General features: G+C 47.3%; 1 protein-coding gene across 1 annotated transcript; it reads right to left on the bottom strand.

Moving 5' to 3' along the window:
- Nucleotides 1–37,627: 37,627 nt before the first annotated feature.
- LOC139233082 (uncharacterized) lies at nt 37,628–103,963 on the bottom strand. The gene is made up of 7 exons (XM_070863601.1): nt 103,775–103,963; nt 76,041–76,218; nt 70,606–70,735; nt 62,618–63,300; nt 51,397–51,528; nt 48,736–48,843; nt 37,628–37,875 (listed from the first exon to the last, which is right to left on the bottom strand). The coding sequence occupies exons 1-7, from the start codon at nt 103,961–103,963 to the stop codon at nt 37,628–37,630; spliced, it is 1,668 nt and encodes a 555-aa protein (XP_070719702.1).
- Between the last annotated feature and the right edge of the window lie 9,968 nt (nt 103,964–113,931).

The following is a 113,931-nucleotide window of genomic DNA, read 5'->3' as shown; positions in this document are numbered from 1 at the left end:
AGGCTGGCCAACCCTCCAGAATAGTTTCACGGGATCTCAACACATTTTAAAAGTACAGATTGAACCTCCCTTATCCAGAACTCCCTTATCCAGAACCACCCCTCGTCCAGAACCATTCCCGGTCACCGACGTGAACAAATTGAAGTCCTTCCTTGGGGCCGACTCCCGCAATCGCTGGCCTGTCCCCGCGATCCACCTCCTCATGATCTCTCTGCCGCACTCCCAGCCCCAAGCCAGCCAGCCCCGATATCCCCTTGCTCGGTACCCGTACCATCCAATTTAACGTGACCACCCCCATCCGGAAAAATCCCTTATCCGGAACAGGCCAGGTCCCGAGGGTTCCGGATAAGGGAGGTTCAACCTATACCTGGATGTGCACTTGAAGTGCCGCAATCTACAGGGTTACGGGCCAAGAGCTGGAAAGTGGAATTAGGCTGGCTGGCTCTTTGTCAGCCGGCGCGAACGCAATGAGACGAAATGGCCTCCTTCCATGCTGTAAATTTCTATGATTCTATGATTTTGCCTTCACCCGAGAGAGCTAACCGGGGCCTCAGTTTATCGTCTCATCCTAAAAATGGCAACTCCGACGGTGCAGCACTCCCTCAGTACTGCACTGGGAGTATCAGCCATGATTTTGGTGCTCAAGGCCCTGGAGTGGGACTTGAACCCACAACCTTCTGACTCAGAAGCGAGAGTGCTACCCACTGAGCTGAAGACGTTGGCACCGGAGGGAAGGAGGGGTGGGTGAAGTAAACGCAGACGTTCGACCAATCATAAGAGTGGCCATCTGGCAGCTCCTCCCCCCACCCCTGGCGACTGCAGCATCGCGGCAGGCCGTGGCTTTAGGCCGTGTGACAAAGCGGGTCCAAGCCCGCCGACTAGGACCACTTGCGGAGAACCCCCACCAGCCCTTTGCACAAAGCCCGGCTGGTCTGGAGAGCCCCAGAGTTAATCAAATATTATTGCTCTGTCCCGCAGGGAGGGCGAATGGGCCGGTGCCAATATTTATACAGAGGAGCAGAAGGGAAATAACAGATAAAGATCAATGGGCGACAGGATTTAACATGAAACTGGACTGACCCAGTCCATCTCTGTCCACAATCAATTGCTGTTAACTGTGAAAAATTAACTGGGCACGTTACTGAACAGGGAATCTCTCATTCAGAGCACTGACCTCCCAAACTAAGGATTCTTCCCATTAACTACAAATTACATTGAACGAGGGTCTCATCAACTCTCAATTTTTCTTAAAGCCCCGTGTTAATGTTATTTCCCAATTAAAAGGGCTAGAAGCACACAGATACACATACCCCAAACACACATACCACACTCTCACACCACATTCTCACTCACACACACCACACACTCACTCTCACACTCACACTCACACACACTCTCACACTCCACACTCTCACGCCCCACACTCTCACACACCCCACACTCTCTCACACCCCACACTCTCTCACACCCCACACTCTCTCACACCCCACACTCTCTCACACCCCACACTCTCTCACACCCCACACTCTCTCACACCCCACACTCTCTCACACCCCACACTCTCTCACACCCCACACTCTCTCACACCCCACACTCTCTCACACCCCACACTCTCTCACACCCCACACTCTCTCACACCCCACACTCTCTCACACCCCACACTCTCTCACACCCCACACTCTCTCACACCCCACACTCTCTCACACCCCACACTCTCTCACACCCCACACTCTCTCACACCCCACACTCTCTCACCCCACACTCTCTCACACCCCAAACATTCACACCCCACACACTCACTTACTCTCACACCCCACACACTCTCACACCCCACACACTCTCACACCCCACACATTCACATCCCACACACTCACTCACTCTCACACCCCACACTCTCTCACACCCCACACATTCACACCCCACACACTCTCATACCCCACACACTCTCATACCCCACACACTCTCATACCCCACACACTCTCACACACACACACACACACTCTCACACTCTCACATCCCACTCACACACTCTCACACACACACACACTCTCTCTCACACACACACACTCTCACACCACACACACACACACACACACATACTCTCACACCCCACAATCTCTCACACCCCACAATCTCTCACACATACTCTCACACCCCACAATCTCTCACACACACACTCTCACACATACTCTCACACCCCACAATCTCTCACACACACACACTCTCACACACACACACACACACACTCTCACACTCTCTCACATCCCACTCACACACTCTCACTCTCACACACACGCACTCTCTCACCCCACACTCTCACACACACACACACACTCTCTCACATCCCACTCACACACTCTCACACTCTCACACACACGCATTCTCTCACCCCACACTCTCACACACACACACACACACACACACACTCTCTCACATCCCACTCACACACTCTCACACACACGCACTCTCTCACCCCACACTCTCACACACACACACACACTCTCACACACACGCACTCTCTCACCCCACACTCTCACACACACACACACTCTCTCACATCCCACTCACACACTCTCACACTCTCACACACACACACTCTCACACCCCACAATCTCTCTCACACACACACACACACATACTCTCACACTCTCTCACATCCCACTCACACACACTCTCACACCACACACTCTCACACCACACACTCTCACACACACACACTCTCACACTCTCTCACATCCCACTCACACACTCTCACACCACACACTCTCACACCCCACAATCTCTCACACACACACACACACACTCACACACACACTCACACACACACACACTCTCACACTCTCTCACATCCCACTCACAATCTCTCACACACACACACTCACACCCCACAATCTCTCACACACACACACTCACACTCACACACTCACACACACACACTCTCACACCACACACTCTCACACTCTCACACACCCTGTACCACCTGTCGAGAGGTGCTGCCGACTGATCTCAGATGATTTTAATTCTGTCAAATTCCTCTCCCTTCCTTAAATCATGGAAGAGTACAAATCAAAAGGAGGTCATTCGGCTCATCGAATCTCCGCCGGCTCATTCGAAGAACAATCCAGTTAGTCCATACTCCAACCCGCACCTCCCCCCCCCCCCCCTCTTTCCCCATATCCCTGCAATTTTTTTTCTCCTTTAAGTATTTATCCAATTCCCTTTTGAAGGCTACTGTTAAATCTGTCTCCATCACCCTATCAGGCAGCGTGCTCCAAATCCCAACCACTTGTTGTGTGACTGGGTTTTTCCTCATGTCGCCTGTGGTTCCTGTGGGTGATCGCACCACTTTGACTTGATGCCTTGATCGACATGCACCCAAATTTGGGAGAGTGGCAACTTGGAGTTACAGACACAAGAACACCCGTGGGATACCAGTGTGTTTCTCTCACAACAGCAACTTGAATTTTGTTTGACAATCGCTCCTGTCAGTAAAACGTCCCAAGGTGCTTCACAGGAGCAATTATCAAACAAAGTTTGACACCAGGCCACATAAGGAGATATTAGGACAGCTTGGCCACAGAGGTAGGTTTTAAGGAGCATCTTAAAGGAGGAAAGAGAGATGTTGATGCAGAGAGGGTGTGGAAATGTATTTTTATCTAAGCTGATACCATACGGTATTTGTGTGCCCTTTGCAATATATATATATCAAAATGGAGTCCTGGCCCTTCCAGAACTTTCTGCATTTTAACAGTCAGCTTGCATAAACAGCTAAACCTGGTTTGAGATGGCTGATGGCCATCAGACAGCTAGGAGACAAGTCATGCTGAGACAACTACCCCCCCATGGTGCTTTCCTATTGTCTACACTACAGGAGTTCCATGTCACCCCACCCTTATCTTCTAGCCATTATCTCTTGCAGAGACCTCATCCTTTTGATGTAAACGATAAACTGACCAGGAAATTGGAACAATCCTGACACAATACAAGACAGGTGATAGCCCATTACCTATGACTCATGGAGTAATGGCTGGCTGGCCAACTGATAACCCTGACAAAAGGAAATATCTGGATACCATGTCAGGACCAGGATATAGTAATTGACTCTTTATCTGTATTCACTGACTGTGAGACAGAGCAATACACAGGGAGAGGCCATAACTTGGGTTTTACTGTATAAATATCTTTGTTAAACTGAACCATTTCGGAGGTGTTCACTTAGCCCTTGACTGAGTGTAACCTACCCCTTGCTAGCAAGTAAATTAAAGAAACTTCTACCGGAGCTGTAAGTGTCGGAGTCATTCTTTTCGGAGGTCGAGATTTCGACAGTTATAACTTGGAGGTCCCACCGAGATGCATACTCTCTGTCCTGTGAGTAAAACGGATACAGGCATAGTGCCTCTCCAGTGAAAGGCTTCAGTGGCCAAACAAGGTGAGCCTTTTGCTCACAAGAGGTTTCTTCACTGTTGAATCGCATATGTAATCTGTTGTCCACAGGGGAGGTACTGCAATCTACAAGACTCGGCATTTAAAAGCCAAAGGTATTTTTTATAACCATTTCTTTCTCAGCTCGCCAGCAGAAGAGAACAGGTTCTGGAAAAATCTCGAAACAGCCCGGGGAAGGTTTCAGTAGGTAAGGGAGCGCTAGTCGATCGAAAAGGGTTCCAGGTTCTTATGTGATAAGATTTTTATTGTTTTTAATTCGGAAGGTGTTCTTACGTGATAAGACTAGAAAAAAAAAAGAAAGCGCAATCGATCAAAGAGTTTGGGTACGGAACCATAAGTTTTATCAGTTTTTTATTAGGATAAGTTAAGGACTCGGTCTGTAGTGGCGTACAACGCAGACTGAGAATATTGTTTGTTGTCCTTGTTATACTGTTGTGTGCAATACTTTTGTGAGAGATTGCCATTAGAGAAACGGGAAGAGTCACTAGGGAAAATTGTGATTAAGAAAAGAAACAGTAACTGATTGATCAACTACGGTTGGTTCGTGCCAACATATCTCACACACCCAGACTGAGCCCGAATTAAGAGCCTTTTCAGGCCACGTAACGGCCAGGAGAAGTGGGCATAGAGAACTCGGTTGGCCGAAAGGATTGTGAGATCAGAAACTGTGGAAAATCTTAATCATCCAGAATAGGTGCTGGGGCAAGTTAAAACACCACAAAAGGCACACCAGCCTATGCCGTGCTCCAGAATTGTGGTCAGTCTTCAATTGACCAAAGAAACAAAAACCGGTAAAGTGGACTAAGGGTGAAAACAGGCCATTTCCACCCGATGGTTCATTTAATTTAGAGAGAACAACATGTCTCGAGGAGTGTCTTATAAACAGAGATCCAGGTAGAAAAAAAAAGGAAAGTAATAGAAAAGGCCTGGGTTCCGATTCTTCAAGCCCATGTAAAATTAACAGAGGAAGTAAATCAAATGTAAAAAAAAAAGAGAACCTGATAGTGACTTATGGATTCAAAAAAAAAATAAAGCTAGCCAAAAAAAAAAGCTTTATTGAATGGAGAGATACTTTTGTGAATGTCTTGTCTTTGAATGAGAGTGCTTCTGTCTTTTTTCCTTGTGTCTGGAAACCTGTTTGGAAAGGTTGTGGAGCTGCCTGTTTGTTTTAGCTCCACCCACTTTTTCAAACAAAGTGAAGTTTTTTAACCCTTCATAGTGTTGTCCTGTATGTGGGAAGTTTAAGACATTTTAAGTTAGAAGCGCAGGTGTGGATTTATTCGGATGAGAGGTTACAGAGCTAGGAAATGCACAAAGGATAGGTTTGTTGAGACATGGTCCCGGTGGTTAAAAGTTGTAATGCCTTTTGCCTTTGTGGGTCTCTCGAGGTGCAGGCTCATTGTCCTTGGTGTAAAATCTTGACGTGAAAGCTTCTAGCTCAGTAAGAGGATTTGTTTTTGATAAAGAGTGGCAGTACAATAGTTGAATTGGGATTTTGAGATATTTCAGGTGATCTCCTTGATCAACATTTTGAGTGCATTGGAAAAATCTTGGGTTTGGAAGCCTTTTAATAAGATTAGAAAACAAGTACTTTACATTGTGATCTGTGAATCACTCTAAGCATAAATGAGAAGTCCGTGTAACACACAGATTTGTCCAGTTCAGAAGCCCACACAAATGGAGGTTTGTCCATGACCTACGAGCTGTGAATGAATCTACTATATTCTCACAATGCTTAAAGGATGTGGAATGAAGTATCCCGGAATGCTTTCCAGAGTCTTAAGCAGTCCCTTACTTCAGCACCCGCCTTGGGATTACCAGATTACACTAAGCTATTCAACTTATTTGTGCATCACAAGTCGGGTTTTGCACAATCTGTTTTGACTCAGTTACATGGGGACAGGCAGCGACCGGTAGCATATTTCAGTACCCAACTAGACCCAGTGGCACGCGGACTACCAGGATGTCTTCCTTCATTGGCAGCAGCTTATTATGCTATGCAACAGGCTCAGACAATAACTCTAAATCATCAGACCATTTTGTATATCCCACACTCTGTCGAGATTTTACTTACTAAATGTGCCACCTAACACCTAACCTCCGCAAGAACCACTAAATACGAGGTCGAACTGTTATCAAATCCGAACCTTATCATCAAAAGATGCACTACCTTAAATCCAGCCACTCTATTCCCCACGGAAGACGACGGCGAACCCCATTCATGTGAAATGGTAACCGAATTAGTGACTAAACCACGTATCAATCTAACAGATGTACCAATGTGTAACCCTGATCTAGTGTTCTATGTTGACGGATCAGCCCTACAAAATGATAGGGGCCAACCTAGAGCGGCTAATGCAATTGTAACTCAGTTTAATGTTGTCGAAACAGCCTCTCTTCCAGACTCCTTTTCAGCCCAACAAGCCGAATTGTTTGCGTTAACTCGAGCCTGTATTCTGGCTGAAGGACAAACAGTTAATATCTACACCGACTCCTGGTATGCTTTTGGGGTATCAAATGACTATGGACAAATTTGGAAGATTCGCGGGTACCTGACTTCTTCAGGAACCCCTATCAAAAATGCAGAACAAGTGGAAAATCTCCTGCGAGCCATTCAATGCCCCTTGAAACTCGCCATTATCAAATGCCAAGCACATACAGGTCAGTCGAATGAGGTGGCACTTGGGAATGCCAGAGCTGATAATGCAGCTAAGTCAGCAGCTCTGTCAAAAGGGGGGATGCAGGTGTCATTGTTCCCACTAAGGAAAAATAATTGCTCAGACCCGCCACCCACTATTAATGACGTGCTGGCCTTTCAGACACAGGCCAATACGGAGGAGGTGGTGACCTGGACGAAGGATCAATGTTATAAAAATCAAGAAGGAATATGGGTTCACCACGACGGCTGCGTGGTGGCCCCCAAATCCTTACTTCCATGGATTGCCCGATGTGTTCATACATTCACACATGCAGGCAAAGGGGGATTGGCAGATTATATTTTGGCAACTTGGTATGCACCAGGTATTTCGGCAATTGCAAAACAAATCTGTGAAAATTGTGTTACCTGTCAGACAATGAATCTGGGTAAGACGGAAAAAGTAGAATCTGCCTCCCACCCAAATCCAGTCGGGCCTTTTGTACATTTACAAATGGATTTTATTGAATTACCTATGTGTATGGGATTTAAGTATGTATTAGTTATTGTAGATGTGTTCTCTAGATGGATTGAAGTCTTTCCATGTAAAAAGGCCAATGCCACTACTGTTGCTAAATGTTTGTTAAAAGAAATTGTACCGCGCTTTGGAATCCCTGCTAAGCTTTCTAGTGATAACGGGTCACATTTCACGGGAACTGTTATAAGAGAAATGTGTAAAGCTTTGCAGATTAATCAACATTTTCATTGCAGTTATCATCCACAATCAGCTGGACTTGTTGAAAGATATAATGGAATGCTTAAAAATAAGCTGGCAAAACTATGCAATGACACTGGACTGAAATGGACAGAACTGCTGCCCTTAGCTTTGATGGTAATGCGATCTACAACCAACAGAACAGGCCTGTCACCGCATGAGATAGTTATGGGACGTCCCCAACGACTACCTTTTACAGCACCATTTACTGCAAAACAAATGGACATCCACAAAATGGAGGAAAATATGTTGAATTATTGTATTGCACTAACCAAATGTATTTCCAGCTTTCATTCACAGGTAAAGGAAGCCCAAGTCAAGCCAGCGGAAGGGAAGTGTCATAACCTGGAGCCAGGGGAATTCGTTTACATCAAGATTTTTAAAAGAAAAAGCAGTCTACAGCCAAGATTCGAAGGACCATACCAGGTCTTGCTGGCGACCAATACTGCAATCAAGATAAAGGAAAGACCAACATGGATCCACGCATCCCATTGCAAACAGGCACCCGACCAGGAGGAAGGGAAGAAGGGACCAGAGGAACAGAAAAAGGAAGACTGAATAAGGAACTGTATGGACTATGGGGACTGATGGTGCTGGGCTTGACAGGGATTTACTTTACATTATTGATTACACCAGGGGTACAGACCCGCCACCGAAGGGAATTGCACGTAAACGTATTTATGGCACTGAGTCATAGGTATGCTCAAGAAAGAAACTTGTCGAGTTGTTGGATATGTTCCCATGTACCTGTCCACTCCAGGGGGGGTATTCCCGAGATCTGTCCCCTTTAACGAATCAGAAATGGTAGAATGGTTGACGGTGCAAAATAGGACAAAATTAACTAAGGGGCCAGAAACGAAGGAGCAAACAGAATGGAGGTCGGCAGGGTATAAACTTACAGCCTTCCAGGGATGGTACCAGCCCAATTATGATAATAACCATCAGCCTCCCTTCCTAAGCATTACTCCCAGAATAGAAAATCCCGAAGGTATAATATGCCTAGTGAGTAATGAGACTACAGGACCAGAAATGGGACGCAGCAAGTGTTCCCAAATGATTAAATGGCAAGCCACAACTAATCCCACTGAGAGAAAGATAGCAACCGTTGGCTGGACAACGGTCCATAACAAAGCCCCAGGTGAAGGGTGGGAAGGTGAGACCACTCGAGTAGGGACAGTGCGAAAGGACCAGGAGCTGACGTCCTATAATTGCACCTACTTTATTTGTGGCCATAAAGCCTACCCATGGTTACCAGCCAACTGGACAGGGTCCTGTTACTTAGGATATGTGGTACCCCTTATCAGATCAGTAAAGACTCTAAGGGAGGCCTATGGAAGTCACAGATTTAAACGGGATTTGACGTGGCTAAACGGAATATTCAAGGTAATGGTGCCACCCTATGGAATAGCATCGACCGAATGGCAGTTACGGGAACTGGCTAACTTAGTCGAATCAGTAGCCAACGCGACTTCCCAAGCCTTTGAAGGGATAAATGACGAAATGGTAGCTATTCGAACAGTGGCTCTCCAAAATCGTATGGCCTTAGATTATCTCCTAGCCAAGGAGGGAGGAACATGCGCATTAATAGGTGAAGAATGCTGTACATATATCCCAGATAAATCAGAAGATATCGGCAGTCTAGCTGAAAACATCAGGAAAAAGGTAATAGATTATAAACAGACAGCTGGCCAGGACGGTATCACCTTGTGGGGTTGGGCATCAGGATGGTTGGGAGCCCTGGGGAAATCTGTGGTACAGGGTTTGATCATATTCCTGCTGATAGTCTTCGCCCTGTATCTATTATTTGTCATCGTTAAGTGTTGCTGTGCCAGGGTGGGAGAAACTATGTTACCTACCGAGACCACGGCTAGAGTTATGGTAGCAACAACTGCTGAAGGCTCTTGTGTGGAAATGGAAATGGAGAGACTGTACAAGATCAGAATGGATTAAGTTGTCCTTGTGAAGGACAAAATGGGGGAATGTGGAAATGTATTTTTATCTAAGCTGATACCATACGGTATTTGTGTGCCCTTTGCAATATATATATATCAAAATGGAATCCTGGCCCTTCCAGAACTTTCTGCATTTTAGCAGTCAGCTTGCATAAACAGCTAAACCTGGTTTGAGATGGCTGATGGCCATCAGACAGCTAGGAGACAAGTCATGCTGAGACAAGTACCCCCCCATGGTGCTTTCCTATTGTCTACACTACAGGAGTTCCATGTCACCCCACCCTTATCTTCTAGCCATTATCTCTTGCAGAGACCTCATCCATTTGATGTAAACAGATAAACTGACCAGGAAATTGAACTTTCCTGACACAATACAAGACAGATGATAGCCCATTACCTATGACTCATGGAGTAATGGCCGGCTGGCCAACTGATAACCCTGACAAAAGGAAATATCTGGATACCATGTCAGGACCAGGATATAGTAATTGACTCTTTATCTGTATTCACTGACTGTGAGACAGAGCAATACACAGGGAGAGGCCATAACTTGGGTTTTACTGTATAAATATCTTGTTAAACTGAACCATTTCGGAGGTGTTCACTTAGCCCTTGACTGAGTGTAACCTGCCCCTTGCGAGCAAGTAAATTAAAGAAACTTCTACCGGAGGTGTAAGTGTCGGAGTCATTCTTTTCGGAGGTCGAGATTTCGACAAGGGTTAGGGAGGGAGTTCCAGAGCTTGGGGCCCAGGCAGCTGAAGGCATGGCCACCAATGGTTGAGCGATTATAATCAGGGATGCTCACAAGGGCAGAATTGGAGAAGAGCAGGCATCCCGGGAGGTTGTGGGGCTGGAGGAGATTGCAGAGATAGGGAGGGGCGAGGCCATGGAGGGGTTTGAAAACAAGGATGAGAATTTTGAAATTGAGGCGTTACTTAACCAGGAGCCAATGTAGGTCAGCGAGCAGAGAGGTGATGGCACAGGCTCTCTCGCTGCTCCTTTGCCCCGACCTCGCCGCTCCTGCTGTACCTACCCACGCTCCAATCACCGACCTGGACCTTGATGACGTCCAATCCAATCGCCCTCTTTGTTGCTGTCGCCCTCCTGCATCAGCTCGCGCTGTACCTTGATGTGGTACGCTGCCAAGCTGTCCAGGGGCTGCTCGCCTTTTATTGCCCAGAATCGAGGCCCAGGAGAGGTGCGAGTTCGGGGCCCAGAAGAGGCGAGGGCCCAGGGGCAGCACGGGGCCAGCCCACACTGCGCTATGTGTGCGCATTCGGTCCGTGCAGCAGAGCTGGCCTCCAGCCGTCCTGGTTAATCCTTGCCACTGGACCAAGACCTAGCTCTGTAGAGCCCGTGTGGTGGCTGGTGTGCAACGGCCACCCCACGTTAAAAAAATCCATGCACAGGCATCTTCCACCCTTCAACATGTAGTTCAGGACCTGGAATATTAGGTCCTTCATTGAAACACCTGTGAACTCATCCTTTTTTGGCGTGGAAGCAAGTCATCCTCGATACGAGGGACCGCCTAAGATGATGATGATGGCACAGGCTATGTTTTGTAAGCTCCAACCAATAGCATTTGAAGTGCAACAGGTTTAGATAAAACACAGAGAGTTGACAAACGCCATCAATTGGAAAGTGGTGTATGCTTGGCTGGAGTATGGAAAAACAAGGTTAGAGTGCCATCCAGTGGACAACATCTGTATTGCAAGCCTTAGTAAATACAGTAAAGAATTTGTGTATCTTTCGCACCTTTCACATCTGCAGGTGATTCCAAAGCGCTTCACTGCCAAGGAAGTATTGACAAACTGTTGTTATTAAGGGAAACGCAGCAGTCAATTTGCGCACAGCAAGCTCCCACAAATAAGATAGGGTAATCTGTAATGGTGGTGTTGGTTGAGCTGTACATGGTGACCAGGACACCGGGGATAACTCCCCTGCTCTTCTCTGAAATAATGCCGTGGGATCTTTTACGTCCGCCTGAGAGAGCATATGGGGCCTCGGTTTTACGTCTTATCCTAAAGACGGCACCTCTGACAGTGCAGCACCCTCTCAGCACTACACTGGGAATGTCAGCCATTTGCTCAAGTCTCTGGAGTGGGACCTGAACTCACAACCTTCTGACTCAGAGGTATAAATGTCACCAGTCTGATCTCTGACCGGTGCTCTCTTCACTCACCTGTTGGGAGCAGGGAGCACAAAATGAACACAAGTAAACTACTGAGCTCAGCCCGTGATACAACAGTCAAATTCTTCGCTCTAATTTTTAAATGTCTGCTTTGCAACACTGATGCAGTCAGTGATTACTGAAATTTACCAAAAACAGAAATCCTCAATTTCATAACTGCAGCCCAATCTTCATTGCACTAGATGTAACCTTCGATCACCCCATCACCCTTGCTTTAAAGCAGGAATGCCCAAGCTTTTGGTATTCATGATAAAGAAAGACTCGCATTTATATAGCACCTTTCACGACCACGCCCCAAGGCGCTTTACAGCCAATGAAGTATTTTTGGAGTGTAGTCACTGTTGTAATGCAGGAAACGCGGCAGCCAAATTGCGCACAGCAAGCTCCCACAAACAGCAATGAGATAATGACCAAATAATCCGTTTCAGTGACGTATCCCACATTACAACAGTGACTACATTTCAAAAGTACTTCATTGGCTGTAAAGCGCTTTGAGATGTCCAATGGTCATGAAAGGTGCTATATAAATGCAAGTCTTTCTTTCTACGATTGAGAATAAATATTGGCCCAGGACACCAGGGGTAACTCCCCTGCTCTTCTACGAATAGTGCCTCAAGATCTTTTACATCCACCTGAGAGAGCAGACTGGGCCTCAGTTTAACATCTCATCTGAACGACGGCACCTCCAACAGTGCAGCACTCCCTCAGCACTGTGCTGGGACTGTCAGCCTGGATTTTGTGCTCAAGTCTCTGGAGTGGGACTTGAGCCCACGATCTTCTGATGGTTGAGTTGCCAATCCCTGGTTGGACCATATTCCGGGCAGTCTCAACACATGAGCATCACGCCTTCAATAGTCTAGCCCTCTACACTCCCACCCACTGATCACCAAACATGTCGATCCTCACTGCCACTGATGAGTAATGGCGGTTGCAATACCCACAATCCTTTGCTCTCCAGAAACTGCTCTATCAATTGTGCGTGTTCACTGGCACCTAAATGTGCTAGGCCCGCATTGTATCCTGGGCGTGCTGCAGGTCTGCTAAACAGTTCAGTTGGACTGAAATGGGACAGGAAAATACCCCCATGATTGTTTTCTCATGTCGCTCGCAGGAGTGTCCGAGGTGCTGTCGTTCGGATGAGACGTTAAACCGAGGCCCCGTCTGCTCTCTCAAGTGGACGTAAAATGGCACTATTTTGAAGAAGAGCAGGGAAGTTATGCCCGCTGTCCTTGCTAATATTTAACCCTCAATCAACATAACAAAAAAATGGATTATCTGGTCATTATCACATTGTTATTTGTGGGAGCTTGCTGTGCGCAAATTGGCTGCCGCGTTTCCCACATTACAACAGTGACTACACTCCAAAAATACTTAATTGGCTGTAAAGCGCGCCGGTGGTCGTGAAAGGCGCTATATAAATGCAAGTCTTTCTTTCCTTCTTATTGGGCCCTGCGTTTTTTCCTCTACCTTGTTGTCTCTCCAAGCAGATTAGACGGGGGAGGCGGGCAGCTTGCGGTGGCAGCGGACGAGGGGGCGGGGGACGATGTGTCTGGTCATGATGACCCAGCCATCATGGTGCAGGGTAGGCTTGATGGACCGGCTGGTTTTTCTCTGCCCGTCAACTTTGTATCTCTCACGAACCCAGTCTATGTAATGGGCAACATGACACGGAGCTTCACCCGAGGTCTAGATCACAAGTAATGCCAGACACCTTTCACATGCTGTACTTATTAGACACACCCCCACGCTAAATTGACCAGCTTCAATGCGTCATTTGGAAACATAGAAACATAGAAATTTACAATGCAGACGGAGGCCATTTTTGGCCCATCGTGTCTGCGTTTATCATTTCCTCTCTTTTGGTAAGGGTAAATAAAGGGAGAATTATTTCCATGGCCGAAGGGTCGGTAACCAGAGGACACAGATTTAAGGTGATCGGCAAAAGAATCTCTCTCTCTTAGGCAGTCCCTCGGAGTCGACACTAATGTGAGTTCTCAGGTGACTGATGAGTCCAATGTGGGACCTACAGTCTCTGTCACAGGTGGGGCAGACGGTGGTTGGAGGGACGGGTGGGTGGGGTGCTTGGGTTGTCGTGCGCTCCTTCCGCTGTTTGCGCTTGGCTTCCGCAAAAGAACCAGATACGACACGAGGAAACATTCTTTTACGCGAGTTGTTGTGATCTGGAATGCACTGCCTGAAAGGGTGGTGGAAGCAGATTCAATAGTAACCTTCCAAAGGAAACTGGGTAAATATTTGAAGGGAAAAAAATTCCAGGGCTACGGGGAAAGAGCAGGGGGGAGTGGGACCAATTGGACAGCTCTTTCATAGAGCCAGGACAGGCTCAGTGGGCCGAACGGCCTCCTTCTGCACTCTATCACTGTATAGTTCTGTAATCCTTCAGTGCCCTCTGTGCAACACGCCATTCTCTACACATAGTGGTTTGCAAATATTCCAATGACTCCCACACACTGTGGCTTCAGTGACAGTCCCTCAACTGTTCAGAAGAATGAGAGGTGATCTTATCGAAACGTATAAGATTATGAGGGGGCTCGATAAGGTGGATGCAGAGAGGATGTTTCCACTGATGGGGGAGACTAGAACTAGGGGGCATAGTCTTAGAATAAGGGGTCGACCATTTAAAACTGAGATGAGAAGAAATTTCTTCTCTCTAAGGATTGTAAATTTGTGGAATTCGCTGCCTCAAAGAGCTGTGGAGGCTGGGTCATTGAATAAATTTAAGACAGAGATAGACAGCTTCTTAACCGATAAGGGAATAAGGGGTTATGGGGAGTGGGCAGGGAAGTGGACCTGAGTCCATGATCGGAGCAGCCATGATCTTTTTAAATGGTGGAGCAGGCTCGAGGGGTCGTACGGCCTACTCCTGCTCCTATTTCTTATGTTCTTATGTAACTGTGCAGTACCTTCCGCCAGGAGACCTGTGCTCACGTTGGACTGCTTCGAAAGCGAGCTCGCTTGTCCTGGCTTTCCCCACTGATCGCTGGTCCCCTTGGCCGAAGGATCTCCGGACATCAGCGCATTTAGTCACCAACTCTGAGAACAACGGTAACAAGGGAGAAACACGGATTAAACAACTTCGGGCACTTCGAAGAGCAGAGTACAGTGAGTTTAACAATTGACCCTCAAGGTACTTTGTAAAAATAATACTTTATAGTTGGTCCAACAACTTGCCCATTTCACTCTACCTATCCTACAGAGGATTACACAAGATATACAGAACAGAAACAGGCCATTCGGCCCAACCAGTCCATGCCGGCGTTTATGCTCCACTCGAGCCTCCTCCGGTCTTTCCTCATCTAAATCTATCAGCCTAACCCTCGATTCCCTTCTCCCTCATATACTTGTCCAGCCTCCCCTTAAATACATCGATACTATTCGCTTCAACCACTCCCTGTGGCAGCGAGTTCCACATTCTCACCACTCTCTGGGTAAAAAGAAGAAAACCTTTCATAACTAGTATTATGTCACCCCCTCAGATAAGAGAAGCAAGTGTCAGCCATGCTTTAATGGGCAGCACTCGCTCGCCTCTGAGTCAGAAGGTTGAGGGTTTGAGTCCCACTCCAGGAACTTGGGACACAAAAAAATCTAGGCTGACACTCCAGTGTAGTACTGAGGGAGTGCCGCACTGTCGGAGGTGCTGTCTTTTGGATGAGATGTTAAACCGAGGCCCCGTCTGCCCTCTCAAGTAGATGTCAACGATCCCATGGCACTATTTTGAAGAAGAGCAGGGGAGTTATCCCCGGTGTCCTGGGGCCAATATTTTATCCCTCAATCAACATCACAAAAACACAGATTATCTGGTCATCATCCCATTGTTGTTTGTGGGAGCTTGCTGTGCGGCAATTGGCTGCCGCGTTTCCCACATTACAACTGTAACCACACTTCAAAAGTACTTCATTGGCTGTAAAGTGCTTCGGGATGTCTGGTGGTCGTGAAAGGCGCTATATAAATGCAAGTCTTTCTTTCTTTTTACAAGTAAGAATTGGGGAAGGTGGGCTAAAATCCATAACGTATTGCCCTACCTTTCTGTCCATGTGACTGGGTTTCACCCGCCTCTCTGGGTTTGCTGCAACATTCAAGTCCCGTCAAAGGTCGAGAGTCACTCCACAGGAAGTCCTCACTCGGTGAAGAGGAGCTGCAGAGGAGCTCGTCCATTAACTCCTCCACCTCCAGCTGGGCTCCAATCTCCGCCGCCTTGCCCTTGGCTGCATCTGCTCCCTGTCCCTTCCGAAGGGGGGCAGGCGAGAGTTCGCTGGCCGCCGCTGGCGCTCTTGGTGAGGCGTCGAGGCCGGTGCCCGGGGCTCTTGGCCGCTTCAGTCCGCCGCCGTGGGCCGGCGTGGAGCCACCCGGCTCGGCCCGCCCCCGCCCTCCGCCTTGGCCGCCGGGGCTTTTCCCCACCGCCGCCCCGACACCCAGCCTCTCGGCGTCGCTCTCGGTCCGGCCACTGAGTGCCGAGGCCGTGGAGCGAAGGGCCGCGATTCGCTGCTGCCTGGTCCCGCGCCAAAAGGCCCGGCTCACAGCGGCTTCACCGCTCACGTCCCCCTCGCGGCTTGCCCGCGGCGACAGCCGCAGCCGGCAGGCGGGCAGCGGAAGGCACCTTGGCGGGGAGAGCCACTCGGGAGAGCGGAGATCGGGTCTGAGCTCTTCCAGTCTCAGTGGGTCGCTTTGGCCGGGAAAGTGACGATGAAATGGCTCCTCAGCATAACTCAGCTCCCGCTGGCTCAACCAGCTGTATAACAAAACACAAGCCTTTACATTTTACAATAAACAGCACAATATTGTGGGAGAGTGTCGGTGAGGATTCAATTTCAGTGAGGGTTTTTTTCACAGAGTTGATATCATGTTACATTTTCCACACGCGGGCAAGACCAGAACGCGAGGCCATAAATATGAGATAGTCACTAACAAATCCAATGGGGAATTCAGGAGAACTTCTTTAGCCAGAGGGAGGTGAGAATGTGGAAGTCGCGACCACAGGGGGTGGCTGAGGCAATTAGAAGGGGTAGGAGGGGGTAAAGGGGTGGGCAGCAGGAACGGGTGAGGGTGAAGTGGTGAGGGACAGGAGAGCGTGAAGGGGTGGGGCCAGGGGGGGGTGGAAGTGTCGGGGTGAGTGGCAGGAAAGCGTGAGCGATGAGAGGGATAAGATGGATGGAGGGGGGGGGGGGGGGTGTAGGAGGGAGTGGGTTAGGACAGGGTTGAGGTAGGATGGAGTGAGGGGGTGGGAATAGGAGGGGGAGAGGGTGAAGGTAGGACCGGGTGGGGTATGAGGGTACGTGTGTGGGGATAAGAGGGGTTTGGGTCGGGGGTGTGGTGGTGCAAATCAGAAGGGGTGGGGGTTTAGGAGGGGCGCTGCGATGGGGATTGGGGTGAGGGATTAGGAGTGGTGAGGGGATAGGAGGGGTGAGGGGTTAGGAGGGGTGAGGGGATAGGAGGGGCTAGGAAGGGTTAGGGGTTAGGAGGGGTGAGGGGTTAGGAGGGGTGAGGGGGGGGTTAGGAGGGATGAGGGGGGGTTTAGGAGGGATGAGGGGGGTTAGGAGGGGTGAGGAGTTAGGAGGGGTGAGGGGTTAGGAGGGATGAGGGGTTAGGAGGGGTGAGGAGGGATGAGGGGGGGTTAGGAGGGATGAGGGGGGGTTAGGAGGGATGAGGGGGGGTTAGGAGGGATGAGGGGGGGTTAGGAGGGATGAGGGGGGTTAGGAGGGGTGAGGGGGGTTAGGAGGGGTGAGGGGGGTTAGGAGGGGTGAGGTTAGGAGGGTTGAGGGGGGTTAGGAGGGGTGAGGGGGGTTAGGAGGGGTGAGGGGTTAGGAGGGGTGAGGGGGTTTAGGAGGGGTGAGGGGGTTTAGGAGGGGTGAGGGGGTTTAGGAGGGGTGAGGGGGTTTAGGAGGGGTGAGGGGGGTTCGGAGGGGTGAGGGGTTACGAGGGGTGAGGGGTTACGAGGGGTGAGGGGTTACGAGGGGTGAGGGGTTACGAGGGGTGAGGGGTTAGGAGTGGTGAGGGGTGAGGGGGGTTAGGAGGGGTGAGGGGTTAGGAGGTGTGAGGGGTTAGGAGGGGTGAGGGGTTAGGAGGGGTGAGGGGGGTTAGGAGGGGTGAGGGGGGTTAGGAGGGGTGAGGGGGGTTAGGAGGGGTGAGGGGTTAGGAGGGGTGAGGGTTAGGAGGGGTGAGGGGTTAGGAGGGGTGAGGGGTTAGGAGGGGTGAGGGGTTAGGAGGGGTTAGGAGGGGTGAGGGGTGAGGGGTTAGGAGGTGTGAGGGGTTAGGAGGGGTGAGGGGTTAGGAGGGGTGAGGGGTTAGGAGGGGTGAGGGGGTTAGGAGGGGTGAGGGGTGAGGGGGGTTAGGAGGGGTGAGGGGTTAGGAGGTGTGAGGGGGTTAGGAGGGGTGAGGGGTGAGGGGGGTTAGGAGGTGTGAGGGGTTAGGAGGGGTGAGGGGTTAGGAGGTGTGAGGGGTTAGGAGGGGTGAGGGGTTAGGAGGGGTGAGGGGGGTTAGGAGGGGTGAGGGGGGTTAGGAGGGGTGAGGGGGGTTAGGAGGGGTGAGGGGGGTTAGGAGGGGTGAGGGGGGTTAGGAGGGGTGAGGGGGGTTAGGAGGGGTGAGGGGGGTTAGGAGGGGTGAGGGGTTAGGAGGGGTGAGGGGGGTTAGGAGGGGTGAGGGGGGTTAGGAGGGGTGAGGGGTTAGGAGGTGTGAGGGGTTAGGAGGGGTGAGGGGTTAGGAGGGGTTTGGGGTTAGGAGGGGTGAGGGGTTAGGAGGGGTTTGGGGTTGGGAGGGGCGATGCGGTGGGGGTTGGCGACAGGAGGGGATGAAGCTACTGCAGAGGCAATTCTTATGGCTGTGCCAGAAACACCTTGCCACCGCACTCAGTGTCACCTCCCCACTCAGTGTCACCTCCCCACTCAGTGTCACCTCCCCACTCAGTGTCACCTCCCCACTCAGTGTCACCTCCCCACTCAGTGTCAACGCCCCACTCAGTGTCACCTCCCCACTCAGTGTCACCTCCCCACTCAGTGTCACCTCCCCACTCAGTGTCAACGCCCCACTCAGTGTCAACGCCCCACTCAGTGTCAACTCCCCACTCAGTGTCAACTCCCCACTCAGTGTCACCTCCCCACTCAGTGCCTCGTGTTGCAATGTGCTGGGCTCTGAGATCTGACCCACTGTCCACACCAATGAGCTGCCAGCGCTGAGTGATTCTCAGCATGCACTGTGTCGCACAGCACTGGAGCAACAAAGGGAGACTTCCATTAAAATGGAATTAAATCGGACAACTCGATTTATTACCCAGTAAAGTGACCTGAAGTCTCTAATTGGCATTCGACAGGCTATAATTTAATGCTTCACCAGGTCGGGAATCGGAGCACTGCCGGCATTGTTCCAGATGGGTCACATGCTGGCGACATGGGCTCGTGAACCGCAACATCTCTGAGCTGGGCCGCCGATATAATCGGGAGCTGCCTTTCACAGCGGGTTCGGTGCTGTACCGTGCCTCCAGCTCGCGGTGCCGGGCTCCCAACGACACCCCGTGTTGGCCCCCAGCACACCATGTCAGCCAGTGGTTCAGTGGGCAGCACTCTCGCCTCTGAATCAGAAGGTTGTGGGTTCAAGTCCCACTCGCAGAAACTTGAGCACATAAATCCAGGCCGACACTCCCAGTGCAGTGCTGAGGGAGTGCCACACTGTCAGAGGTGCCGTCTTTCGGCCGAGATGTTAAACCGAGGCCCCCGTCTGCTCTCTCAGGTGAATGTAAAAGATCCCATGGCACTATTTCAAAGAAGGAGTTCTTCCCGGTGTCCTGGTCAATATTTATCCCTCAATTAACAAAACAAAACAAGTCAACTGGTCATTATCACATTGCTGTTTGTGGGAGCTTGCTGTACGCAAATTGCCTGCCGTGTTTCCTACATTACATGGGAGACTACACTTCAAAAAGTACTTAATTGGCTGTAAAGCACTTTGGATGCCCTTTGGTCATGAAAGGCGTTATAGAAATGCAAGTCTTTCTTTCTTTTAATGGACAAGCTGTTCAGCAAAAGTAATACCACGATCATACTGTAGGTTTGGTTTGGAGCCCAGTACCTACTGCCAGTGATGAAGAGCTGGCAAACTGGAGCTATACTGCCAGCTACTCGCTGATCGTGATTAGTGTGCGCAGGTGCACAGATGATGAAAAGCTAAATGGATGGTTAATAGGGTGAAAAATGAAACAAAAATTCCTGGATGGTCCGACGGATCCTCTGGGATCCTTTTGAGAGCTCATCCTCTACGGTGGCATCACGTTGATGTGCTAGAATACGATCTGGACAAACTGCAAAGTGCTGCAGTACAGTGGGACCTGGGGGTCCTGGTGCATGAAACACAAAAGGTTAGCATGCAGGTACAGCAAGTGATCAGGAAGGCCAATGGAATGTTGACTTTTATTGCAAAGGAGTATAAAAGCAGGGAAGTCTTGCTACAGTTATACAGGGTTTTGGTGAGGCCACACCTGGAATACTGCATGCAGTTTTGGTTTCCATATTTACGAAAGGATATACTTGGAGGCAGTTCAGAGAAGGTTCACTAGGTTGATTCCGGAGATGAGGGGTTGACTTATGAGGATAGGTTGAGTAGGTTGGGCCTCTACTCATTGGAATTCAGAAGAATGAGAGGTGATCTTATCGAAACGTATAAGATTATGAGAGGGCTTGTCAAGATGGATGCAAAGAGGATGTTTCCACTGATAAGGGAAACTAAAACTAGGGGACATAATCTTAGAATAAGGAGCTGCCCATTTAAAACTGAGATGAAGAGGAATTTCTTCTCTCAGAGGGTTGTAAATCTGTGGAATTTGCAGCCTCAGAGAGCTGTGGAAGCTGGGACATTGAATACATTTAAGACAGAGATAGACAGTTTCTTAAACGATAAGGGGATAAGGGGTTATGGGGAGCAGGCAGGGAACTGGACCTGAGTCCATGATCGGATCAGCCATGATCTTATTGAATGGCGAAGCAGGCTCGAGGGGCCGTATGGCCTACTCCTGCTCCTATTGTTTTATGTTCTTATGTAAACTCACTCCTACATTACACTATACCATTTCTGTTAACGCAAAGTCAAACTGGTCCACATCAGCGCAAACCCGTGCTGCAAGGCAGGTCTGTTACGGATTACCAGCGAGGAAAACAGGAACAAGAGGAGACCATTCAGCCCCTCGAGCCGCTTCCACCATTCAGTTAGATCGTGGCAGATCTGTATCTCAACTCCATTTAGACAGATTTTTGAGCAATAAGGGAGTATAGGGTCATGGGGAGCGGGCAGAGAAGTGGAGCTGAGCCCATGATCAGACCAGCCATGATCTTATTGAATGGTGGTGCAGGCTCAAGGGGCCGAATGGCCTACTCCTGCACCTATTATCTCTGTTTGTATTTCTTATGTTCTTATTTACCTGCCTAATTAAGCATAATGCAGCATAACCAAGACCGACTAGTTCCACCTCCGTAACATCGCCCGTCTCCACCCTTGCCTCAGCTCATCCGCTGCTGAAGCCCTCATCCATGCCTTTGTTACCTCTAGACTTGACTATTCCAATGCACTCCTGGCTGGCCTCCCACATTCTACCCTACGTAAACTCGAGGTGATCCAAAATTCGGCTGCCCATGTCCTAACTCGCAACAAGTCCCGCTCACCCATCACCCCATGTGCTCGCTGACCTACATTGGCTTCCGGTTAAGCCACGCCTCGATTTGAAAATTCTCATCCGTATTTTCAAATCCCTCCATGGCCTCGCCCCTCCCTATCTCTGTAATCGCCTCCAGCCCCACAACCCCCCCCGCCCCTCAACCCCCCCCCCCCGCCCCCCACCTCCCCTCCCCCCCACCCCCAGAAATATCTGCGCCCCTCTAATTCTACCCTCCTGAGCATCCCTGATTATAATCGCTCAACCATTGGTGGCCGTGCCTTCTGTTGCCTGGGCCCCAAGCTCTGGAACTCCCTGCCTAAACCTCTCTGCCTCTCTTTCCTCCTTCAAGACGTTCCTTAAAACCTACCTCTCTGACCAAGCTTTTGGTCATCTGCCCTAATTTCTACTTATGGGGCTCGGTGTCAGTTTTTTAATCTCAAAATACTGCTGTGACGCACCTTGGGACGTTGCACTACATTAAAGGTGCTATATAAATGCAAGTTGTTGTTGTTGCCTTGGTTCCATAACCCTTAATAACCTTACCTAACAAAAATCGATCAGTCGCTTTTTTTGTAAGTTTCAATTGATCCCCAGTCTCAACAGCGTGTTCGGGGAGAGAGTTCCCTGTTGCACAAGCCCATGCTGTAGCCTAGCAATGCTTTAGCTGGGATTGATGACAATGTAAAGGTGGGTGGAATTCTGTGATAAAGGTTTCCAAACCGAAACACAACATTCTACAATGCTCGTGCAAGGTTGAATGACGATTTGTGAGGCGCATTCACTGAAGCAATGGCCTAAATAGTCACCCGCTTATATAGAAAAACAACAGGACCCCAGATGTTTTCAAATGAATAATGACAAAGGGATGGAATCACTCCTTGCTCAGGAAGCAAACGACATCGATGGTGGTGCTTATGCAGGGGTCTTGCACATGGGCAGTGTAATATATTTGCTTCATGGGTTCTTTGCTTAAGCATTCATAGCAACACATTGCTATTAAGAACTAGTTGGTTTATAAACATCATCATCATAGGCAGTCCCTCAGAATCGAGGAAGACTTGCTTCCATTCTAAAAATGAGTTCTTAGGTGACTTCAACAGTCCAATACGAGAATCACAGTCCCTGTCACAAGTGGGACAGACAGTCGTTGAGGGAAGGGGTGGGTGGGACTGGTTTGCCGTGCGCTCTTTCCGCTGCCAGCGTTTGGTTTCTGCATGCTCTCGGCGATGAGACTCGAGGTGCTCAGCGCCCTCTCGGATGCACTTCCTCCACTTAGGGCGGTCTTTGGCCAGGGATTCCCAGGTGTCGGTGGGGATGTTGCACTTTATCAAGGAGGTGTTGAGGGTGTCTTTGAAACGTTTCCTTTGCCCACCTTTGGCTCGTTTGCCGTGAAGGAGTTCTGAGTACAACGCTTGCTTTGGGAGTCTCGTGTCTGGCATGCAAACAATGTGGCCTGCCCAGCGGAGCTGATCAAGTGTGGTCAGTGCTTCAATGCTGGGGATGTTGGTCTGCTCGAGGACGCTAATGTCGGTGTGTCTGTCCTCCCAGGGGATTTGTAGGATCTTGCGGAGACATTGTTGGTGGTATTTCTGCACATTACCAGTTCATCCACCAGGCTCACAACTGCATAGCTCATCGTGGATGACCTAGACTCAACTGACAAGGGTTGTAATGAGTCTTGTGAACATCACGTGATTGGCTAAGCCAGTCACAGTGCAACCACTCAACAAACCTGTGAGCATACTCACAGGTGCATACATTACAGGTCTAGGAGCCCTCAGGTTGCCCATTTATAGTGGTCACTCTTGGTGTATGGGCCTGGAACATGCATGTTGGCTCTGCAGGGGATGGGACAGCCGAGCGTGATCCTCTCACCCTCCATCCAGACTCATCCCAGCCAAGGTTGGGCCTGTACTCATTGGAGTTTAGAAGATTAAGAGACGATCTCATTGAAACATAGGATTCCGAGGGGGCTTGACAGGGTAGATGCAGAGAGGATGTTTCCTCTTGTGGGGAAATCTAGAACTAGGGGGCATAGTTTCAGAATAAGAGGTCACCTATTTAAGGCAGAGGTGAGGAGGAATTTCTTCTCTCAGAGGGTCGCGAATCTTTGGAATTCTCTACCCCAGAGAGCTGTGGAGGCTGGGTCATTGAATATATTCAAGGCAGAGATAGACAGATTCTTGAACTACAGGGGAGTCAAGGGTTATGGGGAGCGGGCAGGGAAGTGGAGTTGAGGCCAAGATCAGATCAGCCCTGATCTTATTGAATGGCGGAGCAGGCTCGAGGGTCCTGCTCCTATTCCTTACGTTCTTAGGTAACCGAGAAGATACCAGGAGCAGGAATCTGACCGTTTATTCGCGAGATCAAGACTGCTGGCTGTCCACCGCCTTGGTTGGGGGTCACCTAATTCGGCAACAGGCCCTGGACCCAAACCGTGAACCTTTCTGGTCTCTGTGACCCGGTCCTCCACTGGCTGTATTCACACATTGGGGGAGCCGATCAAACAGTTATTTCTCAAATCGCATCTTGACTTTGACAAACAGTACCTTTCCTCCAGGTCTCCAGGTCCCATGCTGCTCTGTACTGGAGCCTGGTCTTTAATCGCTTCAGCGGCACCCACTTTATTTTCCTGTTAGAAAGAAGTGAGCAGATCAATAATAAATTCATTTTGTTTATGGGTTCCAGTATGAGAGCAGACAGGATACCCAAACACTTTGGTTTTTAAATACAACGACCTCAGCCAAGTTACAACACTGTCGAGAGTGTAAATTGCATGTCACGGTTACTATTTCAACGAAAGCCACCCAGGTTGCATCAGATTGGGAGGTCGTAGGGACAGGAGGAGGCTATTTGGCCACTCGAGCCTGTTCCACCATTCAATCGGATCACGGCTGATCTGTATCTTAACTCGATCTACCCGCCTTGGTTCCACAACCCTTAAATCTATCAGTCTCAGTGTTAAAATGTTCAGTTCAAAGCCACCCGTGCATTTAGGGAAAATAAGAACAGAAATCAGGAAGAATTTCTTCTCTCAGAGGGTTGTGAATCTTTGGAATTCTCTACCCCAGAGAGCTGTGGAGACTGGGTCATTGAATATATTTTAGGTGAAGGATAAGGGAGTCAAGGGTTATGAGGATCGGGCAGGGAAGTGGAGTTGAGGCCAACATCAGATCAGCCATGATCTTATTGAATGGCGGAGCAGGCTCGAGGGGCCGAATGGCCTACTCCTGCTCCTATTTCTTATGTTCTTAAGTGTGCAGCTTTTATACCCAGTATTAAGGTAATTAGATGGCTCAGCTTCCCTACAGCACACCCATGACCCATGAGCCATCCCTCCTGTTAAAGTCACAGCTGACAAATGCCATACAATTGCAATTGCTGAAAGTTACACACTGGGAGAATGGCCAAAGATATTAATTAACCGGTTACACTATGCAGCTCACAGGAAGGTTTTCCATCTGCAGTCTGAACCCCTGTCCTAATTATCAACCAATTGTGCTTATTACAACTCACTCGTAATATTTCCTGTACCCTCAATTATCATTCTGCCCTTCTTTATAATAACCGGTCGGTAACAGATAGGACCATAATGCTCCACCATTTGGACATCCAATCAGTTCCCCGAACTCTGTCCAATAAAAGCATGGCTTTTTTTTTAAAGTGGGGCATTGTTTCACGAGTAAATGTTTGCCAAACCTTTTCATCAGTAAACCAACACACATCACAAAGATACAGCAGATGTCAGAATCTCTATCACTGGGTTCTGTCCTCACACTTTAATCCATTCCATTTCAAAATTCTCATCCTTGTTTTCAAATCCCTCGCCCCTCTCTATCTCTGTAATCTCCTTCAGCCCCCCGAAATATCGACATTCCGCCAATCCTTGCCTCCTGAGCATCCCTGATTATAATCGCTTAACCACTGGTGGCCGTGCCTTCTGTTGCCTGGGCCCCAAGCTCTGGAACTCCCTCCCTAAACCTCTCCACCTCTCTTTCCTCCTTTAAGACACTCCTTAAAACCTACCTCTCTGACCAAACTTTGGTCATCTGCCCTAATTTCTCCTTATGTGGCTCAGAGTCAAATTTTGTTTGATAACGCTCCTGTGAAGCACCTTGGGATATTTTACTCCATTAAAGATGCTGTATAAATGCAAGTTGTTGTTATTCCAAATAAAACAAAATGGTTTAGAAACACTTTCCAGGACTTCCCCGATTGTTAAAGCAGTGAATATAGGAACGAGGCAACATAGGAACAGGAACAGCCCCTCGAGCCTGTTCCTCCAGTCAATTTGATCATTTCCTGATCTGTATCTTAACTCCATCTGTTGCGTATGCAATAACTCAATAGGCTTACTCAATCAGGTGCGACCTGACTCTACTTTATTAGCTCTCAAAGTGAGGATTAAACACGGAGGCTTTCTTTATATAGAAGGGCTGCACGTGTGTGTCGGTGGCCCAATGACCTCCGACGGTCGCTCCCCCTGGTGGCAGGTAAACCCAGGCATACATACATCACACCATCTACCAGTCTTGGTTCCACAATCCTCAATACCTTTACCTAAAAAATATCGATTAATCCCAGTTTTGAAATTTTCAATTGACGCCCCCCCAAACCTCAACAGCTTTTTTTGGGGGGGGGGCAATAGGTTCCGGGTTTGCATTACCATTTGTGGGAAGAAATGCCTCCTGATATCAACCTTGAACGGCCTGGCTCTAATTTTAAGGGTATGCTCCCTTGTTCTGGACTCCCCCTATCAGAGGAAATAGTTTCTCTGCATCTATCGACTCCTTTAATCATCTTAAACACCTCAATTAGATCTTCCGTATTCAAGATAATACAAACCAAGTTTATGCAACCCGTCTTGAACTGTCCAATAAAGTCTCGCATTTCTATAGCGCCTTTCATGACCTCAGGATGCCCCTACGCGCTTTACAGCCAATGAAGTACTTTTGAAGTGTAGTCATTGTTGTAATGTAGGAATGGCAGTGGCAAGGGTTACGATCGAGTGAGGAAGGGGAATCAAGAGATTGAAACTAGCAGCAGACTCGCTGAACGGCACTCTGGATGGGACTCGCCCCCCCCCCCCAACAGTAGCATAGTGGTTATATTACTGGACTAGTAATCCTGAGGCTCGGCCTAATAATGTGGAGACATGAGTTCAAATCCCACCATGGCAGCTGGGGGAATTTAAATTCAGCTAGTTAAATAAATCTGGAGTAAAGGCGAGTGTCAGTAATGGTGGCTATGAAACGACCGGATTGTCATTTTTAAAAACCCATCTGGTTCACGAATGTCGTTTGGGGAAGGAAATCTGCCATCCTTACCTGGTCTGGTCTACATGTGACTCCAGACCCACAGCAATGTGGTTGACTCTGAAATGGCCTGACAAGCCACTCAAGGGGAATTAGGGATGGGTAATAAATGCAGGCCTTGCCAGCGACGCCCACATTCCGTGAACAAATAAAATAGAAAGTCCTGGGACAAGAGGTCTGACCGTCACATCCCCTCGACTGACACCCCGGGCTGTGATCTGCGCAGACAGGAGAGAGATTGGAAGCGAGCACTTACCCGACCCTGTACGGTTCAGGACCACAGAAAGCATCCTCCTGCTGCCGCACGTTAGCAGGACAGGAGGACACGAGTCATTCGGCGGCTTCTAAGCCGCTCGTTCTTTATTACACCAGAAATCCCTCGATTGTGTTTCGGGCCCAGCTTCCACAGGAGGGGCCAATTCTAACCGTACCCACATGTTGGGAAACCGACAGGGCTGGGCGGAATGCCTCTTTCACCCCACAGCCGAATTTTATTCTCCACTGGAATGAACATAGAGTAATATTGGGCGGGGATGTAAAACCGGCACTCCGACCCAATCTCGCATGTCTCCCGCCAGGCGAGCAGCCCCCGTAGCAACCAGAGACCAGAGGAAATCTTTCCCGCGTCTGCACATTTACCTCTCTGAATTATCAGGCAAGCCTCCAGTTGCTTTTATGGAAGAAACACATTGATATAAAGGCGGGGGCTTGAAAACATTGGGCGCTGAAATTGCGTACGATGTGTGCACGCGCCGGAGAGGCCCCGCAAGTTCTGGGCTTAGGCGTGCGAAGCGCATGCGTCTGAACCCGGCATCCATGCCTCCCCGGGAGAAGGGCCTTCGCGGGCAGAGATTTGAGCTATTTGCCCAACTCTTGCCCAGTGAATGTCCTTCAAACTCTTATGTCTGGTTAAAAACAGGCGTAGGACCTGATTTTACTTGCATAAGAGTTTTAAAAGAAAAAAAGAAAATGTTAATACTTATTTTTATATTAAAAACCCCGCCCGAAGGTAAGTTTATGGTTAAGACTATTAAAACATTGTTTTCAAAATTCAAAAAAATAATGTTTAATTAAACATTGAATTTAATTTAATTTCTGTTACTTTTTTTTAAAGTTAAGTGTGTTATTTATGTGTGCATTTTCTTTGAAGGAATATTCTCATTGATAGTAATGAGAGCTCGCAGCTCGAACCTCCCGTTACAATCAATGAGATTACTACATTGTGATTGGTGGTCCAGGCCCACGTGATCCCAGCTGGCGCTTACGATCCTGAAATACGTGGGCCTCTGTGCTGGGCTGCACATCTAGGCCTCGGAGCGCGATTGTTCGTTCCTCCGGGGCCACCAGGTATATTTGTTAAAAAAAATTTTGGTTGGAGGCATCCGCCTGCGGGAAGCCTCCGATCGCAATTTCTGGCCCATTAAATCACTCTGATTCCAAGGGTTTGTCAAAAGAAAATACAGGTTGAACCTCCCTTATCCGGAACTAATTTATCCGGAACCACCCCTCGTCTGGAACCATTCCCGGCCTCTAGGTGGCGCATGCGCAGAACTCCAACATGAACATATTGAAGTCCTTCCTCGTTGCTGACTCCCGCAATCGCTGGCCTGACCCCACGATCCACTGCTGCACCCCCCCCCCCCCCCCCCCACGATCTCTCTGCCACACTCCCAGCCTGAAGCCAGCCAGCCCCGATATCCCCTTGCTCAGTACCAGTACCATCCAATTTAACGTGACCGGAAAAATCCCTTATCCAGAGCAGGCCAGGTTCCAAGGGTTCTGGATAAGGGCAGTTCAATCTGTACCATGATAACTCAGTGAGGGCGAATACGCACATGGCCGGAACGTCAGCTGACTCCGAGTGGGCTTGGCACTGTTGACCTGATGGTGGTTGAGGAGGGAGAAAAAGAGGGCAGAAATCCACACATAGCAATGAGTTGCATCATGTGTGGTTAATACATGAACATTGATACTCGCCGCATCAGTCCAGTCAGTAAAATGGCAGAATTAAGTACTAAAACCAAACTTGTGATCGTTGGGCCTTATTTTCCTCTTTCTCGGTATGTGGGCCTCGCTGGCAAGGCTGGTATTTATTGCCCATCCCTAGTTGCCCTGAGAAGGCAGTGTCACGATTTGATATGACTGGGGTCTAGACATAATAGATAGAGAGAAACTGTTCCCATTGGCGGAAAGGTCGAGAACCAGAGGACACAGATTTAAGGCAATTGGCAGAAAAACCAACGGCGACGCAAGGGAAAACTTTTTTTACGCAGCGATTGGTTAGGATCAGGAATGCACGGCCTGAGAGGGTGGTGGAGGCAGACTCAATGGTGGCTTTCAAAAGGGAATTGGATAAGTACCTGAAGGAAAAAGAAATTGCAGGGCTACGGGGTAAGGGCGGGGGAGCGGGACTAGCTGAAGTGCCCTTGCAGAGAGCCAGTACGGGCTCGATGGGGCGAATGGCCTCCTTCCGTGCTGTAACCATTCTGTGACTTGATTAGCTTGCTAGGCCATTTCAGAGCGCAGCTATGAGCCAATCATACTGTGTAGGACTGGAGTCACATATAGGCCACAAAAGGGCATTAGTGAACCATTTGGGCATTTACGTGGGATTACATAGGATATACAATGCAGAATAAGGCCAGTCAGCGCAACCAGTCCAAGCCGGCCTTTATGCTCCACTCAAGCTTCCTCCCTTCTTTCCTCATCTAAATCTATCAGCATAACCCTCTATTCCCTTCACCCTCATATGCTTGTCTAGCCTCCCCTTAAATACATCGATACTATTCACTTCAACCACTCCCTATGGCGGCGAGTTCCACATTCTCACCACACTCCGGGTGAAGAAATTTCTTCGGAATTCCCTATTGGATTTCTTGGTGACTATCTTATATTGATGACCTCTAGTTATACTCTTCCCCACAATTGAAAACACTCTCTCTGTATCCACGCTATCAAAATTTTTCATAGAAACATAGAAACATAGAAAATAGGTGCAGGAGTAGGCCATTCGGCCCTTCGAGCCTGCACCACCATTCAATAAGATCATGGCTGATCATTCCCTCAGTACCCCTTTCCTGCTTTCTCTCCATACCCCTTGATCCCTTTAGCCGTAAGGGCCATATCTAACTCCCTCTTGAATATATCTAACGAATTGGCCTCAACAACTTTCTGTGGTAGATAATTCCACAGGCTAACCACTCTCTGAGTGAAGAAGTTTCTCCTCATCTCGGTCCTCAATGGCTTACCTTTTATTCTTAGACTGTGGCCCCTGGTGCTGGAACTCCCCAGCAACGGGGACATTCTCCCTGCATCTAACCTGTCCAATCCCGTCAGAATTTTATATGTTTCTATGAGATCCCCTCTCATTCTTCTAAACTCCAGTGGATACAACCACAGTTAATTCCCGGGTCCTGCCATCACGGGAATCAATCTGGTAAACCTTCGCTGTATTCCCTCAATAGCAAGAACGTCCTTCCTCAGATTAGGAGACCAAAACTGAACACAATATTCCAGGTGTGGCCTCACCAAGGCCCTGTACAACTGCAGTAAGACCTCCCTGCTCCTGTACTCAACTCTTCTAGCTATGAAGGCCAACATGCCATTTGCCTTTTTCACCGTCTGCTGTCTCTGCATGCCAAACTTCAATGATTGATGTACCATGACACCCAGGTCTCATTGCACCTCCCCTTTTCCTAATCTGTCGCCATTCAGATAATATTCTGTCTTCCTGTTTTTGCCACCACATTTATCCACATTATACTGCATCTGCCATGCATTTGCCCACTCACCTAAACTGTCCAAATCACCCTGCAGCCTCTTAGCATCCTTCTCACAGCTCACACCGCCACCCAGCTTAGTGTCATCTGCAAACTTGGAGATATTACATTCAATTCCTTCATCTGAATCATTGATGTATATTGTAAATAGCTGGGGTCCCAGCACACAGCCCTGCGGCACCCCACTGGTCACTGCCTGCCATTTTGAAAAGGACCCGTTTATTCCGACTCTCTGCTTCCTGTCTGCCAACCGGTTCTCTATCCACATCAGTGCATTGCCCCCTATACCATGTGCTTTAATTTTGTACACTAATCTCTTGTGTGGGACCCTGTCAAAAGCCTTTTGAAAGTCCAAATACACCACATCCACTGGTTCTCCCTTGTCCACTCTACTAGTCACAACCTCAAAAAAATTCTAGGAGATTTGTCAAGCATGATTTCCCTTTCATAAATCCATGCTGACTAGGACCGAGCCTGTCACTGCTTTCCAAATGCGCTGCTATTTCATCTTTAATAATTGATTCCAACATTTTCCCCACCAATGATATCAGGCTAACCGGTCTATAATTCCGTGTTTTCTCTCTCCCTCCTTTTTTAAAAAGTGGTTTTACATTAGCTACCCTCCAGTTCATAGGAACTGATCCAGAGTCAAAAGAATGTTAAAGACCTCTATAAGATCACCTATCAGCCTTCTCTTTTCAAGAGAAAAAAAACAGACCCAGCCCGTTCATCCTTTTCCTGATAGGTATTCCCTCGCATTTCTGGTATCATTCTTCTGAATCTTTTTTGCACCCTCTCCAGTGCCTCTATATCCTTTTTATAATATGGTGACCAGAACTGCACACAAGTGTGGTCTAGCCAAGGTTTGATACAGATTTAGCATAGCATCTCTACTTTTCAATTCTATCCTTCTAGAAATAAACCCTAGTGCTTGGTTTGCTTTTTTTTGCGGCTTTATTAACCTGCGTCATGGGTTTTACGGCAATTCGATGGCTTCATGGTCGCTATTACTGATACCTGCTTTAGCGGCTGCCAGTTTGTGCCTGTCGCTGACTGAGGAAACTTGCAGCCCAAATTAGATTGTGGTAAAATGTTGTTTTGTGGCCATGAATTCACTTGCTTGGTAGCTTGGTGCTCCAAGTGCTGAGCCTGCACAGTGCCCCTCTGCTTCCCTCTCTTCCTCTTCGAGAAAGCCTCTCTTTGTTTCCTGTAGACTTCCTGCAGGCGTTTCTTCTTGGTCTCTACGGCCTGCTTTACCGACCGCCTCGCCTCGCGCTCCTTCCTCCTGCGCTCCGCCAGCTGCCTGTCCATGTACTCGCGGACCTCTCCCGCGTTGTGACTGCGGGCCAATGGGGATGGCAGCCGCCCCTCGGTCCCCGGCCCTCCCGCGCCCTGGTTCTCCTCGTTGGCACCGGGGGAACACGCTCTGCTTCTGGGCGGTGAAAGACTTCTCCTGCCGCCAGGTCCTGATCCCGGTCTCGGGGTGCAATTCCTCGGAGGTCTGGTGCCACCGGGGCTCGGACTGCCTCGCTCGCCTTTGCGAGATGAAAGGTGCTTGTGCCCCTCAGGCCCTGCACGTGCCCTCGGACTATCTACACCGCTCCCCCTTTCAAGGCTGGAGCTGCCATTTCCCATCTTCCAATTGGAGTTTTGCTTCCTTCCGAAGTTCCCTTCGGATTGTAAACCGTCCAAGATTCCAGTTGCTCGCATGGTCTCCAAACCAGACTGGTCCGGGTCCAACTGGCCAGTTTTACCAGGACAATGACCACCCTTGTTTGCGATATAGAGTCTTCTTCTGGGACTCTTTTCCAACAAAGTGGATTGTGTATGTTCTCCGGGGTCTTGTGCTTGTTTGTCTGTTTTATTAAACATAAAAGTAATTAAAACATGCTGCAAATTACCCTGAAAAAATGGATAATAAGCTGAAGGTATAAAGCAAGGATATAGCACCTATGGCATGCCCAAAATTGGATAAAAACAGGAGCGAGCAAGGAGAGGGTATGGTTAGGGTTCGACGCTTTCATTGCTGGGAAAAAATCATTAAAAGGATTTGATAACCAATTCTTGATCAAAACCTCAACTTTTAATAATGGACTATTTATTAAACACTTTCGTACAGACTCCTCACACCGAACTCTATACAGAGCTGATCGAACTCCTTCCCAAAATCCCTCCAATGGACCTCCGCCCTCAGTGCTTTCAAAACCATACTTAAAAATTTACAACATTCTATCGCCCCATCCTTAACTCCAATATATGTGTTCGCTTCCCCAACGCAAGGCTTCCAGTTCATTCTCTGGTAAATTAAAGAAAGACTTGCATTTATACAGCACCTATCACAACCACTGAATCTCCCAAAGCGCTTTACAGCCTATGAAGTGCTTTTTTTTGGAGTGTAGTCACTGTTGTAATGTGGGGAACGCGACACCCAATTTGCGTTCAGCAAGCTCCCACAAACAGCAATGTGACAATGACCAGGTAATCTGTTGATTGAGGGCTAAATATTGGCCAGGACACCTGGGAGAACTCCCCTGCTCTTCTTTGAAATAGTGCCGTGGGATCTTTTACATCCACCTGAGAGAGCAGACAGGGCCACAGTTTAACCTCTCATCCGAAAGACGGCACCTCCGACAGTGCAGCACTCCCTCAGCACTGCACTGCAGTCTCAGCCTAGATTTTTGTGCTCTCGTCTCTGGAATGGGACATGAACCCACAACGTGCTGACTCAGAGGCGAGAGAGTGTTACCCACTGAGCCACAACTGACAGCGTGATTCTCTGGAATATATTAGCCTCCCTGTATAAAATGCAGATTACTGTTGCTGAATGCTCTCCAAGTGCTTCAGACACTGTCAGAGACCTTTATAGCACAGCTGACGTGGCTTATCTTAAATCCAAGTCTTCAACTCACTGCCTTTATCCAATTTTGGGCATGCAATAGGTGCGATACCCTTGATTTATACCTTCAGCTTATTATCCAGTATCAAACAAAACCAACTACACTGGACCCTCAGATATCCGCTTCAATGGAGGAGACCCCATAGCGAACACTTGAAACAGGTAGATAATCATGACTGATATTTTGGCACATCAACACCCCAGGCAGAGGTGTGAAGACAATTACTAACAATTAATAATAAAAGAAACATAATACAGTTTTAGTCACCAAGAAAAGGAAATAAAAATAACAAAAGGAAGTTATGCAATGAGGTGAAATCTAGAAAACCATCCCCTTATTACCTGCCACTAATTGGCAGGCTCATTTGAATTTTAACGTGGTTGGGATGGGAGTTGGAAATAGCAATGCTTCAAGGGTTAAGTTACGAGGAGCGATTACACAAATTAGGGTTGTATTCCCGAGAATTTAGGCGGTTAAAGGGTGATCTGATCGAAGTTTTCAGGATATTAAGGGGAACGGATAGGGTAGATAGAGAGGAACTATTTCTGCTGGTTCGGGAGTCTAGGACCAGGGGACATAGTCTAAAAATTTGAGCCAGACCTTTCAGGAGTGAAATTAGGAAACACTTCTACACACAAAGGGTAGTCGAAGTTTGGAACTCTCATCCGCAAACGGCAATTGATGTGAGGTCAATTGTTAATTTTAAATCGGAGATTGATAGCTTTCTGTTAACCAAAGGAATTAAAGGATACGAGTCAAAGGCAGGTAGATGGAGTTAGTTCACAGATCAGCCATTATAATGTATACACCTGTGAATATGCTCACAGGTTTATAGTTGTAGAGCTGTTGAACCATTTATTGTTTAAAAAGTCTTATTTGTTAATTTATCGGTTCTAGTGCCGCTTTAATAAGGGGGCACTTGTTTTAAAGGCCTACTCAAAATAGTTGTAGAGCTGTTGAATTGGGACTGGCTTAGCCAATTACGTGATGTTCACAAGACTCAATAAAACCCCAGCCAGTTGGGTTCAGGGGATCCACGATGAGGCAGGTGGTTGTGAGCCTGTTGGATGAACTGGTAATGTGTAGTGTGATTGTTAAACCTTTGCTAATAAACCAACTAGCTCTTAATAGAAACATAGAAACATAGAAAATAGGTGCAGGAGTAGGCTATTCGGCCCTTCGAGCCGCACCACCATTCGATAAGATCATGGCTGACCATTTCCTCAGTACCCCTTTCCTGCTTTCTCTCCACACCCCTTGATCCCTTTAACCATAAGGGCCATATCTAACTCCCTCTTGAATATATCCAATGAACTGGCATCAACAACTCTCTGCGGCAGGGAATTCCACAGATTAACAACTCTCTGAGTGAAGAAGTTCCTTCTTATCTCAGTCCTAAATGGCCTACCCCTTATCCTAAGACTATGTCCCCTGGTTCTGGACTTCCCCAACATCGGGAACACTCTACCCGCATCTAACCTATTCCGTCCCGTCAGAATCTTGTATGTTTCTATGAGATCCTCTCTCATCCTTCTAAACTCCAATGTATAAAGGCCCAGTCGATCCAGTCTCTCCTCATAATCAGTCCGGCCATCCCGGGAATCAGTCTGGTGAACCTTCGCTACACTCCCTCAATAGCAAGAACGTCCTACCTCAGATTAGGAGACCAAAATTGAACACAATATTCCAGGTGAGGCCTCACCAAGGCCCTGTACAACTGCAGTAAGACCTCCCTGTTCCTATATTCAAATCCCCTAGCTATGAAGGCCAACATACCATTTGCCTTCTTTACCGCCTGCTGTACCTGTATGTCAACTTTCAATGACTGATGAACCATGACACCCAGGTCTTGTTGCACCTCCCCTTTTCCTAATCTTCCACCATTCAGATAATATTCTGTCTTCACGTTTTTGCCCTCCAAGTGGATAACCTCACATTTATCCACATTATACTGCATCTGTCATGCATTTGCCCACTTACCTAACCTGTCCAAGTCACCCTGCAGCCTCTTAGCATCCCGCTCACAGCTCACACCGCCACCCAGTTTAGTGTCATCTGCAAACTTGGAGATATTACACTCAATTCCTTCATCCAAATCATTAATGTATATTGTAAAGAGCTGGGGTCCCAGCACTGAGTCCTGCGGCACTCCACTAGTCACTGCCTGCCATACTGAAAAGGACCCGTTTATCCCGACTCTCTGCTTCCTGTCTGCCAACCAGTTCTCTATCCATGTCAGTATATTACCTCCAATACCATGTGCTTTGATTTTGCACACCAATCTCTTGTGTGGGACCTTGTCAAAAGCCTTTTGAAAGTCCAAATACACCACATCCACTGGTTCTTCCTTGTCCACTCTACTAGTTACTTCCTCAAAAAATTCCAGAAGATTTGTCAAGCATGATTTCCCTTTCATAAAGCTGATTTGGACCGATCCTGTCACTGCTTTCCAAATGCGCTGCTATTTCATCCTTAATAATAATTCCAACATTTTCCCCACCACTGATGTCAGGCTAACCGGTCTATAATTACCCGCTTTCTCTCGCCCTCCATTTTTAAAAAGTCATGTTACATTAGCTACCCTCCAGTCTATAGGAACTGATCCAGAGTCGATAGACTGTTGGAAAATGATCACCAATGCATCCACTATTTCAAGGGCCACTTCCTTAAGTACTCTGGGATGCAGACTATCAGGCCCCGGGGATTTATCGGCCTTCAATCCCATCAATTTCCCTAACACAATTTCCCGCCTAATAAGGATATCCTTCAGTTCCTCCTTCTCACTAGACCCTCGGTCCCCTAGTACTTTCGGAAGGTTATTTGTGTCTTCCTTTTTGAAGACAGAACCAAAGTATTTGTTCAACTGGTTTGCCATTTCTTTGTTCCCCATTATAAATTCACCTGAATCTGACTGCAAGGGACCTACGTTTGTCTTCACTAATCTTTTTCTCTTCACATATCTTTTGAAGCTTTTGCAGTCAGTTTTTATGTTCTCGGCAAGCTTTTTCTCATACTCTATTTTCCTCCTCTTAATTAAACCCTTTGTCCTCCTCTGCTGAATTCTAAATTTCTCCCAGTCCTCAGGTTTGCTGCTTTTTCTGGCCAATTTATATGTCTCTTCCTTGGATTTAACATTATCCTTAATTTCCCTCGTTAGCCACGGTTGAGCCACCTTTCCCATTTTATTTTTACTCCAGACAGGGATGTACAATTGCTGAAGTTCATCCATGTGATCTTTAAATGTTTGCCATTGCCTATCCACCCTCAACCCTTTAAGTATCATTTGCCAGTCTACTCTAGCCAATTCACGCTTCAAACCATCGAAGTTTCCTTTCATTAAGTTCAGGACCCTAGTTTCTAAATTAACTGTGTCACTCTCCATCCTAATAAAGAATTCTACCATGTTATGGTCACTCTTCCCCAAGGGGTCTTGCACAACAAGATTGCTAATTAGTCCTTTCTCATTGCAGATCACCCAGTAATAGCAATGTGTTGCTATGAATTCTTAAGCATGATGCAAATACATTACAGTGGGTAAATGGAGTTAGGTCGCAGATCAGCCATGATATCATTGAATGGCAGAGCAGGCTCGAGGGGCTGAATGGCCTCCTCCTGTTCCTATGTTCCTATAGGCTGGATTTTAGGCTTTTCTGTTTTCGGGGCGAAAACAGAGGCGGGGTGGGAAAGTTACCGGCCGGGAATAGTTTGCACTTTTGTAAGGAATTTTCACCATCTGGGCCCTGCGCCAGGGTGCACTGCACAAAAGGAAGGCGTTGGACAACTTTCGAGGCGCAAAAAATAGGAAACTCGCGAACTAAAGTGCCGGGTCGTGTGAGCTCTGAGGGAGACTTTGTGGGGGGAGACTTTGGGGTGGGGGGGGGGGGGGGGGGGAGGGAAAAATGTCTTTAAAAAAACACAAAAACATTCCCAAAACATTGGCCACGCCACCACAACACAAATCGCTAAAACAATGAAAAGGAACAAACTCTCACACTAAACTGTCCTCACAGCCACACGGCATGGCTGGACTGCTCTGATTTCCCAGACTGTCATTGCGAGGCGCAATTCCAGACGTACGGGTCGGGTTCGAGTCAAAACTCAGACGGTGTGGCAACGAGAGGCCGTTGCACACCGAGCGCAGCTCTTCCCGGCGGTGCTGCTCCGCGCCGTTGCCAAAACCCAAGCCGGAGCTCGCGACCGGACGCAGGAGACCTCGCCGCCCCGTCTCACGCCGCTCTGGGGCGCAAAGGACCGGAAAATCCAGCCCCGTGTCCCCGTACTATTGCACGCTGAACGTCGCTGGCTCCACGCAGCATCCCGCCTCTGCAGGGCCTCGGAGTGCGTGGCTCTGGTATCGGGGCAAAAGTGGACAGGGGTCCCATTCAGCGGCAGCACTGCCACTCACCGCGAAGGGCACAAGGAAAAGGCACAGAGGGGACATCAGCAGGCATAGACGCTTTTTACTTTTGGGCCGAAACAGTTGTGAGAATTACCTGGTGGGTCTCGGTCGTTCCTGCCACCCGCATCTAGCGGCATGGCCGGGCAGTTCGGGAGTTTCGAAGGTGGGCCGAGCAACATTCTCACCAACTTCTGGCCTTCCCTCCAGGCAAAAACGGCAGACGGTTGAGGTCCTGGTAGAAACATAAATGGCTGGGATTAGATTGGAACAAATGTTTTCGAAATTGATGCCTTCAACAGAGGAGAGATGATAAGGGTTTTTTTTGTGCATTCTCCTCTTCAAATAAAGAAAGACTTGCATTTATATAGCGCCTTTCACAACCACCAGACACCTCAAAGCGCTTTACAGCCAATTAAGTACACATTTGGAGTGTAGTCACTGTCGTAATGTCAGAAACACAGCAGCCAATTTGAGCACAGCAAGCTCCCACAAACAGCAATGTGATAATTGTAGTGTATGTAGGCACCTTTAGTAATGACTCCACGAGGCAGGGTATGATACTTAAAACTGGGTAGACCTGTAGTCCTTTATTTGCAGCTCCTGAGTGCAGACAACAAGCTGTGTGTTCCTTTTTATACTGGGTTACCTGCAGTGTGCAGGTAACCCTTAGGTCTCCAACAGCAGCGCCCTCTGGTGTACAGATAAGGTGTGTACAGTGTAAGGGCACATTCAGTGTTGCATAACAGTGTTACAGACATCACACAGTAAACACGCATGCATTCACAACAATAATGACCAGATAATCTGTTTTTGTTATGTTGATTGAGGGATAAATATTGGCCCCGGGACATCGGGGATAACTCCCCTGCACTTCTTCAAAATAGTGCCACGGGATCTTTTACGTCCACCTGAGAGAGCAACATCTCATCCAAAAGACGGCACCTCCGACAGTGCGGCACTCCCTCAGCACGGCACTGGAGTGTTAGCCTCGATTAATGTGCTCAAATCCCTGGAGTGGGGATTTGAACCCACAACCTTCTGACCCAGGAGTGTGCTACCCACTGAGCCACAGCTGACACAAATGGTTCAACAATTCATCCTGTTGGTGGAACGTCAACCCCTATGATCTAGATACGGTACTCCTATCCAGATAGAGATGCATCTTGAGGGTCGACAACTACCTCAGTCGGAGCAATCTGTGTATGGTCTTTAACATCGTTTTTCATCAAGCCACCAAATTTGTGTTGAAATCGCCGACATGACAAGATAAACTAGTAGTTTACTGACTAAAGCCACAAACAACTTGACATAACAAATGCAAGAAATGGAAAACAATGAAAGTGGAAAATAGCATAAACATAATGAGAATGAGAAGAGTAAAGACGACTTACTGCAATTATACAGACCCCTGGTGAGACCACACCTGGAGTATAGTGTACAGTTTTGGTCTCCTTACCTAAGGAAGGATAGACTTGCAATGAGGGAGTGCAATGAAGGTTCACCAGTCTGATTCCTGGGATCGGGGGATTGTCCTATGAGGAGAGATTGAGTAGACTAGGCCTATATTCCCTCAAGTTTAGAAGAATGAGATGTGATCTCATTGAAACATACAAAATTCTTACAGGGCTTGACAGGATGGATGCAGGGAGGATGTTTCCTCTGGCTGGGGAGTCTAGAACCAGGGATCACAGTCTCAGAATAAGGGGTCGGCCATTTAGCACTGAGATGAGGAGAAACTTCTTCACTCAGAGGGTGGTGAATCTTTGGAATTCTCTACCTCAGAGGGCAGTGGAGACTCAGTCATTGAGTATATTCAAGACAGAGATCGATAGATTTTTGGATATTAAGGGAATCAAGGGATATGAGGATAGTGCAGGCAAGTGGAGTTGAGGTCAATGATCAGCCATGGCCTCAATGAATGGCGGAGCAAGCTCGAGGGACCAAATGGCACACTCCTGCTCCTAATACTTATGTAATGTCAGTAATGTCTTTCCAATTTAGTTCAAATGTCTTGTTCAATGTGTTGCACTGAGCTCCTGATCTCACGCCCCAATCCCACCCACCTCCATTTTCAGCTTTTGGTGGAAGAGAGTTAGAGAGGTTACAGAGGAGATTTACGAGGATGTTGCCAGGACTGGAGAATTTTGGCTATGAGGAAAGATTGGATAGGCTGGGCTTGTTTTCCTTGGAACAGAGGAGGCTGTGGGGAGACTTGATTGAGGTGCACAAAATTACAAGGGAGCCTAGAAAAGAGTGGACAGGAAGGGCCTATTTCCCTTAACTCAGTACGGCACACCACAACCACAGTGGGCGGCCGGGCCGGTTGATGAAGTCGGTGCCGTAAGGCACATAGGCGCCGATGGAAACGCAAAGGGGCCGGCATTAAAACTGTCTCACCCGCAGAACATCTTCACAGCCTGCGTGCGAGCGAAGATAAAGGTGACTTTGAGGTATCCTTATTAACCACAGCTCCAATAAAACACATCACAATAAAATAAATGGACGAATTCGGGGAAAGCAAAAACGCAGACAACTTTGGTCACGTGACCTGGAAAAATAAAGTACATATATATATTTTTTTAAACCCTCTGCGATTGTTCCCATTAAAATCCCGTGGCCCTGGCAACGTGACCCCTGAACTGCAATCCATCTTTGAGCAACACTGCTCTGACATCATGCCTGACAGAAACAAATGACCAATAACAGCCCTCTGACAGTGGCAGTCACAATGATAAATGCCAGTCGAGTCACTGCCTCATTGCCGGGTCTCGGAGGGAGAGTCAGGCAATTCTTTTTCCCCCTCGCAGCAATCTGTTCGAGGAAATAATTTTAATGCATTTCAAAGCAGTACAAGTCAGTGCTGGAATACACAAAAGGGGTGATCGTGCTCCGCGCTGCCAATCAATACGTTATATTCCAAGATTAACCTTCCCCACTTTCTCTGCTTCGACCTCTTGGATGTTATGCAGTCACGTGCACAATACTGTCTCCCAACTGAGTTTGAGCCGCAGTCAGTGCGCCTGTCTATATTTTGCATTGATATTGCACAGGAAAAAGCACGAAGGCTATGTCAAGGGGGAGGAAGTAATTCCATTTGAGGGTATTTTTCTCTCTCTCTCTCTCTCGGTATCTCTGGCCTCCCTCGGCAGCCCCAGATCCAGCGGCAGCTCCGCGCTCCGAAGCTCTGGATCAAAGTCCAGTGAAGCACCGAGCACCAACAACAACAACTTGCACTGATATAGCGCTGAGAACGTAGCCAAAACGTGTACAGTTTTGGTCTCCTAACTTGAGGCAGGACACTCTTGCTATTGAGGGTGTGCAGCGAAGGTTCACCAGACTGATTCCCGGGATGGCGGGACTGACCTGTCAAGAAAGACTGAATCAACTGGGCTTGTATTCACTGGAGTTCAGAAGAATGAGAGGGGATCTCATAGAAACGTTTAAAATTCTGACGGGGTTAGACAGGTTAGATGCAGGAAGAATGTTCCCAATGTTGGGGAAGTCCAGAACCAGGGGTCACAGTCTAAGGATAAGGGGTAAGCCGAGATGAGGAGAAATTTCTTCACCCAGAGAGTGGTGCACCTGTGGAATTCTCTCCCACAGAAAGTTGTTGAGGCCAATTCACTAAATATATTTAAAAAGGAGTTAGATGTAGTCCTTACTACTAGGGGGATCAAGGGGTATGGCAAGAAAGCAGGAATGGGGTACTGAAGTTGCATGTTCAGCCATGAACTCATTGAATGGCAGTGCAGACTCTGAGGGCCGAATGGCCTACTCCTGCATCTATTTTCTATGTCTATGTTTCTATGTCCCAAGGCGCTTCACAGGAGCATAAGCTGTGTCAGCTGTGGCTCAGTGGATAGCACTCTCTTGCCTCTGAGTCAGAGGGTTGTGGGTTCAGGTCCCACCCTAGGGTGGGCAGGTGGAACAGCTGGTGAGTGGGAGCTGGGCTGCAAAATGGCTCTTGTGCTCCAATATATGAATACCACGAGGGCCATGAAAACCTGGGAGCATCACGAGGTTGTAGTTGGAAGCGAAACATGAACGTAATTGACGAATGGCACTTGAACCTCCGGGAGCCCCGATTTTAACTCGGAGCTCGGGCTAGGTCTGCCCCGGCCTGCTCAGTCTCCCGCCTGATCCCAGTGGGAAGAGACAGGCAACCGATGAGGCCCGGACACAGACTTAGCCACAGAAGCGAGACAGGTGGTACAAGGGAACCAGCTGAGAATCCTAGCCTTGGCCGATATACCAGTCTGGCCTGGGATGCAGGTCCAAGAACACTGGTAAACCTCGAGTATCTCACCCCAGTGGCAATAATTCCTATTATGTCAGCCTCATCAGTCTCTTCTGCAAATGGCTGGATAATTTTTTTTTAATTCGTTCACAGGATGTGGGCGTTGCTGGCAAGGCCGGTATTTATTGCCCATCCCTAATTGCCCTTGAGAAGGTGGTGGTGAGCCGCCATGTTGAACCGCTGCAGTCCGTGTGGTGAAGGTGCTCCCACAGTGCTGTTAGGGAGTTCAAATCAACTGCTAATTCTAAATCTGAGTTGGATAGATTTTTGTTAACCAAAGGTATTAAGGGATATGGGGCAATGGCAGGTAGATGGGGTTAGGTCACAGATCAGCCATGATCGCATTGAATGGCAGAACTGGCTCGCGGTGCTAAATAGCCTCCTCCTGTTCCTATATTTCTATGTTTCTATTCCTGTGGGTTTTTTTATTCATTCACGGGATGTGGACGTTGCAAGGTCAGCATTTATTGCCCATCCCTAATTGCCCTTAAGAAGGTGGTGGTGAGCAAATTGAACAAATACTTTGGTTCTGTCTTCACTAAGGAAGACACAAATAACCTCCAGAAAATACTAGGGGACCGAGGGTCTAGCGAGAAGGAGGAACTGAGGGAACTCCTTATTAATCAGGAAATGGTGTTAGGGAAATTGATGGGATTGAAGGCCGATAAATCCCCAGGGCCTGATAGTCTGCATCCCAGAGTACTTAAGGAAGTGGCCCTAGAAATAGTGGATGCATTGGTGGTCATTTTCCAACATTCTATAGACTCTGGATCAGTTCTTATGGATTGGAGGGTAGCGAATTTAACCCCACTTTTTAAAAAAGGAGGGAGAGAGAAAACAGGGAATTATAGACTGGTTAGCCTACATCAGTATTGGGGAAAATGCTGGAATCAATTATTAAAGATGTAATAGCAGCGTATTTGGAAAGCAGTGACATGATCGGTCCAAGTCAGCAAGGATTTATGAAAGGGAAACCATGATTGACAAATCTTCTAGAATTTTTTGAGGATGTAACTAGTAGAGTGGATAAGGGAGAACCAGTGCATGTGGTGTATTTGGACTTTCAAAAGGCGTTTGACAAGGTCCCACATAAGAGATTAGTGTGCAAAATTAAGGCATATGGGATTGGGGGTAATGTATTGTCGTGGATAGAGAACTGGTTGGCAGACAGGAAGCAGAGAGTCGGGATAAACGGGTCCTTTTCAGAATGGCAAGCAGTGACTAGTGGAGCACCGCAAGGTTCAGTGCTGGGACCCCAGCTATTTACAATATATATTAATGATTTCGACAAAGGAATTGAATGTAATATCTCCAAGTTTGCAGATGACACTAAGCTGGGTGGCAGTGTGAGCTGTGAGGAGGATGCTAAAAGGCCGCAGGGTGACTTGTACAGGTTCGGTGATTGGGCAAATGCATGACAGATGCAGTATAATGTGGATAAATGTGAAGTTATCCACTTTGGTGGCAAAAACAGGAAGGCAGATTATCTGAATGGTGACAGATTAGTAAAGGGGGAGGTGCAATGAGACCTGGGTATCATGGTACATCAGTCATTGAAAGTAGACATGCAGGTACAGCAGGCAGTTAAGAAAGCAAATGGCATTCATAGCGAGAGGATTTGAGTATAGGAGCAGGGAGGTCTTGCTGTAGTTGTACAGGGCCTTCGTGAGGCCACACCTGGAGTATTGTGTGCAGTTTTGGGTCTCCTAATCTGAGGAAGGACATTCTTGCTATTGAGGGAGTGCAGCGAAGGTTCACCAGACTGATTCCCGGGATCGCAGGACTGACATATGAAGAAAGACTGGATCGACTAACCTGGAATTTAGAAGAATGAGAGGAGATCTCATAGAAGCACATAAAATTCTGATGGGATTGGACAGGAAGAATGTTCCCGATGTTGGGAAAGTCCAGAACCAGAGGTCACAGTCTAAGGATAAGGGATAAGCCATATAGGACCGAGATGAGGAGAAACTTTTTCACCCAGAGAGTTGTGAACCTGTGGAATTCTCTACCACAGAAAGTTGTTGAGTCCAGTTCGTTGGATATATTCAAAAGGGAGTTAGATGTGGCCCTTATGACTAAAGGGATCAGGGGGTATGGAGAGATAGCAGGGGTGGGGTACTGAAGATGCATGATCAGCCATGATCATATTGAATGGCGGTGCAGGCTCGAAGGGCAGAATGGCCTGCTCCTGCACTTATTTTCTATGTTTCTAGAACCGCTGCAGTCCGTGTGGTGAAGGTGCTCCCATAGTAATGTTAGGGAGGGAGATCCAGGATTTTGACCCAGCGACAATGAAGAAACAGCAATATATTTCCAAGTCAGGATGGTGTGAGACTTGGACGGGAGTTTGGAGGTGGTGGTGCTCCCATGCGCCTGCTGCCCATGACCTTCTAGGTGGGGAGGACGTGGGTTTGGAAGATGCTGCCGAAGAAGCCGTGGTGAGTTGCTGCAGTGCATCTTATAGATGGTAGACACTGCAGCCACGGTGCGCCGGTGGTGGAGGGAGTGAGTGTTTAAGGTCGTGGATGGGGTGCCGATCAAGTGGGCTGCTTTGTCCTCGATGGTGTTGAGTTTCTTGAGTCTTGTTGGAATGCCAGCAGACTACTGAAGTGCAAGGGCTTCATGGACTACCCCAGTCCTGTCCTCATGTGATTTATTTTTTTTTAACACACACTTCCAGCAGTGAGTTGCCGGACCAGGAACAGGAACCATGACCTGCTTTCTCTTACCAGCGCAGTTCAGAACATCAAATCCAGCGCGGACCGGTGACGGGACCTTGGAGTTTGCTGATCTGCAATGGCCAGCTACTCACCGAGACGTGGGCACAGCTTCAAAGGCATACTGAAAGTGACCTTTGCTCCTTGACTTCTGATCTCCCAGTTGTGGCTCATTAAGCAGCACACTCGCCTCGGAGCCAGAAGTGACCACACTCCAAAAAAGTACTTAATTGGCTGTAAAGCACTTTGGCATATCCGGTGGTTGTGAAAGGTGCTATAGAAATGCAAGTCTTTGTTTTTTTTAGAACTGGCAAGTTGAAAAGAAATTGACAAGTTTTGACCAATGGAAATGCCTTCCCAAAAATCATATTTGTAACATTGAATTCAGCAAACCCTTTCTCTCTTATTTAGCTATTTAAGAATCTTTTACTCCCTAAATCCCATTCATCATCCTCACGGGCAGTCCCTAGTAATCAAGGGAGACTTGCTTCCACTCTTAATATGAGTCCTTAGGTGGCTGAACAGTCCAATATGAGAACCACAGACTCCGTCACAGGTGGGACAGATAGTCGTTGAGGGAAGGGGTGGGTGGGACTGGTTTGCCGCACGCTCTTTCCGCTGCCTGCGCTTGATTTCTGCACGCTCTCGCCGATGAGACTCGAGGTGCTCAGCACCCTCCCCGGATGCTCTTCCTCCACTTAGGGCGGTCTTTGGTCAGGGACTCCCAGGTGTCAGTGGGGATGTTGCACTTTATCAGGGAGGCTTTGAGGGTGTCCTTGTAACGTTTCCTCTGCTCACCTTTGGCTCGTTTGCCGTGAAGGAGCTCCAAGTAGAGCGTTTGCTTTGGGAGTCACGTGTCTGGCATGTGGACAATGTGGCCTGCCCAGCAGAGCTGATCAAGTGCGGTCAGTGCTTCAATGCTGGGGTTGTTGGCCTGGTCGAGGACGCTAACGTTGGTGCGTCTGTCCTCCCAGGGGATTTGTAGGATCTTGCAGAGACATCATTGGTGGTATTTCTCCAGCGACTTGAGGTATCTACTGTACATGGTCCATGTCTCTCAGCCATACAGGAGGGCGGCTATTACTACAGCCCTGTAGACCATGAGCTATGGTGGCAGATTTGAGGGCCTGGTCTTCGAACACGATGTGGCATTGTCACATGCAGAGCCCAGATTCAGTCACAACCTGTTTACCTCTCTGTTGAGGTTCCTTGTATTAAAGAGCCAGACACATTAAACTAGATTACCCAAATCTTCTTCCATTCAATGTTTACATGTGTAATATTTCCACCCTTGGCTCTCCACACTGTGCAGATGTGCGATTCTAATGGCAAAACCAGACTGTGGCAAATCCCAAGCTAGCGCACTGGTACCCAGCCAATGTCTCAACACAGTTTGGCTGCCAAGACTTGAAAAGGGCCTGCAGATGTGGGATTGTGACCATTTAAAAAATATAATACATGTCTCGTCCGAAAAAAACCACACACAAGATTGGCGGCCTGGGAAAGATCAGCTGGTCCATCAAACCATCTCCATAATCTCCTGTTTGAGAATAAAATAGCACTCGAGCACAAAAATCTAGGCCGACACTCCATCATCATCATCATCATCATCGCTGCACTGTCAGAGTTGCCGTCTTTCGGATGAGACATGAGACATTAAACCGAGGCCCCGTCTGCTCTCTCATAAGCATAAGAAAGGACATAAAAAAGATTCCCTGGCACTATTTCGAAGAAGAGCAGGGGAGTTATCCTCGGTGTCCTGTGGCCAATATTTATCCTTCAATCAACATAACAAAAAACAATTATCTGGTCATTATCACATAGCTGTTTGTGGGTGTTTGCTGTGTGCAAATTGGCTGCTGCATTTCCTACAGGAGGACACAAAAAACCTGCAAAAGAACATAGACAGGCTAAGTGAGTGGGCAAAATGTTGGCAGATGAAGTATAATATTGGAAAGTGTGAGGTTATGCTCTTTGGCAGAAAAAATCAAAGAGCAAGTTATTATTTAAATGGAGAAAAATTGCTAAGTGCTGCAGTACAGCAAGATCTGGGGGTACTTGTGCATGAAACACAAAAAGTTAGTATGTGGGTACAGCAAGTGATCAGGAAGGCCAATGGAATCTTGGCCTTTATTGCTAAGGGGATGGAGTATAAAAGCAGGAAAGTCGTGCTACAGTTAGACAGGGTATTGGTGAGGCCACACCTGGGATACCGCGTACAGTTTTGGTTTCCATGTTTAAGAAAGGATATACTTGCTTTGGAGGCAGTAGAGAGAAGGTTCACTAGGTTGATTCCAGAGATGAGGGGGTTGACTTATGAGGAAAGGTTGAGTAAGTTGGGCCCGTACTCATTGGAATTCAGAAGAATGAGAGGTGATCTTATTGAAACTTATAAGATTTTGAGGGGGCTTGACAAGGTGGATGCAGAAAGAATGTTTCCACTAATAGGGGAGATTAGAACTAGGGGGCATAATCTTAGACTAAGGGGCCGCCCATTTAAAACTGAGATGAGGAGGAATTTCTTCTCTCAGAGGGTTGTAAATCTTTGGAATTTGCTGCCTCAGAGAGTTGTAGAAGCTGGGTCATTGAATAAATTTAAGACAGAGATAGACAGTTTCTTAACCGATAAGGGAATAAGGGGTTATGGGGAGCGGGCAGGGAAATGGATCTGAGTCCATGATCGGATCAACCATGATCGTATTAAAAGGTGGAGCAGGCTCGAGGGGCCGTATGGCCTACTGCTCCTACTTCTTATGTTTTTATATTCTTATTACAACAGTGACTACACTCCAAAAGTACTTCATTGACTGTAAAGCGCTTTGAGACGTCTGGTGGTCGTTAAAGGCGCTATATAAATCCAAGTCTTTCTTTCTTTCTTTTGCTTCTATAGTTTATATAGATAGTTGATAGTGAGGTCCGATTAAAAAAAAGAAAGTGCATTTATATAGCAACTTTCAAGACCTCAGTACATCTCAAAGGACTTTTGGAGTGTTGTCACAGATATGGGGTCGGAAATTTAGGACCGAGATGAGGAGAAATTTCTTCACTCAGAGGGTGGTGAACCTGTGGAATTCTCTACCACAGAAGGCTGTGGAGGCCAAGTCACTGACTATATTTAAGAAGGAGAGGGATAGATTTCTAGACACAAAAGGCATCAAGGGGTATGGGGATAGAGGATCAGTCATGGCGGTGCAGGCTCGAAGGGCCGAATGGCCCACTCCTGCCCCTATTTTCTATGTTTCTAATGGCCCACCTGGAGAGCACTACCCACTGAGCCACAGCTGACACTGTGCAACAGACTTAGGAGGAAGTGCATCCGGGAGGGCGCTGAGCACCTCGAGTCTCGTCGCCGAGAGCATGCAGAAATCAAGCGCAGGCAGCGGAAAGAGCTTGCGGCAAACCAGTCCCACCCTCCCCTTCCCTCAACGACTATCTGTCCCACCTGTGACAGGGTCTGTGGTTCTCGTATTGGACAGTTTAGCCACCTAAGGACACATTTTTAGAGTGGAAGCAAGTCTTCCTCGATTCCGAGGGACTGCCTATGATAATGGATGAGACTCTTATCTCTGATACATAGACGCAGAACTGCAGCCTCGGTCTATATTATTGGGAAAAAGGCCTTTCCAACATAGTTTTCCAAAGGTTATGACCAGCTCGCTAAAAGGTTTCTGACCGCTTACCTTCAACCTTTGCTGTTCTCTTCGGGCTCGGTGACTTTGAGAAGCTTTGAGCTTTGTGAGTTGCCTCATGATTCCTGCTGGGATTCTTCAGGGAGTTTCTCCTCTGCTCTGAAATGGAGATTCAAAGACCGTTGGTGTCTCCAGGTAATAAATGGAGAGTATTGTATCGATAAAAGGAAAGGGGGAATACAGCAAACTAAAACTGGATGTGTGGGTGGCAGCGAGGAGGAAAGCTATAGACTGCAGGAAGGTAGCGATGGACTGGTCAGGTGGGCAGAAAAGTGGCAAATGGAATTCAATCCGGAGAATTGTGTGAGCTAATGCATTTCTGGAGGGGCAACAAGGCGAGGGAATACACAATAAATGGGAGGACACCGAGAGGCGTGGAGGAACAGAGGGACCTTAGAGTGCATGTCCACAGATCCTTAAAGGTAGCAGGACAGATCGATAAGTTGGTTAAAAAGGCAGATGGAATGCTTTCCATCATTAGCCAAGGCATAGAATACAAGAACAGGGAAGTTATGTAAGAACTGTATAAAACACTAGTTAGGCCACAGCTTGAGTACTGCGTGCAGTTCTGGTCATCACATTACAGGAAGGCTGTGATTGCACGAGAAAGGGTGCAGAGGAGATTTATGAGGATGTTACCAGGACTGGAAAACTTCAGCTATGAGGAAAGATTGGATAGGCTGGGGTTGTTTTCCTTGGAACAGAGGAGGCTGAGGGGAGACCTGATTGAGGTGTATAAAATTATGAGGGGCCTAGATAGAGGGATAGGAAGGACCTATTTCCCTTGGCAGAAGGGTCAACAACCAGGGGGCATAGATTTAAAGTAATTGGTCGAAGGATTAGAGGGGAGATGAGGAAACATTTCTTCACCCAGAGGGTGGTGGGGGTCTGGAACTCACTGTCTGAAAGGATGGTAGAGGCAGAAACCATCACCGCATTTAAAAGGTGCTTGGATGTGCACTTAAAGAGCCGTAACCTACAGGGCTACGGACCTAGTGCTGGAAGGTGGGATTAGGCTGGGTAGCTCTTCTTCGACCGGCACGGACACGATGGGCCGAATGGCCTCCTTTGATGAAAGCATGAGTTCCTCGCAATGTGAGAGAAAGAAAGTCAGAACGGAGAGAAAGAAAGAAAGGAAGGAGGGAGGGACGGATGAATGAATTTAGATAGCACCTTTCATGACCTCAGGATGCCCCAAAGTGGTTTACAACCAACTGAGCACTTAAAAAAAAATTGTAGTCACTGTTGTTATAGAATTGCATTTTGTGTTTACATCGCACCTTTCCCGACCACCGGACGTCTCAAAGTGCTGTACTGCCAATGAAGTACAAAGCCAATATAGGAAACGCGTCAGCCAATTTGCGCACAGCAAGATCCCACCAACAACAATGAAATAAATGAGCGCGTCATCTGAAGTAGATGTTGGTTAAAGGGTAAATGTTAATTGGCAGCTAATCTGATATGGTCCCTTTTGCACCATCAGCCAAACTGAAAATAATTCACTCACTCCCTTGTCAGCTCTTGAACACATATCCAATGTAATTCCAACGGCAGGAACTGAAAACTGTGAGCAGGTCAAGTTGCACAGTAAAGGAGCTGATTTTCGATTTCATAGCATCTGAAATAAGTATAAACCTTTTCTTATGAGATTTGAGATGTCTGCGCTCCTCCAATTCTGCCCTCTTGAACATCCCTGATTATAATCGCTCAGCCACTGATGGCCGTGCCTTCTGTTGCCTCGGCCCCAAGCTCTGGAACTCCCTGTCTAAACCTCCCCGCCTCTCTACCTCTCTTTTCTCCTTCAAGACGCTCCTTAAAACCTCCCTCTCCTGTTCTAGTTTCTCCTCATGTGGCTCGGTGTCAAATTTATTATGTCACAATACTCCTGTGAAACACTGTGGGACGTTTTACTACGTTAAAGGCGCTATATAAATACAAATAGTTGTTGCATGTCATACACCTTTAGACAGTCTCAACCAGCATTGGCCTTTACACAGTGAACACAGACTCTTAAATTTCTGTCCCCTCCCCAGGATGATCAGAGACCCCTCTCACACTAGATGGCACAATTATAACCGATGAAACATATTTGATTTGTCTCATAAGAACAGAAGAATTAGGTGCAGGAATAGGCCATTTGGCCTCTTGCGCCTGCTCCGCCATTCAATAAGATCATGGCCAATCTTCGACCTCAACTCCACTCTCCTGCACTGTCCCCATATCCCTTGATTCCGTTAATATTCAAAAATCAATCGACCTTTGTCTTGAATATACTCAAAGACTGAGCCTCCACAGCCCTCTGGGGTAGAGAATTCCACGGATTCACCACCCTCTCATTGAAGAAGTTTCTCCTCATCTCAGTTTTAAATGGCCAACCCCTTATTCTGAGACTGTGACCCCTGGTTCTAGACTCCTCAGCCCAGGGAAACATCCTCCCTGCATCTACCCTGTCAAACCCTGTAAGAATTTTGTATGTTTCAATGAGATCGCCTCTCATTCTTTTAAACTCTAGAGAATATAGGCCTAGTCTACTCAATCTCTCCTCATGGGACAATTCCCCCATCCCAGGAATCAGTCTGGTGAACCTCCGTTGCACTCTCTCTATGGCAAATATATCCTTCCTTAAGTCAGGAGACCAAAGCTGTCTCGAACCTGGGAGTCCCCAGTCTCTGCGTCGAACCAGTTCCCGTCTGCTAGCCCGAGTGTTGACTGCGGAGGCCTTCTCTGTCTCCTCCCCTCCTGCTGAGCTTTTCTTGTCCGACATCAGCTCGATGGCATTGAAACCTGAAAGAAATCGCAATCGCTCAGCTACATCCGATAGATCAAAATCTGTTTCCACTGGCCAGAGGGTCGGTATCCAGGGGACACGGATTTAAAGTAAGTGGCAAAAGAAACCAGAGCAAAGATGAGGAAAATTCGTTTTTTTTTATGCAGTGAGTTGTTGTGCTCTGGAACGCGCTGCCTCAAAGGGCAGTGGAAGCAGATTCAATAGTAACTTTCAAAGGGGAATTGGATCAATTTTTGAAGGGGTATAATTTGCAGACTATGGGGGAAAGAGCAGGGCGGGCGGAGGGGGCTAATTGGATCGCTCTACCAAAGAGCTGGCACAGGCACGATGGGCCGAATGGTCTCCTTCTGTGCTGAACCATTCCGTGATCTTGCAGTTCTAAATCAGTGGACCAATTTGCGCAGCGGTTGGTCGCGTTTTATGGTACGTAGACTGGACTTTGAAAGCTGCAGGAGAACTGGAGGCCTTCAATGAATGGTTTTGGAGATGGGCCGGAAATGAGCTGGACAGGAAAAATGGATGAGAGGATCCTTAACACAGCACGAGAGAGAGAAGATTCAGATGAGGAACATAACGCACCGAGCATATTATTTGGGAATCGCAGGGAAGGTTTGCTGGGGTTTTTCCTGCCCGGTAGCAGGTCAAGAGGCAGGCAAAGGAGAACATCGCGAGATGACACAATGAAATGGGTGGCTGCAACATCGCCGACCGACACGATCCGCCGGTGCAGACACCTGAAGTATGTTGGACTTTTCAAAATGGGCCTTTAATACAGGTTTTAAAGGACGATTAAAAGAATGGTATTGAAACCGTGGATTATTTAGTTAAAGGTATGAACAACAAAAGGAAAGAACACAGAACTGTCAGCTTCACCAAAATCGAAGTGCATGATGGCCGTTGCTTGCTGTTTGGAGAGAAAAGTAAAGCCCAGATTTTGCGGTCATCTAAAAAAAAAATTAAATCTCCGTCAATAATTAAAATCTGAACAAATGAGACTCCACACTTGCAAAAGTTAATTTTCAGGGCTAGAGAGGTTGTTTGGCAGTATTTCAGACTAAGCACATAGTTAAAAATTCACTTATACTTGAATGGACAAACCTAACTTATTCTGCCGTGTGTTAGTAGGCAAGAACCACAACTCCCATCACACACACAACCTCCCCACCCACACCCTATTGCCCCCACAACCCCCCACCCCACAACCCCCGCACCCCACCTAAAACCCCCAACCTATCCCCTAACCCCCTGTTCGTGGAAAATAATCTGGAAAGGAAAAGATGATTATGTGGGATTTAAGGTGCAACTTGCATTCATTTTCTGTGACAATTGTTGCAAGTCACTATAACATGCCATTTCCTACAATGTTAGACACCCTAACCTGTGCATTAACCACCTGTGTACTAATTTGGTTTAGGTACATTTAAGGAGCTGCTACTGAAAGTGATTGAGGTGGCCGAGGTACATCAGGAGGGGCGAGGTCGGGGCGAAGGAGCGGCGAATGATCGTGGAGCACTGTGGTCGGGGCCCAGGAGAGGTGTGAGTTCAGGGCGCAGAAGAGGCGAGGGCCCAGGGGCAGCACAGGCCAGCCCACACTGCAATATGTGTGCGTACTAGGTCCGTGCAGCAGAGCTGGTCTCCAGTCGTCTTGGTCAATCCTTGCCACTGGGCCAAGACCTAGCTCTGTCAAGCCCTTGTGGTGGCTGGTGTGTAATGGCCACCACATGTTAAAAAAATCCACACACAGGCATCTTCCACCCTTCAACATGTAGTTCAGGACCTGGAATATTAGGTCCTTCATTGAAACACCTGTGAACTCATCCTTTTTTGGCGTGGAAGCAAGTCATCCTCGATACGGGGGATCGCCTATAATGACGATGACCGCCCTTCATGTGTTTGAATGCTGTGTCTGTCGCCGAGATACCGGTGAAGCGAAGCTTGCGGAAGAGCAAGGAAAATCAGACAGCAACTTCCCGATATACACATTTAACTGCGCATGTATGGACTCCAGAAGTTGCCGTCTGATTTATTCCTTAATTAGGGTGAGTGCTGGACTTTTATTCCTATTGCAAAATCCAATCTGTTGACTTTGGGGCTGTAATGTATGCACCTGTGAGTATGCTCACAGGTTTGTAGTAGAGCTATTGCATTGTGGGTGGTTTAGCCAGTCACGTAATCAGAGCCAGATTAAGGCTGTGAGGGACCTATGGCTAACAGGAGGGAACGGCCTAAATATGTACTATATATTGCATACAATTCATAAAATCATCAAACAAATATAATTGTATATTTATCCAAACTTAACAACTGACAAAAATCAAAGTTATGTACATTAAAAAACAGCACACAATTCAAACAGAGAATGGGTTCTTCCTGGCTTTAAACATAAGAACATAAGAACATAAGAATTAGGAACAGGAGTAGGCCATCTAGCCCCTCGAGCCTGCCCCGCCATTCAATAAGATCATGGCTGATCTGGTCGTGGACTCAGCTCCACTTACCCGCCCGCTCCCCGTAACCCTTAATTCCCTTATTGGTTAAAAATCTATCTATCTTTGACTTGAAAACATTCAATGAGCTAGCCTCAACTGCTTCCTTGGGCAGAGAATTACACAGATTCACAACCCTCTGGGAGAAGAAATTTTTTCTCAACTCGGTTTTAAATTGGCTCCTCCGTATTTTGAGGCTGTGCCCCCTAGTTCTAGTCTCCCCCATCAATGGAAACAACCTCTCTGCCTCTATCTTGTCTATCCCTTTCATGATTTTAAATGTTTCTATAAGATCACCCCTCATCCTTCTGAACTCCAAGGAGTAAAGACCCAGTCTACTCAATCTATCATCATAAGGTAACCCCCTCATTTCTGGAATCAGCCTAGTGAATCGTCTCTGTACCCCTTCCAAAGCTAGTATATCCTTCCTTAAGTAAGGTGACCAAAACTTCACGCAGTACTCCAGGTGCGGCCTTACCAATACCTTATACAGTTGCAGCAACACCTCCCTGCTTTTGTACTCCATCCCTTTCGCAATGAAGGCCAATATTCCATTAGCCTTCCTGATTACCTGCTGCACCTGCAAACTAACCTTTTGGGATTCAAACTGTGATATCAAACAAAAAGTTCCCTGAATACATATTTTCAAACAAAGACTGGTAAGTTCCTGGTCTTGACTGTGAGAAACAAATTACAAAAATCAAAGCTATGTACCTGGGCCCTCGGCTCTTCTGAGCCCCGTACCCCATTTGCCACACCTCCGCCACGATCTCTCGCCGCTCCTCCGCCACAATCTCTCGCCGCTCTTCCGCCACAATCTCTCGCCGCTCTTCCGCCACAAAACATTTGCCGCACCTCTGCCGCGATCACTTGCCGAATTTCAGCCACGATCTCTCACCAGTCCTCCGCCCCGATCACCCCTTAAATGCATCTATTCTATTCACCTCAACCACTCCCTGTGGTAGCAAAATAATTTTGTCCTTTTTTTCGTGGTGTTGGTTAAACGATAAATGTTAGCCAGGGCATTAAATCAGGCTCACAGCTCAGCTGGATGGAGTAACGGTATAAAATGAGTGCAGCCCTTCTATAACCTGCGTACAGCTCTTGCAACAACCGTGCATACCGCTGGTACTCCATACACCTGTCCCACACATGTACAGGAGGTATACCAGTGTGTGGGCACCAAAAGCAGAAGGGAATAGGCAGCTTAGCCCGTGTGGAGTTGTCAGTGTGCAATAATTACTGATTTAATAGGTCTCGGGCGGTGGGGGGGGTTAGCATTTCTTCTTTAATGCAGTCGCGCCACTGAGATATGTGACATCTGTGTCATTATCGTACATCTCGAGCCATTCTGTCAACGCTTTCTTTTGGGAGCACATGACAGGAGAGATGGAGTAGCAATGTCTGGCCCTGGGCCAGCTCCAGCCCCACACAGACGTCTGGTTAATGGCTTCAGCCATCACTTGTTTTGCAGTTTGAAGCAAACCTTTTGTGAAAAAGTCTTACCAGGTGCTACATAATAATGAGATATTACAACAACAAAAATTTGTATTTATACAGCGTCTTTAACATAGTGAAACGTCCCAAAATGCTTCACAGGAATATTATGAGCAAAAAAATTTGACACTGAGCCGCATAAGTAGAAATCAGCGCAGGTTACCAAAAGCTTGGTGAAAGAGGTATGTTTTAAGGAGCGTCTTGAAGGAGGAAAGAGAGGTAGAGAGGCAGAGAGGTTCAGGCAGGGAGTTCCAGAGCTTGGGGCCTAGGCAACAGAAGGCACAGCCACCAATGGCTGAGCGATTATAATAAGGTTGCTCAAGAGGGCAGAATTAGAGGAGCGCAGACATCTCGGGGGGGAGGGGGGGGGCGTTGTGGGGCTGATTACAGAGATAGGGAGGGGCGTGGCCATGGAGGGATTTGAAAATAAGGATGAGAATTTTGAAATTAAGGCGTTGCTTAACCAGAAGCCAATGTAGGTCAGCGAGCACAGGGGTGATGGGTGAGCGGAACTTGGTGCGAGTTAGGACACGGGGCAGTCCAGTTTTGGATCACCTCTAGTTTATGTAGGGTAGAATGTAGGAGGCCAGCCAGTCAAGTCTAGCGGTAACAAAGGCATGGATGAGGAACAGGAAGGGAGAACCCACAACAGTGGTGAGCCGGGACATGAATGCCAGGGGTTGGGAGAGAGAGAGAGAGAGAGAGAGAGAGAGAGAGAATGAGAGGCATTAAAGGTAAACCATGCAGAGAGCCGGCACGGGCTCGATGGGCCAAATGGCCTCCTGTGCTGTAACCATTCTATGATTCCACGGTTATCTGTCTGCATTGGCCCACTAACAATGAGGTTTAATGTTGCTGCATTAACTGAATCAGGGTGACATGGGTACAGTAATTTTCGAAAGGGAATTGGATAAATGCAACGGTCATGTCAGTAGACTCGTAATTCTAAAGCCCTGAATTAATAATCTGGAATGCACTGCCCGAAAGGGTGGTGGAGATAGACTCAATTTTATCTTTCAAAAGGGAGTTGGATAAGTATCTGAAGGAAATAAATTTGCAGGGCTACGGGGAAAGGACGGGGGGGAATGGGACTAGCTGAGAGCCGGCAAGGGATCGATGGGCTGAATGGCCCTTCTTCCGTGCTGTGACCATTCTATGAAGTTCAAATCCCACCCATAGAATTTGAATTCATTTTTTTTTTAAATCCAATAATAAAAAAGCTGGTGTCAGTAAAAGTGCCCATGAAGCTGTCAGATTGTCATAAAAACCCCAACTGGTTCACTGATGTCCTTTAGGGAAGGAAATCTGCCGTCCTTACCTGGTCTAGCCTATCCTCCAGTGTTGGGGCGTACGCACTGATGACTGTGGCGCATTGATTCCGGGATAGGGTGAGTAGGAGAATCATGAGACGTTCGTTAATCCCGCAGGGGGAGTCTCTGAGGCGGTCGACCAGCTCGTTTTTGATAGCGAAACCGACTCTGTGGAGTCCCACCATCCCCCTTTCCCCCGACGACTGTCTGCCCCACCTGTGACAGAGACTGTGATTCTCAGTATTGGGCTGTTCAGTCACCTGAGAACTCATTTTTAGAGTGGAAGCAAGTCTTCCTCGATTCCGAGGGACTGCCTATGATGAGCCTATATGTGGTTCCAGACCCAAACCAATGGGGTTGACTCCTAACTGCCCCTCTGAAATGGCCCAGCGAGCCACTCAGTTGTGTCACCACCGACTCAGGGCAAATAGCGATGGGCAATAAATTAATCTGAATGTCGTTGGCCCCACAGGTCAACGGTGACAGTGGCTGCTTCAAACTCTACACCGTTTCAGCCCGTTCGGTGCAGGATTGTTGTCCCGAACCCAAACCACCAGCTTCCCCCTCACAGAGGCTGTTGTTTTAAAACATTGGAAACTGGAGCAGGATTACGGCCCCTCGAGCCTGCTCCGCCATTCAATTAGCGGTTTCCTGGCCCGAGCTTTCAGAGGTGCAGAGTTAAACAACCAAAGCTGCTGTTACATTGGCCTCAGGGAGGTGCTTACTCCACCAGTCTCTGAGGCGTGGGTCTTACAAATCCAACAGGAACGCCAATGTAAAATTGCCAGATTGCCCAGGACTGCATTCATCCCGTCCCCCCCTACACCGGCACCCCGAGAATACGTCTTTATTACAGCAATTCAGCGAATATAGAGTGTCAAATAATTACTCAGTGTATTGTACTGGATAAGTTCACTGGTCCGATGCTTCCAGCAGGTGTCCACACCTGAAGGGAGCATTGGTACCGAGAGGGCACAGATTTAAGGCAATCGGTAAAAGAACCAGAGGTGGCCTGTGAAAAGACTTGCTTACGCAACGAGTGGTTAGGATCTGGAATGCACTGCCTGATAGGGCGCTGGATACAGATTCAATAGTAGCCTTCAAAATGGAATTGGATAAATGCTTAAAGGAGAAAACAATTGCAGGGATATGGGGAAAGAGCGGGGGAGTGGGACTGACGGGATTGCTCTTTGAAAGAGCCGGTGCGGACTCGATGGGCCGAATGGCCTCCTTCTGCACTGTACTAGTCTGATTCGATGGTCTGAGACAGAGCTACAACATCTCGGCCTGATTCGCACAGCTTTCAAGTGCAGCTCCACTCCCCACTGGGAGCACGAGGAGGGTTAAATACACTCTCATCTTCCTCCGTTTGCAGCTCCTGGTCCTTGGCTTTTGTGCCGAGTGTCACATTTGTGCTGAACCCACTATTGACCAAGCCTGCACGCGGGCCGTACACGTTCCGGGAGTTTACACACAAGATGGAAACAATCACCCTGATTGGCCATCCATCAAACCGATAGATCAATAGTTGTAAATCACGATAGTGCATTAGCGGTCGTCAGTCGAGCAAGATAAGCTTTGAACAACAAACAGTAACGACAGCACCCAGGTCAATCACTGGACAATTACTGCGTTTTTATTGTCTTCTGATAAGAATTTTCTCAGTGCATCGACTGCCTAAGCCTTTTGCCATCGCCACCACGCACACCTGGCATCTGAACCAGAGAAACAACAACAACAACTTGTATTTATATAGCGCCTTTAACATAGTGAAACGTCCCAAGGCGCTTCACAGGAGTGTTAATGATTAAAAATTTGACCGCATAAGTAGAAATTAGGGCAGGTGACCAAAAGCTCGGTCAAAGAGGTGGGTTTTAAGGAGCGTCTTGAAGGAGGAAAGAAAGGTAGAGAGGCGGAGAGGTTTAGGGAGGGAGTTCCAGAGCTTGGGGCCCAGGCAACAGAAGATACGACCACCAATGGTTGAGCGATTATAATCAGGGATGCTCAGGAGGGCGGAATTAGAGGAGCGCAGATATCTCGGGGATTGTGGGGCTGGAGGAGATTACTGAGATAGGGAGGGGCGAAGCCATGGAGGGATTTTTAAACAAGGATGAGAATTTAGAAATTGAGGAGTTGTTAAATGGTAGTCAACGTAGGTCAGCGAGCATGGGGGGTGATGGGTGAGCGGGACTTGGTTGCGAGTTCGGACATGGGGCAGCCGAATTTTGGATCACCTCTAGTTTATGTAGGGTAGAATGTGGGAGGCCAGCCAGGAGTGCATTGGAATAGTCAAGTCTGGAGGTAACAAAGGCACGGATGAGGGTTTCAGCAGCGAATGAGCTGAGGCAGGGGCGGAGACGGCCGATGTTACGGAGCTGGAAATAAGCGGTCTTAGTTATGTTGTGGATATGCGCATTCCAGATCCTACCCACTCGTTCCTACAGCAATCCCGAGGAACAGTTTCACCAGAGGCCACAGGCAGGAGAGAGGTGAGGGGGGTGGCACGTACGGAGTCTCGGGGGGAGGGGGGTGACCGAGCCAGCGCTTTCTCTTCAATACGCTAGTGAGACTCACCAGCTTCAAATTGAAGTAAAAACCTTTAAAGAAACACCCTAATAACGGTTTATTTCAAACAAACTACTGTGAAAGTCAACTCAATTGAATTTGGCTGTTCATCACTAATTGGGTTGCTCTGCTAAAGAGCTGGCAAAGGCACGAGGGGCCGAATGGCCTCCTTCTGCGCTGTATCATTCAAAGATTCTATGTGAATCATATGTCCTTTGGGGAAGGAAATCTGCCACCCTTACCCAGTCTGGACAATATGTGACTCCAGAGCCATGGCAATGTGGTCGTCTCTTAACTGCCCTCTGAAATGGCGGCTCACCACCACCTTCTCAAGGGCAATGAGGAATGGGCAATAAATGCCAGCCTTGCCAGCGACGCCCACATCCCGACAATGAATATATTAAAAAAAATGTGATTTGTCACTTTAAGCAGATTAGCTCATCAAGTACAAGTCAGGCTTGGATTTTTGCACATTAACACTTGCAAATGTGAAACATTGAGGTGTGATGGGAGACACAAGAGTTGGAAGTATGTAGATAAACACAATTGGGTGTGTTTATACAACTCCAACACATTGCACTGACAGCTTCATTTATTCATGGGAATTCAGTTCGTGATGGGCAGCAATTTGTTTTTCCATTTCTCGATTTGCAGTGAGTGAGGAGCAGACTGGCCATTTACACAATCACTTGGACAAACCCTGTGAGAGAGATCCACCAGTGTTGATAAAAATTTTCTGACCTCCTGTTTTGTTCCAAGAAACATTTGATTCACTTCACAGATGTTCCAGCTTTGAAACAAATATTTCTCAGCACACTTTAGAAAAAAGCACTGCAACAGAAACCAGATCCTGCCTTTGAACAGTCAGCAGCCAAGAGTACACAGGATATACGGCACAGAAACAGGCCATTCGGCCCAACCAGTCCATGCCGGCGTTTATGCTCCACTCGAGCCTCCTCCCGTCTTTCCTCATCTAACTCTATTCACATAACCCTCTGTACCCTTCTCCCTCATATGCTTATCTATCCTCCCTATAATGTATGCACCTGTGAGTATACTCACAGGTTTGTGGAGCTGTTGAGTTGGGAGTGGCTTAGCCAGTCACGTGATGTTTACAAGGCTCAATAAAACTCCAGCCAGTTGCATTCAGGGGATCCACGATGAGGTAGGTGGCCGTGAGTCTGGTGAATGAACTGGTAATGTGTAGTGCGATTATAAAACCTTTGCTAATAAACCAACTAGTTCTTACTAGCAATGTGTTGCTATGAATTCTTCAGCAAAGAACCCATGAAGCAAAAACATTACACTCCCCTTAAATGCATCAATACTATTCACTTCAACCACTCTCTGTGGTAGCGAATTCCACATTCTCACCACTCTTTAGGTAAGGAAGATTCTTTTGAATTCCCTATTGGATTTCTTGGTGATTATCTTATATCGATGGCCTCTAGTTATACTCTTCGCACCAGTCTCTCTGTATCCACTCTATCAAAACTTTTCATAATTTTAAAGATCTCGATTAGGTCACTCCCTCGGCCTTCTCTTTTCCAGAGAAAACAGACCCAGCCTGTTCATCCTTTCCTGATAGGTGCTCCCTCGCATTTCTGGTATCATCCTTGTAAACCTTCTCTGCACCCTCTCCAGTGCCTCTATATCCTTTTTATAATGTGGCGACCAGAACTGTACGCACTACTCTAAGTATGGTCTAACTCAGGTTCGTTACAGGTTTAGAACAACTTCCCGACTTTTCACTTTTTATCCCCCTAGAAATAAACCCGAGTGCTTGGTTTGCTATTTTTGTGGCCTTGTTAATCTGTGTCACTACATTCATCGGCAATAACAGAACAGTCCCTACCCAGGACATTGCGGGAACAGTCCCAGTCACGCACCTAATGAGGCCAGTGGCATGATCATGGCAAGCTGGTTCCCCAGCCTCATTTAGTTTATTATGAAAGCTAATTAACAATTCATTAGTGACTGACTGGCGCACCATCAGCATTCGCAGGTGCCTTACAGGTAAGATTTCAGTTTTGTATTTGGTTTGTTCATCAGTAAAGAGACCTGGGACAGTTTATGAAGGGAATTGATACGGTTAATCCTAACAAATTGTTCCCAATATCGAAGGGTCCAAAGACTAGAAATTTAAGTTGGTATCATAGAATGGTTACAGCACAGAAGGAGGCCATTGAGCCCATCGAGCCCGTGCCAGGTCTCTGCAAGAGCACATCAGCTAGTCCCACTCCCCCGCCCTTTCCCCCGTAGCCCTGCACATTTTTTCCCTTCAGGTACTTATCTAATTCCCTTTCGAAAGTCATGATTGACTCTGCCTCCACCGCCCTTTCAGGCCGTGCATTCCAGATCCTAACCACTCGCTGCGTAAAATAGATTTTCCTCGTGTCACCTTTGGTTCTTCTTAAATCTGTGTCCTCTGGTTCTCGACCCTACTGCCAATGGGAACAGTTTCTCTCTATCTACTGTCCAGACCCCTCATGATTCTGAGCACCTCGATCAAATCTCCGCTCAGCCTTCTCTGCTCCAAGGAGAACAACCCCAGCTTCTCCAGTCTCTCCATGTAACTGAAGTCCCTCATCCCTGGAACAATTCTGGTAGATCTTTTCTGCACCCTCTCCAAGGCCTTCACAAGATCAGGAAATTAGGACTGAATTAGGCAGAAATACTTCATAGATGACAACAACAACAACTTTCATTGCTATAGAGCCTTTAACATAGTAAAACATCCCAAAGGCGCTTCACAGAAGCATTATCAAACAAAATTTGACACCGAGCCACATATTAGGACAGGAAGCTTGGTCAAAGAGGCAAGTTTTAAGGAGTGTCTTAAAGGAGGAGATAAAGGTAGGCAGGCGGAGAGGTTTAGGGAGGGAATTCCGGAGCTTGGAGCCCAGGAAACAGAAGGCATGGCCGCCATTGGTGGAGCGATTAAAATCGGGGATGCGCAAGAGGCCAGAAGTGGAGGAGCGCAGACATCTAGGAGGGTTGTGGGGCTGCAGGAGATAATGTACATGGGCTCACGAGGCAACTACATGAATTGCTAGAGTAAAAGAGAAATGATAAGAAGAATAAGGGAGAGAGCAATGAACAGTAGGTACGTGCTGGTCACAAGGGTCATACATTAGCCAGCTCAGGTAACCTCGCACTAAAGAAGTCCACATGGAGACAATCTAATGGGCAATTTTGTTGAAAGAATCAGTGAAATGGTTACTCACCTTTATAGGCTGGTGCTGGTGGGCCGAAGGTTACTTTCCTGACCAAGCACTTCATTGACCCAATCTTGAAAGGGTCTCCGATCTTCTGCCCGAGAACTGCAATTGGTTGTTCCTGTGTTAGATTCAGTCTGCTTCCTTCTAACTGTCGTTTCTTCTGCAGCTTCCTCTGTTTCCTTATCCGCTCTTTAAGCCTCTCCAATTTGTTGCTGGGGGATTTACTCAACAACGGTTCCAGTTGCTGGGTGAATGGGCTTCTGGGTGGAGAAAGGAAGGAAGTCCTAACTGATGGCCCTGGAGAACTTTTCTTCTCCTGTAATATCCGTCTTTTGAAAGAACAGTCAAGTTCCAAGTTATTGCCAGGGCCAACTGGAGGAGTTCCTTTGAGATGACCTCTGTTGGATGGGCTTGAGCCACGGTAACCCTCCTGCTTACCAGTCATGAACCAGTCATTCTCCATCAAATCCACATCAACCAACGCATGCAGCCTTGTTGGAATGGCTCCAGTGGATGGGTTACCATTAAGATCTTGGTTGATAGCTTCTGTTGTCTGATTAACCCCAGACAGTGGAATATCTTGGTCAATTACATCATTGTATAAGGGGTTGGTTCTCTCATTCCAGAACATTCTTCTTGAAGAATGACAATTCTCCAAGAGGCAATTGAACTTTCCGCTGTCATTTGTCCTGTTCGGGAATTTGAAGAGCAGTTCAAAAAGTTATGTTCTTAAACAACTGAGGATATTTGTACAAATAAATATACTTTATGTGGCCTTCAACTAAAACTAAATGGAGTGACTCCCATCAACAAACCGGAAGCTACCAGAAGCAGTACAGAAGCAATCTCCACATAACTGTCAGATCCCAAATTTTAACAATAACGTTCACAACAGGCGGAGGTCTGCATAAATGCCAACTCATTTGCTTTTGGTCAAAATCTGTTTATTTGTAATATTTTCCAACTTTAGAGTTAAGATTTGTAATTCTGTGAAGGACTTCATAAGAAGATAAGAACATAAGAATTAGGAACAGGAGAAGGCCATCTAGCCCCTCGAGCCTGCTCCGCCATTCAACAAGATCATGGCTGATCTGACCGTGGACTCAGCTCCACTTACCCGTCCGCTCCCCATAACCCTTAATTCCCTTATTGGTTAAAAATCTATCTATCTGTGACTTGAATACATTCAATGAGCTAGCCTCAACTGCTTCCTTGGGCAGAGAATTCCACGGATTCACAACCCTTTGGGAGAAGAAATTCCTTCTCAACTCGGTTTTAAATTGGCTCCCCCGTATTTTGAGGCTGTGCCCCCTAGTTCTAGTCTCCCCGACCAGTGGAAACAACCTCTCTGCCTCTATCTTGTCTATCCCTTTCATGATTTTAAATGTTTCTATAAGATCACCCCTCATCCTGCTGAACTCCAACGAGTAAAGACCCAGTCTACTCAATCTATCATCATAAGGTAACCCCCTCATCTCCGGAATCAGCCTCGTGAATCGTCTCTGTACCCCCTCCAAAGCTAGTATATCCTTCCTTAAGTAAGGTGACCAAAAATTTGAGAGAGGGGAGAGGGTGGTCGTGAACTAAATCCATTTGATGGGCCTAAAATTCAGGCCTCCCGGGGCTGTACAGAGTGCGCACGGACCCAGCGAGGCCTCACAAAAGCTCATTTTCGGGGCGCAATGCGCATGCGCCGAAAACCGGCTTTTCCGATCTGTCAAGATTTCTCTTGACAGATCCTCCGCATCCTTGGGAGAAGGACATCCGCGCGGGAGAGATTGGACTATTTGCCCATCTCTTGTCCAGCGACTGTCCTTCAAACTTTTACGCCTGGTATATTTATCCACTGTGAGTATGCTCGCAGATTTGTTGAGCTGTTGCATTGTGAGTGGCTTAGCCAGTCACATGATTTTCACAAGACTCAATAAAACCCCAGCCAGTTGGGTCTAGATCATCCACAATGAGGTATGTAGTTGTGAGCCTGGTGGATTAACTGGTAATGTGTAGCGTGATTGTTAAATCTTTGTTAATAAACCAACTAGTTCTTAATAGTAATGTGTTGCTGTGAATGAATTCTTAAGCAAAGAACCCATGAAGCAAATACACTACAGGCTCAGCTGCCTACAGTTACTGGACATTCAAGAGTTTTATTTACACCACCAAAAATAAAAAACACTTTTTTTGAAGGGGCAAAAATGTAATAAAATCTAAATATAAGTAGAACCCGATCTGGGAGGTCTGGATATATCGTTTGATTTGAGCCTAAAGAAAGTGTCGTGGCCTTTGTGTTTTGCTGATCTGCAAATAAGCTGTTGCAGCCTTATAAAGAGCTACAAGGAGCCAGATCACCAGATAGCTAATGATTACAAACACTAGGGGGGGCAGCCATGACAACAGCATGGGCGAGACAAACTCCAGCAACAATGCGAGCTACTGGAAGCTTTGAGAGGTGTAATGTATTTGCGCAAAACATAAAAACAGATAGTAAAAGCTTTTACCGATATATAAAACAGAAAAGAGTGACTAAAGTAAATGTTGGTCCCTTAGAAGATGAGAAGGGAGATTTAATAATGGGAAATGTGGAAATGGCTGAGACCTTAAACAATTATTTTGCTTCGGTCTTCACAGTGGAAGACACAAAAACCATGCCAAAAATTGCTGGTCACGGGAATGTGGGAAGGGAGGACCTTTGAGATAATCACTATCACTAGGGGGGTAGTGCTGGACAGGCTAATGGGACTCAAGGTAGACAAGTCCCCTGGTCCTGATGAAATGCATCCTAGGGTATTAAAAGAGATGGCGGAAGTTATAGCAGATGCATTCGTTATAATCTACCAAAATTCTCTGGACTCTGGGGAGGTACCAGCGGATTGGAAAGCAGCTAATGTAACGCCTCTGTTTAAAAAAGGGGGCAGACAAAAGGCAGGTAACTATAGGCCGGTTAGTTTAACATCTGTAGTGGGGAAAATGTTTGAAGCTATCATTAAGGAAGAAATAGCGGGTCATCTAGATAGGAATAGTGCAATCAAGCAGACGCAACATGGATTCATGAAGGGGAAATCATGTTTAACTAATTTACTGGAATTCTTTGAGAATATAACGAGCATGGTGGATAGAGGTGTACCGATGGATGTGGTGCATTTAGATTTCCAAAAGGCATTCAATAAGGTGCTACACAAAAGGTTACTGCAGAAGATAAAGGTACACGGAGTCAGAGGAAATGTATTAGCATGGATAGAGAATTGGCTAGCTAACAGAAAGCAAAGAGTAGGAATAAATGGGTCCTTTTCGGGTTGGTGCTGGGACCACAACTGTTTGCAATATACATAGATGACCTGGAAGAGGGGACAGAGTGTAGTGTAACAAAATTTGCAGATGACACAAAAATTAGTGGGAAAGCGGGTTGTGTAGAGGACACAGAGAGGCTGCAAAGAGATTTATATAGGTTAAGCGAATGGGCTAAGGTTTGGCAGATGGAATACAATGTTGGAAAATGTGAGGTCATCCACCTTGGGAAAAAAAATAGTAAAAGGGAATATTATTTGAATGGGGAGAAATTACAACATGCTGCGGTGCAGAGGGACCTGGGGGTCCTTGTGCATGAATCCCAAAAAGTTAGTTTGCAGGTGCAGCAGGTAATCAGGAAGGCGAATGGAATGTTGGCCTTCATTGCGAGAGAGATGGAGTACAAAAGCAGGGAGGTCCTGCTGCAACTGTATAGGGTATTGGTGAGGCCGCACCTGGAGTACTGCGTGCAGTTTTGGTCACCTTTCTTAAGGAAGGATATACTAGCTTTGGAGGGAGTACAGAGACGATTCACTAGGCTAATTCCGGAGATGAGGGGGTTACCTTATGATGATAGATTGAGTAGACTGGGTCTTTACTCGTTGGAGTTCAGAAGGATGAGGGGTGATCTTATAGAAACATTTAAAATAATGAAAGGGATAGACAAGATAGAGGCAGAGAGGTTGTTTCCACAGGTCGGGGAGACTAGAACTAGGGGGCACAGCCTCAAAATACGGGGGAGCTAATTTAAAACCGAGTTGAGAAGGAATTTCTTCTCCCAGAGGGTTGTGAATCTGTGGAATTCTCTGCCCAAGGAAGCAGTTGAGGCTAGCTCATTGAATGTATTCAAATCACAGATAGATAAATTTTTAACCAATAAGGGAATTAAGGGTTACGGGGAGCAGGCGGGTAAGTGGAGCTGAGTCCACAGCCAGATCAGCCATGATCTTGTTGAATGGTGGAGCAGGCTCGAGGGGCTAGATGGCCTTCTCCCGTTCCTAATTCTTATGTTCTTATGTTCTTGCGCTATCATCCGTTTTACACGAGCACACAAAGCCAAAATGACCCCATCATGCAATCTCTGCTAGAGACCACTGAAAAGTAGATTTACATAGGATATACAGCACAGAAACAGGCCATTCGGCCCAACCAGTCCATGCCAGTGTTTATGCTCCACTCGAGCCTCCTCCCATCTTTCCTCATCTAAATCTATCAGCATAACCCTCTATTCCCTTCTCCCTCATATGCTTGTCTAGCCTCTCCTTATATGCATCTATACTATTCGCTTCAACCACTCCCTGTGGTAGTGAGTTCCACATTCTCACCACTCTTTGGGTAAAGAATTCTCTGCTGAATTCCCTATTGGATTTCTTGGTGACTATCTTATATTGATGGCCTCTAGTTATGCCCTTCCCCACAAGTGGAAACATTCTCTCTGTATCCACTCCATCAAAACCTTTCATAATTTTAAAGATCTCCAATAGGTCACCCCTCTGCCTTCTTTTTTCAAGAGAAAAGAGACCCAGCTTGTTCATCCTTTCCTGATATGTATACCCTTGCATTTCTGGTATCATCCTTGTAAATCTTCTCTGCACTCTCTCCAGTGCCTCTATATCCTTTTTATGATATGGCGACCAGAACTGTACACAGTACTCTAAGCGTGGTCTGGCATAAATTCCCTACTTTTCAATACAGGTTTAGCATAACTTCCCTACTTATCAATTCTATGCATCTAGAAATAAACCCTAGTGCTTGGTTTGCCTTTTTGCGGCCTTGCTAACCTGTGTCGCAACTTTTAGCGATTTGTGTATTTGTACTCCGAGATCCCTTTGTTCCTCTATCTGACCCAGACTCTCACCCTCCAAGTAATATGTGACCTCTCTATTCTTCCTACCAAAATGTAATACCTCACATTTATCTGTGTTGAACTTCATTTGTCAATTATATGCCCATTCTGCAACTTTATTAATGTCCTCCTGTAATTTGTTGCAGTCCTCCTCAGTATTGGCTATCCCCCCAATTTGGTGTCATCCGCAAATTTAGAAATTGTGTTTTTGATTCCAAAGTTTAAATCGTTAATATAAATTGTGAACAACAGTGGTCCCAGCACTGATCCTTGTGGAACACCACTACCCACTTTCTGCCACTGTGAATAGCTACCCTTTACCCCTACTCTTGCTTTCTGTCTTGAAGTCAGCTAGCGATCCATTCTGCTACTTGTCCTCTGACTCTGCATTCTCTGACCTTGTTCGTCAGTCTATTATGGGGTATCTTATCGAAAGCCTTTTGAAAGTCTAGGCATCTACTGTATTATCATTGTCTACTCTATCTGTTACCTCTTCAAAAAATTCAATAAGATTGTTCAAGCAAGACTTTTCCTTTTGAACTCCATGCTGACTATTCGTTATTATATTCTTGGTTTCCAGATGTTCTATTTTCTCCTTTAGTAGGGATTCCATTATTTTTCCTACCACCGATATTGAGCTGATTGGTCTATGGTTCCCTGGGCATGTTCAATCTCCTCACTTAAATATAGGTATTACGATAGCTCTCCGCCAGTCCTCTGGCACTACATCTTTTTCTAACAAATTATTAAATGTATAGTAAGTCCTCTGCTATCTCTTCCCTAGATTCTTTCAAAATGCCTGGATACAATCCATCTGGACCAGAGGTTTTATCCTCTTTGCATTTGATTAGTTTATTTAATATATCCCCTCTTTTTATTGTAAATACACTTAGCTCATTACTAATCTCATCATCCAATGTCATGTCCACCTGTTCTATCTTCCTGGTAAATACTGAAGCAAAATAATTATTTAATATTTCTGCCATCTCTCGATCGTTACCTGTGGTATTATCCTGTCTATCCCTTAATGGCCCTATTCCCATTCCAAACTTCCTTTTTTATTGATCCCCACACTGCAGCCTTCCTTTCTAATTAAGGCCATAATACCCCATTAAGGGGGAGACTTTCGCTTTAACATTTTCGGCGGTTTTCTCAGCGGTATAGCTGTTTTTGGGAGAGAAACCGCCCGGCGAAAGTTTTCCCCCTTACTTTTTGAATGGACCCGCCCAAATCTCGAAACGGCCGCCGGGACCAAACTGCCGATGTACACCGCCGAGAAAATCGTCAAGGCGTAAGTTTGGGCTCAACGGAAGCCCGTCCAGATCGCCGAGGGATCCGCCCTGTGGAAGCTGCTTAAACAGGGCGGTAGCTGAGCACTCGGCAAAGAAAGGTAAGTTAAAAGTTCTTTATTTTTTTTTAATTGTTAAAACGGCGATTAGACATAAAACCATCATGGGAATGTTTTTAACTTTTTATTTTTTAAAGTGAAAATGTTTTCTTTTCAGTTTTCCCCCCCTCCCTAGGCCCAACCGTAGCCTCGGAGTAAATTTAAAAAAAAACGTTAAAAACCGTCCGTTTCACCTAGTTTCGCTGCCAAGAAACCGCCGACAATACTGGTGCAAGATCCATTTTTTTGACGGGCGATTATTTTTACCTTAATTATGGAAAGTTTCGCCAGCATTAGTTGCAAAATGTTAGCGGTTTTTCTGGGCGGCAATCGGGCGTTGAGGGGCTCTCGGGAAAGTCTAGCCCCTAGAACTCTACAGTTACAAACTGGTAGCAAATTCAGAGGACATTGGTTGAAGGTCATTGGCAATAGAACCAGAGGTGAGATGAGGAGAATTTTTATTTGCACAGTTATGGAATGTGCTGCCTGAAAGGATGGTGGAAGCAGATTCAGAGAGCTGTGGAAGCTGGGTCATTGAAGATATTTAAGGTGGAAATAGACAGGTTTTTGAGCAATAAGGGAATAAAGGGTTATGGGGAGCGGGCAGGGAAGTGGAACTGAGTCCATGATCAGATCAGCCATGATCTTATTAAATGACGGAGCAGGCTTGAGGAGCCAAATGGCCTACTCCTGCTCCTATTTCTTCTGTTTTTATCAACAGTTAACTTTCAAAAGAGAATTCGATAAATACTTGATGGGGAGAAAATGTGCAGGACTATGGGGAAAGAGCAGAAGGAGTAGGACTAATTGGATCGCTCGTCTGGCTCAGTGGGTAGACACTTGCCTCTGAGTCAGAAGGTTGTGGTTCAAGTCCACACTCCAGGAACTTGAACACAAAAAAAATCTAGGCTGACACTCCAGTGCAGGGTTGAGGGAGTGCTGAACTGTCAGAGGTGCCGCCTTTCAGATGAGATGTTAAACCATAAGCCCCGGTTGCTCTCTCAAGTGGATGTAAAAAATCCCATGCCAATATTTCGAAGAACAGGGGCGTTATCTCCAGTGTCCTGGCCAATATTTATCCCTCAATCAACATAACAAAAAAAACCAGACTATCTTGTCATTATCACATTGCTGTTTGTGGGAGCTTGCTGTGCGAAGGTTGGCTGCCACATTTCCTACATTACAATTGACTGCACACTCCAAAAATACTTCATTGGCTGTAAAGCGCTTTAGGATGTCCGGTGGTTGTGAAAGGTGCTATATAAATCCAAGTTTTTCTTTTCTTCTTTCTCTTTCAAGGAGCCAGCATAGGCAAGATGGGCCGAATGGCTTCCTTTGGTGCCGGAAGATTCTATGATTCATTCACCAAACTCGCAAAGTCTTACATTTTAAACTTTTGCTCTCTCGATTTTGTGAGGGAGAGTCCCAAATTCAACAACAATAAAATCAACAGCAAAAAAAAAACAATGTCTTTACCTGCTTGATGAAGGGGTGCACTTGGGGTTCAGGGCACTGCGCTTGTCCAGTCCACAGCTCCTCAGGGAAGTTGGTCGTTGTGGGGAACCTCCTCGTTTTGAAATGCTGCCAGGACCCTTTGCACTGCATGCTACAACAACAGCATATTATATTGGCATGGTAACCACTTCAGAAGCCTTCTGGTACAATTCAACCCATCTAGACCATCCACTGCCAGCGGGGGAAAGGGCCGCTTTTTCCAATCGCTCATCAAGACTTTCACTTAAGTTTTGAAAGCTTGAAAAGAAAATGCACTTAAATGATTCCTCTCTCTCCGTAGGTTCGCTGTTTGCAGAGCAGTTTGCTCCTGAACAAGTCCCGACATGTCCCAACCCATTATTATGTTCCGGGACCTGTTGATTATTTATAGCCCATCCCACGATGAGGAATTGAACAGAAGAACATAAGAAATAGGAGCAGGAGTAGGCCATCTGGCCCCTCGAGCCTGCTCCACCATTCCATAAGATCATGGCTGATCTGATCTTGGCCTCAACTCCACTTCCCTGCCCGCTCCCCATAACCCTTGACTCCCTTATCGCTCAAAAATCTGTCTATCTCCATCTTAAGTATATTCAATGACCCAGCCTCCACAGCTTTCTGGGGCAAAAAATTCCAGATTCCATAACCTTCTGAGAGAAGAAATTTCTCCTCATCTCAGTTTTAAATGAGCGGCCCCTTATTCTGAGACTATGTCCCCTAGTTTTAGTTTCCCCTATGAGTGGAAATATCCTCTCTGCATCCACCTTGTCGAGCCTCCTCATTATCTTATAAGTTTCAATAAGATCACCTCTCATTCTTCTGAATTCCAATGTGCAGGGGCCCAACCTACTCAACCTATCCTCATAAGTCAACCCCCTCATCTCCGGAATCAACCAAGTGAACATTCTCTGAACTGCCTCCAATGCAAGTATATCCTTCCTTAAATACGGAGACCAAAACTGTACGCATTATCTAGATGTGGCCTCACCAATACTCTGCACAGTTGTAGCAGGACTTCTCTGCTTTTATACTCTATGCCCCTTGCAATAAAGGCCAACATTCAATCAGTGAACCGGTTGGGTTTTTAATGAAAATCCGAGACCTTCATGGTGACTTTTGCTGATACCAAATTTTTTCATAGAATCATAGAATGGTTACAGCACACAAGGAGGCCATTCGGCCCATTGAGCCCGTGCCGGCTCTCTGCAAGAGCACTTCAGCTAGTCCCACTCCCCTGCCCTTTCCCCGTAGCCCTGCAATTTTATTCCCTTCACGTATCTACCTTATTCCCTTTTGAAAGCCACGATTGAGTCTGCCTTTCAGGCCGTGCATTCCAGATCCTAACCACTCGCTACATAAAAAAGTTTTTTCTCGTGTCATCTTTGGTTCTTCTGCCAATCATCTTAAATCTGTGTCCTCTGGTTCTTGACCCATCCACCAATGGGAACAGTTTCTCTCTATCTACTCTATCCAGACCGCTCATGATATTGAACACCTCAATCAAATCTCCTCTCGATCTTCTTTGCTCTAAGGAGAACAACCCCAGCTTCTCCAGTCTGTCCACGTAACTGAGGTCCCTCATCCCTTGTAAATATTTTTTGCACCCTCTCGAAGGCCTTCACATCCTTCCTAAAGTGCAGTGCCCAGAATTGGACACACTATTCCAGTTGCGGCCGAACTAGTGTCTTATAAAAGTTCATTAGAACTTCCTGGCTTTTGTAAGGAGGAAATTCCAGAGCTTGGAGCCTAGATGTCTGAAGGCACGGACACCCATGGTGATGTGAAGGAAGACTGCGAGGTGGGGGGGCGGGATGCACAAGAGGCCGGAATTGGAGGAGCACAGATTTCTTGGAGAGCTGGAGGAGGTTAAAGAGATAGGGAGAGGGTAAGGTCATGGAAGGGTTTGAAATCCAGGGTGAGAATTTTATATTTGAGATGTTTATAAACCACTCCAGCAACGGACCATCATCTGGAGCAATTCACTGGGCCACCTTAAGCATTTGTAAAACTTCACGTCAAAGATTAATGGGGCTGCTGTGAAATGTTGTTTCCCCGCCCACTCCTAGCAGGTTCATGTGGTAACAGTAGTGGGAGGTTCTCGGTGTACATTGCTGAATCACTCAGCTCCCTGCTGTGCTCCTTTGAAGCTGTTCAGCTGTGCCTTGCCCAGTTCTTAGCAACACAGGGAGAGGAAGAGGCCATTCAGCCCCTCCAGCCTGTTCCGCCATTCAATTAGATCATGGCTGATCTGTATCTTAACTCCAACAACCCGCCCTGGCTCCATATCCCATAATACCCTTACCTAACAAAAATCTATCGGTCTCAGTTTGGAATCAATTGACCCCCAGCCTCAACAACTTTTCGGGGACAGAGCTCCAGATTTCCAATACCCTTTGTGTGAAGGAGTGCTTTCTGACTTCATCTCTGACAGGCCTGGCTCTAATTTTAAGATGGCGTCCACTTGTTCTGGACTCCGCTCCCCCCCCCTGCCCCACCAGAGGAAATAGTTGCTCTCCAGCTACCGTGTCAAATCATCTTAAGCACCTCAATTAGATCACCCCTGAACCGTCTATATTCAAGGGAATATCAGCCTAGTCTATGTAACTTAATTTAACCATTTTAGCCCTGGTATCGTTCCGGTGAATCTGCGCTGTAGCCCCTCCATGGCCAATATATCCTTCCTGAGGGGCGGTGCGTAGAACTGAACAAATGCCAGATGGGGTGTGACCGTTGACCCCTGGGTCACATGTAGCAATCTGGCTCCTGCTAGTTTCGGTCGGGAGTTCTGGTCGTCTAGTTCACGGGTTATTCCAAACCCGCAGCGCGCAGGATGCCGACGGTACACTTTCGCGCTGCAATTTTGGTCACGCTTTTGCCCCATTCTCGCTGATAGGTGGAGCCATAGCCAGACCAAAAGTCACCCCCCAGTATCTCAAAACTGGGCAAAGAGTGCTTCAACATTACAGCAGATCCTGACACGGACTGTCAGAGCAAGTCTTTCACCATTGGGGGCCACGATCGAACTCGGCAACAGGGACTTACTGAAGATCTTACCAATCCACCAGAGGTTAACATTGAGATAGCAACAACCATCGAATAGCACCCCTCTTAAAACCCTAATCTACACAACATGTCCCGGAAATTCTCCAACCTTGTGCCGGGTTTTTCGGCGATATTTTGCCGCTTTTGGCGCAAAACGGTGAACCGGGATATTCGGAGAAGTTTTGCACCGGCAGTTTTTAAGTACCGCTGGGGAGCAGACCTCCTGCGTGCAAGTCTCGAAATAGCGCTTTCGCCAAAAATTTGGCTCACGGCATATCCGGAGACAGGACGAAAAAAACTGCCCGGGAAAAAAACCTGCGTTGCGTCCCTTGGGTATGAAGACCTGCAAAAAAGGTAAGTGAAAGGTTTTATTTTTTAATTCTTTTGTAGCGATTCGATAGGTAAGTGTCTTGTGAATGTTTTGTGATTTTTTTTTTTGTTTTTTTGTTTTTTGCAAGTTATTTTTTGGTGTTTTCCCCCCCACAGCGGTATCGGCCTCGGAGAAAAGTTGCCGAAAATTTGCGGTGTGCGCCACGAATCCTCGTGCAACGTCGATTTTTACCGTTGGGCACATTTTATCCCGAATGTTAGGCCTTGTAATAGTAGCGGAGTCACAGCTGCATTTTTGCCGAAAAAATACCGCTATGACCAAAAATTGAATTTCTAGCCCCATGGACTTCAATTCTCACCACCAGCCATAAGAATTCCACATCAATGTTAGTAGACCACGAATCCAGAGGCCTGGATTAATAATCTGGAGACGTGAGTTTAAATCCCACCATGGCAACTGGGGGGATTTACATTCAGTGAATTAAATAAATCAGGAATTAAACAGCTAGTATCGTGTAATGATGACCATGAAATTGTCGGAAAAATCCAACTGGTTCACGAATATCCTTTTAGGGGATGAAATCTGCCGTCCTTACCCGGTCTGGCCTATACATGACTCCAGACCCACAGCAATGTGGTTGGCTCTTAACTTCCCCCTGAAATGGCCCAGCGAGCCTCTCAGGTGTACCAAGCCGCTACAACAAAATCAGCACTGTGTGGGAGCACCTCCACCACACGGACTGCAGCGGTTCAAGAAGGCAGCTCACTGCCACCGTCTCAAGGGCAATTAGGGATGGGGCAATAAATGCCGGCCTTGCCAGTGAAGCCCACATCCCATGAACAAATAAACTAAAAAAAAAAAATCCTAAATCTCAGATAGAGGTGCACAAATATCAGCGGCCCAATGGCACTTAATCGGAGAAAGAGCTCACACATGGAAAAGACCAGATGAGTGCAATCTCAATGGGTTCTACTGGATCAATTTGGTCCAACGCGGATCAAGTTGGCTCCCTGATGATTGGTGCGGGGCAGAAACTCGCTGTCGTCACTACGCGTAACGGAAATAGTAAAGGTGTTCCATGTTGTTACATGCAGCAGTTCTCTCCACCCCATATCATCGAGCCCGACACAACCGCAAAGTACTCTGCAGCTCTGTCCAGTTGTAAGTGTCCTCAAGCCCTGCTCGATCGTGGAATACTTTGCAGCAATACCCTCAACATAGTTCATTGAATAGGAACGGAGACATTTAGAGCGTGGTGTTTTATTTGGCTCCTCTTGCCCATGTTGAACCTCGAGAGCTGATTTCACAGTCTCCTTTTATGTTTTAAGAACAAAAGATCATAAGAATTAGGAACAGGAGTAGGCCATTTGTCCCCCCCCCCCGAGCCCCATTCAATGAGATTTTGGCTGATCATCTACCTCAACACTTTCCTGCACTATCCCCATATCCCTTAATATTCCAAAATCTATCGATCTCTGTCTTGAATATACTCAACGACTGAGCTTCCACAGCCCTCTGGGGTAGAGGATTCCAAAGATTCACCACCCTCTCAGTGAAGAAGTTTCTCCCCATCTCAGTCCTAAATGGCCGACCCCTTATTCTGAGACTGTGACCCCTGGTTGTAGACTCCCCAGCCAGGGGAAACATCCTCCCTGCATCTACCCTGTCAAGCCCTGTAAGAAATTTGTAGATTTCAATGAGATCACCTCTCATTCTTCTAAACTCTAGAGAATATAGGCCTAGTCTACTCAATCTCTCCTCATAGGACAATTCCCCCCATCCCAGGAATCGGTCTGGTGATCCTTTGTTGCACTCTCTCTATGGCTGGTACATCCTTCCTTAGGTAAGGAGACCAAAGCTGTACGAGGAAACTTTTTTTTAAAAAATGCAGCGAGTTGTGATCTGGATCGCGCTGCCTGAAAGAGCGGTGCAAGCAGATTCAATCGTAACTTTCAAACGGGAATTGGATAAATTCCTGAAGGGAAAAAACTGACAGGGATCTGGAGAAAGAGCAGGGGGAGTGGGATTAATCGGATAGCTCTACCAAAGAACCAGCACGGGCACGATGGGTCGAACGGCCTCCTTCTCTGCTGTATCATTCCATGAGAAACCTCCTCCGCTTTGAGCTCACCAAATGCCTCGCACTGCAAGCCTTTTCGAATGCTCGGTTCTGGAAGAAGGTCGTCCTCTTCGAAGTTCAACTTGTTTTCAATCTGCTGTAACTGGGGACGAACGAGGTAATTAAAGAAATCGGACGCCACGCACAGGATCCTCACAGTACTGAGGTTGCCGCAGACCCAGCATAGCCAACATACAAATCGGGTCAATCTCGACTCCACGCAATGGGTTAAAACGGCAGATAGTAAGTCGGAAGCCCACTTGACATAACTCCCTATTTTTATTTCCATTGTCTTCAACCGATTGCCGTCTCACTGGTGCTCATTTTGACACGATCCCACAATAAAGAAAGACTTGCATTTATATAGTGCCTTTCACGACCAACGAATCTCTCAAAGCGCTTTACAGCCAATTAAGTACTTGGACTGTAGTCACTGTTGGAATGTGGGAAACGCGGCAGCCAATTTGCGCACAGCAAGCTCCCACAAACAGCAATGTGATAATGACCCAGATAATCTGTTTTTTTTGGTTATGTTGATTGAGGGATAATTATTGGCCCCAGGGAGAACTCCCCTGCTCTTCTTCGAAATAGTGCCATGGGATCTTTTATGTCCACCAGAGAGGGCAGACGGGGCCTCGGTTTAATGGCTCCTCCAAAAGATGGCACCTCTGACAGTGCAGCACTCCCTCAGCACTACACTGAAGTATCAGCCTAGATTTATATGCTCAAGACTCTGGAGTGGGACTTGAACCCACAACCTTCTGGCATCAAAGGCAAGGGTGCTACCCACTGAGCCACAGCCAACACATACTTGAACCAAGGCGTGTAGATGTCAGTTAGTCATATATTCTGTGCTATTTTTTGTATTTCCAGTAGAAATTCCTCTGTCCACATTTATAATGGGAACAGTCGATGTACTCTCGTCCAATTGCAAGTGCACCCTCCTGCCAGTGGAGGGGGTGGGATGGAGAAGGGGAGAGGAGGGGGTGAAGTTAAGAAATTAAAATATAAACATACATTTATTTCTCTTGTCAATCTCCTTCCTCCCCACCTCCCTCCCCACTGGCAGGAGGGTGCAATTACAGCATAATGGGTTTACACTATAAATTATCAGCCGTGGCTCAGTGGGCAGCACTCTCAACTCTGGGTCAAATGGTTGTGGGTTCAAGTCCCACTCCAAGTACTTCAGCACAAAAATCTAAGCTGACACTCCCAGTGCAGTGCTGAGGGAATGCTACACTATCAGAGGTACTGTCTTTTGGATAGGACTTTAAACTGAGGCTTTGTCTGCTCTCTGCTGGGTCAATATATTTAAGGTGAAGATGGACAGATTTTTGAACGATAAGGGAGTCAAGGATTATGGGGAGCGGGCAGGGAAGTGGAGTTGAGGCCAAGATCAGATCAGCCATGATATTATTAAATGGCGAAGCAGGCTCGAATGGCCGACTCCTGCTCCTGCTCCTATTTCTTATGTTCTCATATGGACATAAAAGACCCCACGGCACTAGAAAAGCAGAGGAGTTCTCCCCCGGTGTCCTGGGGCCGATATTTATCCCACAACTAACATTGCTAAAACATATTACCTGGTCATTATCATACTGCTGTTTGTGGGAGCTTGCTGTGCGCAAATTGCCCGCTGCGTTTCTCACATTACAACAGTGACCACGCTTCGAAAGTACTTCGTTGGCTGTAAAGTGCTTTGGGGCGGGCTGAGGTGTTGAAAGGTGCTATATAAATGCAAGTCTTATCCCGGGATGGCGGGACTGACCTATCAAGAAAGACTGGATCAACTGGGCTTGTATTCACTGGAGTTCAGAAGAATGAGAGGGGACCTCATAGAAACGTTTAAAATTCTGACGGGGTTAGACAGGTTAGATGCAGGAAGAATGTTCCCAATGTTGGGGAAGTCCAGAACCAGGGGACACAGTCTAAGGATAAGGGGGAAGCCATTTAGGACCGAGATGAGGAGGAATTTCTTCACCCAGAGAGTGGTGAACCTGTGGAATTCTCTACCACAGAAAGTTGTTGAGGCCAATTCACTAAATATATTCAAAAAGGAGTTAGATGAAGTCCTTACTACTAGGGGAATCAAGGGGTATGGTGAGAAAGCAGGAATGGGGTACTGAAGTTGCATGTTCAGCCATGAACTCATTGAATGGCGGTGCAGGCTAGAAGGGCCGAATGGCCTAATCCTGCACCTATTTTCTATGTTTCTATGTTTCTATGTTAAGAAAAGTTGGAAAGTATAATGGAAAGTTGGCTGAAAAAGTGTGAGAAGAACATAAGAACAGAAAGTCAAGTGATGTGGACAAGGAGTGCCTGCACATGGAAGATTGGTTAAGAGAATACAGATATAATTTGGTGTTTTGGCCTCACTATTGATTATTTTTTTAAAAATTCAGATCATTAGACACATCTCATCGGCTGAACAAAATCCATTCACAAAGTAAAGACTGGATTTCCACAAAGAAAGGGACTATTGTGGCCCTAAATAAACACAGAGTAAAATGTGATCCATTCATTCTGTGAGGCTGGTTTTAAATGGCTCTGTTTGTATTTCGTTTTTTTAAATGGGTTTGCAAAGCTGAGCAAACAACTCCAGCTGTGGGGCGGGAGCCCACCTGGGAAAGGTAGAGAGGCAGGGAGTGACTGACACACACAGTGAACCGGAACACCACCACAGGGAAAAAAAGCCCCAGGAAAAGACACTGGAAACATTTTAGCAAGTGCAGAAAAAGAGAGAACACTCACATCAGCCAACAATTCACATCAGAACCCAGGGTGACTTGAAAAAAAAAGACAAATTCTGGCACACGTTACGAGCAGGTGCACAGCGACACCAATAGTCCAAGATTTTGGGGGTCTAGGGGAATCAAGGAATATGGAGATCGGGCGGGAGAGTGGAGTTGAGTTTGCTGATCGGCCATGATCATCAACTGAATGGCGGAGCAGGCTCGAGGGGCCGAATGAAAGACAACGGGTTATCGTGTGGCAGCATTCAATGAAGAAGGACGTCATCAAGGTCCAGGTCGGTGATTGGCGCGTGGGCAGATACCGCAGGAGCGGCGAGGCCGGGGCGAAGGAGCAGCGAGAGATTGCAGAGCGGCGGGATCGAGGCCCAGGAGAGGCACGGGTTTGTGGCCAGGGGCCCAGGGGCAGCACGGGCCAGCCCACACTGCGATATGTGTGCACGCACTAGGGTCCGTTCAGCAGAGCTGGTCTCCAGTCGTCCTGGTTAATCCTTGCCACTGGACCAAGACCTAGCTCTGTCAAGCCCGTGTGGTGCAACAACCACACGTTAAAAAAATCCACGCACAGGCATCTTCCACCCTTCAAGATTTAGTTCGGACCTGGAATGTTAGGTCCTTCATTGAAACACCTGTGAACTTTTTGGCGTGGAAGCAAGTCATCCTCGATTCGAGGGACTGCCTGTGAATGATGATTATTCAAAGTCATGTTTTAAAGCCAAGGGTGTGAATTGCAACACCTCACACAGAACTGACACAGGAACAGGTGAGATGCTTCACCTGCAATCAATAGCAATAACTCGGATTTACTTTAACTTAGAAAACATGTCCCAAAGACTGATTCCTGGGATGGGGGGGGGAATTGTCCTGTGAGGAGAGATTGAGTAGGCTAGGCCTATATTCTCTACAGTTTAGAAGAATGAGAGGTGATCTCATTGAAACATACAAAATTCTTACAGGGCTTGACAGGGTAGATGCCGGGAGGATGTTTCCCCTGGCTGGGGAGTCTAGAACCACGGTCACAGTCTCAGAATAAGGGGTCGGCCATTTAGGACTGAGATGAGGAGAAACTTCTTCATTCAGAGGGTGGTGAATCTTTGGAATTCTCTACCATAGAGGGCTGTGGAGGCTCAGTCTTTGAGTATATTCAAAGACAGAGAGCGATAGATTTTTTGAATATTAAGGGAATCAAGGGAGGCAGTGCAGGAAAGTGGAGTTGAGGTAGATGATCAGCCTTGATCTTATTGAATGGCGGAGCAGGCTCGAGGGGCCGAATGGTCTACTCCTGCTCCTAATTCTTATGTTCTTAAACATCACCACAGGAAGGGGTTCCATAGAGTGAGACGTAATTCCAGAAATGTATCCACTTAAGTAACAGCAACTTGTATTTATACAGCGTCTTTAACATAGTAAACGTCCCAAGGCGCTGCATAGAAGTAATATCAAACAAAATTTGATCCGAGCCACATAAGGACAATTTGGTCAAAGAGGTAGGTTTTAAGGAGCGTTTTAAAGAAAGAGAGGCGGAGAGGTTTACGCAGGGAATTCCAGAGCTTGGGGCCCAGGCACAGCCGCCGATGGTGGAGCGATTAAAATCGAGAATGCGCAAGAGGCCAGAATTGGAAGAGCGCAGAGATCAGGGAGGGTTGTGGGGCTGGAGGAAGTTACAGATCTAGGGAGGGGACGAGGCCAGGGAGGTATTTGAAAACAAGGACAAGCATTTCATAAATCGAGTAAAGACTTCCCTTCGGGGTGAACCCAGAGGCCAGGTTTCAGAGCAGGGGATCCTTGTGTTATTGTCAGTGCGATTCCCCCGGCACAGGGAGCGAGGAAAGAGTCAACTCGTTGCATCTTCCAGACTAATTCAACTCAATTTACGAGGAGCAGTGAGGCCCGCCAGGAACAAACATGCCTCGTCTGGTCTAAACAATTAGCTGGATTCCCCCAGGGCTGCAGCCGAGTGATGCACCAGGCTCAACGTTCTGTTGTTGCTGTGTTGGAGAGGTTCGAGACAGGTTCAATTACTGGGTTAGCCTGTTCTGAAACTTCCGTTACAATGGTGGGTGCATGTTCGATGTCTCCACAAGATCCTGCAAATCCCCTGGGAGGACAGACGCACCAACATTAGCGTCCTCGACCAGGCCAACATCCCCAGCATCGAAGCACTGACCACACTCGATCAGCTCTGCTGGGCAGGCCACGTTGCTCGCATGCCCGACACGAGACTGCCAAAACAAACGCTCTACTCGGAACTCCTTCACAGCAAATGAGCCAAAGGTGGGCAGAGGAAACGTTACAAGGACACCCTCAAAGCCTCCCTGATAAAGTGCAATATCCCCATCGGCACCTGGGAGTCCCTGGCCCAGGACCACCCTAAGTGGAGGAAGTGCATTCAGGAGGGCGCTGAGCACCTCGAGTCTCATCGCCGAGAGCATGCAGAAACCAAGCACAGGCAGCGGAAAGAGCATGCGGCAAACCTGTCCCACCCACCCTTTCCCTCAACGACTGTCTGTCCCACCTGTGACAGGGACTGTGATTCTCGTATTGGACTGTTCAGCCACCTAAGAACTCATGTTTAGAGTGGAAGCAAGTCTTCCTCGACTCCGAGGGACTGCCTATGATGATGATGATGATGTTCGATGTGGAATGAGGGGAGGGTGAATTTACTCTCGCCTGCCGTCACTTCAACGGAAGAGTTGCGGAATCCCCGGGAAATAGTGTCAATGCCATTTCCGTGGAACTTCCTCTGTAACTCTGGCGGGGGAAGGGGAGACGTCAACAACCGATGTTTCATTTTCAACTGCTAGCAGTGCGAGTAATCGTACACCTTGAAGCCAATGGGATCATGAAAACAGGACAAAGAATCTGAATTAAGGGTAGAGATCTGTAATGTATGCACCTGTGAATATGCTCACAGGTTTGTGGAGCTGTTAAATCACAAAATAAATAAAAACACCAAAAAAAAAAAGGGCAGTTGAAAAGTAGCTGGAGTGTTCCCCAGATTAGGGGGCACTTGATTTAATGTGAATTATGATTTACTCCAAAAAAGAGTTGTGGAGCTGTTGCCGGAGGAGGCGGGAGTCCCCAATCGAGTGCAATCTATGCGGGAGTCCTCCCACTATTTATCGGGGGCTTGGCCTGGAGGGTCTTGCACGGGGCAGTCCCGCGCAATAAGTTTTTAAATCGGTTCACGGGCTCCAAGGCCGCCTGTAATTTCTGCGGTCTGGAGGAGTCCGTGTTCCATGTATATGTACGTTGTGCGAGGTTGCAGCCCCTGTTTCAATATTTGAAGGGGCTGCTCCTCAATTTCTGGCTGCACTTCAGTCCCACACTCCTGATCTTTGGGCACCCTGTGCGGAGGGGAGCGGGTAGGTCCGAGGGCCTCCTCGTAGGACTGCTCCTGGGCACGGCCAAGGGGGCCATCAGCCGGTCCAGGCAGCGGGCGGTCGAGGGGGTCATTCAGCCCGACTGCCTGCCTCTCTTCCGCGCCTACATCCGGGCCAGGGTGCCCCTGGAGATGGAGCACGCGGTGTCCACCGGTACGCTCGCGGCCTTCCGCGAGAGGTGGGCGGCGGAGGGACTGGAGTGCATCATCACCCCTGGCAACCAAATTTTAATTTGATTGGTTTAAGTTCACTGTAAAGTTTTATGTGGAAATTTGTGGGTTCGCGTGCCCTTTCCAACAAGGGGTGCTTGATTTAGTTTCTATTTAAAATAGTTGCAGAATTGTTTGGGTTCACAAAGTTTTTTTTGTTAATCTGTCGGCTCTGGTGCCCCTTTAATAAAGGCGCACTTGGCTTTATAAGTTAATTAAAATAGCTGTAGAGCTCTGGCATTGTGAGTGGCTTAGCCAGTCACGTGATGTTCACAAGACTCAATAAAACCCCAGCCAGTTGAGTCTCGGTCATCCACGTGAGCCTGTTGGATGAACTGATAATGTGTATTGTGATTGTTAAACCTTTTGCTAATAAACCAACTAGTTCTTAATAGCAATGTGTTGCTAGGAATTCTTAAGTAAAGAACCCATGAAGCAAATACATTGCAGACCAATTGGGCTGAAAGGCCTGTTCCTGTGTTGTGCATTCAATGTCATTCTACGTAATCTAACAAGTTTGCTGGGGGTGCGTCAAAATTAGCCTTTGTGCCACTAAGATGGAGTCAGGAGAGAGATTAAAAAACCCAGTGAGAAGTACATTAACCAGGCTTGCTCCTGCAGATTGCGTGGCAGTGACAGAGTGAGCACGTGTGGCAGCCGAGCGACGACGGACTGGTCTCCACTGTGATGCCTCATGCAGTTGAATAGCCCACCAGCACTCAGTTCTGGCTCACACGTCACGTATAGTCACTCTGGATTAAATAGGCCGCCGCGTTTCCTACATTACTGCCAGTGAAATCACACCCCACAACAAGGAGGACAACTTTAGGAGAGGGAAGGAGGGATAGAAGATGGTGAGACCTAAACAAAATTAAATCGTAGATGCTTCTGCAGTGGTCTCAATCTTACAACCCGACAAAAACCCTAAGAGATGTTCATCTAGTGATGTGATTATACTGCGGAGAGTACAGAGGAGATTTACGAGGATATTGCCTGGACTGGAGAATTTTAGCTACAAGGAAAGATTGGATAGGCTGTTTTCTTTGGAACAGAGGAGGCTGAGGGGAGACCTTATTGAGGTGTATAAAATTATGAGGGACCTAGTGGATAGTAAGGGCCTATTTCCCTTAGCAGAGGGGTCAACAACCAGGGGGCTTAGATTTAAAGTAATTGGTAGGAGGTTGAGAGGGGATTTGAGGGGAAATTTCTTCACGTCGAGGGTGGTGGGGATCTGGAACTCACTGCCTGAAAGGGTGGTAGAGGCAGAAACCCTCACCACATTTATAAAGTAATTGGATATGCACTCCGTAACCTATAGGGCTACAGGCCAAGCGCTGGAAAGTGGGATTAGGCTGGATAGCTCTTTGTCGGCCGGCACGGACACGATGGGCCGAAATGGCCTCCTGCCCTGCTGTGATTCTACGATTGTATTGCACAGCGACCAAGTCACGCTGGTTCTGGCAAGCAACTGGTGCAAATTCTGCCAAGGTGCAATAATCCAGAAACGTGTGCAAGTCCAGTCATGTTAATATTCGATTAGCAAACAGCAGCCCGCAGTGGGAGTGTATTTCAGACAAGACTGAGTCTTTGATTGTGATTGCTCCACACAATACAAACTTCATGATAGATTAAACACGCCTGATAGATTGTTTGCAATAGTAACACTGTTTTCCAAGGCATAGCATTGCGACGCGTTGGTTAGTTTGGACTGCAAGTTTGGGTTGCTCTGACCTAAATACATTTTATTACATAAAAGCCGCTTCAGTGGCTGAAGAAAATCACTGGATACATAGAACGAGCAAAAATACTTGACAACAATTATAAATTAACAGGCCGTATAACCATCACACTGTTCTTGTTCTCATCAGAGTGTCAGCTGTGGCTCAGTGGGCAGCATACTTGCCTCGGAGTCAGAAGGTCGTGGGTTCAAGTCCCACTCCAGAGACTTAAGCACAAAGATTGAGGCCGACACTCCCAGTGCAGTGCTGAGGGAGTGCTGCACTGTCGGTGGTGCTGTTTTTCGGATGAGACATTAAACCAAAGCCCCCCATCTCCTCTCTCAAGTGGATGTAAACGATCCTGTGACACTATTTCGAAGAAGAGCAGGGAAGTTATCCCTGGTGCACTGGCCAATATTTATCCCTCAATCAACATAACAAAAACAGATTATCTGGTCATTATTACATTGCTGTTTGTGGGAGCTTGCTGTGCGCAAATTGGCTGCAGCGTTTCCCACATTACAATGGTGACCATATTCAAAAAGTACTTAATTCGCTGTAAAGTGCTTTGGGATGTCTGGTGGTCGTGAAAGGCGCTACAGAAATGCAAGTCTTTTTTTTCTGTTCCATTTACTTCAGGACTGCAGCTGGAATACAAAGGATGCTACAGTTGTGTAGCGCTGGAGAAGTACCACCAACGTTGCCTCCGCAAGATCCTGCAAATCCATTGGCAGGATAGACGCACCAACGTCAGTGTTCTCGATCAGGCCAACATCCCCAGCACTGACCACGCTCGATCAGTTCCGAGGGATGGGCCACATTGTTTGCATGCCCGACACGAGACTCAGAGCTCCAACACGGCAAGCGAGCCCCAGGTGGGCAGAGGAAATGCTTCAAGGACAGCCTCAAAGCCTCCTTGATAAAATGCAACATCCCCACCGACGCCTGGGAATCCCCGGCCCAAGACCGCTCAAAGTGGAGGAGAAGCATCCGGGAAGGCGCCGAACACTTCGAGTCTCTTCACCGGGAGCACGCGGAAGCCAAGCCCAGACAGCGGACGGAGCGCACGACAAACCAAGCACCCCATCTGTCCCACCTGTGACAGAGACTGTAGGTCCCGCATCGGACTGGACTCATCAGTCATCGGAGAACTCATTTTTAGTGTGGAAGCAAGTCATCCTCGACTCCGAGGGACTGCCCAAGAGGAGAAACAGTTGTGTAAAGCTCTGATCAGGCTGCATCTGGAGTAACTGTGTTCAGTTCTGGGACCCCGCACCTCAGGAAGGATATATTGGCCTTGGAGGAGTTACAGCGCAGATTCAGCAGACTGATACTGGTACAGCAGAGGAGCGGGAAGGGCGTGGCGGACTTGCGACGAGCGATCGGGGCAGAGGAGTGATGAGGGATCGTGGCTGAGATTTGGTGGGTGATCGCGACGGAGGTTCGGCGAATGTTTGGTGCGGAGGGAGATCGTGGCGGAAGTGCGGCGAGTGTTGGTGGCGGAGGAGCCGGTGAGGGATCGTGGCGGAGGTGCGGCGAATGTTTTGTGGCAGAGCAGCAGCAAGAGATCGTGGCGGAAGTGAATGAGGGTACGGGGCCCAGAAGAGCCGAGGGCCCAGGGGGCAGCACCCGCCTAGCCCACACTGTGCGATATGTGCGCGCACGAGGTCCGTGCAGCAGAGCTGGTCTCCAGTCGCCCTTGTGGTTCACCCTTGCCACTGGATAAAGGCCTAGCTCTGTCAAGCCCGTGTGGTGGCTGATGTGCAACGGTCACCACACGTTAAAAAAATCCACGCACAGGCATCTTCCACCCCCCTCAACTGGAGTTCAGGACTGGAACATCGGGTCCTTCACTGAAACATCTGTGAACTCATGGAAGCAAGTCTTCCTCGTTCGAGGGGCCACCTATGATGATGATGACTGATACTGGGCTAAAAGTGTTAAATTATGGGGAGAGGTTGAATAGACCGTGCTTGTATTCCCTCGAGTATAGAAAATTATTAAATTGAGGTGTTTCAGATGATTAAAAGGCGTTGAGAAGGTAGATCGAGAGCAACTACTTCTTCTGGTGGGAGAGTCCAGAACAAGAGGGCGTAACCTTAAAATTAGAGCTAGACCGTTCAGGGGTGATGTCAGGAAGCAATTCTTCACACAAAGGGCCGTGGAAATCTGGAACTCTCCCCACCCCAAAATTTGTTGAGGCTGGGGATCAATGGAAAATGTCAAAACTGCGATTGATAGATTTTTGGTCGGCAAGGGTATTACAGGTTATGGAACCAACGACAACAACAACAACTTACATTTATACAGCGTCCTTAACATAGTGAAACGTCCCCAGGCACTTCACAGGAGCGTTATCACACAAAATTTGGCACCGAGCCACAGAAGGTGATATTAGGACAGAGGTAGGTTTTAAGGAGAAGAGAGAGTGTTGAAGAGGAAGGGAGGTTTAGGGAACAAATTCCAGAGCTTAGGACAGCTGAAGACACGGCTGTCACTGGTGGGATGATTAAAAATCAAGGAGGCTCAAGAGGCCGGAATTGGAGGAGGGCAAAGATCTCGGAGGTTTGTGGGGCTGCAGGAGATTACAGAGATGGGGAGGGGCGAGGCATCGCTGCCGCATTTCCCACATTACAACTGTGACTACACTTCAAAAAGTACTTCATTGGCTGTAAAGCGCTTGGAGACATCTGGTGGTCGTGAAAGGCGCTATTTAAATGCAAGTCTTTCTTTCCTTCCTTGCATAGTCAGGGGAGGTTCTTAATGAGGCCCCTGGAATCTGTCACAATGCCTGTAATCAATGGAAAGTAAATTGGGCAGCTTCTATACAGGGCGGGAGATCTACACCGTCAGGGGGAGATGAAAATGTACCCCCAATATCTCCTATGTGTCCTATTTGACCCTGAAATGAGCTCTCGACCACATATCCGCAGCATAACTAAAACCACCTATTTCCACCTCCGTAACATCACCCGTCTCCGACCTTGCCTCAGCTCATCCGCTGCTGATATCCTCATCCATGCCTTTGTTACTGCTAGACTTGACTATTACAATGCACTCCTGGCTGGCCTCCCACATTCTACCCGACGTAAACTAGAGGTGATCCAAAACTCAGCAGCCCGTGTCCTAACTCGCACCAAGTCCCACTCGCCCATCACCCTCTGTGCTCGCTGACCTACATTGGCTTCCGGTTAAACAACGCCTTGATTTCAAAATGCTCATCCTTGTTTACAAATCCCTCCATGACCTCGCCCCTCCCTATCTCTGTAATCTCCTCCAGCCCCACAACCCCCCGAGATATCTACGTTCCTCTAATTCTGCCCTCCGGACCATTCCTGATTATAATCGCTCAACCATTGCCGGCCGTGCCTTCTGTTGCCCAAGCTCTGGAACTCTCTGCATGAACCTCTCCGCCTCTCTTTCCTCCTTCCAGAAGCTCCTTAAAACCTACCTCCTTGACCAACCTTTTGGTCGCCTGCGCTAATTTCTACTTACACGGCTCGGTGTCAAATCTTTAAATCTTTATCGTATAACGCTCCTGTGAAGCGCCTTGGGACGTTTTACTACCTTAAAGGCGCTATATAAATACAAGTTGTTGTTGTACGTGGTGGATAACAATAATGGATTCTTCCTTTCAATAACGCATCACACTACCTTCTGCAAACAGTGTACTCACCACTGCTTTGGCCTCCTGAAGATTGTCCCAAGCCATGTCCACTGCTGGAAGACAACAAGAGCAGAACCAGGGGAACATACTTAAAAAAACACTACACTGCAACATTTTGGAAAATGGCAACTAAAGTTCCAGTCACTTGTCGATCCACGATACTGAGATTACTGTTAAAGAAATTGTGGGTCTCGGTGACGAGCCCTGTGAGGGGCCAAAGCCCATAGATTCCTTAAAGAGGGAGCTGGAGCGGTTCTTGACTGGAGCAGAGATCGCATCAGATGGAAGGTAAGATAACAACAGCACAAAAGGGTGAGAAGGTGGGCATTTATTGTGAGGAAAATATAATATTTAAACATTGCTAAAAGGGGTCAACAACCAGGGACCATAGATTTAAAGTAATTGGTGGGAGGTTTAGAGGGGATTTGATGGGAATTTTCTTCACCCAGAGGGTGGTGGGGGTCTGGAACTCAGTGCCTGAAAGGGTGGTAGAGGCAGAAACCCTCAGCACATTTAAAAAGGACTTGGATGTGCACCTGAAAAGCCGTAACCTCCAGGGCTACGAGCAAGAGCTGGAAAGTGGGATTAGGCTGGGTAGCTCTTTGCCGGCCGGTGCAGACACGATGGGCCAAAATGGCCTCTTTCCATACTGTAAATTTCTATGATTCTATGAAAAGGGGGAAAAAAGTAACTGAATTGAAAGCAATTTCATCGAGCAGGGTGGGGGGGCGGGGGTGCAGTGGGGAAGATCTTTTCTCCAACCGCACTCGTCTACCACCATATTGTCGGAATGTCTCAGAATCACATGGTCATTAATGGTAGTCTGTTTATTGGTAACACCAGGTCCGTGTGATCTCCTGGGACTGGTTTTGATCGCGTGAGGAGATCGGAGAGGGATTTTCCAGAATATTTTTTCCCTTATTGGCCCTGTTTTTTTTCCTCTCGCGGGGAATTACATGGCTGGGGGGGGGGGGCGGGGGAAGTGGGGGGCGGACAGAGAGGACATGTTTGGTCACGATGTTCGGCCGGCATGATGTGGGGCAGGCTTGATGGGTCAGCTGGTCTTTCCCTGCCAGTCAGCGTAGTATGTTCGCGTGAGACAATATTAAGACTTAGAATCATAGAAATTTACAACACGGAAGGAGCCCATTCGGCCCATCGTGTCCGCGCCAGCCAATAAACAATTACCCAGCCTAATCCCACTTTCTAGCTCTTGGTCCATAGCCCTGTAGGTTACGGCACTTCAAGTGCACATCCAAGTACTTTTTAAATGCTATGAGGGTTTCTGCCTCTACCACCCTTTCAGGCAGTGAGTTCCATCAGCATAGAACTCCAGACCTTGTCATTTAGGCATTCATTCACCTTGGAGCGAATGTTATTATATATTTGCATAGGCTCTTTTTGATCCACTACTGACTAAGATATAATTTTGGCCAAATTAATGTGTCCGACTTAAAATAACGTACGCCACACGCAAGTTGTACTTATCACTATTTATATCTTCATGATATCTTATACAGATGACATGACATTTATATTACAGGTTGAACCTCCCTTATCCGGAACCGGGGTCAGGCCAACGATTGTGGGCGTCGGCTTCAATTTGTTCATGGCGGAGTTCTGTGCACGCGCTATCCGGTGGCCGGGAATGGTTCTGGACAAGGGGTGGTTCAAACTGTATACTGAAAATTAGATTATCTTGAACTCTCATGGAAATGCCAAACCAAATGACTACATATGTTACAAGTTAGGATCAACTCACCATCGAGCCTATTTGAATTCCCCATCCTAAATGGCTCGAATGTTCCAATGAAGGTCACAACTTGCTCATTCTCGCTCCGTGTCGATGTGTCTTGTTAATGGTCTATGGAAAGAAGATGGGAAGATGGGCATCTTATCACACCTCGCGAACTCGCCTCACGGTGCTTCACACACAATCAACTACTTTGAAGTGGCCATCTTTCAAAAAGAGGACAAGTCCGACTGCAGCAATTACAGAGGAATCTCCCTGCTATCAGCCATGGGAAAGTTGGCGCTAGAGTCCTCCTCAACCGTCTTCTCCCCGTGGCCGAGAAACTCCTCCCGGAGTCACAGTGCGGACTTCGTCCCCTCCGGTGTAAAATGGACATTTGCAGCGCGACAGCTGCAGGAAAAGTGCAGGAAACAGCGCCGGCCCTTATACATGGTCTTCTTCGACCTTACAAAGGCCTTTGACACTGTCAACCGCGAGGATCTACGGAGCATCCTCCTCCGTTTCGGATGCCCCCAAAAGTTCGTCAATATCCTCCGCCTGCTCCAGGATGACATGCAGGCCGTGATGCTTACCAACGGATCCATAACAGACCCAATCCACGTCTGGACCGGGGTCAAACAGGGCTGCGTCATCGCCCCAACCCTCTTCTCAATCTTCCTCGCTGCCATGCTCCACCTCACAGTCAACAAGCTCCCCGCTGGAGTGAAACTAAACTACAGAACCAGTGGGAACCTGTTCAACCTTCACCGTCTCCAGACCAGATCCAAGACCGTCCCAACCTCTGTCGTCGAGCTACAGAACGCGGACGACGCCTGCGTCTGCGCACATTCAGAGGCTGAACTCCAGGACATAGTTGACGTATTTACTGAGGCGTATGAAAGCATGGGCCTTACGCTAAACATTCATAGGACAAAAGTCCTCCACCAGCCTGTCCTCGCCGCACAGCACTGCCGCCCAGTCATCAAGATCCACGGCACAGCTCTGGACAACGTGGACCATTTCCCATACCTCGGGAGCCTCTCATCAACAAGAGCAGACATTAACGACGAGATTCAACACCGCCTCCAGTGCGCCAGTGCAGCTTTCGGCCGCCTGAGGAAAAGAGTGTTCGAAGACCAGGCCCTCAAATCTGCCATCAAGCTCATGGTCTACAGGGCTGTAGTAATACCCGCCCACCTGTATGGCTTAGAGACATGGACCATGTACAGTAGACACCTCAAATCGCTGGAGAAATATCACAAATGATGTCTCTGCAAGATCCTACAAATCCCCTGGGAGGACAGACGCACCAACATTAGTGTCCTCGACCAGGCCAACAACCCCAGCATCGAAGCACTGACCACACTTGATCAGCTCCGCTGGGCAGGCCACATAGTTCGCACGCCAGCCACGAGACTCCCAAAGCAAGCGCTCTATTCGGAACTCCTTCACGGCAAACGAGCCAAAGGTGGGCAGAGGAAACGTTACAAGGACGCCCTCAAAGCCTCCCTGATAAAGTGCAACATCCCCACCAACACTTGGGAGTCCCTGGCCAAAGACGGCCCGAAATGGAGGAAGTGCATCCGGGAGGGCGCTGAGCACCTGGAGTCTCGTTGCCGAGAGCATGCAGAAACCAAGCGCGGGCAGTGGAAAGAGCGTGCGGCAAACCAGTCCCACCCACCCTTATCCTCAACGACTGTCTGTCCCACCTGTGACAGGGACTGTGGCTCTCGTATAGGACTGTTCAGCCACCTAAGGACTCATTTTAAAGAGTGGAAGTCTTCCTTGATTCCGAGGGACTGCCTATGATGATGATGGGAAGACTTGCATTTCTATGGCATTTTATCACACCTCGCGAACTCACCTCACGGTGCTTCACACACGATCAACTACTTTGAAGTGCGGGTGTCTGCGGTCTTGCAGACAAAGACAAAAGCCGTGGTGTACACAGCAATTCGATGAACGAACAGTTAATCTATTTTTTTTTTTAAATACCGCGGATGCTGGAATCCGAAATAAAAACAGAAAATGCTGGAAATCGCAGCAGGTCAGGCAGCATCTGTGACGAGAGAAATAAAGTCAACGTTTCGGGTCGGTGGCCCTTCGTCAGAACTGGCAAAAGTTCAAAATGTAACAGATTATTAAGGAAGTGCTGGGGTCCTGAAAGGGGGGAGAAGGGAGGAAAGAACAAAAAGGAAGGTCTGTGATAGGGTGGAAGGCAGGAGTGATTAGAGAGACAACAGGAATGAGGGGCAAAAATGAGATGGTAATGGCACAAGTCAGGAAACAAAAGATGAGTCTAGATGGGGTGTGTCTAGATGAACTATTTTATTATTTTGCTGGTGTTCGAGAAAGCGGAGTGATTATCTGCACGAACATTTTCGTCTCCCTTCCGTGCTTGCGTGCCGTCGACTCCACCCCTTTCTGCCCACGTGCACTCGAGCCAGCACGATATACGAGGAAGCCGGGAGTTGGGTCGAACCACGTTGCCGGACCTGGAGCTCATTGCTACTCAAGCCTGAGCCTGCTACTGGGTTATCTCCAGGACTTTTGCCTGGACCAATCAGCAATTGGGTATAGCGATCAAGGGGACCCAATCGGAGCTCTGGGTGTTGCAAATTAACGCGTCCTTGAGAAAGCAGCGTTGGCAAGGACACCATTGGATTTTTAACATGCGCCATCCTGAGCCGACAAACAGGGGGCCTCAGTTAAAACATCTCATCCAACAATGCAATGCTCACACTAGCATGTCACTCTACATTATATGCTAAAGGCTGCCTTGGCTCCAAGCTATGCCATTCCTTCCCTAAACCCCTCTGTGTGTCTCTCTCTATTCCTTCCAGTTTCTCCTTAAAACCTACTACTTTGACCAAGTCTTTGGTCGCCTGTCTGACTACCTCCTCATGTGTCAAACTTTGCCGGATAACACTCCTGCGAAGCACCTTGGCACATTTTACCAAGTTAAAGGTGCCATATAACTGCAAGTTGTTGTTGTTGTGAACCTTCTGACTTAAAGGCCAGAGTGCTCCTGACTGAGCCAAGCTGGCGCCTAAACGAAAAGTTGAATTTTACCAAGTTGAGGATAATTACAGTAATAATTTTCTCAGTAGGCATTTCTCAATTTTTAAACATTACATTTTTATTAAAAGCTCAAATGATAAAGGGCCCAGATTGCAAACTATAAAGTTTAATTTCTGGGTCTAAGGGCCTAAAATTCCACATTACTGTTTTCTGGTGTTATTTCAGATTAACGGCCGTTTGTTTAGTCCAAAATAATGCCAAGAAAAAAAGTTAAAAGTTTCACCAAAATTAGTTTTCATTTTGGCACGGTGCAGAAAGACCTTTGGTTTTGAGGGTGGAGCCAATTGTTAGCGCCGAAAAAGTCAAGCCCGTTCTCTGCGCATGTCAGAATTTAGGTTTCCAGGGTAATGCGAGGCACAATGGAAGGGAACGAGCTGTCTCTCTCTCTCTCCGGTTGCCAGAGGAAGGAAATATGGGCTGAGGGCTGTGTTTGTATAATTGTGTAGAGGGAGCTTTACTCTGTATCTAACCCCATGTACCTGCCCTGGGAGTGTTTGATGGGACAGTATAGAGGGAGCTTTACTCTGTATCTAACCCCGTGCTGTACCTGCCCTGGAAGTGTTTGATGGGACAGTGTAGAGGGAGCTTTACTCTGTATCTAACCCCATGCTGTACCTGCCCTGGGAGTGTTTGCTGGGACAGTGTAGAGGGAGCTTTACTCTGTATCTAACCCCGTGCTGTACCTGCCCTGGGAGTGTTTGATGGGACAGTGTCGAGGGAGCTTTACTCTGTATCTAACCCCGTGCTGTACCTGCCCTGGAAGTGTTTGATGGGACAGTGTAGAGGGAGCTTTACTCTGTATCTAACCCCGTGCTGTACCTGCCCTGGGAGTGTTTGATGGGACAGTGTAGAGGGAGCTTTACTCTGTATCTAACCCCGTGCTGTACCTGCCCTGGGAGTGTTTGCTGGGACAGTGTAGAGGGAGCTTTACTCTGTATCTAACCCCGTGCTGTACCTGCCCTGGGAGTGTTTGCTGGGACAGTGTAGAGGGAGCTTTACTCTGTATCTAACCCCGTGCTGTACCTGCCCTGGGAGTGTTTGATGGGACAGTGTAGAGGGAGCTTTACTTTGTATCTAACCCCGTGCTGTACCTGCCCTGGGAGTGTTTGCTGGGACAGTGTAGAGGGAGCTTTACTCTGTATCTAACCCCGTGCTGTACCTGCCCTGGGAGTGTTTGATGGGACAGTGTAGAGGGAGCTTTACTCTGTATCTAACCCCGTGCTGTACCTGCCCTGGGAGTGTTTGATGGGACAGTGTAGAGGGAGCTTTACTCTGTAGCTAACCCGTGGATTTTTTTTAACATGTGGTGGCCGTTGCACATCAGCCACCACACGGGCTTGACAGAGCTAGGTCCAGTGACGAGGACTAACCAGGACGACTGGAGCCCAGCTCTGCTGCACAAACCTAGTGCGCACATATCGCAGTGTGGGCTGGCCCGTGCTGCCCCTGGGCACTCGCCTCTTCTGGGCCCCGAACTCACGCCTCTCCTGAGCCCGGATCACATCCCTCTACGAACGCTCGCCGCTCCTTCACCCCGACCTCGCTGCTCCTGCTGTACCTGCCCATGCTCCTATCAGCCGCCGGCCTCCTGCAGCAGCACGCACTGCTCCCTGTAGTGGCATGTTGCTGCACGCTGCTCCCTCTAATGGCCCCGGCCCACCTCAGATACAGTAATAAGGACTGTCACACAGTGCCGGAAAAAGTTCAATGATCTTTCGAGGGTCGTTAGAGTACAATTTTTATTCATGCACTCCTTTATTACTTAAATTGTAAATCTGACACACTGTCGTGTCTCGGCAGTTCTTGGTAACACATTGAAATGGCCTGGGGTCTCATATCTGGAGAATGCTCAGATGATAAACTTGATGAAACAGTGGATGGGTTTGTCTATAAACCCAATTTATAACTTCAAAACGGTCCGAGAGGTATATTCCCAGCCAGCAACAACAACTTACATTTATATAGCACCGTTAACGTAATAAAACGTCCCAGGGCTCTTCACAGGAGTGTTATCAGTAAAAGTCTGACACTGAGCCAAATAAGGAGATATTAAGGCAGGTGATCAAAAGCTTGGTCAAAGAAGTAGGTTTTAAGGACGGTCTTGAAGGACGAAAGAGAGGTGGAGAGGCAGAGAGGTTTAAGGGGGATGGAATTTCAGAGCAGAAGGCATGCCGCCAATGGTAGGCCGGGCACAATCTTTCTTAGTTTTCCAGTTCTTCTCATACCACTGGACCACAGCACAAGCAGTTGATACAGCAAGATTCTGTGGGCCACAGAAAGAGCGTGGACACAAGTCCAGCTTAGTCGTATCAGCTGAGTTAGTGAAGTGTCACTATTTCTGTACCTGAGGAGGAAACTCGATTCTGTAAAATTAGTGAGCTCTGTTAAAAGCACAAGTTGTTGTTGTGTCAAAGCTTTTGTCATTATGGGCCACACAAGTGCACACCATATAGCCTCTGGGCCCTTCACGACCACCGGACGTCCCAAAGCGTTTTACATCCAGTGGCATACTTTTTATTTTGGAAGTGTAGTCACTGTTGTTATGTCGGAAATGAAGAAACCAATTTGCACACAGCAAGCTCCCACAAACAGCAATGTGATAATGACCAGATGTTCTATTTTAGTGTTGTTGATTGTGGGATAAATATTGGCCCCAGGACACCGGGGAGAACACCCCTGCTCCTCTTCGAAACAGTGCCACAGGATCCTTTACATCCACCTGAGAGGGCAGGCGGGGCCTCGTTTTAAAGTCTCATCCAAAAGACGGCCCCTCCGACAGTGCAACGAGTTCCCTCAGTATTGAGTGTGTCGGCCTGGATTTTGTTTGTGCTCAAGTCCCTGGAGTGGGACTTGAACCCACAATCTCCTGACTCAGAGGCGAGGACGCTACCCACTGAGCCACAGCTGACTCTATGGGTAGAGCAAGTGCTCTCTCCCGATTTTCATTGAAGTCGTGAAGATAAAAATCAGGACAAATGCAACACAGGCTGCCGACTCACTCTCGCCGGTTTTACACCATCGCACCAAGTTAAGAAGTACCCCAGAGAGTTTAAATCCACACTCCCATTTATTTGCATACATCTCACATCCAATGCTGACAGATTTCAGTGTCCTGCTTTAGGATTTATCCAGCAGTGAGGAGCCATCACCAAGAACAGGCCTTTCCAAACCTCCTTCGCCACAAAATTCAACAATAAATATAAATGTAAGTTCGGACAGCATTGCCTGGGCTTTGAGTGACATGTGGTCAGTGCTTTGGGTCACAAGCATCCCTGAAATCAAATACCCCTTCAAAATCATGAAAGGTATTGATAGAGTAAATACAGAGTGTTTCCGCTCAAGGGGAAGAGCATATCTAGAGGCCATCAATATAAGATTATAAGATCGTCAAGCAATCCAATAGGGAATTCAGAAGAAACTTCTTTATCCGGGTCATTAAATATATTTAAGGTGGAGATAGACAGATTTTTGATAGGGGTGTCGAAGGTTATGGGGAGCAGGCAGGAAAGTGGAATTGAGGCCAAGATCAGATCAGCCATGATCTTATTGAATGGCGGAACAGGCTCAAGAGGCCAAATGGCCTACTCCTGCTCCCGTTTCTTATGCGCCCAAAGGGTGGTGAGAATGTGGAACCACATGGAGTGGTTGAGACAAATATAGATGCATTTAAGAGGAGGATAGGTAAGCATATGAAGGAGAAGGGAACAGAGGGTTATGCTGATAGATTTAGAGGAGGAAAGACAGGAGGAGGCTCGAGTGGAGCATAAACGCCGGCATGGACTGGTTGGGCCGAATGGCCTGTTTCTGTGCCGTATGTCCTGTGTAATTCTATGTACAGGTGCAGCGTCTAAAATCCGGAACCCTTGGGACCGAGGCCATTCTGGATTCCGAGCTTTTCAATTTGTTTTCTGACGTCACGAATCCGGAAACACCGGAGCCTAGGTTCGTCAGAAGTGGGGCGGGGGGTGGGGGGAGAATTCTCGCCTAAGAGCTGTTCAGGCCACATCCGGTCCCGCCGAGGATGTTGTCTGTCGGGGCCCCGCGGTAAGGGCAGAGGTGGAGCCCTCGAGGTCGGCTTGGGTCGTCGGATCCGGATTCCGGAACATTTTACGGATTCGGGATGACCCTGCCACCGATCGGTCCGGACTCCGGATTCTCGACGCTGCACCTGTATACGATTATTTACTAGGTCAAACATTTCCTTTCACATACAGAGCCTGACCCAATTCTCAGCCAGTGGCCCAGTAAGGGAAGACAGTCTCCATTTTGAACCCGAGCTCGTCTCCAAATCCTGCACAGCTCTCCGAGCTTCCACCATGGAGCATATCCTGCAACCAGGAGGGTTAGCAGGCCAGGGCTCAGTAGATGCTGCCGAGTGAGACACTTGAAGGTGCACAAAGCAGACTGGGAACAATTGGACCTTTGATTTCCGCACTCATCAGGACGCGCTGCTTTGATCTGCTCACAAGAAACAAGTGGGAAATGAAATCTGGACCCACCATTGTAGTGACACTAATGCACTGCAGTGCCCTGAGCTGCTGCTCTCTGGAGGTTTAATAAAGGGCTCATTTAGGTGCTCAGACTTAAAATATGCAACATTAGTTCTGGGAGCTGCTTGAACTACACTTCACAAGCTCGCACACAGACAGTGAGAAAGTCTCTCAAAGTGGCAATTGTCTTCTCCCTACACCAACAACACCCTGCATTTTTATAGCGCCTCAAACGTAGTAAAATGTGCCAAAGCTCTGTACAGGAGCGGAATCAGACAAAAAAAAAATAGACCTGGAGTCAAAGAAGGAGATATTAGGACAAATGACTAAACACTTGATCAAAGAGGTAGGTTTTAATGGAGTGTCTTATAAGAACATAGGAAATAGGAGCAGGAGTAGGCCATACAGCCCCTCGAGCCTGCTCCGCCATTTAATATGATCATGGCTGATCCGATCATGGACCCAGGTCCACTTCCCTGCCCGCTCCTCAGAACCCCTTATCGGTTAAGAAATTGTCTATCTCTGTATAAAATTTATTCAATGACCCAGCTTCAACAGCTCTGAGGCAGCGAATTCCACAGATTTACAACCCTTTGAGAGAAGAAATTCCTTCTCATAGTTTTAAATGGGCGGCCCCTTATTCTAAGATGATGCCCCCTAGTTCTATTATCCCCTATCAGTGGAAACATCCTCTCTGCATCCTCCTTGTCAAGCCCCCTCTACATTTTGATAACATAGAAACATAGAAAATAGGTGCAGGAGTAGGCCATTCGGCCCTTCGAACCTGCACCGCCATTCAATGAGTTCATGGCTGAACATGCAACCTCAGTACCCCATTCCTGCTTTCTCGCCATACCCCTTGATTCCCCCAGTAGTAAGGACTACATCTAACTCCTTTTTGAATATATTTAGTGAATTGGCCTCAACAACTTTCTGTGGTAGAGAATTCCACAGGTTCATCACTCTCTGGGTGAAGAAGTTTCTCCTCATCTCGGTCCTAAATGGCTTACCCCTTATCCTCAGACTGTGACACCTGGTTCTGGACTTCCCCCAACATCAGGAACATTCTTCCTGCATCTAACCTGTCTAAACCCGTCAGAATTTTAAACGTTTCTATGAGATCCCCTCTCATTCTTCTGAACTCCGGTGAATACAAGCCCAGTTGATCCAGTCTTTCTTGATAGGTCAGTCCCGCCATCCCGGGATCCCCAATAAGATCACCTCTCATTCTTCTGAACTCCAATGAGTAGAGGCCCAACCTCCTCAACCTTTCCTCATGTCAACCCCCTTAATGGAGGAGAGAGGGGCAGAGAGGTTTAGGGTGGGAATCCAGAGCTTAGGGGCTGGACGACTGATGGCATGGCCACCAGTGGAGGAGTGAAGGAAGTGAGGGGTGTGCAAGAGGCCAGAATTGGAGATATGCAACATTCTGAGGGTTGTAGGGATCTAGGAGCTTAGAGGTCAGGAAGGGAGGTCATGGAGAGATTGTTGTATTATGTTTCTTTTAGAACATTTAGGGAGATGTGAATGATTTTAAACGAACTAGGGTCAAAATGGAAACTAAGCCACTATTTACTAAACCACTGGCTGAGAATGGGGTCAGGCAGTCTGTGCAAAAGGAGACGAGGCTGTGGAGCTTTAGGCTTATCCATAAGTCTTACAAACTCTCCCTCACACACCAGCTGTGTATCAAACACTCCAGGTTATCTTACAGCCCATGTGAGACTGGTCAGTGTTCTCGATCAGGCCAACATCCCCAGCATCGAAGCACTGACCACACTTGACCAGCTCCATTGGGCGGGCCACGTCGTCCGCACGCCTGACACGAGACTCCCGAAGCAAGCGCTCTACTCGGAACTCCTACATGGCAAGCGAGCCCCAGGTGGGCAGAGGAAACGTTTCAAGGTCACCCTCAAAGCCTCCCTGATAAAGTGCAACACCTGGGAGTCCCTGGCCCAAGACCGCCCGAAGTGGAGGAAGTGAATCCGGGAGGGTGCTGAGAGCCGAGAGCACGCGGAAACCAAGCGGAAGGAGCGTGCGGCAAACCAGATCCCCCCACCCACTCTTCCCTTCAACGACTGTTTACAATATACATAGATGACCTGGAAGAGGGGACAGAGTGTAGTGTAACAAAATTTGCAGATGACACAAAGATTAGTGGGAAAGCGGGTTGTGTGGAGGACACAGAGAGGCTGCAAAGAGATTTAGATAGGTTAAGCGAATGGGCTAAGGTTTGGCAGATAGAATACAATGTCGGAAAATGTGAGGTCATCCACCTTGGGGAAAAAAAAAACAGTAAAAGGGAATATTATTTGAATAGGGAGAAATTACAACATGCTGCGGAGGGACCTGGGGGTCCTTGTGCATGAATCCCAAAAAGTTAGTTTGCAGGTAATCAGGAAGGCGAATGGAATGTTGGCCTTCATTGCGAGAGGGATGGAGTACAAAAGCAGGGAGGTCCTGCTGCAACTTTATAGGGTATTGGTGAGGCCGCACCTGGAGTACTGCATGCAGTTTTGGTCACCTTTCTTAAGGAAAGATATACTAGCTTTGGAGAGGGTACAGAGACAATTCACTTGGCTGATTCCAGAGATGAGGGGGTTACCTTATGATGATAGATTGAGTAGACTGGGTCTTTACTCGTTGAAGTTCAGAAGGATGAGGGGTGATCTTATAGAAACGTTTAAAATAATGAAAGGGATAGACAAGATAGAGGCAGAGAGGTTGTTTCCACTGGTCGGGGAGACTAGAACTAGGGGGCACAGCCTCAAAATACGGGGGAGCCAATTTAAAACCGAGTTGAGAAGGAATTTCTTCTCCCAGAGGGTTGTGAATCTGTGGAATTCTCTGCCCAAGGAAGCAGTTGAGGCTAGCTCATTGAATGTATTCAAATCACAGATAGATAGATTTTTAACCATAAGGAAATTAAGGGTTACGGGGAGCGGGCGGGTAAGTGGAGCTGAGTCCACGGCCAGATCAGCCATGATCTTGGTGAATGGCGGAGCAGGCTCAAGCGGCTAGATGGCCTACTCCTGTTCCTAATTCTTATGTTCTTATGTTCTTATGACTGTGTGTCCCACCTGTGACAGAGACTGTAATTCCCATATTGGACTGTACAGACACCGGAGAACTCAATTTTAGAGAGGAAGCAAGTCTTCGAGGGACTGCCTATGATGATGATGAGACTAGCACACCATAATAAATGAATAAGTGGGTAGCACTCGCCCCTCTGGGTTAATGTTGGGTAAATGTTTCCCCTGGCTGGGGAGTCTAGAACCAGGGGTCACAGTCTCAGAATAAAGGGTCAGCCATTTAGGACTGAGATGAGGAGAAATTTCTTCACTCAAATGGTTGTGAATCTTTGGAATTCTCTACCCCAGAGGGCTGTGGTGCTCAGTCATTGAGCATATTCAAGACAGAGGTCGATACATTTGTGGGAACTAAGGGAATCAAGGGATATGGGGATAGTGCGGGAAGGTGGAGTTGAGGTAGAAGATCCGCCATAACCTTGTTGAATGGCAGAGCAGGCTAGCAGGCTCAAAGGACTAAATGGCGTTCTCCTGCTCCTATTTCTTATATTCTTATCACTAAAACTAATTATCCGGTCATTATCACATTGCTGTTTGTGGGAGCTTGCTGTGCACAAATTGGCTGCTGCGCTTCCTACATGATAACAGTGACTACACTTCAAAAAGTAGTTAATTGACTGTAAAAGCACTTCGGGACATCGTGACAGGTGCTATATAAATACAAGTCCTTCTTTCTTTAAAATAAATTATTTATTACCAGATACCAAGTGGATTTTATATCACATGACATAGAGGAATAAAACCAGATTCTACATGGATTATTGATACCACATGGAGTAATACTGGATACCATGTCGAACACTGGGATATTACTGAACGCTGAGTGGAATACTAACAGATACTACAAGGAGTAACAATAGCACTTGGAGTAATACTGGATACCTCTTGGAGTAGTGAATTAACACTGGATACCATACGGAGTGGTTCCAGATAACAAAACTACCATGAGAATATAAGAAATAGAAGCAGGAGTAGGCCATACGTCCCTGCTCCGCCATTCAATAAGATCATGGCTGATCTTCGATCTCAACTCCACTTTCCTGCTCAATCCCCATATCCCTTGATTCCCTTAAGAGTCCAAAAATCTATCGATCTCAGCCTTGAATATACTCAATGACTGAGCCTCCACAGCCCTCTAACATAGAGAATTCCAAAGATTCACAACACTGAGTGAAGAAATATCTCCTCATCTCAGTCCTAAATGCCCGACCCCATATCCTGAGACTGTACCCCCTAGTTATAGCCTTTCAAGCCAGGGGAAACAACCTCTTGGCATCTACCCTGTCAATCACCCTCAGAATCTTACATGTTTCAATGAGGTCACCTCTCATTCTTCTCAACTCCAGCGAGTATAGGCCCAATCTACTCAATCTCTCCTCAAAGGTCAACCCTCTCATCCCAGGATTCAATCTAGTGAACCTTGTTGTGTACACATAAATAAATGACAAACTAAGCCAGGAGTAATGTAACTTAACTTAGCTGTACTTTTATACAACCCAAAATGGTATCCCCAAACCAGCATGAACCAGCGTGAGTACAGCAACTGTGAATAGCTCCCTCAGGGTCCTAATGCCCGTCCTGTGAGCTATAACAAATAGAGTATGGACCTTTATTACATTTCTTACATTACAACAATCACAACTCTTCAAAAAGTGCTTCATTGGCTTTAAATTGCTTTGGGACGTCCGGTAATCGTGAAAGGCGCTATGCAAATGCAAGTCTTTCTTTTTTGTTGCACTCCCTCCAAGGTAAGTATATCCTTCCTTAGTTATGGAGACCAAAACTGTGCACAGTACTCCAGGTGCGGTCTCACCAAAGCCCTGTACAATCGCAGAAAGACTTCCTTACTCTTGTACTCCAACCCCCATCAAGTCATTGGGGGTTCAGGCGATGCCATAAACTAAACACAAACTAAAAGCTTGAGGGGTTTACAGTCAAGGATCTGAATCCCGAGACTGCAGCTCACTGTCGACCCTCCAGGATCACGTGTCATCATCATAGGCAGTCCCTCGAAATCGAGGAAGACTGGCTTCCACTCTAAAAGTGAGTTTTTAGGTGACTGTACACTCCAATACTGGAATTACAGTCTCTGTCGCAGGTGCGGCAGACAGTAGTTGGAGGAAAGGGTGGGTGGGGAGTCTGGTTTGCCGCACGCTCCTTCCGCTGCCTGCGCTTGTTTTCTGCATGCTCTCGGCGACGAGACTCGAGGTGCTCGAGGGGGACAGCAAAAGCTAAACATAAAAATGAGCTCCTTTGATGTTGCTGGTGTCTTAATAGAAACATAGAAAATAGCAGCAGTAGGCCATTCGGCCCTTCGAGTCTGCACCGCCATTCAATATGATCATGGCTGATCCTCTATCTCAACACCATATTCCCGCTTTTTCCCCATACCCCTTGATGCCTTTTGTTTCTAAAAAATCTATCGATCTGCCTCTTAAATATATTCAGTGACTTGGCCTCCACAGCCTTCTGTGGTAGAGTATTCCACAGGTTCACCACCCTCTGAGTGAAAACATTTCTCCTCATCTCGGTCCTAAATTTCCTACCCCGTATCCTGAGACTGTGATACCCCTTGGTCTAGACTTCCCAGCCAGGAGAAACATCCTCCCCGCATCCAGTCTGTCCAACCCTGTCAAAATTTTATGCGTTTCAGTGAGATAAAGAAAGATGTAATGACCATCCAGAGTAGGACTGTGTGAGCAGGCTCGCTTTGGACAGTAAACTGGAAGGACATTTTTTTTTAAATTGAGGCTATGATTTCATGCAAGAAGCGGCTCCAGCTATGCCTGACGCCAAGTGCGAGGGCAGAGCAACTACAGATGCAAGCTGGAAGGCGAACTTTCAACTCTCTTGTGAGTTGAGGATCTGCAATTAGAATTTTAAGACAAACAAAACCCACACAACCGTTAAATGTCAACGCCTGGTGTGATTGAACAGAAACCCTCCCCTCCACCTCAAGTTCAGGGTGACTCCCTCCATTGCATTCCAACTTTCAAAAGCAATTCGTTCACTATGCACGTTTAATATATATATATATATATAAACCTAATACTCCCAGCAATTTCTCAGCATCTGTTTTAGAATTATAGTCACTGTAGCAGACGTACTGTAAAAGAAAAGTAGAGCTACACTGATTCAAATGTCCTCCCCTCTCCTTTAAAAAGGGTATGGCTTTTTTTTCGAAATACTGTGCAAATAAAGCGATTGTCACTAATTGAAACTATACAGAAATAAAGACAGCGGATCAACCTTTCTTGCACACAGGTCTTGTCTAGCACGTTGAACTTAACAAACTTTTTAAAGTTGACAAGAAAAACCATAATAAAAGTTTATGACAACACTTCTCACAAAAAAAACACAATTCCCAAATCTGAAGATAAATATGTAATAATTCGCCTGTCTGTTAATTAAAACAAATTTATTTTTTGTGCTGTGATTTGTAACGCAAGCACTTTTCAGATCTGAGCTTTAAGTGTGCTGTCAAAGTTTATTCAGTGAGTGAGATGGTTTTGCGATCCAAGCCTTGGTCCTCTCCCCTACCTTGAGCAACGATTGCCCGGGCTCTGAAGTCCTGTGCCTGGTCTGCTCTGCTTTGCACTTGTACCTGCCTCTTGCACTATTGCCCGTCGCCTGGCAGTTGCCACAGGAAAGGACGCCGAGCTGATACGACCTCCCCAGCTCGCCCCGAGGCGCCACAAGTGGCGGCAAGATCCAGCCAGCTCCCCACATGTCCCTTTAAAGGGACCGTGCTCCGTGGCGTCCCGCCTGCTGCCCCTCCCTCCCGCGCTCTCCACAGTCAAATCATCCACATCAAAATAAAAGTCTGATCAAGACAAGCTTCCCTTGTATCATTCTGATGCTTTGTTCATTGCATTTCACTCCTCCCACCCCAACAAGTAGCAAATACAAATACAGGAAGCAATTACTTCAGTCATAACACTGTAAAATCAAAGCGGGGTAAAGTAACTTAATTGGTAATAAGAAATGAGAAGCAGAGTAAAGTAACCAAGGTGCATTTGTGCTTGAGTAGGTTGCTATTATCCTTTCCGTAAGCACCGATTTTAGGATTTAATATAAACAGAAATTCCTTGGAAGGCAACAACAACTTGTATTTATATAGCGCCTTTAATATAGTAAAACGTCCCAAGGAACTTTCACAGGAGCGATTATCAAACAAAATTTGACACTGAGCCATATAAGGAGATATTAGGGCAGGAAGCTTGGTCAAAGAAGTAGGTTTTAAGGAGCGTCTTAAAGGAAGAATGAAAGGTAGAGAGACGGAGAAGTTTAGGGAGGGAATTCCAGAGCTTGGGGCCTCGGCAGCTGAAGGCACGGCCGCCTATGTTTGAGCGATTAAATTTGAGATGCTCAAGGACCAGAATTTTAGGAGTGCAGATATCTCTGAGGGTTGTGGGGCTGGAGGAGATTACAGAGGTAGGGAGGGGCGAGGCCATGGAGGGATTTGAAAACAAGGATGAGAATTTTCAAATTGAGGTGTTGCTCAACCGGGAGCCAATGTAGGTCAGTGAGCACAGGGGTGATGGGTGAATCAAGAATATCTCCAACAAACCCTGAGCTCTTCTTTCCTTCCCTTATTCCCAGCCTCTCACTTATCCCCGAGGATGTGCTTGAGGCCATAGCGTATGGCCCCTGCTTCAAACTCTGCCCCGCCACCATTGATTCCATCCCTCCTCACTGACTCCAAAACTCCCTCCCCATTGCCTCAGGCAGAACATTGTCTGCGATCTCGGCCTTCTGCTCATCTCTGAGCAGCGAGTTCCAACCTCATATCATCTCCATCACATAAGGTCTTCTACTTTCACCGACATAATAGTACCAGCCTCAGGGGCAGATTCACCACGGGGCGGATTCACCACGGGGCGGATTAACCACAGGGCGGATTAACCACGGGGTGGATTAACCACAGAGCGGATTAATCACGGGGCAGATTCACACGGGGCAGATTAACCACTGAGCGGATTAACCACGGGGCGGATTAACCACGGGGTGGATTAACCACAGAGCGGATTAACCACGGGGCAGATTCACCACGGGGCAGATTAACCACAGAGCGGATTAATCACAGGGCAGATTCACCACGGGGCAGATTGACCACAGGGCGGATTCACCATGGGGGGGATTAACCACGGGGCGGATTAGCCACGGGGTAGATTAACCACAGGGCGGATTCACCACGGGCGGATTAACCACGGGGTGGATTAACCACAGGGCGGATTCACCACGGAGCGGATTAACTATGGAGCGGAGGGGGCTGCTGCCCCAGGCCCACCAAAGAACACAGGCCCACCAAATAAATGTAGGAAAAAAATATATAAGACCTCCCAAATCGGCTGAATAGAATCGACAATAAGAGAGGAAAAACAAGACCGAGGAAAATAGATTCACTTGTTTATATACACCTATATACACTAATGTAGCGATGTACAGAAATACCTATATACACTAATGTACCGATGTACAGAAATACCTATATACACTAATGTACCGATGTACAGAAGTACCTATATACACTAATATACCAATATACAGAAGTACCTATATACACTAATGTATTGATATATAGAAGTACCTATATATACTAATGTACCGATATACAGAAGTACCTATATACACTAATGTAGTGATATACAGAAGTACCTATAGAACACTAATGTACCGATGTACAGAAGTACCTATATACACTAATGTACCTAAATACAGAAATACCTATATACACTAATGTACCGATATACAGAAGTACCTATATACATTAATATACCGATATACAGAAGTACCTATATACACTAATATACCTAAATACAGAAGTACCTATATACACTAATGTACCGATATACAGAACAGAATATGTACGAGCCTGTTTTATTTCACATGTTATTGAGAGAAATTTGCATATATATATAGAATCTAGTATTGCAATGTTACCAGAACCAGAATATATACCTACTTGATACAGAATATATGCTTTCATTGTTGAATATACTGGCCTATGTTTTCATACTCAGAATCAGAATCATATACGTAATGTAGTGAACATGAACAAACATAACTATCAGCCCATTTGGATCAGTTTACCCCAGGCCCATCAGGCCCTTAATCCGGCTTTGACCAGCCTCCGCCCACCTCTGTTGAAACCACCATCGTGCCTTTATCACCTCCAGATGCGATTAACCCAATGCTCTCCGTGCTGACCTCACACCTTCCATCCTCAGTGCACTCCGGCTTGTCACTGCCGGTATCCTGTTCCACACCAAGCCCAGCTCACCCACCCACCCACCCAGCCTGACCCACATTGGTTCCAATCCAACAATGTGTCGATTATAAAAGTTGCACCCTTGTGTTCATATCCCTCCATGCCTTCACCCCTCCCGATCTCTATAACTTCTTCCAGCCCTACAATGACCTACCTCACAAAGGTTCCATTCCTCTGATTCCAGCCTCTTCCCGACACTCCCCCCTTCCTTCCCCACTATTGTGTGCCACTATTGGAAGCTGTATCTACAGCCACCTAGGCCCCATGCTTTGGAATTGGCTCCTTAAATCTGCCCATCTTTGTTTCTTGCTCTCTGCTTTTAAGACTCTCCTTGTATACACCTCTTGGACCAAACTTGTGCTCACGCCTTCTAATCTTTCCTTCTTTGGCTTGGCGTCCATTTTCCTCACTCCTCCTTGAAGCAGCTTTACATAACATAAGAACATAAGAATTAGGAGCAGGAGTAGGCCATTCGGCCCCTCGAGCGTGCTCCGCCATTCAATAAGATCATGGCTGATCTTCTACCTCAACTCCACTTTCCTACACTGTCCCCATATCCCTTGATTCCTTTAATATTCAAAAATCTATCGATCTCTGTCTTGAATATGCTCAAAGACTGAGCCCTCTGGGGTCGAGAATTCCAAAGATTCACCACCCTCTGAGTGAAGAAGTTTCTCCTCATCTCAGTCCTAAATGGCCGACCCCTTATTCTGAGACTGTGACCCCTGGTTCTAGACTCCCCAGCCCGGGGAAACATCCTCCCTGCATCGATCTTGTCAAGCCCTGTAAGAATTTTGTATGTTTCAATGAGGTCACCTCTCATTTTTCTAAACTCTAGAGAATATAGGCCTAGTCTACTCAATCTCTCCTCATAGGACAATCCCCCCCATCTCAGGATTCAATCTTTGGGATATGTTTTCTAAGTTAAAGGCATTACGTTATTTCCGAGATGTTGCTGATGGCTGAAGTTGAAGTCTCTCACCTATTCCTGTGTAAGTTCTGTATGAGGTGTTGCAATTCACATCCTTGGCTTTAAAACATGACTTTGATTAATAGACGATGTTTGGAAGATTGAATGCTCCAACACGATAACCTGTTGTGTTTCAGTGAACATCCGTCATCTTTCGTGGGTGTTCTGCCTGAGCGCAATGATTATAACTGAACCCAAACACAGCAAACAAAACATTCTTGCTTATTTTTTATGTTCAGATGTTGCTGTTTCTGCAATTTGATTAAACCCATGAAAATGCAGAGAAGGGGCCACAATTTGTAACCTAATGCAATGAACAGCACTGAAGTAAATGTAGCTATAATGTGTTTGCTTCATGGGTTAAGAATTCAGAGCAACCGAATTGTTATTAAGAACTAGTTGGTTTATTCGCAAAAGGTTTAACAATCACACTACACATTACCAGTTCATCCACCAGGCTCACAACCACCTGCCCCATCGTGGATTCCACTGAACCCAACTGGCTGGGGTTTTATTGAGTCTTGTGAACATCACGTGACTGGCTAAGCCACTCACAGGTGTATACATTACAACGCCAAACATTTTTTAAGTATAAAAGGAGTCCAGACCTTTGTTGAACAACAACTTACATTTATGTAGTCCCTTTAATGTAGTAAAATGTCCCAACGTGCTACGCTGCACTCCAGGATGTGATAGGTCCGAATATTCTGGTTTGGAAAGTGTTGTTGATTCATTTGCCATGCTGAGGTGCGAGGGTTACATTTTCATCTGTTTCTTACCCTTATTTTGAAAGTGCAATCTGGGGGAATCCCACTGTATTTGTGACTCCTGGGGAACAAGAGAATGAGAGAATGAGGGATGGTTACAGACTGAGTGAGGGCTGTTAACTTGACATGGATTGCCACTTCCTCCCATGCACCTTGGATCATTCTTGTGGCCTTGTGTGCCAAAGATAACGGATCTCCTGAGATGCACTTGCTTCACAAGGATCCAATGTTGGCATCGGGAGTATTGTCCAATTCTGGGCACCGCACTTTAGGAAGGATGTGAAGGCCTTAGAGAGGGTGCAGGAAACATTTACAATGGTTCTGGGGCCTTCAGTTATGTTGACTGACTGGAGAAGCTGGGGTTGTTCTCCTTGGAGCAGAGAAGGTTGAGAGGACATTTGATAGAGGTGTTCAAAATCATGAGGGGTCTGGACAGAGTCGAGAGGGAGAAACTGTTCCCATTGGTGGAAGGGTCGAGAACTAGAGGACACAGATTTAAGGTGATTGGCAGAAGCGCCAAAGGTGAGACGAGGAAAAACTTTTTTACACAGCGAGTGGTTTAGGATCTGGAATGCACGATCTGAAAGGGTGGTGGAGGCAGATTCAATCATGGCCTTCAAAAGGGAGTTGGATAAGTACCTGAAGGAAAAAGAATTGCAGGGCTACGGGGATAGGGCGGACGAGTGGGACTGGCTGAAGTGCTCTTGCAGAGAGCCGGCACGGGCTCGACGGGCCAAATGGCCTCCTTCCGTGCTGTAGCTTGGGCTAATAAGTGGCAAGTATCATTCATGCCACACTAGTGCCAGGCAATGAAAGTCTAATCACCTCCCTTTGATATTCAACGGCATTACCATCGCCGAATCCCCCACCAACATTCTGGGGGTCACCATTGACCAAAATCTTAACTGGACCAGCCATATAAATACTGTGGCAACAAGAGCAGGTCAGAGGCTGGGTATTCTGCAGTGTCTCACCTCCTGACTCCCCAATGCCTTTAAACTATCTACAAGGCACAAGTCAGGAGTGTGATGGAATATTTCTACTTGCCTGGGCGAGTGCAGCTCCAACAACACTCAAGAAGCTCGACACCATCCAGGACAAAGCAGCCCTTTTGATTGGCACCCCATCCATCACCTTCAACACTCACTCCCTCCACCACCGGCGCACCGTGGCTGCAGTGTGTACCATCTACAAGATGCACTGCAGCAACTCGCCAAGGCTTCTTCGGCAGCACCTCCTAAACTCACGACCTCTACCACCTAGAAGGACAAGGGCAGCAGGCACATGGGAACACCACCTCCTCCACGTTCCCCTCCAAGTCACATACCATCCTGACATGGAAATATATCGCTGTTCCTTCATCGTCAAAATCCTGGAACTTCCTCCCTAACAGCACTCTGGGACTACCTTCACCACACAGACTGCAGCAGTTCAAGAAGGCGGCTCACCACCACCTTCTCAAGGGCAACTGGGGATGGGCAATAAATGCCGACAGTGCCCACATCACGAGAATGAATTTTTAAAAATCTGTTTGGTTTGTTTTTTCTGTCCATTTGGTTGCTGTGAATACTAAGATTTTGACAGTGAGTGCCTATTGCATCATTGTGGGGGCCAGAGCACGGTGATAGGACTTCATCATTCTGACAGTGTGGGGGATGCTCAAATGATGTGAGCTCCTACCATCATTAACCTGGGGTACTACCGCAACAGTTAATTTGGTTATTTTTACACTATTGGTCTCAGCAGTTCCAGCCAGGTTGCTGCCCCTAATGATGTCACCAGCACTCGCTGCTAAAACATAAACAAAACCAAGCGTGAATACGAATGGAGACAAGTATGAGGAATATCCCATTTTGTTTCGGAACACAGAAACAGCAGCCGGCCATTCAGTGCCTCCAGCTTGTTCCACCATTCAATTAGATCACGGCTGATCTATGCCTCAATCCATTTACCCGCTGTAATGTATTTGCTTCATGGGTTCTTTGCTTAAGAAGTCATAGCAACACATTGCTATTTGGTTTATTAACAAAGGTTTAACAATCACACTACACATTACCAGTTCATCCACTAGGCTCATAACTGCATACCTCATCGTGGATGACCTAGACCCAACTTACTGGGGTTTTATTGAGTCTTGTGAACATCACGTGGCTGGCTAAAACCACTCACAATCTAACAGCGCTACAACTATTTTAATTGTAACTTTAAATCAAGCACCCCCTTTTGGCAAAGGCACCAGAACCCAAAAATGTCCAAAGAAAACTTTAAAGAAAACTAAGATCAAATTAAAATTTGGTTGCTGGGGGTGATGATGCACTCAAGTTCCTCCACTGACCACCTCTCGTGGAAGGCCGCGAGCGTACCGGTGAACGGCCCCCTCGACCGCCCGCTGCCAGGACCGGTTGATGGCCACCATGGCCATGGCCAGGAGCATTCCTACGAGGAGGCCCTCCAACTTGCCCATTCCCCTCCGCACAGGATGCCCAACGATCAGGAGCATGTGACTGAGGTGCAACCAGAATTTGAGGAGCAGCCCCTTCAATAGTGGAAGAGGGGCTGCAACCTCACACACTCAGTAAAAACATGGAACACGGACTCCTCCAGACCGCAGAAAATGCAGGCGGCCTGGGAGTCCGTGAACCAACTTAAAAACTTATTGCATGGGATGCCCCGTGCAACACCCTCCAGGCCAAATCCGCAATAGATAAAGGGAAACTCCCGCGCAGAGAGCCCTTCATTGGGAACCCCCGACTCCTACAGATGGCAAGATGGTTCTCTACAACTATTTGTGTTGCACCTGTAAAATAATAAATCATGAAATCAAGTGCCCCCTGATTAAAGGGGTGGAGGGGGACACTAATACCGATAAACTTAAACAAATTAAACTTTAAATATTACATGGTTCAAATTAAAAATTGGTTGCCGGGGGTGATGATGCACTCCAGTCCCTCCGGCGCCCACCTCTCGCGGAAGGCCGCGAGCGTACCGGTGGACACCGCGTGCTCCATCTCCAGGGACACCCTGGCCCGGATGTAACCGCGGAAGAGAGACAGGCAGTCGGGCTGAATGGCCCCCTCGACCGCCCGCTGCCTGGACCGGCTGACGGCCCCCTTGGCCGTGCCCAGGAGCAGTCCTACGAGGAGGCCTTCGGACCTACCCGCTCTCCTCCGCACAGGGTGCCCAAAGATCAGGAGTGTGGGACTGAAGTGCAACCAGAATTTGAGGAGCAGCCCCTTCAAATATTGAAAGAGGGGCTGCAACCTCGCACACTCAGTAAAAACATGGAACACGGACTCTTCCAGACCGCAGAAATTGCAGGCGGCCTGGGAGCCCGTGAACCGACTTAAAAATTAATTGCACGGGACTGCTCTGTGCACCACCCTCCAGGCCAAGTCACCAAAAATAGAGCAACATTCTTCCTGCATCTAACCTGTCTGAACCCATCAAAATTTTAAACGTTTCTATGAGGTCCCCTCTCATTCTTCTGAACTCCAGTGAATACAAGCCCAGTTGATCCAGTCTTTCTTGATAGATCAGTCCCGCCATCCCGGGAATCAGTCTGGTGAACCTTCGCTGCACTCCCTCAATAGCAAGAATGTCCTTCCTCAAGTTAGGAGACCAAAACTGTACACAATACTCCAGCTATGGCCTCACCAAGGCCCTGTACAACTGTAGCAACACCTCCCTACCCCTGTACTCAAATCCCCTCGCTATGAAGGCCAACATGCCATTTGCTTTCTTAACCGCCTGCTGTACCTGCATGCCAACTTTCAATGACTGATGTACCATGACACCCAGGTCTCGTTGCACCTCCCCTTTTCCTAATCTGTCACCATTCAGATAATAGTCTGTCTCTCTGTTTTTACCACCAAAGTGGATAACCTCACATTTATCCACATTATACTTCATCTGCCATGCATTTGCCCACTCACCTAACCTATCCAAGTCACCCTGCAGCCTCATAGCATCCTCCTCGCAGCTAACACTGCCACCTAACTTAGTGTCATCTGCAAATTTGGAGATACTACATTTAATCCCCTCGTCTAAATCATTAATGTACAGTGTAAACAGCTGGGGCCCCAGCAGAGAACCTTGCGGTACCCCACTAGTCACTGCCTGTCACTCTGAAAAGTACCCATTTACTCCTACTCTTTGCTTCCTGTCTGACAACCAGTTCTCAATCCATGTCAGCACACTACCCCCAATCCCATGTGCTTTAACTTTGCTCATTAATCTCTTGTGTGGGACCTTGTCGAAAGCCTTCTGAAAGTCCAAATTTACCACATCAACTGGTTCTCCCTTGTCCACTCTACTGGAAACATCCTCAAAAAATTCCAGAAGATTTGTCAAGCATGATTTCCCTTTCACAAATCCATGCTGACTTGGACCTATCATGTCACCCCTTTCCAAATGCGCTGCTATGACATCCTTAATAATTGATTCCATCATTTTACCTACTACCAATGTCAGGCTGACCGGTCTATAATTCCCTGTTATCTCTCTCCCTCCTTTTTTTAAAAGTGGGATTACATTGGCTACTCTCCACTCCATAGGAACTGATCCAGAGTCAATGGAATGTTGGAAAATGACTGTCAATGCATCCACTATTTCCAAGGCCACCTCCTTAAGTACTCTGGGATGCAGTCCATCAGGCCCTGGGGATTTATCGGCCTTCAATCCCATCAATTTCCCCAACACAATTTCCCGACTAATAAGGATTTCCCTCAGTTCCTCCTCCTTACTAGACCCTCTGACCCCTTTTATATCCGGAAGGTTGTTTGTGTCCTCCTTAGTGAATACCGAACCAAAGTACTTGTTCAATTGGTCTGCCATTTCTTTGTTCCCGTTATGACTTCCCCTGATTCTGACTGCAGGGGACCTACGTTTGTCTTTACTAACCTTTTTCTCTTTACATATCTGTAGAAACTTTTGAAATCCGTCTTAATGTTCCCTGCAAGCTTCTTCTCGTACTCCATTTTCCCTGCCCTAATCAAACCCTTTGTCCTCCTCTGTTGAGTTCTAAATTTCTCCCAGTCCCCGGGTTTGCTGCTATTTCTGGCCAACTTGTATGCCACTTCCTTGGCTTTAATACTATCCCTGATTTCCCTTGATAGCCACGGTTGAGCCACCTTCCCTTTTTTATTTTTACGCCAGACAGGGATGTACAATTGTTGTAGTTCATCCATGCGGTCTCTAAATGTCTGCCATTGCCCATCCACAGTCAACCCCTTAAGTATCATTCGCCAATCTATCCTAGCCAATTCACACCTCATACCTTCAAAGTTACCCTTCTTTAAGTTCTGGACCATGGTCTCTGAATTAACTGTTTCATTCTCCATCCTAATGCAGAATTCCACCATATTATGGTCACTCTTCCTCAAGGGGCCTTGCACAACGAGATTGCTAATTAATCCTCTCTCATTACACAACACCCAGTCTAAGATGGCCTCCCCCCTAGTTGGTTCCTCGACATATTGGTCTAGAAAACCATCCCTTATGCACTCCAGGAAATCCTCTTCCACCGTATTGCTTCCAGTTTGGTTAGCCCAATCTATGTGCATATTAAAGTCACCCATTATAACTGCTGCACCTTTATTGCATGCACCCCTAATTTCCTGTTTGATGCCCTCCCCAACATCACGACTACTGTTTGGAGGTCTGTACACAATTCCCACTAACGCTTTTTGCC

Source organism: Pristiophorus japonicus, chromosome 20, assembly GCF_044704955.1.
Source record: "Pristiophorus japonicus isolate sPriJap1 chromosome 20, sPriJap1.hap1, whole genome shotgun sequence".
Classification (NCBI taxonomy): domain Eukaryota; kingdom Metazoa; phylum Chordata; class Chondrichthyes; family Pristiophoridae; genus Pristiophorus; species Pristiophorus japonicus.
This window is presented reverse-complemented; position numbering and strand designations above follow the sequence as displayed.

What these genes read in the sequence shown, in the direction of transcription:
- LOC139233082 (XM_070863601.1), bottom strand. Translation starts at nt 103,963, where the DNA reads ATGTGGGGAGCTGGCTGGATCTTGCCGCCACTTGTGGCGCCTCGGGGC. An exon ending in ACCAGCACCAGCCTATAAAG is followed by an intron (nt 51,529 to 62,617) that starts GTGAGTAACCAT and finishes GATTTCTTTCAG; the next exon opens with GTTTCAATGCCATCGAGCTG. An exon ending in CAGAGACTGGGGACTCCCAG is followed by an intron (nt 48,844 to 51,396) that starts GTTCGAGACAGC and finishes TCTCCATTTCAG; the next exon opens with AGCAGAGGAGAAACTCCCTG.